General features: G+C 43.2%; 1 protein-coding gene and 2 pseudogenes across 3 annotated transcripts; 2 read left to right on the top strand and 1 right to left on the bottom strand.

Moving 5' to 3' along the window:
- Positions 1–23,021: 23,021 nt before the first annotated feature.
- Positions 23,022–38,221, bottom strand: LOC308426754 (guanylate-binding protein 6-like). The gene is given in 12 exon segments (XM_080924665.1): positions 23,022–23,865; positions 23,868–23,961; positions 24,845–25,038; positions 25,370–25,472; positions 26,604–26,810; positions 27,456–27,736; positions 28,510–28,755; positions 31,210–31,406; positions 31,613–31,722; positions 33,872–33,999; positions 35,541–35,748; positions 38,110–38,221. Coding segments are annotated over 11 exon segments (1,821 nt in total). The 5' UTR covers positions 35,725–35,748; positions 38,110–38,221; the 3' UTR covers positions 23,022–23,788.
- Positions 38,222–43,245: 5,024 nt separating this feature from the next.
- On the top strand, positions 43,246–73,843 carry LOC308427372 (guanylate-binding protein 6-like; annotated as a pseudogene). Its single transcript has 6 exons — positions 43,246–43,350; positions 45,067–45,259; positions 47,153–47,280; positions 49,397–49,506; positions 49,775–49,970; positions 73,726–73,843. The product of its transcript is annotated as a guanylate-binding protein 6-like (transcript).
- Positions 54,112–54,462, top strand: LOC308426860 (transcription elongation factor A protein-like 8; annotated as a pseudogene). The gene has a single exon. The product of its transcript is annotated as a transcription elongation factor A protein-like 8 (transcript).
- Positions 73,844–116,006: the final 42,163 nt, after the last annotated feature.

Below are 116,006 nucleotides of genomic sequence, written 5' to 3'. Positions count from 1 at the left end.
CACCAATGCACATCCAGATTGAGCTGCTCTGTAACAGGGCAGCCAAAATATACAGTTGGTTCTAGGACCAGTGTCAGTAATGTGCAGATCGCTTCAAAGCACAAAGCCGGTACCTAGTATAAGGTTCTGAACATATGGGAGAGCTCAAGTGGGCCATTTCAAGTTGGGCTGATTGTGGTCAGCAGAAATCCTGAGGATGGATTTGTAAGTTTGTGGCCTGTCTATGTGATGATGGTGGCTCAGTGGGGACACAAGAGAGGGCACTGCAGTGTTCATGGCCCTAGTATTCTGGACAAGCACACAAGCTTGGTTTCTCTGACAAGGTCTTCAAAGATCCCTGTGTGCGGAGGAATCAAGATGGAGCTGGAGAAGGAGGATCTAGATCCAGGTGGTCTTAGTTGGTGATAGGTGGATATGAATATTTAAGGGTTTCTATAGGTCTTTTTTTTTCTCATATAGAAGGGAAGTTTGTATCTTTGTCCATTGGATGTAAGCTTATTGTGCAGAGGGTTTGTGGACTGAAAAATTTAATATATAAACCTGCTTGATAAGCTACCAGGATTTGGAGTCATGTTTGTGCCAGGCGGTAGAGGAACAAAACAAACCTGAGCAGTTGTATCCACCCGGGACAGAAGCAACAGGGCGGGCAGAGTAAACTGACTGGGAAGGGAACCTCATGGAGAGGGTGGCTTGTGGACCTTGTGACTTAATCCCTGCACTGGGCTCCACACTTACTTGGCGTCAATGGAGTGAGACCTCGGGGGCTGATAAAAGGTTAAGCCCTCTATTTAATATTTATTGCAACACATGTGCCTAGGTGTTCTGGACTTAATGTGTTCATAAACACCACGGGACGGAGGTGGTAAACAGGTGTCAACCGCCAAGGGAAGGGAGTTGTGCAGACAAAGTGAGATCATGGGGCAGCTTCTACCAAGCGACAGAGGTGCCTGCGGCTCTGTACTAAAAGCAGACCCTTGGAGTGAGACCAAGGGGCTGATAAAGAGATAATCTTTTTATTTTTTTAAATATTTCCTGCAACAACTCATGGCAAGGGTTACTGATAATCACCATCCTACATAATACAAAGAAACACAGAGTTGGACACACCCTGAGTTCTACACTCTCTATTTCTCAGATTGTTAGAACTTCTGTGGGGATCCAAATCGCCCAGCAGGAGTCGGGGTGCCCTGGATACACTGGATGGCAGTCAGCCATGAAGGACAGTAGCAGAAGTGGGGGTGACGAACAAAAACCCTCGTGGCTCCTGTGGATGTGAATGACAGCTGCACCTGACAGGTCCAAGCAGGTGGTTGGCAGATCCTTGGTTTCTGAAACTGCCCAGTGTTGCAGGTTATATGCAGCAGACGGGGGCTGAGAGCTCTGACTCCTAGTTGCAAGGATTATTCATTTTTTCACAACTTCCTCCTCACTGCATGGGAGTTTGCTGCTGGATAGGACCTGAAACTCTTACTCAGGCAAAGATCTCGGGTCCCAGGACTCCTCCTCACTGCAGAACACCAAGCTCTGTTTGCCATCTCTACTTCCCCCAAAACATCTGAGAAGCTCCCACTTTGTTTAGACAAACCCCACAAACTCAAGTGTCCACACAGACCACAGGCCACAGAGTCCTCTGGGCAGAAGGAAAGAAATACACAAAGGAGGGAAGTCAGCAGCGTGAACTATGCTCTGTTATTTCAGCACCTGAGTACTGTGCACAGCACCTGAGTACTGTGCACAGCACCTGAGTACTGTGCACAGCACCAACCTGTAAGGTGGCATCAGAGAGCAAAGAGACACACAAAATATGATCTGATGTCCCCAGACCTTGCAAATTCTCTGAGAGCCACAAGAGAGAGGGACTTCTAGTTCTCTGCCTTCCAGATATTAAAAATGTTATGTGTTATTTGATGTTACATGTTTTAATGTTTTAAAATATTTTAAAAACTTGTCTTGTGTTTCCTTAATCTTGCTGTTTTTAACTTTCCAACGGGGTCTCCCTATCTGCCTCAGACTTGACACCAATTTGTGATTCTCATCCTTCAAGTTTCATGTGTCAGGATTACAGGCCTACGATTGATCTGTTTTAATTACACATTTTAAACTTTTGTAAGAGGATTGTTTTTAATCTCCTGCTCTTTTCCTCCCCTTTTCCTTTCCGCTGACCTTGCTTTCTCTGTGTCTTTTATTCAATTATTTTATCATTGCTGTTTTTACCTTTATCAGCTTCGAACTTCATATTTTATTTTAAATTAGTTTTGCCCATTACTTTCACTATACCCATCATGATTTATTATTTTTATATTATTATTATAAGTTGGCTCTGGTAATGTGACTGTGGTTTATTTTCTCCACTTTGACCAATGCTGAGAATTAAGTGTTCAGTAGAAGGATGCTTGATTTACAAATCCTTACATCACTGAGTAAAACTTATTCACTCCCACAGATGCACAACAAAGAAACACAAGAATGAGTGGAAACAAGGTAACACAACTTCCTCAGAAGATCATAGTGTCAGCAGCTGATATAAATGTCTTTAGTTAGGCAAAATGTTGAACTATTCTTTAAAGAGGTTAACTTAAAGTTGAAAGCAGCTTCCGAAAGATAGAAAACTGAACACAATAAGGAAAACAGTTTAGGATATGAGTGATAAATATGGAGTTTTTAAAAATGGAAATTTTGGAACTTTACAGATAAAGGTTTAAAATTCAAGAGAAAGCATCCCTAGCAGACTAAATGAACTCAAATATAAACTACCAGAACTTCAAAGACAAGGTGATGAGTTATTGCTCTCAGAGAAGTAAAACAGAAAAAAAGAATATGTCCAGAGACCCAGGCAGTGAGAAACTCCCAGGACTCAATAGGTATGGCCTGAGCCAAAATGCCCTGAAGAGGGAAGATGAAACCAGAAGAGACTACCTCCAGTATATACCCAGGGCCCCAAGTGGAGGGACAAAGTTCCCAACCCACCATCAAAATTTCTGACCCAGAATTATTGCTGTCTAGAAGAACTGCAGGGACAAAAGTGGAGCAGAAGTCTCTGGAAAGGAATGGCAGTCTAGTGACCAGCCCAACTTGGGATCTATCCCATGGGCAGACAAACTCTGACCTATTACTGATGCTATGTTGTGCTTGCAGACAGGAGATATAGATTTTTTATTTCACCAGTCCATGTTTCAGGATTCTATTCTAATAAAAACGTTCCTAGTTGGTCTCTCAGTCATGTCCCGTAGGTCATGCAAGATAAAGTCAACATAAATTTTTAATTATTTTGTTCATTTATATCCCAATCGTTGCCCTTTCCTGGTCCCCCCACAGAATTCTTTACCCCATGATCCCCACCCCTTCACATGGCTGTCCTTTGAAAGGCTCTATCAGCAGCTGAGTGAGACAGATGCAGATACTCACAGCCAACCATTGGACTAAGGTTGGGGTCCCCTATGAAGAGTTAGGGGAAGGATCAAATGAACGGAAGGAGAAGACAACCACATAGGAAGAACAACAGTATCAACTAACCCTGGGAGCTCCCAGATCTAACCTACCAACCAAAGAGCATAAACTGTAGCAGAGGGAGCTCACCCTGGCCTCAGTGGGAGAGGATCTGCCTAATCCTGTAGAGACTTGATTCCCCTGGGAAGAGGGAAGCCTATGAAATGAGGTCAAGCACTCTCTCAGAGGGTTTTCCTCCTGCACTTTTCCTCCGTGCAGCTGGCACATTCGCTGATTGTTCCTTGATGTTCTGCTTATTAGGCTGATGAGACATCATGGGTGTGGATTCTAATGTTACTGGAGACACTTCCTCAGAGCAAACTCCCTCATCCTCCAGCTCTTACAGTCTCCCTCTGCCACAGTGCCCCCTGAGAGGTAGGCATGAGAATGCTTTATACACGCATCCACTGGAACTGGGCTCCAAAACCACAGTGTGATTGGTTGTGGTTTTCTGTAGCGGTCTCTCAGTTACCAAAAGAAGTTTCCTTGAAGAGGGGTAAAGACCACACTGACCTATGAGTACACGGAGTGTCGTTAGGGACTGTGCTTGTTTAAGAAAGTTGGTGGTTGTAGATTCTCCCCCAGGAATTAGCACAGGTTAGTTATCTAGGTTTCCAGTACCAGGCATCATGATATGCCTAATGCCGAGCAGGTCTTAAGCCGAAAGGGGCAGTTGGTTACTGCCAAGGTGTGTGTGCCACTGCTGCACTCACGGGGCAGTTGTCCAGGTTTTTATCATTCACTGACATGTCTCATGAGTATCCTATTTTCGTAGGACTGTTGGCTGTCTTCCTCCTTTGGAAGCATGTATGGTAGCTTCTAGTACTATAAAAGCTAGTCCTCAGGGAGAGGGTGTTCAAATCCAGTCCAGGGGCCTCCGGAAATGCACAGCATTTCAGCAGTGGTACCTGGAAGATGAATGGGCCAGCCAGTAGCCAGCATGGTGGAAGCACAGGAGAGGTTGTGCCTCAACAAGTCGGAAGAACTGACTTTACAAATTATCCTATGATCTCTCTCCACACAGTATTTCCCCCCATCCCTCCCCCAACACACTGAAAAGACCCAGAAACTCTATGAACAAGCATCTCCCGGTTTAAATAAGCAGAGTAGGTGCTAGAAACATGCTTGAGCACCTCTGAATGTACCCAGAGCCACAGACTGGGAATTGTAAGTTGGTGAGGTGTCTAATGTTAATTCTAGAATAATAAAGCCAGTCCTGAAGAGAAAAATTGTGAAGCTACAGTCATCTCGACTTTCAATTTTTTGCTTCACATCCTGAAGCGACATGGGCAAAAAAAAGAAAAAAATCTCTTGGAGAAGAAATTTTAGCTTCCTATGTGTCAATGTAGCTCGTTTGTGTGTGTGTGTGTATCTCTGTGTATGCACGTGTGTGCATGTGTATATGTGTGTATGTGTGTATATATGTTTGTATATGTATATATGAGTGTGTATGTGTTTATAGGTGTATGTATGTGTGTACGTATATATGTGTGTATCTGTGTATGTATATATGTGTGTATGTGGGTATATGTGTATATGAGTGTATATGTGGGTATATGTGTGTGTGCATGTGTTTGTATGTTTGTATGTATGTATGTTTATGTGTATATATATGTGTGTATGTATGTGTGTATGTGGGTATATGTGTGTGTATGTGTGTGTGTGTGTGTGTGTGTGTATGCTTGTACACAAAGTAGGCTTTTCAAGTTCTTTAATTTTCATAATCCATTTTAATTCTAATTAATTTCCCCAAGCAGCTGATAGACTTCCTACTTCAAACAGTTTTCAACTACAACCAAACTTAAATCAAAAATAGTCAACAAACTGTCAGAGGAAAATTGTGCTGAACTGATCCTAGTTCTGATGTACTGAATGTCAATCACTTGGTGCCCCCAAAATATATGTAATGTGGCTATAAGGTAAGTATTTACCAAATACAGAACATGAGCCTCACATAGCCACATACGAAATCTCATTGTATCCTTAAGAAATACCTGCTCATCAAGGGTGTCTGTACCACACTGGGTAAGGAAAATGACAGCCACAACTGCCACAATTTACCCTGGCATGGTCACTGCTGCTAGCATTATGGGATGGTTTGAAGCATAACCTTCCTTTGAGTCTCCTCTACATCCCAAATTAACATATGCAAGAAACATTCCCTCAAAAGCAAACTGGCAAGAGTCTCTCTGAAAAGCAATGAGCTTCCTTCCCTTATTGTTCTAGAGCTGTAGGGCTGAGCCACGCCTTCTTGCTATGGTCACAGTAATGCAGCTTAAGGGGCTGGAGATCTGGCTCCTGAGTTAAAAGCACACAGTGTTCCTATTCCCAGGACCCGCAGACGAGACTTACAACATTTAGAACTCCAGTTCCAGAGGATCCAGTGCCCTCTCTGGCCTCTATGGGCTCCAGACATGCAAGCAGTGCACCTACATACGTGCAAGCAAAACACTCAGACACATAAAACAAATACGAGTCAATCACTTCAAAAATGCATCTTTGAGCTTTCAGGGTCCCTCCGTGCACCTGTGTTCCTTCTGATTTCCGCACGGCTCTCCATTCCAGCCTGCATTTTATTTTCCATTTATTGAAAGAGGATTTCTCCTCTTCTCAAACGCTTCATGGGTGCCCAGTCACAGTATATGCAGAAATAGGTTCTACACGCCTTTGTGTCTTAATGCACATTGCTTCAAGAGAACACACTAAATTGGGGAGGCATGTGTTAACACCATAAGGAGATCTCATGTGTAAATGCACAGACTGGACACACAGTCCTTAGTAAAAAGGGGCTCCTACAAATCTTTCTGTCTTCCTAGAACAAAAACGAGTGACTACATCTCTACTACTACAGAAGAAAATAAAACAAGATAGCATTAGAGCTGCACAATCCACTAAATGATTTGCAGTCTAACGACTTTTGTCTCTAATTTTTCTGTCTATTGTAACCTTTTCAGCACTATCTGAGGAAAAGCCGTAAGAAGTTGGTGAATATCTGTATATCGAACTAGAGATTGCAGAGCAAATTTTATATCATGGGATAAAGAAAACTAATAAACTGCCCAGCTCCCTTAAAATAACAATGTTAACAAAGTTCTTATGCACTCCTGGTATCTGCTACTCAGTAAAGCTTTTGCCTGCCCCACACCAACTGTTTGCCTTCATACGTTTGGAAATCAAAAGATGTACATTGCCAACCCGCCCCAAACAGGGACCCTAGACAGACCGCATGATGTGACCAAGTTACTTCGAATTTCACACTTGCAAATAAAGCTGCAGTGGGTTTCCCAGACCTTTACTACACTCTTCTGCATCCTGCTCACCCGACTCACCTACAGATAATGCAGGGGCCCAGGCTGCTGCTTGCACAGGGTGAGTTGCAGCTCTGGAGGCCTCTGTGGTCAGGGGCGGCGATCTGGGAACGCGGAAGAGAGGAGAGGAAGTGCCGCTGTGGGGCGGAAGGGGGGTCGGTCGCGCCCTGAATCTGGAGAGGGGCGCACCCTGAGGAAGGGGCGGGGAGAGGGAATCTCCCTGGGGGTTGGAGTGGCGCCTTAGGGTTAGGGAACACCATGGGGTTCAGCCAGATCCAGAGACCTAGGCAGACATTATCTCCTAAGTCAGACGAATGTCAGGGCTAGACTCTGAGAAGCCAGCATCTAGGAGGAGACGATGTAACCGTTTCTATGGTGTGTTTGGGGTTTTTTGTTTTGTTTTGTTTTTGTTTGTTTAACAAGTGGGAGAAAATAAGCAGGGGATGAATATATGCTTATCACAGAACAGACCAAACACGGGTCAGAATGACAGAGAATATTTTTTAAGCATGTGTGTTGTTAATATAGTTTGATTTCTAGCTTCTTTTTTATATCTGAAGAGACCAATTAAGAAATAATTTCGTGTTCACCATTGTAATCCCTATATAATCGAGAGGCTGAGGCAGGAGGTTGGGAATTTGGGTGCCAGGACTAAACATTGAACTCTATCTCAAAACGAGCAAGAAGATGGCGTGGTGATTAGGCGTGGACTGTGAACCTGGATCAAACTGTGCACTGTGTACAACATAGGATGCACCCTAGGCCAGTGTGGAAGCCACCAAAGTAAACATTTAAACATGGAGTGACATGCAAGGTTCCCCCCCACCCTCCCCACCCCCCCCACCCCCAACCCGCAATCCCCTCACCCCCCACTCCCCCAGCCCCCCCACACCCACCACACACACACCCGGTTCTACTGTTTTAGCTTGTAGATGCGGCCACTTGTCCTGGAATGGAGAGATGGTTGTGTCTCAAGCCTGACTAAAATTTATGAATTATTTTATTTATTTTTATAAATATAGGCATTACCTTCATGTATGTCTGTGCATAACGTCAGTGCCTGGTGCCTGTGGAGGCCAGAGAGGACTCCAGAGTCACTGGAACTAGAGTTACAGATGGCTGTGACTGCCCATGGGGGTGCTGGGAATCGAACCCAGGCCCTCAGGAGGAACAGCAAGTGCTCATCCCTCCAGCCATGACTGAGAGCTTTCAAAATCGATTACAAGCCTACATGTTCTGGTTTGGCAGGAAGACAGTGCCCTTAAGTGAATCCTCTCACTTTCTTGGAATAACTACTAAACAACGTTTGTCAAGAGACGCCCTGGGTCACGACAGGGAGGGACTGAGGGTCTGTGCTATGAGCTTAAAGATAGAAGCCATAAGATTGCTTCAGAACTGGCATTCAGCTTTTAAAATTATTCTTCTTAATTGTTATTAGTTCATGCATGTGTACACATGTGATACACATGCTCTAGCATGTTTTCTCTGGCCTTGTCTATTTGGTGTTCTGTGTGCTCCTTGTGTCTTTCCTTAGTCTGGGGAAGTTTTCTTCTGCGATCCCGTTGATGGTCAGGTCTACACCACTGACCAGGGGTTTTTCTTCCTCACCTGGGCCTGTAATTCCAAGGTTTGGTTTGTCCATGGTGTCCTTCGTTTCCTGGGTGGTCCTTTCTTGTGTTATTTTTTTTTCTCCATATTCCTTGATTACTTGCTCGAGATCTCCGCTTTAGCTTTGAGTCCTGATCCATGTGTCAGGGTTTCCTGTGGGTCCCAGTTGAGTCACTGGACTCTCCCTCTCCATCTCAGCTTGAGTCCTCATGTTTCTGTCTCCCCAGGGAAACCTGTTCTTGATCCTCAGGCCTGTCCTCCTCATTCCCTTCAGTCTGGTTTCTGTTCACTCAGGCATCACTCAGACACTTAGGCTCTTTCTCCTCCATTCACTGAGCTGTCTCTCTGCATCCTCCTTAATCCCCTTGAACTCTTTGGTGGAATTAAAGAAGTTCTTGTGGGGCTGAAGAGACGCCTCAGAGGTTAAGAGCACTGGCTGTTCTTCCAGAGGCCTTGAGTTCAAATGCCAGCAACCATGTGATGGCTCACAACCATCTGTAATGAGATCCAATTCCCTCTTCTAGCCTGCAGGTGCACAGGAAGACAGAGCACTCACATAACATAAAATATATGAATAAATAAATCTTTTTTTAAAAAACACATCTTAAAAGAAGCTCTGTAAAAAAAGTACTTCCCTGAAATAGTAACCGTCTCTAATAAGTGTGTTATATTCTATGGATTTTTCCAGAAAATGCTGGCTTTCCTTACTTATGCACAAGCAACAATATTTACTAGAAGAATATAAAAAAGAGTTTAAGTAGAGTCACTATTCTAAATTCCTGAGATTCCCAAATCGATGACTGCAGACATATGATCTCTAGATGAATCTTTGTGAGGTCATTTGACAGTTTAAGTTTAAACCCTGGGGTTCCTACCTAAAGAAAAAAACCACGGCCTCATCTGTCATATCTCCTGTCACTAACTGTAAAGTAAACAACTCTCCCCACAGTGAGACATCCTACTAGAGTGGACCAGAGGTCAGAGGTTGGGCTGCCCTGTTTTTAGGACTGATTTTGAAATCTTGTGTCTTTACAATTGATTTAGCTCATAATAGAAGATATTCATTCTGCTACAGCACTCACTGGAGTCTCTCTTACTAAAACGTCATCCCAACCAGCACTTGCTTCAGACCTTTCCCAGGAAAGATTCCTCCCTTAGTGAACCGATCTGGAAACTGTTTGACATCTCTTTATCAGTCCTGTCTTTTCAGCAGGTTCTCATTCCCTTTGTTTAAGGGTTCATACTCTCTTTTTATTCTTATTCATTTGATGTCTGCCTGTTGTGTCTGTGCAGTACCCATGGAACCCAGAAGAGGGTGTCAAATCCCCTAGAACGTAAGTTAGAGAAATCTGAGAGCCACCATGTTGGTACTGGGAATCAAGCCCAGGTCCTCAGGAAGAGCAGCCAGTGGTTTGTGGTGGTAGAAGGTTGGAGGAGCTAAGGTAGGTAAGGTATGAGGACCATGAGTCTGAGGGCAACCTGCACTACAGAGAAACTCACTGGTTCTGGGCCATGAAAATCCTGCTCAAACACACAAACAAGCAACAACAACAACAACCACAAACGTATTCAAAGCAGGAGTACAGTTTCTAAAAAGTATACAGAGCTACCATATCATCTTAAACTTGGGAAATGGCTGTGTCAACCATCACAAGCCAGGGAATGTCTGTGTTGTGGGTTTGCTTCAGTCATAAGGATGAATTTTTCACAAAGTATGAAAGCCAGAAAGTTGGTTCTTACTGCTAAAAAGTTTTTAACATGGGAGATAGTATATACAATCATGAAATTTATGACAAATCTTTTACCTTTAAGGCCACAGAGAAAGAAGCTGCCTCCACAGTACTGGGGTTAAAGGTGTGTACAACTCTTCCCAGCATACAAGAAGCAATTTAATTTTTTAAAAAAAGGAAAAAATGAGGAAGATGTCCCATAAGTCAGGTACATTTTTCGATGTCCATCATTTTCAGCTTACTGTGAGTTTACAAGAATGGATTAAGTTCATTATAACTTGACGACTGTTTGTATATAAAAACATAACCAGATTGGTCTGGAAGATGGATCAGTGTTAGACTGCACTCTGAACTGTGAAGTTTGATACTTGCTATGTTGAGCAACTGCAGTGGCTCCCAGCCAGTCATGTGATCACAAAGACAATCCAGTGACAAATTTCATTGTGTGGCAAGCTAGTGCCTTCAGGTGCCGCTTCTTGGGTGTGTTCAATGCATTTGTGAACTGTCAGTATTTGCAACTTACAGTGGATTTATAAGGGTGGGTTTAATATCCTTAAAGGTAGATCTATATAGAGAAACATAGTCAGACTACAAGCCTTTACAGGGGATGAAAACCTATGATGTGAAGACAGGACTGGCAACACTCAGCAAAGTGACAGGACTCAACATTAACTCACAAAAATCAGTAGCCTTCGCATACACAAATGACAAACTGCCTGGGAAAGAAATCCGGGAAATGGTGTACTTCTCATGACAGCCTCAGTAGATGGCAAACTTGTTTCAGAGAGGAACCTTCTCAGGGAAATGGCTAAAGCAGAGCAGGAGGCACCACTAGGAGGTAGTATGCTCCTTCCCTGCAGTAACTACTTTCACTTCTGCCAAAATTCCCCAGAACTACATAGCTTTTAAATATTTCTTCTCAAAGAGGAAATACTTGTGTTTTTCACTAATGTTGGAAACCCGATAATTTAGAGGTGTAACTCCCGGTGAGCTTGATTGAACATTTAGAATTAATTACATTTTTATTAGTTGTCAAATAATCAGAGAAAGATGACACCCAGGACTTACAAGAGGCATTATTTCTTGCACAGAGTACAGTGTTTGAAAGTTAAATTAAGCCATGTAACATGAAGTGTGTGGGCTGGCATGTTCTCCAATGTGCTTTGTGCAGTGAGAACCTCTTTGCCCAATAGCTCTACCTAAAATCTGTCAGAGAAGTGGTTCATAATCTTTTCGGAGTGAGAGCTCCTACAAGCAAAGTTTCACAGTCCCCTGTCTGCAAATTCTTGAATTCTAAAGATAATAAACGATTCATTGATAGATATAGAATAGGCTAGAAGAAATATATGTAACATCAAAAAGATGTTTGAAATTCCACAAACTATACACATCAGTATACACTGAAAAGCAGCAGAACAAATGTGCCATTTGCCCAATAGCAAGGTTCTTTGCCTGAGCAGGACCGTGAGTCCCTGATGTAAACATATAGTTTAATCATGTCGGACAGTGCAAGTTCTGGGATCTGCAAGAAAGGAATCGCTGGCCTGCCCTACAAATTGCAACACAAATTCCACTTAAGATGGAAACACCTTGCTTTTTATTTTTTTGTTCGACCTCTCCTGAAAACTCAGGAACTCTCAGAAATTGAAATTTGTTTCACTTTCTACCTATAAGAAAGGCCACTCTTCCTGTCATTCATTAATTACTAACACCTGATATGATTTGCTTGCGGCTGCCTACATGTGGTTTCCCCTAAACATATACCAAGGTTAAAGAACTTTGAAATATCACTGAGAGGTTGATTTCTCAAAAATATCACTTCCAAGTAGAGGCTCTGGTTGACCTGAGTGTCTTCCTCTTATGTCCTACTAAGTACATAGCATGCATCCTTAGTTCAGGTTCCTGACACGTTTCGACATCATAGATGAACCACCACCTGGCACTATTTAAAAGGGTCTGGCATTGTGCAGTAATGAAGAAAGCCAAGATCCCATAACTTTATTAGCTGAAACTCCACCACTCAATTTCAATACAAAAGTAACTCACCACACAATCTCAATACAGATGGACAGTTGCAGGATATTTGATCACACTGTGAACCCCAAGGTTGTGTTATTTACTGGGGGGAAAATAACCTGTTTTCAGTTGTAGTTAGCTTCAGCCCTTAGCACACAACTTTAATCCCTCTGGCTGGAACACAGATATGCCATTAGTAAAGACCTTTAATCCTAAACAATGAAGGTAAAGTTAGTTTATGGAAGGAAGCAGCCATGTTTGAAAGTGATGTGTAATAGTGGCAGAGTGACAAATCAGAGAAAGATTTGACAAAGTAGAATATGTCTGACTCTCACAAAAGAACAGAAAAGGAGGCTACTTAAGAGACTACAGAGAGGGAGAAAGAAGAAGAAGGCAGTGTCATTGAGAGAGTTTTGCAAGGACAGCTTAAGGAGAGACACAGGTGAAGACAGACTGAGTGAGTGAATGAAAGGTTAGGAACAATTGCTGATCTTATAAAAGACCTGGGCTTGGTTCCCAGCACCCACATCTGGTGGCTCTCAACTGCCTTACACCCCCACTTCCAACGGCGGTGATACCCACTCCTCACCTCTGTGGACACCTGTACCCACATGGTACACATACATACACTCAGGCACACACACACATAAATAAAATAAAATAGTTTTTCAAAGAAAACAATTGAGTTTTCACAGGAGTGGGTGGGGGACACTACAGAATAGAAAAGTACCAAGAAACAGGAGAGAAGATGCTGAGATGCTGGATTGGGGCTTCTGGAAGAAAACCAGCCTTCTACGAGATGCTTTAAGTTGTCTTCACTCCTTATTCTTACTTGTGCTTCTCTCATTTTGTCCCACTTTTAGTCTATGTTTGGAGAAGGGGTAGGGACATTTTTAAGTAGCTCAGTGAAATCTGTAAGAATGGTGTACCTGCTAAGGCTTGTGTGGACATAAGAAATCAGAGCCAGAACCCACCCTGAAAGGGGTAATAAAACAGAAAGTGCTATGGAAAGGCACACAGGGAGTGAGGGCGGGTCTCTAAGGAAATCCACCCTCCCTCAGGGCAAGCTGCAGTTCACAGCCCACCAGTCTCAGGAAGCTTCTCTTAGGGACTGACCTATTATCACCTTTTCCTTTTCCTTCTCCTTTGTTTTGAATTTATCAGTGTTAGCTCTTACTGATTCGCCCTCATTCCTCACTCTTCCTCAGGCAAATGGGACCAGCATCACCCTTAAATCCTCTAGGCCACAAATGGGAAAGGTTCCTTCGGCTTTTACAAAGAAAGGGGTAAATTGAGCAGCAATGGGGACCTCAAGCAGTTCAAATACAGCAATGGGAGAAAAAAAGAGTTGGGAGGTATTTTAACCTCTTAATTAGTCCCTACCTATGTGGGCCTCTCATCCACAAGAAGCAAATGAAGCCAGTGAATGAAACCTCCCACTGCGGATGGGCAACCCTGTTTGTCTGATAATGCAACAATGTAACTTCTGACTAAGATGAAGATGCATCCCAGGCTTGGCTGCCTTCTATCCTGGAGATAATATTTTAAAACTAAATCACAACAGTCTCTTCCCGCCTATGCCTCATCTTACTTCACCTGCAGAGTACAAAGCTGGTGAGAAAGCTGGGCTCAGGGGGTTCCAGGATGTGTGAAGGAGTGGGTCTGTTTCCTGTACCTTCTCTTGGCCTTCCCCCCCCTTCTGTTTGTTTTGTTCTATTCTGATGGGTTACTTTTTGTTATCTTCTGTAATTTTCTTATTGTTCCTTAGAAACCTATTTGTTTTCCAATGGGAGGAGAGATAGGGAAGAATATGGCGAGGGAGAACTGTAAACAGTGAGAGAAATTCATTTATTTTCAATAAAAAGGAATTCTTTTTGTCCTAGCCCTACCCAATTCTCTCAGACATACTTAGGAATGTAAGAGAAAAGAAACTCTCCACTGGCTTATGAATTTGTCTGCATAATGTGTAAAAGCCGTTTCAGCAATAATGAACTATACCAGGTGTTTTAAAAGTGAAAGCTAGCTGCTTTGGAGAGGGCTGGGCAAGAACACTAACCCTATATCCTTCCTGAGCTGTTTGTTTCTGATAAATACTGGAAGCTTTCTTCTCCTTCCAGCTCTCTGTACACAAGGAACATCAACCCTGGAAGCCAACAGGGTTTTATAAACTACAAAGGAAACAGAAACTACGAAATAAATTGAGCCTGCCCAGTTAAGGGGATTTCCACAGTGTTGCTGGGTGGAAGGCTTGGATGTCTTTGCCAAACTTCCACAAGATAGCCTATAATTGCAATTTTGGGGTTTTTTCTTTTCTTTTTCTTTTTTAAATTGTTTTAGGCATAGTTTATTTTATCTCTTTTGAAATAGGGTGATATTCCCTTTGGTTTGAAGGCAGATACTTACGTGTTTTACAAAGCCAAGGTTATGTTTTATAGAGTTTGCAAGGCTGGTACCTCGGCAGGCCCACGCTGAGGCATCCCTCCCCACCCACCAGGTACCAGTCACAGGAGGGGTCTAGTATAGAATAGAGTTTGTTTGGGGTCATGGGAAGGAGAGTTGAGAGGGGAATAGAGGCAGGGAAAGTGAGAGGACAGAGAAGGATACACACACACACACACACAGAGAGAGAGAGAGAGAGAGAGAGAGAGAGAGAAAGAGACAGAGACAGAGACAGATAGAAAGACAGACAGAGACAGAGACAGAGACAGATAGAAAGACAGACAGAGACAGAGAGAAAGAGACAGAGAGACAGAGAGACAGAACCAAAGCCAGAAGAAGTCAATGTTTGGTGTATTCTTCAATCATTCCTCTATCTTGTCAGAAATCTATGAAATATAACATTAAATGTTTACACTTACTATGACAGACTCTCTTTGTTTGCTAGATACATTCTAGAACAATAATTAAAAACAGACACAGATTGTTTAACTCAGATGTACTTTATATGTTTTATAGAGTGGGAAGGGTACCTCAGTGGGTCATGCTGAGGCATCTCCCCGACCCCACCCCCAGATATTAGCCACAATATAGTATAAAGTTTATTTGGGAAGGGAAGTTGAGAGGGGAGTAGAGGCAGGGAAAGTGAGGTGACAGAGAAGGAGACACACACACCAGGCTATTGCTAGGTTCGGCAGAGCATAGAAGGAATGCCAACAGATACCAACAGCAGCTGCATTCACGTGGAATAAAATTTATTTTCTTGTTAGTAGGGTGACCCAGGCACCCAGGGTCCCTTTTGTGGGTTCTTAAATCCCACACATAAAGGAAATCAAGAACAGGCTTAGGGACAAACATGAAGACAATACTATTGGTGTTCTAGAGCAACGGGACAGACTGTAAACCTCATCAGCTACACAGAAGACAAAGCACACTAAGAGGGAGGAGAGTGGGTCTTTGTAACACTAAACTTTTTGGAAACCTTTAGAATATTATATCTTCACACCTGCCACCTTCACACCTGTTTCCTCCACACCTGCTTCTTCCACACCTGCCTCCTCCACACCTGCTTCTTCCACACCTGCTGCCTTCACACCTTCATACCTGCATCCTCCACACTTGCTTGTTCCACACCTGCCTCCTCCACACCTGCCACCTTCACACCTTCACACCTGCCACCTTCCCACCTGCTTCTCCACACCTGCCTCTTCCACACCTGCCACTCCACATACCTCCCTTTCCTGTAGTATTTTCAGCATAGTATGATTAATCATGCTGCTTGTTCCCTCCCTGCCCTTATGTTTGAAGTTCGTATGGGGGAAACCGATACTTTTCCTCAGTTCTCCTGGTATTTCAAGTTCTAAACAGACATGTAAGAAGCAGGAAGCACTCACCCCCTCCTTAAAATTAGAGATAAAAGGTCCGAAGACGGTTATAGGAGAGTCTATTCTCTGTGTCCCCAGACCTGCTTATGTCTGAGTAGCTCCCTAACCATATATTAAGTAAGTTAAAAACATTACACAGGTTTTTATGCATTGTGTACCAGGTGGTGTGTGTACGTTTGCTGTGCAGTTCAGAGCGGAAGGACAACTACTGCAGAAGCTACTTCTCTCTTCCCATCCTAAGTCTCAAGGATGGCTCACATTATCTGGCTTGGCAGAAAGTAGACGAAATTCTTAACACAGAGCTCTTTGGCAGTTCAGACAGAATGAACAGTGTGATGTTACTAGTGTTCTCTCTGAGAACCATGGCATCTTACGGAAGGACTTACTTGGACTCACAGTTCTTTGTGGGAGAAAAGCACGGTGGAGAGGGCAGGGGAGCCTGGTCAGTGAGGATGCAGAGAGGGTTCCTCGCTTGTGCCCAGCTCACAGTTGCCTTCGATGTAGTCCTGGATCCCACCTGTAGCAGGAGAATAGGAACAAGAGGTTGAGACGTCAAGATCAGCAAACTTTCAGAGAAAGACTGAGCACAGGTGAAAAGACCTTGGAATACTCATGTTCCAAGGTTATACAAAGGTCTAGATGGCTCATGACCAGGAGCCAGAGCTCTTTCCCGGCTCACTTGTCCACTCCCTTTTCTGGGAGAGCTTCTTGCTCTTTCTTAACTGCTCTATGTGTGTTTCTAACCACATCACCAATGCACTCCATCATCTTGGGAACAAAAGCCTGGAGTAGGTTCCCTCTGAACCCAGATCCGTGGTACAGCACTAAACTGGCCCCCTTCTCTTCTCTTTCTCTCTTCTCCCTTCTCTCTCTCTTTCCTTGTGTGTGCCTCTGTCTCTCTCTGTCTCTGTGTGTGTCTCTGTCTCTCTGTCTGTCTCTCTCTGTATCTCTCTGTATCTCTCTGTGTGTGCCTCTGTTTCTGTTTATGTCTCTCTGTCTATCTCTCACTTCCTCCCTCTGTGTGTGCCTCTGTCTCTGTCTCTCTATCTTTTTCTCTGTATCTTTCTTTGTGTCTCTCTCTGTCTCTGTCTCTCTCTGTATCTCTGTATCTCTATGTGTGTCTCTTTGCCTCTGTCTCTTCCTCTGTATCTCTGTGTGTGTCTCTCTCTGTCTCTGTCTATCTCTGTATCTCTGTATATCTATGTGTGTCTCTTTGCCTCTCTGTGTCTTTTTCTCTGTATCTCTGTGTGTGTCTCTCTCTGTCTCTGTCTCTCTCGGTCTCTCTGTATCTCTCTGTGTTTTTCTCTGTATATATCTCTCTCTGTCTCTTCCTCTCTCATAGCCCCCTCAGCATTTTACTTTTGTAGGTTTTTAATTTAGTCACTTCCTTTTCTGTGGCTACATGACTGGCTTAGAACTCAGCATGAACCATCATCCTTCGCACGGAACACTAACTAACTCCTTATGACACACTACTTTACCCGTGGATCAGTGCCATGTTCCATCCACATCTGTAGGACTTCCTTTTGCTGTAGATGGAAATCAACACAGAGACCTACAACTAGTCAATGTGCAGACAGTGAGAGACTTTGCAACTCTGTCTTAAATGGGACATCTTTATCAAACCCTTCTCCTCAGGGTTCAGAGAGCTATGTGGGAAAGAAGGCAGAAAGATTGTGAGATCCAGGGGTGATGAAACACACCAGGAAACAAGTCTTTCAGACACAAGACTGACGCACAGAGACTGTAGAACACATTCGGGACCTACAGATGCAAGTCAGAGGGGATCCCAGTGCTGAGATGGGAAGTGAGCACAGGTTCCATGCCTAACCAAGGAGGTGTCTCCAACTGACAACTGCTTGCAAAGGAAAAAAATATGTTTTCTCCAAAGGTGTCAGTGGGTAATAAATTACATGTATGGGTAGGACCCATGCCCAGCATATGATGTTCAACACAAAAGGAGATCAATGGTATTTGTGTAGACATTTTGCCTCATGTTGCTTTGTTTGTTTTTGTTTTAATGTGGTTGGTGTGTGTGTGTGTGTGTGTGTGTGTGTGTGTGTGTGTGTGTGTGTGTATTTCTTTCCTTCCCTTTTCTTTTCCTTTTTCTATTCTGGTTTGTTCCTAGGACTTCTGTGAGAACATGGGGAGACTAGCAAAGCACTTATCCCCCCAATGGGCAACTTCACCTCACATACAGAGCCAGTTCCAAGCAGAGTCTAGCATCCCTGTGATAGGCTTGCCCTTCCCTTCCTAAAATGTTGTTCTCAGAGTTCCACTAACACAGTTGTTTTCCATGGACTCATTCGTCTACTGAGACCAACCAAGTTCTAACTGGACCATAAAGTCTCAAAGTACATGCCCACCAAAAGAAAAAGCAAGTCAAAGGCTCCCTCATTTTTCTGTGGTGCTTGAGTGAGCTCAAAGGCAGACTCAGAAGCTGCTGTCCCAGTCCCATCCCCGCCACCCCCCATCTGAAGCCTACTGCAGCAAAAACCTTGCTGTGCTTATGAGTATGGCCCTAGGCTTGGGAACAGTGGCTTCGCTTGGCACCGAGCTCAGTTCAACACTCTGTGGGGACCCCACTCCCAAATGAGAGACCGAAAAACTCAAAGGCAAGTGTGGGAATCTCACTGAAGGTCCGGAATGCCATTTTTTCCTAAAGACTCTGACTGTCGAAATTTAGGGAACCCACAGACTCTCGCCCCCTTATACCCAGCTACACCCTCTCCTTTACCTTATTCTCCTACTTTGGTGGACCATGAAAACATTCTCTAAAGGGACTTTGGTGCACCCTTTCATCGTTCAGGTCTCTTCTGATATTTATATTCTTATTTATGCCCCTATCCTGCTCTGAAGGTATGTTGAGAGGTTTTTATAAATCTCTTTTTACAACCCTTTCTATCAAGAATTTTCGTTGTGTCTCAAAATAATAGGCTTCTGTTTTTGCCTTTTACTATGTTTTGCCAGTACCTATTCTATGGCAAATGACAGGGTGACTGTGTGAACACAGATGGTTAAAAATTACACAGCCACGCTGACTTTGGAAGCCCCGTCGGGCCATGCACTATGGAGGTCAGGGAGACAGCAGACACAGAAGAGTCACGCTGACAGTTGTGAGATTTCAGTGACGTTTTCAGCCAAAACCACCATCCATGCCAGGGGGCCTTTCTAGACTGTGACACATAGGTATGACAGTGGGGGAAATGCGGTGTTATAAGCGCTCAGCAAAAGTGCCTGGGGTGTGGACACCTGGCTCAGTCTGCAGATCGTTGACAGTTCAAGCCTGAGGACCGGAGTTGAGATGCCCATGTGAAAGCCACGTGCAGTAGTCTGCATATGCAGTCTCAGCGCTAGGCACATGACAGAGGCAAGAACATCCTGAGAAACAAAGAGGTGCCCTGCCTCACACAGCAGGAGAGCAAGAACCTCCACCTCAGTGTGGCACACATGAACACGCACTCACTCATGCAAACATGTGTGCACACAGCATACACTCACACACACACACACAGAGAGAGAGAGAGAGAGAGAGAGAGAGAGAGAGAGAGAGAGAGACAGAGACAGAGACAGAGACAGAGAGAGACAGGGTCAGAAAGAAACAGAGAAAAGAAGAAAGAGAAACTTTTTTAAAAACAAGAAATACTGCTGGGGACCAGCCCCTGCTTGGCTGTGTTCTTTCTCGTCGGTTCTTCTTGAGGCAGTGGAGAGGGAAGAGTGTAGGTGGAGGGTAAGACTTGGTCTTAATGAGATATTTAGGGTTGCTGTGTAATAAAAAGTTTACTATCGAAGTCTAAGTCACTGTGCTGCTGTAGCTGTCCTGCCTTCTGTGACCCTCTGAGGCCAGAAACTGCAGTCTCTGGCACTTAGTACCTCTTCCTAAAACAGCAAAGGATGAAGTAAATAGCCTTTGGACTATCTCAGCAGGAACTGCTAGGTTCTGTGCCTCTTGCTTGTCAGGCTAGAGGAAAGTTTGGAGCAATAAACTTCTATTGAACCAAGAGAAGAGAATGGCGCTTGTGGAAGGAAAAACTTTTACATAGACAGCTATGCATAAACTCACATAAGTTCACATACAGATTCACGAATGCGCATTTATACATTTCCACTCAGACCAGCTGGGCCCAATTGCCTGCGTTCTCACAATTACCTCCTTCTTCTTTTTTAATGTTTGGAAATATATATTTCTTATTTATATGTAAATATCTTGCCTATTATTTGTATCCTTGGAGCTGGTAAAGCTGCCCATACATAATCTCCAAATACATTAACACAGAAGAATAAAAACTTATATGCAGATAAATGTCCTTTGCAATGTTATCTAAATAAGTAATGAAGGGAGAAAGACATATCCAAAGGCCAGCAAGATGGCTCAGCACGTAAAGTGACTGCTGCCACATTTGCTGACCTAGGTTCAGTCTCTGGGTCCTACAAGTTGCCTTTTGAAATTTGCATGTGCACTTAGGCACATGCGCATCTATGCACACATGCACACAGGAAAAGCATTTTAATAGCAGGGATCTTTTCTAAAATACATCCTTTACAGCCTTGCTGAATAAGGGCGAACCAGTCACAGATTATATAATAATCGGAGGCGGCCATCTCGGGATGATCACCTGCTAGTTATTAGCTTGTCCCGTTATGGCTCCTGACAAAATACCACAGGAGTAAGTAGTTTATAATTGCCTTTGTACTTTAATTTTGAGGTTGAATACCTCTTTAGAACCTTAGAAACAAAACAAACAAACACTTCTTTATTTTGCTAACACACACACACACAAAAAAAAAAAAACAACTGAGTTCCTAGAAATGCCTCAGTTACAGAAGAGCTCAGTTGCTTTCAGTTTCCATCAGAATTATGTTCCAGGAAGTGGCTTTCAGGGGCTGAGCTTGGTCAGAGCTGTCTCTGGCTGCGCACCAACCCTGCTAAGCTAGAAGTGCATTTCAGTTTGGAGGATGATGAATCATAGATCAAACGCCCAAACTCACGATTTCATGACAAGTATATATGGCACTTTTAAAGTCTTTCTATACTTAAAATGCATGTAGACAGGCCTGCTGCATACACAAGCACACACACACACACACACACACACATGCACACACATTACATTGCATGGACAAGTACACATACACACATGCATGTGAACATACATGTGCACAGACACACATAAGAGGTTGATCTGGGGTGCAATAATCATTGCAGGTCCCTGAGTCTGGTACTCCCCTCTGAAAAAGGGCTAAGGCACCTTGCTTTTTAAGGGCTGCAGTGTGCCCACAGCATCAGACACCTCCTCATGCTCACCTAAGAGCTTCCAGGCTCCCTGTTCCTCACCCTCACTCTCCTCCCATACTGCCTGTTCCTCACCCTCACTCTCCTCCCATACTGCCTGCTCCTCACCCTCACTCCTCCCCATGATCCCTGCTCCTCACCCTCACTCCTCCCCATGATCCCTGCTCCTCACCCTCACTCCTCCCCATGATCCCTGCTCCTCACCCTCACTCCTCCCCATGATCCCTGCTCCTCACCCTCACTCCTCCCCATGCTCCCTGCTCCTCACCCTCACTCCTCCCCATGATCCCTGCTCCTCACCCTCACTCCTCCCCATGATCCCTGCTCCTCACCCTCACTCCTCCCCATGATCCCTGTTCCTCACCCTCACTCCTCCCCATGATCCCTGCTCCTCACCCTCACTCCTCCCCATGATCCCTGCTCCTCACCCTCACTCCTCCACCCGTGCTCCCTGTTCTTCACCCTTACTCCTCTCCCATACTTCCTGTTTGTCTCCCTCACTGCTCCTCAGTGCTCCCTGCTCCTCACCCTCACTCCTCCCCTATGCTCCTGGTTTTTTACCTTCACCTCCTTCCTTGAATACCCGTCAACTGCCATGCTCAGTCTTCTCCCTCATGACTTCCAGACACTGAAACCATCAGGGCTGAATACTTTCTGTGAGAGCCCCTGAAGCTGACCCAGTTCTCCCTCGGTGTCCACAGATGTCTCTTCATTCTTGTGCACAAATCCCCGTCACTGTGGCTGTGGGCTTTAAGACCCTCATCGTAGCTGCCTGGAAGTCAGCATTCTGCTAGCAGCCTTCAGATGAAAGAGTAGAACTCTCAGTTCTGCCTGCACCATGCCTGCCTAGACACTGCAATGCTCCCATCTTGATGATAATGAACTGAACCTCTGAACCTGTAAGCCAGCCCCAAATATATGTTGTCCTTTTATAAAGTACTTGCCTCGGTCATGGTGTCTCTTCACAGCAGTAAAACCCTAACGAAGAAAGTCAGGAAGTATTTATGGTCCATGAGATACTGAAAGGTCCCTGAAGGACAATGTGAGCCAACAGCACCCACAAAAGTGATGTGGGTCATTAGTTTCATCATGAAAGGGTTTTGTAGTTTGATTGTTTGTTTGTTTGTTTTTCATCTGTTCTGCTTGCTCAGTTCACAGCTCTTTCCTCTTCCCCTTTAAGCATCTCAGCCATTTTAGATATCCGTTCTCCTTCCTCATGTTATCCTCGGTAAAGCCACTGTTCCTCCATCCTTCACTGACTTATTAAGCTTATCCCATTTTTCCCCATAACTGTTACTGTCATTTACACTGACTTCAATATCCATGTATTGACCAACCCAGAACACTGACATCTCAGCTCTTGTAGTTTCACTCCTCCAAAAACATTTTATGACCACACTGAAATCCCAAAAGTTAACAGGGCCTGATGTTTAATTTTATGCATTAAATTGTCAGGACAACATCTGACACTATGCTTGGTCAAGCTATTTTATCTTTTTCTTAATGTGCCTGTCTGCGACTCTCATTCCCCATCAAGGAATCTAGTTCTGAAAAGACATGTTTCTGGCCACTTCAACAAAGTCACTAGTGTGAGCCAATCCTGCCAGCACAGAGTTGAGCAGCCTCTGAAGGGGGAGTGAGGATGATTATAGGAAATACAGAAAGAAGACTCGGAGACAATATTAGAATTGGGAGGGCTGTGGGTCAATACCACATCAGCCACAAGTTTATTTTTCTTAGTTTTCTTATATCCCACAGTGCCATAAGCAACAAAGTAAGTAGAAGAAACAATGGCTGATGTACACACAGGATATCTGTTCCCATCCAGAGCCCTCCCTGTTTCCTCTACCAAGATGAGTACAATGTTCTGACCCTTGCCTTGAGCTTCAACTGCATTTTCTCATTTCGTTCCATGAGTCAGCAGGCCAGGAAATATGCCAACAGACCCTGACTTGCCTTGACTGTGCCTGGCAGGAGGCCTTCACAGTAGCAAACAAAATGGCTCCCAATAAAATTGCACTAAGATGTCTCCTTTACACAGTTCATTCTTCATTCTTTTGAACACAGTACCTTACAAGGCATTAAGAGATAGGAATTAAGATTCTTCAAGATTTCAGAAATCATAAGAATGTCTACACTTTATAATAATGGTCATGAGACCTGAGATAATCCTCCATAAGCTAACCTGGGCTACATGGCCCTCATGGGAGTTTGGAAAACTTTTTCACATAGATGATTACATATACAGTCTAATTGGCCAAGAGTAATTACATGTAATGACTAATTGCATAGGAATGGTTTTAAAATATATGTTCTTTACAGGCAAGCATTGTCTGTGCAAACATGTATGAGTATGTTCTATCCCATGTGTGTAGGGCACAGATGTCTGCTAACCAGGACTTTTTATGTTTAAACATCCCTGGATGAAAATGGAAAAGAGGCAGCTTCAAAATAAAAGTATACATCATAGTCTACCATTTGCTCAAAGAAAAATCAAATCTTTAAATAAAGCTTCTTATAAGCGCTTCAACCAATAAAAAAGGAGCACAAATAACTGTAGCAAATCCATTTACAATTTTTGCCAGAATGGAACCGCTGTTTCGTTTCATTTCCTCGATGTGATGTGTCAGTTGCTGGATCTGTCCGTTCATTTCCTCAGCTTTCTTGTTAAATCCTTCCTCAAGGAGAGCCTTTTGATCCTAAAACATGACAGAGAAGTAAATATGGTCAAGTCCCAACATTATACGAGTAATACTTTCAAAACTTTAGCAAGCAGTCCTTAGCATATTCCTAAATCTTGCCATGAAAAAGTTACACCAAAGTTAGACCTACACATTATGAGGAAGCAGAGTTGAAACTTGACTCATCTCGACCCACCATATTTGTTTGGGCAGCAACGCTAGCAGAGGTGAGAGGAGACGCTCACACTCATGTCCACAGGAATGCCACTGGTCTGACAGCACAGAGCTCAGACCACGGAGACAGCGTGACAACTATCCCATGCAGATGGTGGCAACTCATCAGATGATTTAAGAAGCCCCACTTGCAGATGGACAAGGAAAATGGCCCCAGTGTCATGTGCTTCTTCAAGTAAGCTGTCTGCCCTTGGGACTGCTACAGAACCTGCAGAAGCTGCCGGTTCCCTGTGCCTTTCGGAGGGGACATTTCCTTCAGTTTAATGTCAGCATAGATCATCCTGGGGAGGTTGGGTGGAGCGGGTGGAGTTGCTGGGGCAGTCAGGTGCCTACTGATCTGGACAACCCAGACCAGTTGTTGGCATTATTATTACACTGTCTGGTTAGTGAGTTTGTTTTGTGAGTCCTCATAAGATCATTTTTAAGTATCCTAAATCTATAAGCCAAACTGTTGTAGTCATTAAAATCCGAAGGAGCAACAGGAATCCTGATGTCTCCAGAGTCTTCATACAGAGCAAAATTCAAAGACTACATAAAAAATAACACATCAGGTAGGGGCGAACACCTTAGCAACAATATATCATGATGGTGTTTCTTACATGGCATGGCTGGCAACTTTCTCCCACTGCCTGGGGTACGAGAACCAACAGGGGATGAGGAGTCGTACCTTCAGTTGCTTCTCTAACATTATGTTATGGTCTTTGATGAGCTGCTCTCTCTCCTGTACCAGCTTCGTTTTCAGTTGTTCTATGTTTTCCTTGTGACTTTTCTCTTGAGCCTCCATCAACTGCTGCTGCTCCTCATGCTTCTGTCTTAGCAGCTCCTGCTCCTTCTCGGCTGCCTCCTTCTGGGTGCGCTCCTCTGTCCCCGGAAGATTCAGAGAGAGAGGAAAGTGATGGGTGAAGTAAAATGTCAACATTCCGGGACCCAGAGAGCAACTCAAATCTAAAAGGGAGCATAGGAGACCGGACTCCACCCTGGTCCACACCATAGAGAGAATATTTCTGAGGGTGATGAAGAAGAGCCTGCCCATTTGGCTGAAACACAGCCAGGGCTGCCTATGGCTTCTATAGTGGGCATGCACAGAAAGACAGGAAGCTGCTTATCTTAGTATGGGTTTACTCTGGCATCCATCCCAAAGCCATAGTAGGGACCTGACCTCTCCCGAAAGCCAACAGACATGTTCCTATACCTGCAATGGCTTTCTCCCCTGCAGTGAGGGCTGTATCTGCATGCAGGATGGAACTCTCCATGATGGCCTGTGACTGCAGAAAGCTCTGGAAAACTTCACTTGCCTGCAGGACCAAGAGGAAACAAAAAACCCTGATAAATCCTAAGAGAGTACCCAGAATCCTCTCTGTTCCTCATTGTTAAATGCTATGGTGAAGCCTGCAGGCAGGCCAAGCTCTTTAGTGGCACTGGATACTTCCTGCTGTGTGGCTTTCCCAGTAACCTCTGCTAGAGAGGACAGCCTCAGCTCACATGCAGTCTTTTCTTCTCATGTGCAGCTCTGCATGCTGAAATGGATGATGCTGCCAGACACTGGACACCAGTACACTACACTGCACAACTTCATGGGAGCTGCTTCTTTCTGCTCTTGCTGGGTGTATTGCTAGGTAAGTCACTTTAGCTGTCCGAGCCTCCTGTTACAGATCTGTGACTGTCCTCAGCAGTGGGGTCATTTCTCAAAGCATTTAAATACCCAAAGAAAGGTCTAAAGAAATGGAGTCACTGGCAATGACAGATAATATTTTTGCTGTGTCATTACATGTACTACTCTATATATAGACCATCCTGGCAGACGTATAAAGTTAACACTTATAGTGCATTATGTGACTATTTCTAAGAAATCATACTGAATAGCAGCCATTTTGGATGAAGCATGGTTCTGGTTAAAGAGCTTAAAGGTAAAGCACTTGCCTTGCATTGCACCGCCCTGGTTTTGGTCACCAACACCAGCATAAAGCTAAGGGTGCCAGGCTAGCCTCATGTTTTCTTAGTCCCCTTAAGCCATGTAGTGTGTTCATGTTTTTGTCATGTCCTTTCCTCCGGGTTCCCTGATCCTCACCTCACCCGTTCCTTTTCTCCCCACTCCTCAACTTCACCCCATTCCCGTGCTCCCTGATCCTCACCTTCACCCCATTCCCGTGCTCCCTGCTCCTCACCTTCACCCCATTCCCGTGCTCCCCGCTCCTCACCTTCACCCCATTCCCGTGCTCCCCGCTCCTCACCTTCACCTCATTTCCGTGCTCCCCGCCCCTCACCTTCACCTCATTCCCGTGCTCCCCGTCCTCACCTTCACCTCATTTCCGTGCTCCCCGCCCCTCACCTTCACCTCATTTCCGTGCTCCTCGTCCTCACCTTCACCTCATTTCCGTGCTCCCCGTCCTCACCTTCACCTCATTTCCGTGCTCCCCGCTCCTCACCTTCACCCCTTTCCTGGGAATCTGCCAGTAGTCATGCTCAATCTTCTCCCTCATGTCCATGTAGATCCTGTGTCCCCCAGGAACAGAAAATCTTGAGATATTGTCTATAAAATCCTTTGAAAGTCGATCCAGTTCTTCTTGGCAGTATTTATTCGACGCCTCTTCATTCTTCAACAGAAAAACTCTTTGCTTCTCATGTATTAATTTCTACAACGGAAGTGTACAGAGATTTAACCTAATTGAAGGAATAAAATCCAAGAAACATCATAGCGGAGACAACTTATTTCCTATGAGAAAACATGCAACAAGAACTCAAGGGAATGTGAGAGGCTGAAACCTGAATTTGAATGCTCAAAAAACTGTGGAAGACCATACTAGATGTTCTTGACATTCCTAATCCTCAAGACCTTCTGTAAACAGATGGGGCTGCATCCTATATTCACTGGTTGCTTGTGGGTGACACATCCTAGAATTCTATCTTCAAGGACACAATGATGTAGCAAGGAGCAAGAGAAGAATTGCGGGCTGTAGTGAGACTCAAATGGGAACTGTGTCTTGGAACAGAGGAATATAGCAAGTTCAAAAATGCACTATAGATATTTTGGGCATATATAATAATCCACAAACATGACCTGGATAAAGGATTCTACGTACTCACTATTCCATCTGGTAGAAACTAAAAAGCATCTGAAATTGTGGGAAGAGGGCATGCATTCTTTCATACCATTATTCATCATGATACTCTGAAGCACATATCTTTGAATAATAAATGCACCTATGGCCAATGGCGGCTCATCAACACTACAGTCTTGAGGGATAGAGTCATGAGTGTTAATGACATAAACAGATTACCACCAGCTTCTTCTGGAATTCCTGATTTTCGTCCTTGAAGGAGTGCTCCATGAAGACGGCAATGGCTTCCTTCTCACAGGCTGTGTGCACGTCCAGCAGTTCCTGGAGCATGTCTGTGGGCAGCCTCAGTCTCTGGGCCATCTGCTCACTGTAGTGATCAACTGCCTTCTGCACAGCTACTGAGTTCTCACGCTGGGCCAGAGTTGTCACCGCATCATCCAGACAAGGCACTGCTCCACTGTTGATGGCATCCACATAGGTTGTCACCAGAGTCCCCAGTCCTTTGTGATTTAGGAGTTTAAAGCAATAAATAAGCGGTTATACGTGAATTGGGTCCAAGATTTTAAGACTATATTTCTAAATATCTCATAACTACACATGTGAACTAGAAACACACACACACACACACACACACACACAACTTCTTTTTATCAAGCTATCAGTTTATTTTTCCTACAGTCAATTTATTTTTTGAATTTTTTGGTTCAGAATGTTAAAAAAATTAATATCTATTTTCACCTGATAAACTGAACCGTCTATGAAAGTATAATTTGTATTTAAACCTTTGACGGAAAACAAATGCATGAACTATCAAGAAAAGGTACATCACATTATTTCTGTGGCTAATTCTAAAATGTATAGATTTGTTTTGATACTAGTGTTTATATTGGAACTATTTAAATTTCCAAATTAAATTTCACATTCTTCATTCCAAAATGTACCTAACATGCAAGACATCCCATATGAAAATAAAAGGTATCAGCTTTAGTGATTAAAACACTAATTCTATAATTGATGAAGTAACCTTTCACTGGTGATTTTATTATCAGTTGAGAATTTTATACAGATATGTTGTAGCCATAAATACTAATGATATGGTCTGCATTTTTTAAAAAGGATTTCTAATTTACAGTTATAAAATACATACACTTTAGAGTAGGGATACATTCACACTACCATTGTCTATATAATTTAAAAAAACATACATGATAATAAGTTCATTATATACTACTCCGTACAGAAGTGTGATTAAAAACAAACCCCCAAAACTCACGATTCCCGGTGACCTTAATTCCCTCTCTGAGGGTTTTGATCTTGGCATAACTGAAGATGTAAGAAACAAAAGCCTTTGTTTCTTCCCGGAACTTAGGATTCAATTGTTCTTCTGAGATGGTCTCAAGTTTTTTTAAGAGTTCTGTCTCATGTGTTGGCCGGTCAAAGACAAAACATTTCCTGTTAGGAAAGAATTGTCTGATGCATTCCCTGGGCAAATTTGAAGCTTGAGTTTTGGGATGGTTGCCTAGTGTCAGAGGAAACACAAAACAACAGGAGTCATCTCAGCACACGGGACAGATAAAGGAGGCCCTGGTCAATGTGAAGTGTTGTGCACTTACAGGACTCTTTACCATAACCTGCATCATTTTTTTGCTTGTCAAAAGTATACCAAGTTTGTACTTGGTAGAAGTCTGATGAAATGTCTCAGAAGTTATTCAACTTCAGTGGGGAAGCATTTGGCTGAAATCCACAGACCTGAACATAGACTCAAGCACACTATAGCTTTGTATCCTGTTGACTGAAACAGAAGAAGCTAAAGGTGATTTCTGCCCTAATCACTCCTTGTAGAAAAAAAAGAGTTGTTGGACAAAAAACAAACGAACAAACAAAAACCACAAAAAAAGAGTAACAAAGTATTAGAAATAGCAACTTTGGCAAATCTAAGATCAATGCCATGGTTACTGAAGGAGAACTACTTTGAGGCTGAACAGAACTCATTCTTGTAAAAGTTCAAAATACACTCACAGATAGCAAAAGTGAGGAGGGATGGAGGGGCTACGAATGCAAGTACGATACATGAGTCTAGAGAGCTAAGAGTAACATCAACACAGAACTTTATGAAACTGTGTATGTGTGTGCTGTGTATGTGTGTGTTGTGTATGTATGCATGTGTGTTTGTGTGGGGAAGCGTGTGGAAAAAGTAGTCTTTAGTGACTTGCCACGTTATTGGAAAGGGGTCTCTAGGTGAAGTGGAACTCTCCAATACATCCAGTCTGACTACCCAGCATGCTCCAGATCTTTCCTGTGTCCTCAGCCTGTGCACTGGATTGAAGGTAGACTTTTGGTCCAACCCAGCATTGAAGTAATTCTAGAGACCCTCACCTCCAGTCTGCGGACTTGGGGGTCAGTGATTTAAGCACCGAATTGCCTCCCAGCCCAATATATGTGGGATTTTTCCTGAATCAATTTTAGCTGTTCATGAAAGTTAGCGATGTGATGTATTATCTGCTGCACTGAGTAACCTTTGCCTTAGTACCTACATGTGTTCTATAGTATCCAGTTACAAAGCTCAAGTTCAACAAGGAAGTGTTTTCTGAGAATTGTATACAGTGCTGTTAACATTTTTCATCAAAATTATAAAAGGATTTTCACCAGTTTGAGGTTACCAAGGTCTACGTAGGGTATTCCAAGCTAGCAAAGTCTACACAGCGAGATCATGTCTTCCAAAAAGGAAAGAAAGTGGGGGGAGGAAGAAAGGTAAAAAAGGAAATGAAAGAAGCAAAGAAGAAATCAAGTAGGAAAAGAAGGAAAGCAGGACAGAAAGGAAAGAAAAGTTAATAGGTTGTGTCACATGTCTTTAATCCTGATGCATAGGAGGCAGAGGCAGGAGATTTGCTGTGAGCTCCTGGCCCACCCATAGCATCTACATAGTAATTACTGACTACACAGTAACAACTTGTTTAAAGATTAAACAATACTTAAAGATCATATGTAAATTCTAAGACTGCCTACTCCAAAATTCTCAGAGATGAAAGACTGCACTGGTGTCATGGGCTGCTCTCTCCCAACTCCATGTCCAATGTTTAGAGAAAGCAGGGACAGAAAATGAGAGCAGAGAGCATTTCAAACTTTGTGTGACTCACACAAGGTTCCATCAGCTTCACACTCAGGTAGACAATGCCCATGCAAATGGTTCCCAGGCCAGTAATATGACTGATCCTGACAATGCAGCATGAATAAATATGGGTCAAATGGAGTTGGGAAAATATGATGACTGTGGAGAAGGTATAACCTGAGAAGACACATCTGTAGCAGGTCTTTGAAAACAACATTATCAAGCCAGCATTAAGGACTTATGTTCTGCCATGAGAAGAATAATGTTTAACTCTGTGAAATATTTTTTAAGATGGGCCATGTACAATAAAGTCATGAGTAAGAATCAGGTAGCCAATATTAGGTTTCATTTTATACATACTTTATACTCATTGTAAGTACTAAGATTTCAATGCATACTATCAAACCTTTAAGAAAAATCAAGTACTGACAAAAATATATTCATATAGCTTAATGCAAAAGTGCTTTTAAAAATCTGTACATTTTTCTCTGTTTTTAATAATAAAGTTATTTAAATAAATAAGAAAAAAAAATCAGGTAGCCAGTGGTTTCTTAAAGGAAGCCAGACACAAAAACAGGCAATACAAAAGTCTGTACTTCAGGAAGTTTAGATGCATTGACTCTAGATGCTAAAGTAGAAACTGAAAAAAAAAAAATGTTATCCTGAATAAATTTGCTGTGTTCTAGGCTCCAGTCTTCCCAAATGAAATTAACACTACTTCCTAGACATTATCACAAATGGCCTATCAGCACTTCTGCAGACCTCCATCCTATTGGGAATAAAATAGACTCCACATAGAATGGGAGCCATTCAGCAGATGACCAGCCTTCCCACCCCAGCCCTCCCTCCCCAGCTTCCCTGTACCTTTCTTCAGCTTCAGGGCATTCTCCAGGTATCCATCACTTGTGGTTTTTTCCCCATTAAACTCCAGCTCCAGCGAGAAATCCCGAACAGTCCAGATGAAGTCTGGAAAGAAACTTACAAACTCTGTGGAATTCTTTATTCCATCAGGATTTGGGGCAGACCTTGCTCTGATCAGCTCAGTGAGTTCTGTGACAAAGCTGGCACTTGGCTAAGGAAAGGGACTTCATGTACCAAAGCTCAAGATTCCCTTGTTAAAATAAATTATTCCAAACACTGTCTGTTCCAAACAAAATCCACACAGTGACAAAACAGGGCAGGACAGGGAAGGACAGGGCAGGGCAGAGACTCCATATTCATTCCAGAGCATCAAGGAAACATGGTGGCTCAGGTTTGGGAAGGATACTACAGCTGTTCCAGAGCATGGTTGTCGATGGTGTTTATGCTGTTGTAGACAAAGGAGCTGCTCAGAAGCACGCCCAGGGCAAAGATCCACGAGTCATTCTTGGGATCACCCTGGAAGATACATGAAGGCAGAGGCTGAGGAGAGCACTCCTCAGAAGAGATTTGGCTGGTCCTGTGGCTTTGTTACTCCAGGTTCTCTGGGGGCCAAAGCGGAAGGAGCACAAGCCCTTTGCCTGGTTAAAGAAAGAATTTAAGGACAGCCTGAGAAACTTAGTAGAATCTATATCACCTTGCACAGAACAAAAACTTCAAGTGGAACAAGGACTTCAATGTAAGATCAGGCACCATGAAATTAGTAAGAGAGGAGAGGGGAGAATAAACTCAAACTCAACTGCACAGGAAGAATTTCTTAACAGGACACATATCACACAGACTCTAAGAACAATTCACAAATAGAGCTTCATGAATAGGAAAAGTGTTTTTTTTTTAAATAATAATAGGTCTGATAGACTGTCAGTATCCAGAATATATACAGAACTAGGAAAAAAACAACAAGAAAACATCTACATACCAAGTAAAAGGCCTAATTTAATATTAGAGACAGAACTTAACATAGGAGAATCCTCAAATGATGAGACACAAGTGGCCCAGGAACACATGAAAGGTAAGGCACTCTTGTGTCCACCTGGGACATAGCCAGCAAAGGTGAGCTGCATGCTGTTCCCTGAGCTCTACTGTAAAACCAAAGGCTCTGCCTGGCTTCTTGAGGAGTCCTGTCAGTATCAGGAAATTCCAGCTGTCACTAGCAACAACCAGACAGGAAGGAAGAGAAATGTTTGCAAACCATATGTATTCCAGGGATTATTCAAAGCTTATAAAGCTAGCATGCAACCCAACAGCAAAACAAATTCAATATCCCCAAAAATGAGAAAGAACTTGAACATAAATTTCTAGAACCCACATGAAAATGAGAGGAATTATACCACACACATACACACACACACACACACACACACACACACAAACACACACACACACACTCACACACACACTTCTAACTTAACATCTCACACACAACAAAAAATATTTTTAAATTGCTCAGTTCACTTATTGAAGCTAAAGACAAAAACAAACCTACAAAAACCAAACTCATACTAATTAATTATCTCAAGTACCTTCAGAGAACCAACAAAGACATCATTCTCAAGGACTTTTAGCCTGCCCTTCCTGTCTCCCTATGGACTGTTGATAACTTTACCAATAAAAAACCATTAAATCTGAGGGTTGTCCAGATGTCTCAGTGATAAGAATACCTGCTGCTCTTCCAAAGCACTGGAGTTTGGTTTCCAGCATCCATGTCAGGCAGCATCTAACTTTGTGTAACCCCAGCTCTGTCCTCTGACACCCAAGGATACCTGTACTCACATGCATTAAATACAGAGGCACAGATACTACACATAATAAAAATAACAAAATAACAATTTTTAAAAAATATTACCATAACTTCTTAAACTCAACCCCAAGTTGTCCACTTGGTATCTCACAACACAGTTCAGAAGCCATTCTTCATCCACTGAGATGGACAGATGCTACACACCTTCTCAGCAAAGCATCCTTACACATAACTGCTCTTAATAGAAGTGGTACTGTGCTAAGTAAACTTTCAAAAGAGAAGACCATGTTTTCCTAGCAATGAGTACAGATGGGTAACAGCACTCACACACCAGCACTTTGAATGACAAAGGCTTCCAGAATAGACTTCCAGGAATAGACAGGCACCAGAGATGGAAACCTAGCACCCTGGACCCAACACAGGTTAGCTCAGAAGTTCCAGCCCCAGCTCTCCTTCTGGGGATTGACAGAAAAGAGGCTGACCCATGATCACTTTTGCTTTTCTCTGTACTGATTCTTTGCAGTTACTGGACCATCTCAGAGTACACACAGGTGGGATTCTCTATGAAACTAGGAAGGTTCTTGTAAGGAAGAACCTTCATTTTGTTCACTAAAATCTAACCATTATGCCTAAAACCCAGGAAATTTAACTGTTGAATAAACGTTTATCATACTCAATCAAGTCATTTTCCCAAATGGCAAGAAATACAAGTGTGTATTGTCAATCAGGATACACCTAACCTATTCTGAGGGTGATGTCTACATAGAGCACTGTTGATCTCACCTGCTACAGTTCAGTAAGAATTCACAGGTAGATCATACACTTAGATAACAAGGGGTCAGAAGGGCCAAGAGGACCTGATCCTACCTTTTCCACATCCCCTAGGCCTTCAGTGTCCAGGAGGACCAGGGTGTGCTTTGGCTTGGTAGGGTGTGGCACACACCACATCCAGATACCCTTGGTCTGAGACTGCACGGTGCAGCCCAGAGGGAAGCCTGAAGTGAAGAGAAGATAATTAAGGGCAGTGTCTCAGTCAGGGTTTCTATTCCTGCACAAACATCATGGCTGAGAAGCAAGCTGGGGAGGAAAGGGTTTATTCAGCTTACACTTCCACATTGCTGTTCATCACCAAAGGAAGTCAGGACTGAAACCCAAGCACATCAGGGAGCAAGAGCTGATGCAGAGGCCATGGAGGAATGTTGCTTACTGGATTGCTTCCCCCTGGCTTGCTCAGCTTGCTTTCTTATAGAACACAGAACCACTAGCCCAGGGATGGAACCGCCCACAATGAGCTGGCCCCTCCCCCCTTGATCACTAGTTGAGGAAATGCCTTACAGCTGGATCTCACAGAGGCATTTCCTTAACTGAGACTCCTTTCTCTGTGATCACTCCAGCTTGTGTCAAGTTGACACAAAACCAGCCAGTAAAGTTAGCCTTGTGTGGTAAAATATCAGTGCCCAGCTGCCAGCATTATTATGAGGGATTCTGAAGGTTTTAGGAGTTGAAGCTTCATGGAGGATGCCAGTATCTAAAGTAGGGGTTTTGAATGTAATTACTCAGTCTCCAGTCCTTTCTTCAGTTTTTGCCTTCCTCTTGCACTCAGCTGTTCCCAAGATAAATGAACCAAAAAGTCTGGAGTGAAATCCCCAAAACTGTGTTACCATAAGTGCCTCTTCAGCAAGATATTTCTGTGTTTTGGTCACAGCAGTACAAAGGTAAAAGTACAATCAAAACAAAGAAAAAAATCCAACAAATAACAAAAAAGAAGTCTAATAATATTTTTTATAAATGGTGGGGAAATGCCCTGGGCTCCAAGTCGGAGATATTGAGAAAAATAGAAAACAGGAAGCTACAATATTTTTTGCATTCATATTGATAAAAGACAAAAGTTTGTGACTACAAAAGTGAATAAAGTCCTTTTAAAAGTCTTTTAAAGACATTTATTTGTAAATAAACAATTTAAAAGATTTACTTATTTCATTTTATGGATATGAGAATTTTGCCTGCCTGTATGTAAATGTACCATGCACATGCCTGGGGCCCAGTGAAGCCAAATAAAAGAGCATCAGACGCTCTCAGGCTGTAGTTACTAAAAACTTAAGTCAAGACCTGGGTGAGGACCCATACCTTGCCTGCCTGAGGAAGCAGTGCTCATAGCCACTGGACGTTTTCTCCAGCTCTGTCTCTAAGAGATTTCTAAAGTCCTAAGTATTCAAAGACTTTCCTATGCTGATGGAAACACCTTATTGAGATGGAGAACCTGGTGTATGACACAGGAGACTGAGGCAGGATCCCACAGGTTAGGGCATCAGAAAAGGCCCCATCTGGAGCACTCTAGGGAAGATTCTCTCTAACAGAAAGGAAGGGAAGTGGGCAGGAAAGATGGATGTGGAGCTAAAACTAAGGGACACAAATTAGCATGAGTGGGCTGCTTGGCTGAAAGGAGTCTCTGTCCTTTGTTATGATTGGGAATAAGAACTAAGGAAATGTGACAGAGACAGTCAGACCTTTGGCTGGTCCTCAGAGTGCCACTCACCACTATTCTGTCCTGCCAGACGGTTCATCAGATAGGACTTCCCTGTTCGGTACAATCCAACAATAGCCACGACTACCACTGGCTCCAAAATCTTGTCCAGAATCTCTATGGCTTTCTGGTTGACCTTCAGCTGTTCGTTGTGGTTTTCCACCAGACAAATGGGAGCCATTTGTAGTTGGGTCATAGCAACCTGCCAACCTAGAGGAATCTATGATAGGAAAAAGAGTATGAAGTCATTCTCTGCCAAACAGACATCCATGGCCCAGCGGCTAGGACAGTAACCACTATAGGTTTCCTTTTGGAGCATGTGGTCTCTCCTGGACACCCGGAATCTCACGCCTACAGGTGAAGAGGGCAATCCTCTCTTTCTTCATTATTCTTCAAAGTTCTAAAGAAGGCTCAATAACACACAGGCTGCTCTCATCTATAAAGTTTTAATTCAACTTAATGAAATCCAAACCACAGTGGCCTTCATCAAGGTCCCTATATGCTAGATGCTAAGCCATGACATGAACATGTAGCATGTGGTCAGGAAAAGTCTGGTGGTACCTACAAGTTACAGATTATTACACCATGCTGCACATGAGAAAAGCAAGTGTCCTAAACTTTAAAAGCAGCAAAATGGCAGACTAGTGGGCTCTAAGCCTTTGGTATCTCCACAAATAGAGTTTAAAATGGCTGAAAATGAGGTACCTATGAATTACACAAACACTGAGGTGCAGCTGAATAACGGATGAGAATTGCATTCCTATTTGTTTGACTTTTTAATGTCTACCTCCACCCCAAACTACAGAGGTTCTATCTGTAGGAAGCAAAGCAGAGCTTAATTATAACAGGCTAATCTGGGACTAACCTTGTCTTAGTTTTGTCTGACTTGGATTTCAAGTAAGGATGTTTTTTTCCACAGAAAAACAAAATCTCCATATTGCAAGTCAATAGAAAAGAAATCTACTTAGTAAAATTAAAAATTTTGTGAACCAAAGAATTCTATAAAGTGTGTAAAAAGGCAACCCAAAAATGGGTGATGACTACGTGTAAATCACATATGTGATAAAGTGTTAATAGCTTAAACTAAGTAGCTCAACACATCACAGACAACTCAGTTTTAACATGAGAAAAGCAGTGGGTTAGATATTTCTGCAAAGATGCTTTATAAATGTTCAGAAGCGCACACGGTAATATTCAATACTGCCAATCACCTTGTAGAAAAAAACTCTTAAAATAAAAATGATCTAATTGAAAAAGACACAATCTACAAATGGGCAGTACCAGAGTGAATGGTGAAGTATATATGTTCTCAAAAATAAATGATCATTGGGCTTGATTGGGGAAACATGGAAGCAAACTGTGTGAGTTGGTTCCTTATAGCTCACTGAGGCAGAGGTTTGCTTTGGACTAACGAACATATTGATTTGAAATTGTTTGCTTAGCTTTGCTTATGTTTAAATACGTATGAGGTTATTTTAAGAACTACTTGGTTCTGTTGCTCAATAATTCTTCAGACCCAGTGTACATTAGAATGTGGCTTTGACAAACTCTGAGGAAGTGCCAATCAAACCACAAGGCATCACTGCATACCCACCAGGACAAAAACTGCAGAAAGCAAAAACAGACACATGTAACCCAGGAATTTAAACAACTCAGGTGTCCTTATTCTGCAGCTAAGAACACAGAATATTACCACATGGAAACACTTCTGCCTCTGACAAAATGAATAGTTATGTTTGATCTAACAGCTCCTCTTTGATTACATACAACATACAAACAAAGTTGCAAGTAAGTGCTTGCATGGACCTTTGAGCAGTAATGACCATGACAACTGTGTTCCCAGTACCCACAATGTGGAAACAGCCCAGTCCCCCACCATTAGTCAGGCAGAGGAAGGAATAAAATTACTACGGCACACTACCTCATAGACCTTCATAGACTTAAGGCCAGCCACAGACCCCTGCAGAGCAGATAACACATAACCTGCCTCCCCGGCCCTGCCCTCAGTCCCTGAGCATGAGGACATCATGCCAAAGAAGGAGAATGTGCAGAATCCCAAGAAGTTAGACACAGGTGATGTCACTGGATTCCAGAAACCAGGTTCTCCCCAGCTTAGTCCCATGAGTGAGATCAGAGGAGCAGCCCAAACTAAATGCCCACAGTCCTACATGATCTGCACACCTCACATTTGACTATCTACTTATGCTTAATAAAAAGCCAGTGAGGCAGGAACTCAGTTTACCTTCAAATAGATGTCTGCCAAGCTCTTGTGCTGACAAAGGACAGTCTTCTGACTACAGTTGCCTGTGAACTAGGGCAGGGAGCTGAGGCTGGACCAGGGCTCTTGTCACAGTGTCCAACAGAGAAGGGCAGCCAGGAGTGCCAGGCTGCCTTTTGGTATCTGTCTTCTATGAGAGGAAAAAACTGCCCTTCCTAGACCTAAAGCCAGCCACAGACCCCTGCAGACCAGGGATCACATTACTTGCCTCCCTTCCCCTTCCTCAGTTGCCACTTTGAATTGGAAATCAAGTTGAGATCAAGACTGAATTGCTTCTTAAAGAAAGAAAAGGTAAAATGATACCTGGTTCCCTCAACACAGGTCTGAGTGCAGTTCTCCAACTGGGGCTCACCTCTGCTCTCCTTCCTCCTGCTCTCTTTGCTCCTCTTTTATATGAGCTGACCACACACACACACACACACACACACACACACACACACACACACACACACACACTGAAAAAAAATCACATGCTGCAGCTAAAACAAAACTGAAAGTAAAGTAAACCCAAGTCTTGTTGATTTCGCCAAGGCTGTGAGATCCACCAGTGAGATTCTCTGTTGCAGCCAAGGGAAAGCAGGCCTCCACTGAGGAAAGCTTTTACATTCTCTGTCCTTGGAACCCTGTCTCCATTGTCCTGGCCCAGAAAAAACACAGGAAACCCAGGCAGCCATCCGTGGAAATTACACAATCTGGGACTATTGCAGGGGAAATTCTGGGTGGTTCCTCAGCAGAGAGCTTTAATGTTGTGTTTTCTAAACAGAAACTGTCAATGCTGGCCTTTCTTCTAGGCTCTGTCCCACAGTTCCCTGGCAATAGCCATGTGTGCCAGACTCACTATAAGAAAGAGCTGCTCCATAAAGCAATGGACTTACTTCCTGACCTCTCTCAGCATGCCTGCTCTTTTCGTATGTGCGAGCCTCCCCTGTCTGAGTGATGGTTTTGCATCCTTCTGCTTGCTTAAAGTGTTTTTCAGTCTAAGAGTTTTCTGATACAGTCTTTAGGGTTTTTAGCATATAGAATCACATTGTTTGTAAATAGTAACAATTTACCATTTTTTAAAAAACCTTCTTCCCTACCGTATTTACCACATTTCTCGTATCTTTTTACTGTTCTTAGACTCAATCACTATTTGAGAAAGAATGGAGAGAGTAGGTCTTCTTTTTATTGCCTGAGTTTGTTGGAAATAATCATGTATGTGCACATGTGTGTGTGCCTGTGTATGCATCTGTGTGTACAGGGGCTTGTTTCTCTCTGCATGTTTCTTCTAACCTTAAGTTTGAGTCTCTTTCTGAATCTAGAGCTTGCTGTTTCAGCCAAAATGTCTCGCCAAGCTACAGAGCAGGCTGTCATCCTTAGCTCTTCCATAGTTTCTAGGGATCTAACTCAGACAATCACACCTTGTGCAGCAAAGACTTTTTAATTCACATTTTAAAATTAGTTCCGCGTGAAAGGTGTGTGTGCATAAAGGGTTCAGATGAGGCCATAGTTGCTGTCGAGGTCATAGCTTTGCTTGTCAAGTCATTGTTGGCTCCTTCTGCCTCCTTTTGCTATTTCAAGTCCACCCCACCCCACAGTTCTCTCACAGTAGGTGGTTTCAGCATTTTGCAGTATCTTCTTAGAGTGTTCTCTCTTCTGTCCCAACTTTTCTCCAAATTCTGACTGTCTGCCCATTTCCACAAGATGAGGTCCTATGGTGGGAGGCATTTACAGACCTCTGGCCGGGTTGGGAGTGGGGATAGGGGCTCATTTCTCAGCTTATAGATAAGTTGTAACTGCAGGATGTTAGATAATATTCCAATTTGGCTTAAAAAGAACCAATTTTGAGTCTGGCACAGTGGCTTTATCATCCCAGCACTTGGGATGTTGAGGCCAACATGAACTCCTTAGAGTGTGCCAGAGCATTGTCTGGGCTACAGAGTGAGGCTCTGTCTCCACCCAAACACACACACAGGGAGGCCACCACGAAGGACTTCCTGAAAAACCTCAAGTCTGCCCACACTGAGACTGTCTTAGAGGCTCACCATGTTTATGGATCAACAATTCACCTACTTGGCTTTTGCAATGTTGCCTTTTTTTCCCTATCCCTCTTGTGTTAGACACTGGCTCCGTATCATTCCCTTCTCCCCCCATGCCCCAAAGTACATATATTTACGCCTCCTTCTTGAGTAAAAAATCCAATTGAAAATATATTGTGTCCATTGGAGTTTGAGACCTTCACCCCTCTCTATCATCTCAATTAACCATTAGGGAACATTTCAGCCAGCACATCTGTTAGGAAATGTTACCACTGTGTACAGGCTGGTTTGTTTTTATAAGTAGCTTTTAATAATTAGTTATAATCTCTACTTTGTTATATAATTTATATTCATAATGTGTTATAAACTGTTCAGGACAACGTATGGATTTCTATAATTTCCACCTTGATTTTAATAAATTTCCTGGTATGGGAAAAGCCAGGCATTTGTGTGCTACGAACGATGGTCATTTTGGGCAGGCACATGATAGCACTGTGTGCCACTGCTGCCGTCCTCGGGACCAGCCAGCGGCACACGTGGAAACTACTGTTCTTAGTGGACAGGCTCTACTGAAGATGCTGGTAGAATAAGCCACTCCACATCTGTGATTACAGACTTCACCTTTTCCTACCTCACCCAGGTTAGCTGAAGGCCCATCCGTACCCAGACCTGAGGCTTCCTTGCTCCTTCAAAGGGTGCTGCAGACAGGGTCAGGCGCCTTCTGTCTAAATCATTCTCTTTTGTGTTGCAGCTGACTACGGTCCAGCACCATCACTACCTTTAGTTTATCTTTGAGTTACAGACAGCTCTATATTGTTTATTGATAGACGACATGTTGTATAGACATGGAGGTCGATAGCTCAGGTACCCAGCAAGAGTTTACATGGATGAAAATCAAATAGGAGGAATAAATACTTTCTCTTTCTTTCTGAGAGTTCTGCCTTAAGGAGAACAAAAGCTTTTGTACATCATACATTAAATAGTCAGAAATAGAGCCCCAGACCTGATTTATCAGGTAACCTGTCTGATAATGACACCTCGATTAGTGACAACTCAGTGCATATTATAACATCGTGTGTGGAGAAAGCAAAGGTCGAAAGGAAGACCTGCAGGTGAGGCTGCTCCACGGCTTTCTTTAGTAAATAAAGATTTGTAGGTGGAAGTTACCGCCATTCATTCCCCTGGCACTGTAGATGTGTGTTTTCAATATAGCCTTAAAATGCTCTGTCATTTTTGTAATGAAAAGAATTTGCACAGACAAGGTGAGGACTCATGGATTAGAGGAACACGAATACTCTCAGACTTCCTGTGTGACCTCCTTGGGCTGTTTCCAACTCCATCTGCCATGTTCCTAACATGCACTTGATTAAATTACTTTATTCCACAAGCATACACACTCAACAGCTTTCTCCTCTGACTAAATTTCTTTGAACATAATAATAAAAAAAAATAGCCAACTAGTTCCATTTCAGTGGGAGGAGCTAGAGCCTGTGTAGTGAGGAAACACAGGAATTTAGACCAGAGGTTCTCAACATTACAAATGCTGAGACCCTTTAATACAGTTCTCCATGTTGTGGTGTGGTGACCCCTCCAACCATGAAATTATTTTTGTTGTTACTTCATAACTGTTATTTTGCTATGAATCATAACATAATTATCTGTGTTTTCTGATGGTCTTAGGTGACCCCTGTGAAAGGACAGTTCCACCCACAAAGGGGTTGTGACCCACAGGTTGAGAATCCCTGACTTAGACAAAAGAGCAACAGTGAGCTTTTCTCTTTATTACATTTGTGGGTATTTATGCATGCCCTCTGCCTTTGTCTCTCTTTCTCTGTCTGTCTGTGTGTCTGTGTCTCTATCTGTGTGTATCTCTGTGTGTGTTTGTCTCTCTGTGTCTGTGTGTCTGTCTCTAGTTTTACAAGACAGGGTTTCTCTGTGTAGCATGGAACTCACTCTGTAGACGAGGCTGGCCTTGAACACATATAAAGTCTACCTACTTCCTGAGTGCTGAGATTAGAGGCATGTGCCACCATGGCTAAGTTCCATCTTCTCTATTTAAAAATGTATGTATTGGTGCGTGCCCACATGCTAGGACAACCAGGTGGAGCTGAGAGGACAGTCGTGGAGTCATTTGTGTGGGTTCAGGAGATGCAGCTGGTGCTTAGGCTTGTGCACTTGAAGCCCCTAAAGTATCTCCCAACTGAGCTAGCTCACTGAACCCATGTTGGAAACAAGCAAAAGAAACTTATTCTAAGAAATTTGGTTTTACTATTAGACTCCATTTAATCATGGGGAGTAATAAAATTCAAGGTCCCAGGCCCTACAGTTAGCTGGGAAGTTTCTTTTAGGCACACATGGCTATTGTGAGGGAACTGTGGGACAGAGCCTAGAAAAAGGGCCAGCATTGAAAGTTTCTGTTTAGAAAACACAACATTAAAGCTCTCTGCTGAGAAACCACCCAGAATTTCCCCTGCAATAGTCCCAGATTGTGTAATTTCCACTGATGGCTGCCTGGGTTTCCTGTGTTTTTTCTGGGCCAGGACAATGGAGACAGGGTTCCAAGGACAGAGAATGTAAAAGCTTTCCTCAGTGGAGGCCTGCTTTCCCTTGGCTGCAACAGAGAATCTCACTGGTGTTTCTAACAACCATGGCTAAATCAACAAAACTTGGGTTTACTTTACTTTCAGTTTTGTTTTAGCTGCAGCATGTGATTTTTTTTCAGTGTGTGTGTGTGTGTGTTTGTGTGTGTGTGTGTGTGTGTGTGTGGTCAGCTCAAATAAAAGAGGAGCAAAGAGAGCAGGAGGAAGGAGAGCAGAGGTGAGCCCCAGTTGGAGAACTGCACTCAGACCTGTGTTGAGGGAACCAGGTATCATTTTACCTTTTCTTTCTTTAAGAAGCAATTCAGTCTTGATCTCAACTTGATTTCCAATTCAAAGTGGCAACTGAGGAAGGGGAAGGGAGGCAAGTAATGTGCTCCCTGGTCTGCAGGGGTCTGTGGCTGGCTTTAGGTCTAGGAAGGGCAGTTTTTTCCTCTCATAGAAGACAGATACCAAAAGGCAGCCTGGCACTCCTGGCTGCCCTTCTCTGTTGGACACTGTGACAAGAGCCCTGGTCCAGCCTCAGCTCCCTGCCCTGGTTCACAGGCAACTGTAGTCAGAAGACTGTCCTTTGTCAGCACAAGAGCTTGGCAGACATCTATTTGAAAGTAAACTGAGTTCCTGCCTCACTGGCTTTTTATTAAGCATAAGTAGATAGTCAAATGTGAGGTGTGCAGATCATGTAGGACTGTGGGCATTTAGTTTGGGCTGCTCCTCTGATCTCACTCATGGGGCTAAGCTGCGGAGAACCTGGTTTCTGGAATCCAGTGACATCACCTGTGTCTAACTTCTTGGGATTCTGCACATTCTCCTTCTTTGGCATGATGTCCTCATGCTCAGGGACTGAGGGCAGGGCCGGGGAGGCAGGTTATGTGTTATCTGCTCTGCAGGGGTCTGTGGCTGGCCTTAAGTCTATGAAGGTCTATGAGGTAGTGTGCCGTAGTAATTTTATTCCTTTCTCTGGCTGACTAATGGTGGGGGACTGGGCTGTTTCCACGTTGTGGGTACTGGGAACACAGTTGTCATGGTCATTACTGCTCAAAGGTCCATGCAAGCACTTACTTGCAACTTTGTTTGTATGTTGTATGTAATCAAAGAGGAGCTGTTAGATCAAACATAACTATTCATTTTGTCAGAGGCAGAAGTGTTTCCATGTGGTAGTATTCTGTGTTCTTAGCTGCAGAATAAGGACACCTGAATTGTTTAAATCCTGGGTTACATGTGTTTGTTTTTGCTTTCTGCAGTTTTTGTCCTGGTGGGTATGCAGTGATGCCTTGTGGTTTGTTTGGCACTTCCTCAGAGTTTGTCAAAGCCACATTCTAATGTACACTGGGTCTGAAGAATTATTGAGCAACAGAACCAAGTAGTTCTTAAAATAACCTCATACGTATTTAAACATAAGAAAAGCTAAGCAAACAATTTCAAATCAATATGTATGTTAGTCCAAAGCAAACCTCAGCCTCAGTGAGCTATAAGGAACCAACTCACACAGTTTGTGTCCATGTTTCCCCAATCAAGCCCAATGATCATTTATTTTGGGGAACATATATAGTTCACCATACACTCTGGTACTTCCCATTTGTAGATTGTGTCTTTTTCAATTAAATCATTTTTATTTTAAGAGTTTTTTTCTACAAGGTGATTTGCAGTATTGAATATTACCGTGTGTGCTTCTGGACATTTGTAAAGCATCTTTGCAGAAATATCTAACCCACTGCATTTCTCATGTTAAAACTGAGGTGTCTGCGATGATTTGTAGAGCTACTTTGTTTAAGCTATTAACCCTTTATCACATATGCGATTTACAAGTAGTCTTCACCCATTTTTTGGGTTGCCTTTTTACACATTTAATATAATCCTTGGGTGCACAAAGTTCTTAATTACAAAGCAGATTTTTTTCTATTGACTTGCAATATGGATATTTTGTTTTCCTGTGGAAAAAAAAATTCCTACTTGAAATCCAAGTCAGACAATACTGAGACAAGGTTAGCCCCAGGTTAGCCTGTTGTAATTAAGCTCTGCTTTGCTTCCTGCAGATAGAACCTCTGTGGTGTGGGGTGGAGTTAGGCAGTAAAAAGTCAAACAAATAGGAATGCAATTCTCATCCATTATTCACCCGCACCTCAGTGTTTTTGTAATTCATGGATACCTCATTTTAAGCCATTTTAAAATCTATTTGTGGAGATACCAAAGGCTTAGAGCCCACTAGTCTGCCATTTTGCTGCTTTTAAGTTTTAGGACACTTGCTTTTCTCATGTGCAGCATGGTGTAATAATCTGTAACTTGTAGGTACCGCCAGACTTTTCCTGATCACATGCTACATGTTCATGTCATGGCTTAGCATCTAGCATATAGGGACCTTGATGAAGGCCACTGTAGTTTGGATTTCATTAAGTTGAATTAAAACTTTATAGATGAGAGCAGCCTGTGTGTTACTGAGCCTTCTTTAGAACTTTGAAGAATAATGAATAAAGAGAGGATTGCCCTCTTCACCTGTAGGCGTGAGATTCCGGGTGTCCAGGAGAGACCCCATGCTCCAAAAGGAAACCTATAGTGGTTACTGTCCTAGCCGCTGGGCCATGGATGTCTGAGAGGCAGAGAATGACTTCACACTCTTTTTCCTATCATAGATTCCTCTAGGTTAGCAGGTTGCTATTACCCAACCACAAATGGTTCCTATTTGTCTGGTGGAAAACCACAACGAACAGCTGAAGGTCAACCAGAAAGCCATAGAGATTCTGGACAAGATTTTGGAGCCAGTGGTAGTCGTGGCTATTGTTGGATTGTACCGAACAGGGAAGTCCTATCTAATGAACTGTCTGGCAGGACAGAATAGCAGTTAGTGGCACGCTGTAGACCAGCCAAAGGTCTGACTGTCTCTGTCACATTTCCTTAATTCTTATTCCCAATCATAACAAAGGACAGAGACTCCTTTCAGCCAAGCAGCCCACTCATGCTAATTTGTGTCCCTTAGTTTTAGCACCACATCCATCTTTCCTGCCCACTTCCCTTCCTTTCTGTTAGAGAGAATCTTCCCTAGAGTGCTCCAGATGGGGCCTTTTCTGATGCCCTAACCTGTGGGATCCTGCCTCAGTCTCCTGTGTCATACACCAGGTTCTCCATCTCAATAAGGTGTTTCCATCAGCATAGGAAAGTCTTTGAATACTTAGGACTTTAGAAATCTCTTAGAGACAGAGCTGGAGAGAATGTCCAGTGGCTATGAGTGCTGCTTCCTCAGGCAGGCAAGGTATGGGTCCTCACCCAGGTCTTGACTTAAGTTTTTAGTAACTACAGCCTGAGAGCGTCTGATGCTCTTTTATTTGGCTTCACTGGGCCCCAGGCATGTGCATGGTACATTTACATACAGGCAGGCAAAATTCTCATATCCATAAAATGAAATAAGTAAATCTTTTAAATTGTTTATTTACAAATAAATGTCTTTAAAAGACTTTTAAAAGGACTTTATTCCCTTTTGTAGCCACAACTTTTGTCTTTAATCAATGTGAATGAAAAACTATCATAACTGCCTGTTTTCTATTTTTCTCAATATCTCCGTCTTGGAGCCCAGGGCATTTTCCCACCATTTATAAAAAGTACCTTTGAGGTTTCGTCCTTTGTTTGTTTGCTTTGTTTTTGTTTGTTTTGTTTTTTCGGATATCTTGTTGGTTGACTTGTTTCTAGATAGTGGGTCCTCCTGGCTCTCAAACTGTAATCCTCCAGTGTGTGTCTCCTCCCTACATGGATTTCAGGTGCACAACCATGGCTGCTCGGAACACTCTTCGTGCAGTGCAGAGAGCTCCCTGTTCTCTGCCATGTTGTTAACTCTTTGTTTCCATCTGGGGCTATTGTGTGGCATTGTTCTCCTATTCAATGTTCCCTACATTTGGCATGGATGCCTTAGAAAGAAGGCATTCTTGAGGGGACTTGGGGCACCATTTCATGTGCTGAGGACCCACAACACTCCTCCCAATCCATTGTTCACATTCACATGCAGAGTCCCCTCTTAGTATGTTTTATGGCTATGACCCAAACAACAGAGAAGAAACCTTGATGAAGAGGCATTTATGGCGACACAGCTTTGGAGATTTCAGTCCACACCCCTTGGTTCATTTATCTTGGGAACAGCTAAGTGCAAGAGGAAGGCAGAACTGAGGAAGGGACTGGAGACTGAGTAATTACATTCAAAACCCCTACTTTAGATATCTGTATCCTCCATGAGGCTTCAACTCCTAAAACCTTCAGAATCCTTCACAATAATCAGGCAGCTGGGCACTGATACTTTACCACACAAGGCTAACTTTACTGGCTGGTTTTGTGTCAACTTGACACAAGCTGGAGTGATCACAGAGAAAGGAGTCTCAGTTAAGGAAATGCCTCTGTGAGATCCAGCTGTAAGGCATTTCCTCAACTAGTGATCAAGAGGGGAGGGGCCAGCTCATTGTGGGTGGTGCCATCCCTGGGCTAGTGGTTCTGTGTTCTGTAAGAAAGCAAGCTGAGCAAGCCAGGGGGAAGCAATTCAGTAAGCAACATTCCTCCATGGCCTCTGCATCAGCTCTTGCTCCCTGATGTGCTTGGGTTTCAGTCCTGACTTCCTTTGGTGATGAACAGCAATGTGGAAGTGTAAGCTGAATAAACCCTTTCCTCCCCAGCTTGCTTCTCAGCCATGATGTTTGTGCAGGAATAGAAACCCTGACTGAGACACTGCCCTTAATTATCTTCTCTTCACTTCAGGCTTCCCTCTGGGCTGCACCGTGCAGTCTCAGACCAAGGGTATCTGGATGTGGTGTGTGCCACATCCCACCAAGCCAAAGCACACCCTGGTCCTCCTGGACACTGAAGGCCTAGGGGATGTGGAAAAGGTAGGATCAGGCCCTCCTGGCCCTTCTGACCCCTTGTTATCTAAGTGTATGATCTACCTGTGAATTCTTACTGAACTGTAGCAGGTGAGATCAACAGTGCTCTATGTAGACATCACCCTCAGAATAGGTTAGGTGTATGCTGATTGACAATACACACTTGTATTTCTTGCCATTTGGGAAAATGATTTGATTGAGTATGATAAACGTTTATTCAACAGTTAAATTTCCTTGGTTTTAGGCATAATGGTTAGATTTTAGTGAACAAAATAAAGGTTCTTCCTTCCAAGAACCTTCCTAGTCTCATAAAGAATCCCACTTGTGTGTACTCTGAGATGGTCCAGTAACTGCAAAGAATCAGTACAGAGAGAGGCAAGAGTGATCATGGGTCAGCCTCTTTTCTGTCAATCCCCAGAAGGAGAGCTGGGGCTGGAACTTCTGAGCTAACCTGTGTTGGGTCCAGGGTGCTAGGTTTCTATCTCTGGTGCCTGTCTATTCCTGGAAGTCTATTCTGGAAGCCTTTGTCATTCAAAGTGCTGGTGTGTGAGTGCTGTTACCCCTCTGTACTCATTGCTAGGAGAACAAGGTCTTCTCTTTTGAAAGTTTACTTAGCACAGTACCACTTCTATTAAGAGCAGTTATGTGTAAGGATGCTTTGCTGAGAAGGTGTGTAGCATCTGTCCATCTCAGTGGATGAAGAATGGCTTCTGAACTGTGTTGTGAGATACCAAGTGGACAACTTGGGGTTGAGTTTAAGAAGTTATGTTAATATTTTTTAAAAATTGTAATTTTGTTATTTTTATTATGTGTAGTATCTGTGCCTCTGTATTTAATGCATGTGAGTACAGGTATCCTTGGGGGTCAGAGGACAGAGCTGGAGTTACACAAAGTTAGATGCTGCCTGACATGGATGCTGGAAACCAAACTCCAGTGCTTTGGAAGAGCAGCAGGTATTCTTATCACTGAGACATCTGGACAATCCTCAGATTTAACGGTTTTGTTAGTGGTAAAGTTATCAACAGTCCATAGGGAGACAGGGAGGGCAGGCTGAAAGTTCTTGAGAATGATGTCTTTGTTGGTTCTCTGAAGGTACTTGAGATAATTAGTATGAGTTTGAATTTTGTAGGTTTGCTTTTGTCTTTAGCTTCAATAAGTGAACTGAGCAATTTAAAAATATTTTTTGTTGTGTGTGAGATGTTAAGTTAGGAGTGTGTGTGTGTGTGTGTGTGTGTGTGTGTGTGTGTGTGTGTGTGGTATAATTCCTCTCATTTTCATGTGGGTTCTAGAAATTTATGTTCAAGTTCTTTCTCATTTCTGGGGATATTGAATTTGTTTTGCTGTTGGGTTGCATGCTAGCTTTATAAGCTTTGAATAATCCCTGGAATACATTTGGTTTGCAAACATTTCTCTTCCTTCCTGTCTGGTTGTTGCTAGTGACAGCTGGAATTTCCTGATGCTGACAGGACTCCTCAAGAAGGCAGGCAGAGCCTTTGGTTTTACAGTAGAGCTCAGGGAACAGCATGCAGCTCACCTTTGCTGGCTATGTCCCAGGTGGACACAAGAGTGCCTTACCTTTCATGTGTTCCTGGGCCACTTGTGTCTCATCATTTGAGGATTCTCCTATGTTAAGTTCTGTCTCTAATATTAAATTAGGCCTTTTACTTGGTATGTAGATGTTTTCTTGTTGTTTTTTTCCTAGTTCTGTATATATTCTGGATACTGACAGTCTATCAGACCTATAATTATTAAAAACACTTTTCCTATTCATGAAGCTCTATTTGTGAATTGTTCTTAGAGTCTGTGTGATATGTGTCCTGTTAAGAAATTCTTCCTGTGCAGTTGAGTTTGAGTTTATTCTCCCCTCTCCTCTCCTAGTAATTTCATGGTGCCTGATCTCACATTGAAGTCCTTGTTCCACTTGAAGTTTTTGTTCTGTGCAAGGTGATATAGATTCTACTAAGTTTCTCAGGCTGTCCTTAAATTCTTTCTTTAACCAGGCAAAGGGCTTGTGCTCCTCCCGCTTTGGCCCCCAGAGAACCTGGAGTAACAAGGCCACAGGACCACCCAAATCTCTTCTGAGGAGTGCTCTCCTCAGCCTCTGCCTTCATGTATCTTCCAGGGTGATCCCAAGAATGACTCGTGGATCTTTGCCCTGGGTGTGCTTCTGAGCAGCTCCTTTGTCTACAACAGCATAAACACCATTGACAACCATGCTCTGGAACAGCTGTAGTATCCTTCCCAAACCTGAGCCACCATGTTTCCTTGATGCTCTGGAATGAATATGGAGTCTCTGTCCTGTCCTGTCCTGCCCTGCCCTGCCCTGCCCTGTCCTGTCCTTCCCTGCTTTGCCCTGCCCTGCCCTGTCCTGCCCTGCCCTGCCTTTCCCTGTCACTCTATGGATTTTGTTTGGGACAGACAGAGTGTTTGGAATAGTTTATTTTAACAAGAAAATCATGAGAGTTGTTACATGAAGTCCCTTTCCTTAGCCAAGTGCCAGCTTTGTCACAGAACTCACTGAGCTGATCAGAGCACGATCTGCCCCAAATCCTGATGGAATAAAGAATTCCACAGAGTTTGTACTTTTCTTTCCAGACTTCATCTGGACTGTTCAGGATTTCTCACTGGAACTGAAGTTAAATGGGGAAAAACCACAAGTGATGGGTACCTGGAAAATGCCCTGAAGCTGATCCCAGGTACAGGAAGGCTGGGGTGAAAAGGCTGTGAAGGGAGGGCTGGGGTGGGAAGGCTGGGAAGTGATATCATCTGTTGAGTGGCTCCCATTCTATGTGGAGTCTATCTTATTCCCAATCTGATGGATGTCTGCAGAAGTGCTGATAGGTCATTTGCTGATAATATCTAGGAAGTAGTGTTAATTTCATTTGGGAAGAGTAGAGTCTAGAAGACAGAAAATTTATTCACAATGGTATTCTTTTCAGTTTCTACTTAAGCTTCTAGAGTCAATGAATCTAAACTTTCTAAAGGACAGAATTTTTATTGCCTATTTTTGTGTCTGGCTTCCTTTAAGAAACAATTGGCTGCCTGATTTTTATTCATAAATTTATTGTACATAGCTGATCTTAAAAAAATATTTCACAGAGTTATACATCATTTTCTTTATGGCAGAACATAAGTCTTTAATGCTGGCTTGATTATGTTGTCTGCAAAACCATCTGTGACAGATGTGTCTTCTCAGGTTATACCTTATTCACAGTCATCATATTTTCCCAACTCCATTTGACCCATATTTATTCATGCTGCAGTGTCAGAATCAGTCATATTACTGATCTGGAAACCATTTGCGTGGACATTGTCAGCCTGAGTGTGAAGCTGATGGAACCTTGTGTGAGTCACACAAAGTTTGAAATGCTCTCTGCTCTCATTTTCTGTCCCTGCTTTCTCTAAACATTGGACATGGAATTGGGGAGAGTAGCCCATGACACCATTACAGTTTTTCATCTCCGAGATTTCTGGAGTAGGCAGTCTTACAATTTACACATGCTCTTCAACTATTGTTTAATTTCTAAACAAATTGTCACTATGTAGCCCTAGCTCGTCATTAATTACTATGTAGATGAGATGGGCGGGCCAGGAGCTCAAGGAAAATCTCCTGCCTCTGCCTTCTGTGCATCAGGATTGAAGACTTGTGACACAGCCTATAAGCTTTTCTTTCCTTTCTGTCCTGCTTTCCTTCTTTTCTTCCTTGATTCCTTCCTTCCTTCCATCCTTTCTTTCTTTGGAAGACAAGATCTCACAGTGTAGACTTTGCTACCTTGAAATACCCTATGTAGACCATGGTAACCTCAAACTCATAGAGATCCTCTTATAATTTTTGATGAAAAAGGTTTACTACACTGTATACAATTTTCAGAAAACACTTTCTTGTTGGACTTTTACTTTCTTACTGGATACTATAGAACTGTATAAAACTATAGAACATGTAGGTATTAAGGCAAAGGTTACTCAGTGCAGCAGATGATATATCACATTGCTATGTTTTGTGAACAGCTAAAATTGATTCAGGGAAAATCTTACATATATTGGGTTGGTGCTTAAATCACTGTGACCCAAGTTTGAAAACTGGAGGTGAGATCTCTAAAATTACTTCAACGCTGGGTGGGTATGATAATCTATCTTCAATCTAGTGCAGAGGCTGAGGACACAGAAAAGTTCAGGAGCATGCTGGGTAGCCAGACAGGCTGAATTGGAGAGTTCCACTTCACCTGAGAGACCCTTTGTCAAAATTGTGGCAAGTGACTGAAGACTACTCTTTCCCCATGCTCCCCCACAGAAGCAGACATATACAACACACACATACACAGCACACACGTACACAGTTTTATGAAGTTCTGTCCTGATGTTACTCTTAACTCTCTAGACTCATGTATCATACATGTGTCTGTAGCCCCTATTTCTCTCCTCACTTTTGGTTTCTGTGAATGTATTTTGGACTTTTACGAAAATGAGTTCTGTTCAGCCTCAAAGTAGTTCTCCTTCAGTAACCACATTGATCTTAGATTTGCCAATGTTGCTATTTCTAATACTTCGTTACTTTTTTGTTGTGGTTCTGTTTTTGTTTTGGTTTTTGTTTTTGTTTTGTTTTGTTTTGTTTTGTTTTTTGTCCAACAACTCTTTTTTGAGGAAATGGTAGACTATGATATATACTTTTCTTCATTTTTACCCAGGGATGTTTAAACATAACAAGTCCTGGTTAGAGAACATCTGTGCCCTGCCCACATGAGATAGAACATACTCATACATGTCTGCACAGACAATACTTGCCTTTAGAGGACACATTTTTTAAACCATTCCTATGCAATTAGTCATTTCATACAATTATTGTTGGCCAATTAGACTGTATATGTAATCATCTATGAAACAAGGTTTTCCAAACTCTTATGAGGACCATGTACCCAGATTAATTTATCGGGGATTATCTAAGATCTCATGATCATTATTATAAATTATAGACATTCTTATTATTTCTGAAATCTTGAAGAATCTTATTTCCTATCTCTTAATGCCTTGTAAGGTATTGTGTTCAAAAGAATGAACTGTGTAAAGGAGACATCTTAGTGCAGTTTTATTGGGAGCCATTTTGTTTGCTTCTGTGAAGGCCTCCTGCCAGGCACAGTCAAGGCAATCAGGGTCTGTTGGCAGATTTCCTGGCCTGCTGACTCATGGAACGAAATGAGAAAATGCAGTTGAAGCTCAAGGCAAGGGTCAGAACATTGTACTCATCTTGGTAGAGGAAACAGGGAGGGCTCTGGATGGGAACAGATATCCTGTGTGCATCAGCCATTGTTTCTTCTACTTACTTTGTTGCTTATGGCACTGTGGGATATAAGAAAACTAAGAAAAATAAATTCGAGGCTGATGTGGTATTGACCCACAGCCCTCCCAATTCTAATATTGTCTCTGAGTCTTCTTTCTATATTTCCTATAATCATCCTCACTCCCCCTTCAGAGGCTGCTCAATTCTGTGCTGGCAGGATTGGCTCATACTAGTGACTTTGTTGAAGTGGCCAGAAACATGTCTTTTCAGAACTAGATTTCTTGATGGGGAATGAGAGTTGCAGACAGGAACATTCAGAAAAAGATAAAATAGCTTGACCAAGCATAGTGTCAGATGTTGTCCTGACAATTTAATGCATAAAATTAAACATCAGGCCCTGTTAACTTTTGGGATTTCAGTGTGGTCATAAAAATGTTTTTGGAGGAGTGAAACTACAAGAGCTGAGATGTCAGTGTTCTGGGTTGGTCAATACATGGATATTGAAGTCAGTGTAAATGACAGTAACAGTTATGGGGAAAAATGGGATAAGCTTAATATCAATCACCAGTGAAGGATGGAGGAACAGTGGCTTTACAGAGGATAACATGAGGAAGGAGAATGGATATCTAGAATGACTGAGATGCTTAAAGGAGAAAAGGAAAGAGCTGTGAACTGAGCAAGCAGAACAGGGGCCTCCTACCAGGTGTTTAGATGGAAGGAAGGTGGGATTTTCAGCGTCTGCTTTAAATAATTTTCAGAAAGCGAAACTATCAAAGGACCAAGAAATTTGTATTGTGCCCAAGTCCACAAGAAAGCAGTATTCTGGTGATTAGTATTTTCCCAAGGACACAGAGAAGATAATTGTGAGAGATCTATCCTGACTTCAAACATGTAAGTCTTTAAAAATTCAGAAGGCAAACACATTATGAACCCCAGCATATCCACTGAGAGGTCACTAGTTCTAAAAAACACACTCCATGTCTCAGTCACATACACACAGACACAGACACACACACACACACACACACACACAGTATTAAGACTGACACTGAAAATGAAACAATTATCAAAGTAAAGAGAAAACCTAACTACAGAATAGCAAAAAATAAATAAATAAATAAAATAAAACCTATTCATTACATATGTAAATATCGTGAATTAACATCCAGAATACATAAAGAGCTCAAAATATTAAACATCTAAAATAATGGGCAAAGGGTCAAATTAGTTGAACATGATAGTGCTCAAAACCTACAATCTGGTAATAAACAGATTACACATGTTCTCAGCCATGGTGGGAATGTAAATTAAAGGAGCACCTTGATTAGGATCAGAATCACAGTCATTAAAAGAAAAACCAGATGTGACCAGCAGTTGACGTGTGCACAAGTCCTTATAGTCCAGACCTGCTTCCTCTGTAGCAGCTCAGTCCTGCTATAGAAGAGTGACCCTGCTACTTCCAGGACTCTTGATTGGGGGGGGGTCGACAAAATAGAGGTACAAGAAGAGAGGAAAATCTCCAGATACTTACAGGATTACTTCATTAAGAAAAAAAAATAAACATGCAAAAGTCTTGTGACGAGAACGAAGGGACACCCCAGAACACACCAAAAGCAGATGAAGGCCATCCTTCGGAAGATCTGCCACAGCAGGCAGGAGAAAATCCTCCGGCTTCTGGACAGAATGTGAGGTAGGAAACTGATGGAAACCTTAGAGGAGAGCCTGCTGAGCCCAGCCCAGAGCCTAAAGGGGACACTCCCACAAGGCATCTGAACCCTGAAGTGATCAGAGGAGCTGATGAGTTGGAAAGGCTTAGGGAAGAGATAAGAAGAGTAAGAAACAAATTTGTGCGGATGCATTGGAAGCAAAGACATTCCCGAAGCCGTCCTTACCCTGTGTGCTTCAGGCCTTGAAATCATTTTTCTTTCCTCTCATTGAAATGTGGCTGTTGCTTTCTTTCTCTTAGCATTTTCTGATGTATCTTTGGACTTCATTTTACCTTTAATAATAATTACCTGGCGGTATTTTTTTTTTAAGTAGTTTAGTTGTTACCAGCATCTCATTGGATTTTGGATTTTTGACCCATTTTCTACATTTATCTTTCAGTTGGAAAGTTTCACACTTATGCATGGAAATATACATTTAAACAGCAGATTGAAAGCAGCATATTTAGGATCAGCTCACATATATAGGGAAATTCCTAACTATGTGTGTATGTGTATAATTATATGTATCAAAAACATAACAGTGCTTATTTTTGGTGTGGTGTATTTTAATTTTGCCTTTTGCTTACGTTGATTTTTAATGAATATGTGTCTCACAAAGAACTGCAGATTTTTTAATAAATGGGAGTTAGTTAAAATTAATTTGTAACCAGCTTGTAGAGGCAATAAAGGCACTAAACTCTTGATGAGCTATTAAAAAGAAATGTAAACCTGAAATTACCTCTGGATTGCTTAGCCAGAGGAATAAAACTGGCAATCATTATAGACAAAAATAAGGAAAGAAAAAGAAAAACCAACTAATGCTAACCAATGGGCATTAATGAAAAAGAGGAGGAAGGAAGATTTGTAAACTGATGATTTGTAAATGATAATCATCATGGGAACCAGAATGGGAAGTTCCTGAAAAATAAAACAGCACTATCATGTGATCAGGTTATAACTAGTGTTTGGGTCAGGTCTAAGTGAAAGGAAAAGACCAATCCTGAATGTAAATGGCACCGTTTTGTGAGCTGGGGCCCTGGACAGGCTAGACCTTGGAGGAGGTCGAAGGTCTAGGTGGGTAAAAAGGTTGAAGGGCACTTATCTTTTACTTACATATGCATACATATACATATATAAATTATCTTTCACATATTAACATATAATATATACAATATATAATGAGATAAATAGACAAACAGATAGATAGATACACAGATAGATATGTAGAGAGATACATAGATAGACAGACAGACAGATAGGCTGGTTCCACAAACCAGCTTGTAATAAGGTGTCTGTGTGGTGTTGTGAATTAGAAAGCTTTGGGGTTTGTACCAAAGAGTAGCACAGCTGGCCATCCAAAGTCTTGTTTTCATTTCTCAGAAACCTCTGTGCTGATTCCTATAGTTAGTTGACTGTGTTAGTTTACTCGGTGGACAAGCACTCCCTGCCACCACCCCTTAGCCGCATTTGCTGCTCCTTGTTTTCATAACCAAAAATTTATCCCATCACTACCGTGTCATCACTGCCATCACTGCTGTCATCATCTAGGTTGACACAATATTCTGAAAACATCTGTCACAGACAGAGGTAATAACACACATTGACGTCACTTAATACCTCGGTCCTACTGTGTTCTCAAACTGCTTAGCCTGCCCACCTTAGTTACGGGTTCTATCACTGTAGTGAAACAATATGATCAAAGCAACTTGGGGAGGAAACGGTTCATTTGGCTTATGCTTCCACATCACTGTTCATTACTGAAGAAAGTCAGAACAGGAATTTTAACAGGGTAGGAACCTGAAAGCAGGAACTAATGCAGAGATCATAGAGGAGTGCTGCTTACCGACTTTCTCCCCATGGCTTTCTTGGCCTGCTTTCTTATGGAACCCAGGACCACCAGCTCAGGGATGGCCCCAACCACAATGAACTGGGATTTCCCCCATTAATCACTAAGAAAATACCCTACAGGCTTGCCACAGTCCAATCCTCTGGAGACAGTTTTTAACTTAAGCTCCCTCCTTTGGATCTTGTGTCAAGTTGATATAAAACTAGCCAGTACAGAGCCTTTAAGACAACAATGTAACAATCATCCTTATTTGTCTTTGCTAGCCCATGGAATCAACACATACAACCCAAGCTAATGCACAGCTGTAGTCTAACTCAATCTTCAATGCCTTTGACCCAGAGTAATGCATGTTGAAAGCAGCCAATACAGAAGTAGAAATCAATGTCCTAAAATCTACCATAAAGGTTGAAAGCACTCCTTACAAACACAGGTTGATTAACAGTGATGTTTGCTAACTGGGTCAGTTGGAGCCAGTGACCTAATCCCTTGTAAAACTGTTAATGATTTTTTTACCCCTTTCATTCTTGCATGCAATACTTTCTATGCTGTTAAAAAAAAAAAAGACAGAGCAGTCCTTAGTCTAGAAACAATCACGTAGACACACAGACACACACACACACACACACACACACACACACCTCATGCAAAAGAAAAGCAGACAGACAGAAACAGTCACACACAGGGACAGACACAGGGACAAACAGATCATGAGGCAGCCTCTAGGCAGGTACAAATTCAGATTCCCACAACAGACATCCAAAATACAGGTGGGATAACCAGGAAACACCTTGAAGCATTTATAATTCATTCTGTATGCAATTAGATTTACAAGCAACAGAGTAATCCAATCCAAATAATTTTTCTACACAAAAATTTTATTTTCTGTTGTTGTTAGGATAAAATCCTTAATCTGTCTGCAAGATCCTATGAAGGCTGGCTCCTGCAAGCCTGTCTTCTCCCTTTATCTCAGCTTCAACATTTGATTTCTCTCAATATACAGCAAAAATATCAAACTCACCTCTAAACAAAAGTGCCACATAAGGGCTGGTGGGATTGTTCAGTGGGTAAAGTCACCTGCCACCAAACCTGACAAACTGAGTTCTATGTCTGGCACCCACATAGTGGAAGGGAAGAGCCAGTTTCCAAATGTTTCCTCAGTTCTCCATATGTAGGGAGGACACAAATAACCATCAACATCAGTGCTACATACTGTGGGGAGTGAAGGAAGGCCTGAGTGTGTGAAGTCCTGAGTGAAAACATTGTTGGTGTGAACTAGCCATGTCACCCATGAGAAAAGCTTTCCTCTAGTCTGGCTGCTGTTGATCAGTGTGCAGAAAATGCCCACCAAGACTTTGTCCCTTGCCCTCCCCTGGATGCTTACCACCTGGAGACTCCTCCCCTGCAGAGAGTATTACTACCTGGATGACCTAACCCTCCCTCTATGTTCAACCATTTATAATAACCCCAAATCTGTATTCAGCTGAATATAATAAACCCAACTCCCTGCTTATCTGTATGTAGTAACCCTGCCTCCTTGTTTATCTGTATATAGTAATAACTCTGCCTGTGTTTGGCCATATATAATGAAGTCTCTGGGGACCATGCTTCTCAGAGAGCATCCACTGCTATGCAAAATAGTAGGCTATCTTCAGAAAACTCACTTGCTTGCCATAGCCTTCCCTATATCGTTCTTGCTAGTGACTTAGCTGTCCTGGTCCCTAAGACCCTCTGTTGAAGAATGGCTGCTTCCTTCAGTCTCATGATTCTTTGCAGCCTTAACAGCCCACAGTTCTATCATAATGATGAAAGATAAAAGCAACACTAGGAGATACTGGCAATGAAGCTCTGGCAAAAGTCACGTTGTTTCCTAAGAATGAGGAGATTTGTATAGAAAATGTAGCTGGGTCAGAGATGAGCAGTGGGTGTTCTGGCTAGGATTGCAATTCATAGACAAACTGACAGAATCTACCTAAAGTCTATAATGTTTTTTTTTTTTTAGCCACTGGAGAGATTTCTAGATTGAAACAAAAAGTACCTGAAGTTTGAGAAGGGTTTTTATGTATTTTTGTAACTATATTCACCATGAAAATATGGAATGATTATCTTTGAATGATAAATGCACATTCAGTCAATGAGGGCTCATCAACACTACAGTCATGACAGTCAATCATACAAACAGACTACCACCAGCTTTTTTGTGGAATTGCTAATTTTTGTATTTGTAGAATTGCTTTATACAGACACCAATATTGGGTTTTTTCTTTCTTTCTTTCTTTCTTTCTTTTTTTTTTTTTTTTTTTTTTTTACAGAACATCAAACACCTTTATCACATGAACAAACCTGGCATGGGAAAGAGGGATAGAGGAAACCACCTTAGGAAACACAAACGGATGCTCTTTAAAACACTGAGCCAATTTATTATCAAGATAATGATTATCAAGTTCACTGATAGTACTGCATAAAAAAATAGCCCAATGTGTGTGTGTGTGTGTGTGTGTGTGTGTGTGTGTGTGTGTGTGTGTGTATGATTCAATATAGAGTCTCAATCTGTTATCCCATTAGTATTGAAAGACCCCAGTAGTGGAAAAATACAAACTGCCCCCTCAGTGTCCTCAGGATGAGCAGGACTGGGGCTGCAGCTGCACTCCTGATAACACTCCCCAGAGCCCAAGGTCCCAGGAGAAGGTCAACTGCAAGGTCTCAGACAGCGCCGGACAATAGATAAAGAAAAAATTCAGCAGAAACAGATCATCTGGCATTGGTACTATGCTCTCCCAAAACCCCCACCCTGTTTGTAATTTTTCCTGAAGAAACCCTAAATATTTATTCTAATAATATCTATGTTGCTCAAATTTTGTCACCTTTAGAAACTGGTGCTTATATTGTCCCTGTGTCAGCAGTTCTTGATCAGTTATTGAAATTACAGACTTTGATTTGGCAAAGAAAGTTTTCTATATTTGTAGGGCACATTAGAGCTCATACTGCCTTTCCAGGACCTCTTTTGAGGGAAAATCAGCTTGCAGATGTGTACACTTGCCCTCTTGCATTGGTTATAGAAAAATCTAATGTGGATACAGCTATTCAAGTGCATACTAAATTACATTTGAATGCAGGATTCTTAAGATTTCATTGTAAAATTATGAAGGAGCAAGCTCTACAGATAGTCACTCAATGTCCTATGTGTGCAGAATTCATTTCTGCTCCTAATTTAAGGGTTTATCTAAGACAGGTAAGACAAGTGCTAACATCCGTGGGTGCCTAAGACAGATCCCTAATTTTAAAAAATAATTTTGGGGGAAATATTGAAAGTTATGCCCACTACCACCCCTCATCTGCTAAGGATTAGCTGAACTGCCCACTTGCATGCCTTGAGTTTGGGAAAACACACATTCATTTGGAATACTAATGCCCAGTCACAAGCCTACTCCACAACTGTTTCTGTTCCTGCTTTATGCTACCTCAGGGGGTGACTCCTCCACCCATCAGCTAGGGAATTTGCACACCTCCTTTGCAATTACCTTTAAGTGTATATATCTGGAGTTGGAGCCAGGGCAGTTGGAGTGAGAGTTGAAGATGGAGCTGCTAACCATTGTTGGGGAATTGGACCACAGGCTGTAAATCACCAACAAATTTCCTTACTATATAGAGTCTGCACATAAGTTCTGTGACTCTAGAGAACCCTGACTAATACAGACAGACATTAAACACTAGTGATCATGGCAGTTGTAGTCACAATACCAAAAATGTGGAAACAACCCAATCTCCCACCAACAGATGCATATGTCTATCTTAATGTGATAGTTCACACAACTATTATTCAGCCAGAGAAATGGATGAAACTCTACTGCATGCCACAATATGGATGACCTATCTGTGGACCTTGGGACATGGCAAGAGAATGTTCCAATCCCTGAGAACTCAAATATAGGCAATGTCACTCTTGAGAATGGTCAAGATCTCTGCAGCTCACTCCCATATAAGATACACAGCATGAAAAAGGCATACACCACTGTATATATGTATAACAAATATAATGTGTGCAACTTATAGATGCATGATCCTTTAATGCAGCTCCTCATTTGTGGTAACCTCAATTATAAAATTATTTTTATTTCTACTTCATAACTGTAATTTCACTACTGCTACAAATTGTAATGTAAATGTCTGATATGCAGGATATATTTGACCCTGTAAAAGGGTCATTTGGCCTCCAAAGGGGACCCAACCCATAGGTTGAGAACCACTTGCGACAACTATAACTATGCACTTTGCTTAGTGGTATATGACCTTAACTTATTTCCAAATAGATATTTTTAGAAGCCTACCTTGAGCAGGGTGTAATTTAAAGACAGGAAAAAAAACCTTTTATCTTTAGATTACAATTGCCCATCAGCTCCTTGGCAGGATGGTGTTCTTCTATAGTCCAAAGCTACCGAAAGGCCTGGCTAGGCAGGCAGGCGGCTCCCACCCAAGGCTTTCCCTACTGCACTGCTGTTGCCCTGAGTTGAAGATGGCAGAGCATTATACTCAGAGACCTCAGTGTGCCTGGCTGCCACTTTGCAGCTGTCACTGGCCGAAGGGGACCAACAGCTTCCCCGGAATTACAGCCAGTCACAGACTCCTGCAGACCAGACAACAAGCAACATGCCTGCTGTGATCAAGAAGATAGATGCATACAGTTAGTATAGTAAAAGCTATATTTTATTATACTGAGGGATATTACACAATGTTCCTAACCACAGTCCTCAGCCTGTGGCCATGGTGCCTACTGAACAGTGCACAAACAGGGACCAAAAGCAGTGCTTTGCTTGGCACATTTCAAAAGATGCCACCTTGATTTGCCCTGCAGCAAGGAGAGGGGTTTTGTTGTTGTTGTTGTTTGCTTAGTTGTTGGTTTGTTTTGGTTTTGGCCTTTTGTTTTTTTTAAAGTTTAACCCTTAAAGACTTAAAGGCTACTCACCTGTACAACTTATTTTACCTGAAGCTCAGGTACAGTGTTTAACAGAAGTCTTTGATTTGAGGGTTAGATCCTGGGGGAGACTCTTCAGCTGCAGGGCAGATCAAGCTGGGGTCTCTCCAGATGTGAAAAGAAGATGTGTCATGGGTTCTAGATAGGATTGTGTCTGGAACATTTCTGTGTGATGTCACAGGTCTGGCTATCAGGTGCAGCCTTGGGTGTAGTAGGGATGCTGACTAAGCTATTTTTACATGTCTAAAAGGTAGGTTTTTCTACCCTCCTTGCAAGAAGATAGACACATGTATTAGTATAGCCGAAGTTATAGTTTACTGTGCCAAGAATTATTACACTTTAAAATGTTAACTATGGTGCTAAGCCTATGTCTTCAAGGATGCTCGTCTCTCTATGCAATACATCTTAGCTAAAGATTAAATCCAGTTTTTAACAAAAGTCTTTAAGGGTTAAAACCCCAAAACCAAAAAGGGGGGTAAAAAAAGAAAAACAAAACTTTTAGTATAGAGTTATAGAATAAATCAAGGTGGCATCTTTTCATTTGTACAAAGCAAAACATTGCTTTTAATCTGGTATCTTCAGTGAGTAATTTCTGGGATGGGGTAGGGGTAGAGGGGGCCAGCCCAGGTAATGGCCAGGTCCTGCAGAGGAGATAAGAAGTTGGCAAAGACTCTACTCAATGAAAACTTAGTCAAGGAAGAATGAAAGAAAGAAATTAAAGACTTTTTAGAATTTAACGAAAATGAAGGCACAACATACCCAAACTTATGGGATACAAGGAAAGCAGTACTGAGAGGAAAACTCATAGCGCTGAGCACCTCCAAAAAGAAACTGGAGAGAGCATACACTAGCAGTTTGACAGCATAGCTGAAAGCTCTGGATCAAAAAGAAGCAAATGCTCCCAAGAGGAGTAGATGGCAGAAAATAATCAAACTCAGGACTGAAATCAACCAAATGGAAACAAAAAGAACTATACAAAGAATCAGCAAATCCAAGATCTGGTTCTTTGTAAAAATTAACAAGATAGATAAACCCCTAGCCAGACTAACGAGAGGGCACAGAGAAAGTATTCAAATTAATAAAATTAGAAATGAAAAGGGAGACATAACAACAGATGTAGATTTATGTCAAGGCAATACATGATTAGACAGGGAGAGGAGGTGGGAAAAGGAGAGGAAATGGAAGAGGAGGAGTCAGGGAGTAAAACAGAACAGGAGGAGTTAGAGGAGAGGGAGGAGAGGACGGTTCGGGAACAAGAGGACTGTTTATGGCAAGTGAGAGAGATTTCTTAGGAGGGGAATAAAGAGTGTAGTGGTAAATCTTCCCAAAATATACTGTAGCTTGTTTTCCTAATTACTGAGTTGTGTTTTCATTGAATGGGTTTATTTGGGTTGAAGAGGAAAATGCAACAAATTGGCGATTGGGTTGAAAAGAATATTGCAACAAACAGAAACTGAGGAAATTTTTAAAAAGTCAGATCCTACAACAAAACTGGATAATCTGGAGGAAATGGACCATTTTATTCACAGATACCAGGTACCAAAGTTAAATCAAGATCAGATAGATCATCTAAACCCCTAAAGAAATAGAAGTGGTTGTTAAAAGTCTTCCAACCAAAAAAAAAAAAAAAAAAAAAAAAAAAAAAAAAAAAAAAAAAAAAAAAAAAAGAGCCAAGGAACAGATGGGTTCAGTACAGAATTCTATAAGACCTTCAAAGAAGACCCAATATCAAAACTATTCCACAAAATAGAAATAGAAGGAACACTACCCAATTCGTTCTATGAAACCACATTAACTTTATACCTAAACCACACAAAAACCCTACAAAGAAAGAGAACTTCAGACCAAATTCCCTTATGAATATAGATGCAAAAATACTCAATAAAATTATTGCAAACTAAATATAAGAACACATCAAAATGATTATTCACCATGATCAAGTAGGCTTCATCCCTGGGATGCAGGGATGGTTTAATATAAAGAAATTCCTCAATGTAATCCACTATATAAACAAACCCAAAGGAAAAAAGCCACATGATCATTAGATATTGAGAAAGCATTTAACAAAATTCAACACCCCTTCATGATAAAAGTCTTGGAAAGATCAGGAATTCAAGGCCCATAGCTAAACATTGGAAAAGCAATATACAGCAAACCAGTAGCCAACATTAAACTACATAGTGAGAAACTTGAAGCAATCCCACTAAAATCAGGGACTGGACAAGGCTGACCACTCTCCCACTACCTATTCAATATAGTAATAGGAGTCCTAGACAGAGCAATTAGAAAACAAAAGCAAGCCAAAGGAATACAGACTGGAAAGGAAGAAGTCAAAATATCACTAATTGCAAATGATATGATAGCATACTTAAGTGACCTCAAAAAATCTACCAGAGAACTCCTAACCTGGTAATCAACTTCAGCAAAGTGGCTGGATATAAAATTAACTCAAACCAAATTAGTAGCCTTCCTCTACTCAAAGGATAAATGGGCTGAAAAAGAAATTAGAGAGACAACACCCTTCACAATGGTCACAAATAATATAAAATACCTTGGTGCAACCCTAACCAAGCAAGTGAAAGATCTATATGACCAGAAGTTTGTTCAAGTCTCTGAAGAAAGAAATTGAAGAAGATCTCAGAAGATAAAAAGATCTCCCATGCTCATGGACTGGCTGGATTAATATAGTAAAAATGGCCATCTTGCCAAAAGCAATCTACAGATTCAATGCAATCCCCATCAAAATTTCAACTCAATTCTTCATTGAATTAGAAAAAAACAATTTTCAAATTCATTTGGAATAACAAAAAACCTAGGATAGCAAAAAAATATTCTCAACAATAAAACAACTTCTGGGGGAATAACCCTCCCTGAGCTTAAGCTGTATTACAGATCAATTGTGATTAAAAACTACATAATATTGGTACTGAGATAGGCAGACAGATCAATGGAAAAGAACTGAAGACCCAGAAATAAACCCACACACTTTTGGTCGCTTGATCTTTGATAAAGGAGCTAAAACCATCCAATTGGGTGGGGGAACAGCATTTTCAACAAATGGTGCTGGTTCAACAGGCAGTCAGCATGCAGAAAAATGCAAATTAACCCATTCTTATCTCCTTGTGCAAAGCTCAAGTCCAAGTAGATCAAGGACCTCCACATAAAACTAGATACACTGAAACTAATAGAACAGAAAGTGGGGAAGAGGTTAGAACACATAGGCACAGGGAAATTTTTCCTAAACAAAACACCATTGGCTTATGCTCTAAGAACAAGAATCGACAAATGGGACCTCATAAAATTACAAAGCTTCTGTAAGGCAAAGGACACTGTCAGTAGTACAAAACAGCAACCAACAGATTGGGGAAAAAAACTTTGCCAATTCTACATCAGATAGAGGACTAATATCCAATATATACAAATAACTCATGAAGTTAGACTCAAAAATCAAATAATCCTATTAAAAAATGGGGACAGAGCTAAGCAAAGAATTCTCAACTGGGGAATCTTGAATGGCTGAGAAACACCTAAAGAAATATTCAAAATCCTTAGTCATCAAGGAAATGCAAATCAAAACAATCCAGAGATTCTACCTCACACCAGTCAGAATGGCTAGGATCAAAAACTCAGGTGGCAGCAGATGCTGGCAAGGATATGGAGAAAGAGGAATATTCCTCCATTGTCAGTAGGATTGCAAGATGGTACAACCACTCTGGTAGTTCCTTAGAAAATTAGACATAGTGCTACCTGTCTAAGGATCCAGCTATACCACTCCTGGGCATATACCCAAAAGATGTTCCAACATATAGCAAGGATACATGTTCCACTATGTTCATAGTAGCCTTATTCATAATAGCCAGAAGCTGGAAAAAAACCCAGATTTCCTTCAACAGAGGAATGGATACAGAAAATGTGGTACATTTACATGATGGAGTACTACTCAGCTATTAAAAACAATGACTTCATGAAATTCTTAGGTAAATGGATGGAACTAGAAATTATCATCCTGAGTGAGGTAACCCAGTCACAAAAGAACACACATGGTATGCACTCACTAATAAGGGGATATTAGTCCAAAAGGTTGGAATACCCAAGAAACAATTCACAGACCATATGTAGCTCAAAAAGAAGGAAATCCAAAATGTGGATGCTTTAGTCCTTCTTTAAAGCAAGAACAAAATACTCACAGGAGGAAATACAGGGGCAAAGAGTGGAACAAGGACTGAAGAAAAGGTTGTCCGGAGACTGCCTCACCTGGATATCCATCGCATATGCAGCCACCAAACCCAGTCACTATTGCTGATGCCAAGAAGTGCTTGCTGACTGGAGCCTGATATGGATGCCTCCTGAGAGGCTCTACCAGAGCCATACTGATACAGATGAGGAGGATGATTACAGCTAACCATTGGACTGAGCACAGGGACCCCAATGAAGGAGCTAGAGAAAGGACTGAAGGAGCTGAAAGGGTTTGCAACACCATAGGAAGAACAACAATATCAACCAACCAGATCCCCTAGAGCTCACAGGAACTAAAACGCCAGCTAATGAGTACCCATGGCTCCAGGCACATATGTAGCAGAGGAGGGAATTGTCTGACATCAATGGAAAAAGCTTTTGGTCCTGTGAAAGCTTGTTTCCCCAGGGTAAGGGAATGCCAGGGCGATGAGGTGGGAGTGGGTGTGTGGGAGTAGAAGCATCTTCATGGAAGCAAGGGGAAAGGAAGGTGGAAAGGAATAACATTTGAAATGTAAATAGATAAAATATTCAATTAAAAAAAGAGTTTTTTTTAAAGAAAAAGTTGGCAAAGGAGGAGTGAGTCAGACATGGTGGTTAGAGGAATCCTACAGCCTGACTGATTGGCAGTCAGCATGCTTCTTTAGTTATACAGAACTCAGTAGACATGGATAGAGTCATGTTGTTCGTAAACATAGATCATATCATTTTTGTCCCAGGACACGTGTTTTAACTTCCTTTTGGTCATAAGTTTAGTCAGCATTGGTAAACTGTGACAGAACAGAGTAATCTTTCACAATCATTTCCCCTCACTGACCCCATAACCCAACATTTCAGAATCTTGCTTTTTCAAGGGTACTAGACAGAAAGAAATTCTCCATTCAGCCTTGGCAGATTGTCAGTTATTGCAGTGTATTATTAACTCTTAATGGTCAGAATGTTCATTGTCATTAGACCCCCCACAAAAAGCTTTAAGCCAGAGCTGCTGTAGCTATCATTCAATTGCTACTGTAATAAAATGTTTATATCTTTGTAGGATTAATTTATATGTCTAATCTTGCTATTCTTTTATTCCTTGATCATACATCATGACAGTGGGTCTTCACAAGCTCACTCTTCTAAGAAGGGAAGAGGTCTTAATATTTCATTATTTTTTTAATCATTTATCCACACCATTCTTTGTCCATCAATATAAGCCCCTGAGTAAGGCAGAGATAACTCCTTCCAATCTAACATTTTTGCTGTACACTTTCCTTGAAGACCATACTATAAGAGCCACCAATCTACATGCCATGTAATTACCCAAGCATATGGTAAGAAGAGACTTTTAATTTGATCTGCTCCCAACTCCTCTAGCCCACTGAATCTTGTTTACCTTTGTAAGTTTACTTTGTTCTGGTTATCTTGTTCCTGAGTAAGTACAGAAGCAGATGTCCCAGTGTTATCTTTGAATCAGAGCCTTATAAGGAGTTCTCTGGCGTCTTTGAGTCACAACCTCCAAGGCATATAAGGAAGACCTTCCACAGAAGGATATTTCCCTAACAGTGGGAGTGGTAATATACTCAGGACTTTTCTGGGGAAGTTTGGAAGCTGTACTCCTGGGAGAAGGCATAAATGAGTTATCATAAATGTCCCATCAGCCCAATATCCTCATGTTGTATGAATATTGTCCCCCAAACACGCAACACATGTAGATCAAGACCAGCATTCCTTGTCTCAGCTCTATTGGATCCTTCTTAAGCATCTGTTGACCAAGCCAGCTCAGTCAGTCAACAGCTTCTCCAGGGCAAGAGTGAGGACTGAAAAGAAAAAAGACAATTAGACGAAACTGTAGCATGACCCCAGCCAGTTCTGAGGCTGAGGCGGGTTTATTATTTTCCAATCTGCCTTTATACCACTTTAAATACATGCCAAATAATAAGATCAGTTGTGGGTCAAGGAACAAGCAAAGCAGTAAACAAAATCTTGTTTATTACATGTCTAAAAGCCATTTTTTTTAACCAGGCTCATCACCCTGGGCTTGTGGCTCTTCCCTCTGTCACCACAGGAAGTGCGATCAGATCAAGTCAACAGTAAATTTCTTGTAAAACTAACTCACTGGTCCTCACAGGTCCAATGCAGTTCATTTTCCTGGTTCTCACCTCAGTTCTTGTGCATTCTCTTCCCTCTGTTCCTTGCCTGCCCCCTTATATAAACTGACTGGGCCCCTAAGTCATGTACTGCAGCAAAATTGAAAGTAAAGTCATCTAGGTGCTGTTAACAATGAAGTGTGATGATTCCACACCTGGGGCAGTTACACGATGAGATCCCACCAGACCTCTCCTCCAGCCTCACAGCTGCAGATGTGGTCCCAGTAACAACCATCCTGCCCATCAGTTTTTGAAGATTCTTCCACACACATCCCCACATCAGGCTAGAGGTTCCTAGACATAAAAGACAAACAGAAATCCATGTACAGACCCAGGCAGAATGATGTGGCTCCACAGCGCTGTAAGAATATTTTCCCTGAGTGGAAATACCTAAATGTTTTCCTTGTGAAGAGTTTTGAGTATTTTGAATGTGTGTTTTCTAAAACATGGGGGGATTCATCAAAAAGATATTTTAAATAAATTAATTAGAACTGAGATTAGATGCATACACCTTTAGTCCAAGCACTATGGAAGCAGAGACGGGAAGACAAACAAAGGCATATAATAGTCTAAATAAATAAACCAACAACAGAGTACTTACCCAATATTGTATAGTTCCCCAGCCTGAGAACTGCCTCAGGGGGTCTGTAAATGTCTCTTGCCTTCAGGCTGGGCATGTGAAGATGGGCATGCTATTCTAGCTTGAGAAAAGCCTGACCAAGAAGGGGGAGTACTCTATGCAGACATGGCTAGTCTTGGAATCCACCATCAATTTGACAGCTCTGCACAGTGGTTAGAGAACAGTGACATCTCTGTATGGTGGTTAGAGAACAGAGGAGAGAGGTGGGGTGAGGGACAGAGTGTGAGCAAGAAGCTAGGCTCTGGGAAGTGGACCCAAAGATTCTGTTCTGATAGGGACAGGTGCACAGACATTCTGAGTGATTGGTATGTCTCACAGGTTCACTTGAAGGTAGCCCTGCTGTCTACAGGATTTATTAAATACAGTGAGATACCCCATTGTACACCGAGTATGGTCACTGATTCTGAGGTTGTCCTGGTTGAAGTATGAGGCATCTTAACATCCTTTTACAATAGTTCCTCAGAGAAAGAATACAGAAAGTGTCAGATCTGGAAGATATTCACTGGGAGCAGTTGACTAAGTGTGGTGCCTATTAGCATACCAAAGTGTCCCCTGGCTTCCAGGCCAACTCAGCACCTTGGCTCTTCTCACCTCAAACCCCCAAACTTCTCCAGCTCATGGGCTTCCTTCTGGCTTCTCATTCCTATATAACCTGCCATTTCAGCCCTGTGCTCTCCCTTTGTCTTCCCCTCCTCTCTTCCTCTCTAGTTCTCTCCCTCTCTCTCCTCTCATGGCCCAGTTCAGTCTTGTGGCCATATTCAGTGCACTGCCTTCTCTCTCTGCTCTGGACCCTTCCAGATGCTTCTGATTAAGATCTCCCTCATATCTACAATAAAAACCTCCTCAACCACATGTGGTCATGTCCTCACTTCATACAGAAACTAAACATTCAACACACAGATATAGATATAAATATAGATTTTGATATAGATATATTAGATAGGTAGATATAATTATGTACACACACACATACACACACACATATGTATACCATATTCTATTTAATTTACATTTCTGTATGTTAAAGGAAGTCGTATTTAAGATGTAGAGAGGAGAAAAGAACTCTTCAAGTATGCAAAGACCTTTTATGTAATGCTGTTAAAAACAGGAAATGGCCAGATCTGGTTGTACTTGCTTTCAATTTCAGCACTAGAGATGCAAAAGCCAATGTTATGAGTTTGAGGTCAGCCTGTGTATGTAGTGAGATCTAGGCATGGCTACATAGTCAAACTGTCTCAAAAAGGAAAAAATAAAAGAAAGAAAAATTAAAAGAAAGAAAGAAAGAAAATATGGAGTTGGCTGCTGGTGTAGGAGATCCAGCTCTTCAGTGCTTTCATGGAAGGCCGCCCATGCCGAGTGGTTGGATCCCACGTCTGTGCACATAAGGGCAGCATTCAGTGTACTGAAAGGTTTATGAAGAAAGAAAAGGCTAGAGAGATCATTCAGTGGTTGAGAGTGAGCACACACATGGTGGTGCCCAATCATCCATAACTGCAGTTCCAGGAAATACAGTATTCTCTCCGGATGTCTGTAGGACCAGACATGCACATAGTGCACAGACATGCATGCAGAAAGAACACCCACACACATACAGTAAAAATAAATATATAGCCAGGCAGTGGTGGCACATGCCTTTAATCCCACCACTCAAGAGACAGAGACACAGATTTCTGTGAGTTTAAGGCCAACCTGGTTTACAGAAAGAGTTCCAAGAGAAACACAGTAAAATCCTGTCTAGAAAAACAAAAATAAACAAAGAAATAACTCTTAAATGTATGTGTGTGTATGTATATATTCATGTATACATACATATGCACACATACAAACAACCAGTTGTGTTGGGATGCCAATTATATTTAGATTCTTTAGTTCATGTATATATATATATATATATATATATATATATACACATATACACACACAAAACAAATAGAGTTGTGGGGGCAGATAGGCCGTGCTTGGAACCCTGATTCCCTATTGAGATTGGTCAATAACACTGAAAGTGAAAACAAGATGGAAGGAAATTTCCAGGCTCTCAAGAATTCAGAACCCTCACACTGCCATAAACAGTACACAATCTTCACACTGCCACCACAAGGCATTGGCCATTCCCCAAGTCCCTCCCCTGCACATAGACATGACTACACATAAGCCCTAGGCTTTTGCAGGACCACCCAAAAATATGTAGACAAGGTCTCTCCAAGCCCTAAGGCCACACCAATAGGAAGCTGGTTATTAGATCCCGAAACATTTCAAAAATGGTACTTATACAAAGGCTGAGCGGGAAAGTAAAAAGATGCATGTAGAACTCATTCCTCCACCTGAGTTCCTTTGTTCTAAAAGAGCTGTTACCACTTCTTATTGGGAAGAGAAATTCTCTTCCCCAGTTTCTCACGCCCTGCACCAGGGTTTATCGCCAGCTAGGTTCAAAGTCAGAGTGCAGTTCCTGAGAGCTCAGGCCAGGAGTTCACACACCCCAACTAAGTGTTAATCTCAGCACCATGCTGAGCTTTATTCTCATGCTTCCAAGCCTGAATTTGTGTGTGCTGGCCAGATCTAGTGGGGAAGGCAGCAGAGGCTGTGTTTCCCCAGACAAAGACCTGTGTGGGAATACTGGAGTAAGGTCCCACATAGAGTTTAATATATAAGCATTTGAACATAAGCTAAAGTCATGAATGGATCCAGTAGACAACTAGGCAACTGTCTGTATCAAATTCTATTCCAAACCTTTGACGGTAGGGTGGCAAAGATGAGAAACCACCAATGTTTTGGGCTCTGGACATCTTTTTTGAAGACTAGCCAAAAGCAAACAATAAATAAATAAATAAATAAATAAATAAATAAATAAATAAATAAATAAATATTAATTTGAAAGAGTCACTTGAGGCATGAAAGACAAGACAAACAGCAGTGTTCTTAGGATTGAGGGGTTGTAGATGCTAATCCCAAGATGACTTTGTGTGAGACACATGACTGACAACAGGAGTTGCTGGTGGAAGGGCCCTCAACTCTTCCTGTCCTCAGAGGGGCTCCAGAAGGCAAAGGTCCTAAAGGAGCCACACAGGATACTGTAAGTTTAACATCGTAGACAGAGAAAGCTTCTGCTTGTGCTGGTGTATGAAGGATGGTACCCAACTCCTTCTCTTCTGTAAGAGGAAGCTCTTCTGGGGATGTAGATCCAGATGGAATGATGTCATGGAAGCCATTAACCATGTGACTTCATGCAGAGGTACCCACATGGCTTCCTTTGTTCTTTGCCACTTGCTTCTCCTGCAGTATCTATAAAGAAGCTTTAAATAAAATTTTAAGTGTATGCTGACCCTGAGTGGACTGGCAGAAGCAGCCAGCAGCAACTGCCACTAAAGGATTCTAGAGGCTCTCACCAGCCTTCCACCCACTGCCTCAGGTCAAGGCTAGACCAAGTTCCATTCTTCACCCACAGCTCACAGGAGGAGCAGGAACATTCTTGAAATTCAAAGTAAGCCAAAGGCGGTTAGAAACCAACCTTAGCTTATCCTGCTCATATACAACAGGTAACAAGAGACAGTGGCTATTCCCAGAAAGAATTTACATGGAATCCTGCAGAAAAACAAGATTAAAAAATTATAAGGATGCAACTATTATTGGAAAAATACTCCCTAAAGGTTTTAAGAAAAGTCAAACTGTCAAATGTTTTAATTATGGTGAGCAAGGTCATTGCAAGGCGTTCCAAGAAGCAATATTTATTTAAGAGAAAATTTTAAAAAAAAAGTCTCATGCAGATGGACTAGCAAATGCAGATCTATATGGACAAGCAAGGTAACTCCTTGTCAGGAAATGACCCAAGAGGCCCCAATTCAAGTTGGCCATCTCAGGTCAAACTCATCCTCAGAAGAATTAAACAGCACTGCTCTGGATATAAATATTAATAACCCAGTTATCAAAACCAGAGAGCTTCAATAGATAAAACAGAAAATTCAAGAAAGACCAAAGGCTTAATGGCTACAGGAGCAGTTGTAAGAAAGGGATGCTTAATTAATAAAAAGGAATAAGAAATCTCCCAAAGACAAATTTTTAAAAATGTTCCATTGGGGGAGAGAATGTTTTTGTTTCCACACAAAAAGAAAAACTGAATTGCATACAAATTAAGGAAGACCCCCCCCCCCGAAGATCATAACTGCAGAAACAAAGAAAGAAGGAAAGAAAGAAAGAAAGAAACAAGGAAATCAAGAAGAGGAAGAACCAAAAGGTAAAGTACACACTGATCACCTATATGAGAACAGCTTTGAGACTGACTGAGACATGAAAGTGTCTTCAGTACAGAACTTAAGATATGCGTAGCCAACAAATTTTGTTGGCTACAGAATCCTCAAGAACTATCATGCCATCCTTTCAATTGGCATAGATAGAAATTTATATTAAAGTTTAGTTATAAAATCCAAACTAACTTATAAAGACTTACCTGTTCAGAAAATCACTTTTAGCTAAATTGTGCACACTGTACATTTTATACATATGTTAATGCAGAAATGGGTACTACCGCTGAAAGCTTATATGTTCACATGAGAGAAACAGACAGACAGACAGACAGACCAGACAACCAACTCTGACAAGATTCACTCTTAGGGATGCTGAGATGCTGAGATATTTCAGCATTCTGCCTAATTCTACTCAGACTGCCTTAATAGCAGTTTCGTCAGAACTTGCTTCCAGGAAAGCTTCAAAGAAAGCTGCTGACCCTCGATAGACAGCCTTCATTTGTCCAGTTTTACAGACTGACCCAGTCAGGACTTCATTTAAGCCTGAACTTTCTTAGATTGCAGAGACTGAACAATAACTGTTAGAGCTAGCTTTCTTAAGACTTGACTATTTCCAAATCTCGGGGGGCCCCCAACAAAGGAAAATGATGCCACAAATTTGCAGGAAACAATTTTAAGAGTACTACACCCCATTCCCCAGAGGTGAGGAGGATGGTTTTTAGGTTGTTCTATAAATGTTGAATGTTTGTCATCACTTCAGGGGATGGTAACAAATTTTAACAGTCTTGAATCATGAAGGAAACAAAGTAAAGGAGGTTAGACTCGGATTTCTTTCTTTTTCTTTCCTCTGTCCTTTTCTCTCTCGCCTATCTAAAATTAGGGAGAAAGCAGAGAGATGGAAAGCAAAGGGGAGACTATAGGGGCAATCTAGAAATAATAGAAAAAAGAGTAGATACTAAATCTACTCTTAGACCAAAGAGCATTAACAAGCCAAAAGTCTTTCACTGGTATAGATCTTAGTACATTGAAACAAATTTAAGGTTATATTTGGCTACAACACACTAAGTCCCAGAACCAGAACTGTTTATGGTATTGTACCTATGTAATTCCTAAAGCTGCAATGTTAAGTTCTAGTCCACTTAAAATCTGCTACCACCAATTGTTTAGGATAAACAAGAAATGCAAGTTAGTAATCAATCAAACTCATGGTCATGTTAGATACTACTCTAGTTTTTTTTTTTTTTTTTTACTAGACATAGTAATATGTTTTGTAATACAAAATATGTAATATGAAACCAGAGATAGACGGATTATCTTTAAAAGCCTCAGAGATGTATAGAATATGCCATTTAGAGATGCTTTATTATTAAAAGCCTTTTTTTTTTTTTTTTTTTTTTTTTTTGGCCATGAGACAGAACTGTTCCTGCAGTACCTTCATTTCACGTCAAAGAAGATGATAAGCATCTGAGGCTCTTGTTACTGAGGTAGTGGTTTGGTTGTGGGTTTGTTGTTGCTTCTTTGTTTGGATGTCCCATTTTTTTTGTTTGGTTTTGAAGCAGAGTCTTATTGTATAGACCTGACTGACCTGAAATTCACTCTATAGACTGTGATAACTCTGAACTCACAGAGATCCACCTGCCTCTGCCTAAGTGGGATTAAAGATGTGTGCTGCCTTAACTTTTTTTTTTAATTTGACAAGGAATAAGCTCAAATTTTAACGGTATAACATGTACTGTATCTCAGAGAAGCAACTGTAATTTAACAGTTTCTTACGTGGTCATAGCAGATGTACTGCTAAGTATTGACAAAGAGCATATGCCTACGAATTAAGAAACATGGGAGTTCTCAGGGGCTAGAAAGATGGTTCAGTGGTTAAGAGTATGTTTTGCTCTTGCAGAGAACCCAGGTTCAATTCTCAGCACCAGTATTAGGCAACCCACAATTGCCTGTAACGGCAGCTCTAGAGCATCAGACCGGAAATCACAAGTCTGGCCACCTAGGCAGCTAGGACATTTACACAGCAAGAATATTGCCAGCATTTTTAAAAAACACATCAGCATTGCTCTTTTCCAAATAGTTGTTACTCAGGGTCATCTTATCTCGTGTGGCAGAATTGTGTTTTTCCCCGATAGGAGCACAGGAAACTTAAAGCCTGACTAGGATTTTATGAATGTTTGTGACCCTGTGCTGCCCCCTGCCAGTTAGAAGTAGGACTCAGGAATGGGAATCTTAAGTCAGTGCCATCTCCTTTGCCATGGGAATGCTGTCTAATGGCAGGTCATTATGCAGGCAGAACTCCTTGTGTGACTTTGTCTCCCAAGCAATCTATTATTAAATGCTTTATAATATCAATTTTATTCTTTTTCTTCTACATCAATAGGATCAGGCAAGACACACAAGTAAGAAAATAAGGGGTCAAGAAGATGGCTCAGTGAGTAGAGGGGCCTGCTGCCAAGCCAGGGACCAGAATTCAATCCCGAGGACCCACACATGTAGGGAAGGAGCAAACTCCTGCACATTGTCTTCTCACCTCCATGTGCCATAGCAGATGTGCATACACCTGCACACATGCACACACGTATGTACATACAAAATAAATAAACTATAATACAGAAGAAAAGGAAACCCAGCAGAGGTATCAGGTACATACTTTAAATATTTTTTTAAAATAATATTGTTGAAGAACTGTTTAAAGATCAAGAAGGTAATCAAGAAAGTAAGACTCTTCTTTTAAAACAAAAAACAAAATAAAATACAATAAGATAAAAACCATCACACTGAAATTGGAGAAGGCAAACCAGAAGAAGAAAAAGAGCCCAAGAGAAGGGACAAGAATCAGACCCACTTGTACCCACACTTAGGCATTCCATAAGAATACTAAATTAAAAGTCATAATATATCTGCTGGGGATCTGTGCAGATTCATGCTGTCCCTGTGCTTGGTACTTTAGTCTCAGTGAGCTCTTATGCACCTCGCTCAGTTGATTTAGAGAGCCTTGTTCTCCTGGTGTCTATTCCCTCTGGCTCTTCCAGTCTTTCCACTCCATCTTCTGAGGGGTTTGCTCAGCACTGACTGGAGGAACTTGACGAAGACCTCCCATTTAAAGCTGGGTGCTCCAAGGTCTCTCTCTGCATAATGCCTGGCTGTGGGTCTCTGTATGTGTTCCCAGCTGCTGCAGGAGGAAGCATCTGTGAGTGTGAACTAAGACTCTTTATAAAAATCATCTCTCCGAGGGAAATTCCAGCACATGAGCCTTGACAGTCACCAAGCCTCGGCTTTGTGCTGCAAAGTTATGCTAAGTTAATAAACCACAAATATAAAGTGACAAATATGAGTGATATCATTTATATGCAGCATCTGGAGCAGGAACAGGAGTTGTGGTCTAAGGGGTGTGATGTTTCTGTATGGTAGATACAAATCCCTGCGTGTACACAAACATGTGAACGGATTGGGCTTCTCGGAATTAGTCACTTTAATTTGTAACACGGTAAACCCTATGCTGTAGACTTAGAGATTTTTCAAAACCCATTTTAATAAGGGCTTTTTTAAACCCTTCAACCCTCCTTCTAGCCCATCACCCACCAGAGGTAGTGCAAAAGAAAGGTTAGTAGAAAACAGAGTTGTGCAGCTGTTTATAAGTAGTTCTTGGGGGGGGGGGACACTAATTGTCATTAGTCCTCAGAAATCAGCAATGACAGTTCGACCTAAAATAAACTTTGCTAATCGGCCAGAGTCCACAGAAGTGGCAAGAGGTTGCCAGAATATTGTGAGAAGTTCTTTGGAGAGTTACTCTCTATGAAGTCACAAGTGAAAATCAGCAACGTAATACCAGGCAAACTAATGCCAGAGTGTCCTCAGGGAAGACTAGCATGGGGGAGCAAGGCGAACCAATACCAGACCCTCCTCCCACTGTCTGTGAGGTCGTATTTACATTCTTTCTAAACATCACACATTTGTTCTCTCATGTGTCTGCTTCAGAAAAACATCCCTCCACCTGTCTGCCCCAGCAGAACGTCAGATGGATTTCCAAAGAAATCAGAAATTTTCACTTCACTCTGCCATATTTTTTTCTTCTACAATAAAAATTACTAAAACAGAAAAACAATCACACCAAAGTTCCGTGATTGCAGAACAAAACCACTGGGTTTAGACCTCAATGGTGAGAAAAAAAAAAAAAAAACTGATTCAAATCCATTGCAGAAGATTGGCCATATTCCAGGCACAAGAAAGGGACGTGAGCTATCTATAGAGTGGGCTTGTTCTAAGAATTTCAATGGGCAGTCTCTAGCTGGCACCACTAGCAACATCTGCACTCTGAACAGCTTTTTGCCTGGGATCACAGGGGGTAAATTGGAAAGTTTTCCAATTAGTGACATTTTTTTTCCTGTTGGCTGACTCTACTCAATACATAGATCAGTTTTCTGTGTTCAGAATACTAATAAAATATTCTTTTGATTAATGTTGAATACTTGATTCTAATCAGTCAATATGGATATACTAGGGAAAGATAAAACAAACTTTCTTCTATCCCCAGCTATATAGATGAACGCTAGTTTCTATAAGAATAATGTATGACAAGACACCTTTTTCCAAAACTATTACAACCTTCTGTGATCATTTACTTCTATCCACACTTATTAGATAATGCCACGTTGTAGAGAGCCTTTTGGGGCCACTTGCTTCTAGACACTAGGCGGGGGATTTGACAACAGGCCAGGTCAAAAAAAAGTAACCTCAGGGAGGGAATCTGACTTTGGGCCTCAACTCAGGAAATAGGCCTGGATTAAGAACATTTATGTTTGAGTTAATGCAAAACTCAGGGCTGGCTCAGCAGAAGCATGTTTGCAGTCCTTTTGTCTTGGTCATCCTGCTTAGCCCCTAGAAAGGTGTCTATAGGATTTTGTTTACTGCCTTGCTTGTTCCTTGACCCACAGCTGATCTTATTATTCTACATGTAATTAAAATGGTTTAAAAGCAGATTGAAAAATAATAAACCCACCTCAGCCTCAGAACTGGCTGGGGACATACTACAGTATTATCTAATTACCTTTTTTCTTTTTAATTCTCACTCCCACCCTGGAGAAACTATTGACTAACTGAGCTGGCTTGGTCAACCACATTATGATGAATCCGTCATGCACAGAATAATTAAATCAATTATTAAATATTAATTTAACTTAATTAAAATTAAATATTTTTAAAATTAAATTAAATCTTTAGACTTTTTAAGTAAGAATTATGCCCAGCAGGTGTCTCAGTCAGGGTTTCTGTCACTGGGATGAAACCATGACCAAAGCAGTGGGGAGGAGAGGGGTTATTTGGTTCATGCTTTCCTGGCACTTTCCATCATGGAAGGAAGTCAGGACAGGAACTCAGACGCGGCAGGAACCTAGAGGCAGGAGCTGATGCAGAGGCCATGGAGGGGTGCTGCTCACTGGCTTGCTCCTAGTGGCTTGCTCAGCCTGCTTTCTTATAGAACCCTCGATCACCAGCCCTGAGATGGCCCCACCCACAGGGAGCTGGTCCATTCAATCACTAATTAAGGAAGTGCTCTACAGGCTTGCCTATTGTCCAATGTCACAGAGGCGTTTTTTTTCAAATGGGGTTCCCTCCTCTCCCCTATGACTCCAGCCCATGTCAAGTTGACATAAAATTAGCCAGTACACCAAAGTTCTAAAATAATTATGTATACTATATATAGGTAACTATTTAACTATATATCATTATATACCTTCTCTTTAGAATTCATACATTTCCTCTAGAGTTAGTTTTGAACTTTAGAGATAGTTTGAAACACCTTGGACTGCTCACAATTAACAGAAGCCAGCAAAGAAGAAGTATTTGTAATAACATGGTACATTATGAAAACCTTGTGACCACATATTATTGACCACAAATCTGATATAGCCATAAGGTGAACCATCCATGGAGACATCTGTCTTCCTGTTAACATGTAGGCAAGCTCACTTCTGTTGACCATTTGTACTATACCTACAAGATGCAATATTTCCTCTTCTCTCTCTGCTCACCCGAGTCACATGGTAAATGTAGTTAATGCTACCTAAGCCTTCCCTTGTGGGAGGGCAGGGCTACTTTACCTATATGCATAGCATATAGGTCTATAACTTGTCTGCAATAATGCTTACATTCCTTCGAGTTGCAGAGCTGGAGAGCAAATTGTCTTCCATGGGGGGCATGTTACCTGTAGTTGGTCTAGAAGAATGCCCACAAATTTTTTGCCTTTCCTTCCCTCGGGAATAAAAAGCTTAGTTCCTCACCTAGTGAGTATAAGTCTTTAATAATCTATTTAAATGATTTGGTGCAAAAACATTTACCTCTGAGGCGAAAGATTACATCAGTCTTCTGCCCTGAGAACGTGTTGACTTTGTCCTGGATCCCTGCTCTGGAGAATGCCACCTGTGGAGGTCCCCTAAAGGGAGCAGAACCTCCTGTCTGCAACCTTAGCCACCCAGTAGCAGCTGTGAAGAAAGACTCCTGCCCTCGGCAGACACCTCTCAACTGAAACCACAAAAGCAAGCTTGAGCCGTAGCCACGTGGCTAACCATCTCCTGGATTCTTAGCCAACGGACAGGGTGAAACAGTGAGAGCTTGTACGTCGTAAGATGTTTACACACAGCCTCGGGTGAGTGTTAGCATGATGTAGGCTCACCCACAGCTCTCATGAGTGGTATGCTGATGGCGCTCACACAGAGCTTTGGATGAGCAGTACACTGATGGGTGCTCACACGCCAGCCACAGATAAAGTGATACACAGACTGGTACTCATGCCTGCCTCAGGTGAGTGGTACATTAATGTGCACAGAATTATATGTTTATAGGTGCGTGAAGGAACAATAGATCAGGCCACTCTCTTCATCGGATGGAAGAGAAAGCTGTTACCAAAACAGACCAGAATACAGGCGTTTTCCAACACTGTGGCCAGCTAACAAAACAAAAGGTGTAATTCAGAAGTTCTCTTAGTGGAGGCTAGAGACAGGTTCAGCAGTGTAGAGCACTGGCTCTCTTCCAAAAGACCCTGGTCCAATTCCCAGAACCTACACAATGGTTCACAACCATTTGTAACTCCAGTTCCAGGGGATCCAAAACCCTCCTCTGGCTTCTATGAGCATCAGGCATACCTGTGGTATACATGTACCCCAAACACTCATACACACACACACACACACACACACACACATACACACACACACACACACACACAATGCAGAGATCCTTCGAGACCAACTAAGACTTTGGATGAGAGAGCAAGAAGATTCCCACAGAGTCCAGAAATCCAGACACCAAGGGGGAGGGGCAGCAGTCAAGAGTGAGTAGTGAGCACACATTACAGGAGAAGAGGTAAAAAGGACTAGCCAGGGAGCCTCCATTGTCTGGGATAGCCAGACACCCCTCAGTCTGGAACATTAGCCAGGCCCAGCAAGAACATGGCGTGCCGGTCACTTATGCACCTTGGAGAGAGGTGAGTCGTTAGGTGTGAGAAGTAGCCCACAGTCCTTCCCTGCCTGGCAGACTAAGGGCAGCTAGGAAAGGAAAGAAGAGGAGAGGAAGAGAAAGTCCTATCATTAGAAAAAATTAAAAATTTAAATGAGACATTAATACCTGTATCAACTCTGCTTTGCCGCCTAAAACAACCATGGGTTATTGTACAGTGAAGTTCCCTTGGGGTTTAATCCCACAGAGCAAAGTCCATCCTTCTAATTGCAATTTATACTGATAGCAAGATGCAAAAGTTAAACTGTCTTTTTTCCCTACCCAACCATGGGTATTTAATGCACCATGTGCATTTACATTAGTGAAAGCATTATTCAGGCTCCCCATGTGAATAAAAACCAGATTGTAAATAAAACATTCCATTTCTATCACACAAAAAAAGATGACTATGAATTATAGCCACAAAGCCTTTCCTATAAAAATCACCCCCAGATCAATTTTTTATTATCTGTGCCACACTGACAGCATTAGCAGAATGTAGTGTACCTTAGGCAGGCCCCCAAGGGATCTGATCACACACAGCCAAATTCTCATTGATTATAAATCTAATACAGACAAAAGATTCAACTTCCAACGGGCTTTGCAGCTTAGCTTGGTTCTCCACAGCTTCCTGCTATTACTGCAGCTGCCCCACCGCCCAGCCCCACCGCCCAGCCCCACCGCCCAGCCCCACCGCCCAGTCCCACCGCCCAGAGCTCACTTTCTTTGCTCTGGTCTAATCCTAAAAGTGACTTCCGGCCCTTCACCATGTGACCTAATTGTGGCATCTGCTTCCATGGTTTCTCCTCATCTCTCAGTTCTTGGTGCCATTCCTTCCCAGGACAGTTTGATGGTACTTCTGAAGGGGTGGGAGGAGGGTGGCCCAGACATCAACCTAGAAAAATGAGCCTTCTTATGCCTCGACAAACCTCCATTTCCTCAGTCTCTTCTATTTTAACAGATGCCAGAACTCAGCGACATTGTGTTTTAAATGCTCCCGGGTTGGACCACACGGTGTCCGATATACGCTCACCTGCAGCCTGAGCCTGTATCCTTCATCCTCCCTCCAGCTCTCCCCTGGGGATCATGGCATCTCCTGCCACCTCTTACAAACACATTACTGACACACCATCAACCCAGGAGGAATAAGACAACCGTTATTATGTATGAAACTATCTATGTGTCAGTCCCTGTGGGAAGGATTCTATTATTTTATTCGGTTCTTCCAGCACCCCTTAAGCAATATAGATAGATAGATAGAAAGAAAGATAGATAGATAGATAGATAGATAGATAGATAGATAGATAGATAGAAAGATAGATAGATAGATAGACAGACAGACAGACAGACAGACAGACAGACAGACAGACAGAACTTTCCCAGTATTAACTGTCTGTAAATAATAGAGAAAGCAAGCTTGACAAAGCTGCTTTGGGTACAACTTCTGATTCAATGTGTGCACATTCAAGAGGGAAAAAACATCAAGGTTACCAAGAAGACACTGAGAAACTTAAACCGTCCAGTGGAGAAGGGAAAACAGATTCTGCATCTAAGGCTCCCCATCTGCAGACACACCAGCCAGGAAAGCAACGGTGAGAACGAGAGACTGTAAAGGGAATGTGCTGACTTAGCAAGAGACAGACGCAAAGGCCTCTGGCTGCCAAAACACTGTGGAGAGGAAGAGGCTGGACTTGTGTCCTACATGGGCAAGAGGTAAAACTGCTCCAGGGAGCCCAGATCTGCCCAGTGAGCAGCTTAACCCTCTGCAGGAAAGTTCTCCATTACCTGGTGAGAAACCAGAGTGTGTAGCATGCTGAGTCCAACCAAACAAAGGTCCACAGAAGTCTGGCTCTGCATTTACTTTGAGAAATTCAACCATTGTTATCAGAGGAACCAGGCTAAGTGACACCAAGGCAAGGCCTTTTTGAAACTTAAAATCTTTTTTTTTTCTGTTTTAAAGATTTATTTATTACATATAGGTCAACTGCCACTGTCTTCAGACACACCAGAAGAGGGCATTGGATCCCATTACAGATGGGTGTGAGCCACCATGTGGTTGCTGAGATTTGAACTCAGGACCTCTAGAAGAGCAGTCAGTGCTCTTAACCACTGAGCCATCTCTCCAGCCCGAAATGTAAAATCTTATTAAACAGTATTAGATTTGTAAACAGTGAGAGTTAGATCTCTGAATGGGTGTTCACAACATAGCCAGATAACCATCAGTATCTCAGTGCCTAACCCTGTGTGAAGGCTTGGCAAATGTTTCGCAGTGGTACCACCCAAGGAAAACGAATGTGTGCTCTCTACAGGTCATTTCAATGTAACTGTCCTGTGCCTAGCTCCTGGCAGACCCTTACATATGGCAGACAGTCAACAGACATCTGTTAGATAAATAAAGGAAAGGAAGAAATGGGACTCAAAAAATGGCTGCTCCTAAAGAGGACCTACCAAGGCCCAGATCCCAGCATCCACATCCACAACCACCTGTAACTCCAGGTGCAGAGGCTCTGCCGCCCTCTTCTGGCATCTTCTGGCACTGCACACACATGGTGCACATAACGGATGAAAGCAAAACACTCACAGGCATAAATCTAAGAAAAAAAAATTAAGGAAAGCAAGAAACAAATGAATCCTAGTGATGCCGTCTCAGGGCCCAGTATAAAGTCATTTGTGACCACCCACTAGAGACCAAGTATTCCAACATATAAGCCTCGGCTATTCTCACTCAAACCACAAGAGGGCGCTTTATAAAACAACTGAAACTCGCGGAGAAACAAAGAGTTCAGACCTTAGATCAAGAGAAAGTTAGTGTAGAATGACATCATTTCAGGGGGGGAAAAAGTTTCCAAAAATCCCCTCACCCCATCCTAAGAGAATGGCTACATTCATTTATTCATTCCATATCATAAAATGATATAAACACTTCGTTATCAAGGACCTCTTGATTGTGAGCTCTTCGATCCGTTCGTAAGTAAGAAACAAAGGAGTATTTACGCTGATGACATTTGGGGAGCATTTGAGAGCAGTCAACCATGCGAGCTCACATTGCAGTTCATAAAACGCCCAAGGGCGTGATGGGAAAGCTTTCAGGGACCAGCCCTGTGTGCGTGTTTAGAGCAGACTTGAATGTTGCTGAGCACGAGGGAGGATCAGGTAGATGCCCACATCCATCACAAGCTCGTTGGTTCCGATCCAACTCAAACATCAAACCAGGCTTTCTACTGGCTGGAACAGAGCGACAGATAGCCCATCTGTATGGCCGGGGGTGGTACCAATGAGAGCAGACATCGATTTCCATAAAGATAGACGTCAGCGGATGAAATAGCTGGACATTTGGCAGGGTTTACTCATAAAACGAGCATTTCATATGCCAGGAGGCTATAATTGACACAATACATCATTTTGTTTGTGCCCAGTGAACCTTTCATTTTTCCAAAAGACTAATTTAAAAGGGTCTGAATTGTTTTTGCCTTAAAGCCAGCTATCTGGAGAAATAACTTCATCGCAACAGCTGCAGTATAACAAGCCAGCCTTTCTTCTCAAAAGCGATACCCATTGTTTTCTTCTAGAACTGTGTGCTTTTCTTGTTTTTTAAAGTTGCCAAAATCGGTTTTTTTATTCGAAGAAGCAGAAGCATGAAGATGGTCGGAGATGGCTCAGTGGGAAGAGTGTTTGCTCTGCAGGATCTCTCCCAGGGAGATGAGAGGTGGGGACAGGAGACTGGCCTGGAATACCAGAGGCCTGCCAGCCTAGAATATTTTACAAAGTAAAAAACAACTTAAAAAATACAAAATTTAAAAAAAGAAAAGACTACACTGGTTAGTTTTTGTCAAGCTGACACAAATAAAAGTCACCTGGGACAAGGGTATCTCGCTGGGAAATTGCACCAGCCTGGCTCCCCTCTGAGCAAGCCTATGAGGAGTTCTCTTGACTGCAGATAGGAGAGAGACCACTGAGAATGCTTCCCCCAGGGGCGTGGTCCGGGGTTCTATGGGAAAGCAGGCTGAGCAGGTCAGTACCAGTCCTCCTCTGTGGTTTCTGCCTCAGTTCCTGCCTCCAGGTTCCTGCCCCGACTTCCAAGATAGTAAATCTGTGACTGAAAATAAGCTTTCTTCCTGGTTTGCATTTGGTCTTCCTGTTGATGACAATGACAGAGGAGGAAACTGGAACACAGGCCTTCTGCTGTGCCCCCAAAGATCCAGGAGAGTGCCAGCCACTCAATGCAGGTCAGATTAAGAGTTCTTTGTTTGAAGGAGTGGGCTCAAGACAGACAGGACCCCCAGAGGCAGGGTAGGGTTTATAAACACAGAGGCCATAATCACGTCACCTCGGTGTGGGCCGGCGGTTGGCAGCAGAAGTTTTAAAAGTTTCATTTTATCTCCTTACAAGAAATTGGTTTTGTGTTGTAAAGCCATGGCCCTCTGGAAGCTGCAGGTGTGACCTTCTGTCATCAGGATGTGGTTAGTGGGGGAGGGAGGACACTAAGAACCTTCTGGTGAAGCAGGAGACGGAGTAAGCTGAAACTAGAACAAAATGGAGTCCCTTTGAGCAGCTCACATCAACAAATAGAAAAAGAGAAACAACTGAAAGTCCTCTGACCTCCACACAGGCTCCAAGGAATGTGTGCAACTGTACACACACACACACCCATACCACATACACACCACATACACACATACATCACACACATATACACACACAGAAAGACACATGGACACATGCATACGTACAAAGACACATGCATATATACCACACACATATATACACAAAGACACATGCACACATACCACACACATACACACACACAAAAACATATGCACACACACATCACATATATATATACACACATACCACATATACATACACCCCACATACACACACATCATACACATACACAACACATACACACACATCACACACATACATAACACATACACACACATCATACACATACACAACACATACACACATCACACACACCCCACATATATACACACACATACCACATATACATGCATCACACACACCCCACATATATATATATACACAGACACCACAACATATACATACATACCACATACACACACACCCCACATACACACATATCACATACATTTACACCACACACACACACCACACATCACATACATACACACACATTACACATACACACCACATACACACACATCACACACACACCACATAATACATATCACACACACATCACACATACACACCACATACACACATCGCACACACACAAAGACATATACATACACACAAAAACACATGCACAAATACATACACAAAGACACAAGAACACACACATATACACACACACAAAGCACATACACACACATCACATATACACACATGAAGACACATACACACATATGCAAAGACACATGCACACACACACACACACACACACACACACGCACACACGAACACCAAACACAAACACACATGCACACACACCACATGAATACATATACATATACACCACACACACACACACACACACACACGAAAACTGCCTCTACAGTCAGGAAGGAGAGAACAGATAGGAAATAGGCCTCTGCTATCTATGAAAGAGCAATGGCCAACCTGCCTCAGAGCCACCTCCCCTTAACCGTCTAAACCAGAGCCACCGCAACAGGGTCAAGTGTTCAGACACATAAGCCCACACTTCTCACCCAAACAATAACAATACCAAAAAATAAAAAACACTGACCCATAATGGATGGCCCCTGAAGCAGCCAAGTTAGATGACTCTTGGTAGATGTGATGGTTGGTTACTGGCACAGCTCTAAAGTTAATGCACAAATTCAATGTTTAACTCTACTTATTAGGCCAGTCCGATGGCTCCGTGGGTGAAGGTCAGCCTGATGACCTGAATTTGGCCCCTGTGACCCACATGAAGGAGTGGAGGATCCCAACTCCCTGCAGGTTACCCACTGGCACCCATGTGAATTCACTGGCACCTGAACACACACAGTATTTATTTATACTTAAATAGTTCATAGTGTGAAAGCATTCTATGAATTGCCCTTACTTGAATAAATAATCAGTACTAACTATAGTCTATGACTCTCGGTTTCTAGCTCTCATATAAATGATTCCCCTAAAGGGGGAAAGTGGGATATCTTTGCTTCTTTGTAAGCCAATATTATGTGTCTATTTATCAATGCCAATGGGCTTTGAAAAGAAGTGTTTCGTATCATTTATCATATTTTATATGAAAGACTACTAACAAAAATAAAATTAATTTCACTTATTCAGAGCCATAAGGCTTTTTTTTTGCTTTCCAGGGACAGTCTTCCTAGAACATAGAATGATGTGTGTGTGTGTGTGTGTGTGTGTGTGTTTTCAGGCGGAGGTCAGAGTACAGCTTTCAGTAGTCTGTTTTCTCCTGGTTTTCTCCCAGGGACTGGACTCACATTGTCAGACTCAACAGCAAGCACCTTATTGGACTGAAACATCTCCCTGCCCCAACCATTTTGCATTCTAGACACAACTTCTCAGTAGCGGATCTTCCATGTTTCCTACTGTCTTATTTTTAGCCCCGTCTTTTCAGCTTCGCCACTCACATCTAAGTACTGCCCCCCTGAATTTATTTATAAAGAATCATGAAGAAATCCACTGTACAAAATTTTAGAAGCAAACATTTTGGATGAAGAACAGTAGCATAAAATAAGGCAATGACCTCTGGCATATAAGCCACTTTCTGTCATGACAAAAAAACCACATCCACACTGCTCCTAAAATACTGAACACGGGTCAGTATCTAGAGTCTAAAAAGCAAACCCAAGGACTCCTGTGGTATAACTCTTTCCACCAGAGGGCGCTCAAACCCTACACATATTTTGTGTTGGTGCACTTCAAAGCTAGAAAAAGGTTAAGAAGTCCATTGAGGCCCGCTACCAAACAACTAGTAAAGTGGCATTTTTGCTACTTTCTTTAACAGTTTACTGGCCATCCACTGCTCCCAAATACGGCATTAGAGGACAAGGAAACACTTAAGGAATTTATACTCTAACAAAGGTCCTTACTTTTTCTCCTGGTTGCTCTCCTCTTCCCTTACAGAAGAAAGCACATCTGTCTCGTCTCCAGCCTCACACATATGAAGAAAGGGCCCTTCTTGTTTGATAGCTGTGGAATCGGAGAGGGGGGTGCTTTGGAGATACCGAATTGTATAAGGCCATACTTAGTCAAGAACTCAGTCACCGTTGACTTTAACCCAGGATTTATAGTACAAACCCAGAATTTCCCTAACAACAAACATCCTTTGTTTAATCCTCCCCAAAATGTATTCTTTAAGAGGTAAACTTAGACACGGGACAGTAAGAAACTTGACAAGAACCAAAGAGCTCATTAGGCTAAGCAACTTTGCTCCGGAGTCCGACTGACTTTTTGAATTGTGCCTAAGTCTCCAGATTGGAATTCTAAATCCAGTCCCCAAGTCAATAAAGAAAGCTGAAAATGATATGACGCTTCAAAGTCACGTGACAGCCAGGTTGGCAAGAGATATGACCATGGAGTCATTCCATGCATCTTAAGTACAATTTTTAGCTCACTTCCAGTAAATGCCGCTTCATCAGTAATCCCCTCCCCCCCCCCCCCTGTCACTCTTTTTCCCTTTAGAACTTTAGTCCCTGTTTTGGAGATCTACTTTTTTATTCATGTGTCTGTGTCAGGTCCTGGGGGACTAAAGTTGTATGTGGGTGGCTGCTGGGAGCTGAACCTGAGTCCTCTGGGCGACACCCTCTAACCACTGAACCACCCCTCCAGTCTGCAGACCCTAATCTCTTATGTGTGTTCGTTCTTGATTAACTCTCACAGGTTAAACTATGACAACTCATGTGGGTAGAACTGGAGGCTACAGTACTGGAAAGGCCCCAGAAGATACAAGACAGCAGTGTGGGTCCCTGGTCTCAAATCTCATTTCATTCATTTACCCACTCATTCATTCATTCATTCATTTGTTCAAAACAAAATACCAATTTTGAGACACACGTGCCCATGTGACTGCTGTGGCTTTCAGCCTCCTAAAACCCACCCGCACATCCTTCCTCCAGGGGACATCAGTGATCCGCAGTTAGGAAGCACTCATCTGCCCACCTCACAGGCCTCTGAGTGATCCCTGGGCTGCAGGAGGTTGAAGTGTCTCAGCTGGAGAATGTTAATAGACCCTATCACTTTTAGATACACAAACCAGAGAGGTGGCAACTGTCCTGTATTTGAGTGGCTTGCGTGAGCTATAAGGTGTTTTAGAACACACATTGCTTGCTTGTGGTTGTATTTTGTTGGGGTGGGTTTGTTTGGTTGGTTGGTTGGTTTTTGTCCTCCCATAACCTGAAGAGCAAACTGTCGTGTCTGCTTATTACATTGATAAGTAAACTAGACCCGAGACTTTTTCACCTCATCATCGACTTCACCCAACAATAAATATGAACCTGAAATTTCTGGCTCCCACATATCTGTTTTCATCTCTCCCTATGGTCGCCCCTCATTTTGCTTTGTAATCAAGCTGATTTTAACTACTCCACCTACAATGAGACCTCTGACAGCTCTTAAGAACCTGGCTAAAAACAAAACCAAAAGACCAAACAGGTTTCAGCAGGCTTCAGCCAGAGTTCTAAATTCTTTAATGCACCATCAGATTTTGATTTCTGAAAATGGCTCCCCCCTCCCCTCAGCTTATTTCAGGCTTATAATAACTCTCAGAGCACTACTACCATCTGCCCATCTGAAGTCCCAGACTGCTAAGGGAACTGCTCTCTTGTTCAGCCACTCTGACTGGTTCTCAGAAGGCTGATGCCAAGGTGTAGTCATGGATTAAACAAGAAGGTGTTACAGCATTAAAGGTCTCAAGCTTCATCCCTGGGCTGGGAACAGCCCAGCTTTCCTAACACCACCCTTAGTCAAGGCCTTCAAATGCTTGAGCATGCTCAAGATGGGAGCACTCCATGCTCAAGATGGGAGCACTCCATGCTCAAGATGGGAGCACTCCATGCTCAAGATGGGAGCACTCCATGCTCAAGATGGGAGCACTCCTAGGAGGATGTAAGTGTTGGGTGGGGTAAGAATTGCTTGGTGGGAGGCCAGGGCAGGGACATTAGGAAGGTCCCACAGGTACATCAGCTTACATTTTCAATTTTTTTTCTAACTACATGTTTATCTCGCTGTTTCTGATCCCTCTGTCACCCACTGGTGTGGGGTTCTGTTCCTATCCACAATGTACCTGTCTACTGTCCAGCAGCCTGGCTTTTACCCCACCCACAGACACTCTCAGCACCCATTTTCATAGTCACTGCATCTAGGAAGCACTGTGCAGGAAAACCTGGTCTCATGGCTTGTGTGGGTCCTTAAAGTTTGAGGGGCTATAACAGAATATGCCCCATCAGCTCCAGAAGCAAGGCCCTAAAGCCCTAAGGCCTTCCATTGCAGGCATGGTCAGGGGATTAAGGTTGCCAGGACAGGAGTCTAGAAACGCCCACCCCCAAAGACAGCCCGATGTCTCAGAATTCCTAACATACAACCCGAACCATTCCCTACCCCACTAGTTGCTTTCTCTGGACAAAGTTCCCAATGTCCTACTATACCTTCTTAATTGTCTCAAAGTCTGAATCAGAGGGTCTAGGCCACCATCCATGGTGGCCCCATCATTTGTAGCTGTCACCTCAGTTTATCCCACACTGTCCTTGTCCTCTGTATCAGTTTCTCTGGCTATCCTCCGTGTACCTGTGATGTTAATATTACTTATTTCATTTCTTGGTTGATTGATTGATTGATTGATTGATTGATTTACTGGCTGGTGTGAGAGGCCATCTTCCTCAGAACAGCCCCAGTAGCCTTCTGGAAGTGGTAGAACATAGTCTCAGCTGCCTGTCCTGGGGCATACTCCCAGCTTCCACAACTGAATCATTCAGTGGTCATCGGCTTCATCGTCCACATGTCCTAGGTGCAAGCAGATCGAGCCTCCAGCGCTCCATGGACACAAGCCCTGGGGAGCTCTTTCATGTCTCCTACCTCCCCTGCTATCATCCTTCCTCTCTTTAAAACCCCTTTTTACACAGACCAGGCTAGACCCCAGCTTCAAGGAATCCTCCTGTTTCTATCTCCCGAGTGCCAGAAATTGGCATGGCCACCAAACCCAGCCATTTTCCTCTTTCCAACCATTCTCTCCCCTAATGATATAGGTCCAACCACCCCTCAATTTTATAATGAGGTAAAGGACATCTGTATTATTCCACCTTTGTCAAAATGTACCGAGGTCGCCCTGAGTGCTCCTGAGATGTGTTTTTGTTGAATGCAGTGAGAGGTCTCTAATTCCATCCATTCTCACACTTTCCTCTGCTTTCAAGTTCTGAAAACTTCAAGCTTTTTTTTTTTTTTAAATTGATGTTTTATTTGCTTCTTACATGGTCTCACTATATAGATCAGGCTGGCCCCAAACTCACAGAGGTCTGCCTGCCTCTGCCTCTGGAGTGCTGAGATTATGGGTGTGCACTACAATGCCCGGCAACTTCAAGTTTCTTTAGATCCAAGGCCCTACTCTCAAGCTCTCCAGACGTAAAAACTCAGTGGGCATAGTGAGTAGACATTAAAAGCATACAGAAATAAATTAATGGAAAGATAATCAGGCAATTAAATATGCAGGATTAAGAAGCCAAGGCCCAAGAGAACGGTGCTGTGGACATGTCTAGAAGTTTAGTTAGTCGAAATGTGTATCCGTTGTGGTGGTTTGAATATGCTTGGCCCATGGGAAGTGTGACTATTAGGAAGTGTGGCCTTGGAATAGGTGTGCCCTTGTTGAAGGAAGTGTGTCACTGTGGGAGTTGGCTAGTACTCAAGCTCCACCCTCTTCAGGAAAGAATCCCCTCCTAGCTGCCTGTGGATCAAGATGTAGAACTCTCAGGTTCTTCTAGAGCACCATGTCTGCCTGGATGCTGCCATCCTTCCTGCCATGATAATGAATTGAACCTCTAAAACTGTAAGTCAACCCCCAATTAAATGTCTGTTATCATGGATGTTCCTTTGGGCATGGTGTCTCTTCACAACAATAAAACCGTAACTAAGTCACTGGTTTGTCAGTTTTACCTAATACCATCTGGAACAATGCTAGGAAACTGAGCTTCTGTGGGGCAAAGGCCATTCCCACCACTTGGACTAGAACACTCAAAACTATCTGTGATTTTCACAGGCACTAGGCTCAGAATAGCTGTCTGTTGTTGGTAAATTAGTGATACAATGTCTGTCTGATACAATGATACGTGTGACACAATGATGCAATGTCTGTCTGATACAATAGTACAATGTGTGACACAATGATACAATATCTGATACAATGATACAATGTGTGACACAATGATGCAATGTCTGTCTGATACAATGATACAATGTGTGACACAATGATGCAATGTCTGTCTGATACAATGATACAATGTGTGACACAATGATACAATGTCTGTCTGATACAATGTGTGACATGATGATACAATGTCTTCTGATACAATGATACAATGTGTGACACAATGATGCAATGTCTGTCTGATACACTGATACAATGTCTGACTTAATGATACAATGTCTAAAATACGGAGTAAGCCTAGAACAGATAAAACACAATGGAAAGAGAAAGGCCCACTTACCAAGTCACCAGGATTGCTTGTCTGCAGTCTGGCAACCCAAAAAGCCACCAGGGGAGGATAATGATAATGTTTCTAGAAGAACACACCTCTCCTCCAGCTCCAACATGTTCTCACTAGGGCTCCTCCACAACTTTTCTGAAACTTTCCCTCAAGCCCTTAATAAACAATAGGACATATTGGTCCTGCTTTTGAAGACTTGCCACAGTTGAGAATTAAGGCAAGTATTTGGCAAGTAGTAAAATTAGCAAATACTCTAGGTGGTAGAGACACAAGCTTTTAATTCCAGCACTCAGGGGACAAAGGAGGGTAGATCTCTGAGTCTGAGGCCAGCCTGGTCTGCAAAGTGAGTTCCGGGACAACTGGGGCTAGAGAGAAACCCTGTCTCTAAAAACAAAACAAAATAAACACACATACACCAAACCCAAAAAATTAGCAGATTTTTTTTAATTAGGCCATAAAAAGAAAACACAGCTACTGCGTAGGGAAAGTAGGGTCTACAAAGCCCAGCTGAGGTAGAAGGGTTCAGTGTGAGGTCACTTTCTCAGCAGCAGGAAACCTTTAGCCTAGATTTCAACAGTGCTGGGGGAGGAAGGATGAATCCTCACAGGGCTCCCAACAGGAACCACTGTCTCCCACCTACTGAGGATCCATCAGAGTGGTTGGCAGCACATGTCATGACATCGGGAGAGGAAGGGAGGTGCTACTTCTTTACTCCTGGTCTTCCACCTGGTTCCACTCACCTGTGCTTCCTTAGGGATCACCTCCCTTTTATGGACAAGAATCAACAGCCTGGCTGCTTGGATGGACTCAATGTGACCCAGATGACAGCCTCTTTTCTTTAAATGGGATGCATGGGAAACTTTCAAAGAAATATTTGGACCAATTCCCAGAAGACAGATCAGCTGAGGATGTTCCGATTCTTCCCGCAGAAACTGTCTTCTCCTGGGGAGGATTCCGAGGACAGCCACCTTCACATCACTGTTCTGATGAAGATGGTATTTGGATAAGGCAGATGGAGGTGCCTAGCACAGCGGGTGGTAAGAACTGTGGCCCTGACTATTTTAGGCTGGAACTACACTAGGCAATGGACTCACACAGCCGCTCACAGCAGGCTTCACACAATGGCAGTCTGGCTTTCTAGGTCAAGCTACCTTATTCCAAGCACATGTATCCCCTGCCCGGCTGCAAGTCCTCCCCACGGAGCCCACTATCAAGGCCTTTCTCAGAATGTGTTCCAGACTCCTGGAAAGCTTATCTCTGAGCCACAGTCACCCAGAGTCCGTGGAGGTCAGAGCAACCCTTCGGCAGTGGTAATATGCTCAGTCCCATGCAGTTAACCTGGCGGATGCGGCAGATGTCTGGCAGACAATGACAGAGCTACCAACTATGAGACAGAAGATGCTGTCCTGCAGAGAGAATTATGAGTCTGTGTCTCCAGGCCTGGCCCCATTCTCCCATTTGGAGCTGCTGCATGCTGAGAGTTTAGCAGTATGGGGAAGGACTCGGTGGATTCCTCCTCCAGGGGCAGCAGCTGTGACCTAAACACAGACCTATGGCCTTGAGCCAAGAAATGAAAGTAGGGTACAGCCTCAGAGAACCATTTTACATTAGAACCCACAAGGTGCATGGACCATTTCAGGGTTGTGTTCAGTACACTCCTTGCTATGACATTCTTTTCATAGTCAGCTTGATTAGATTAAGGAACACAGAGGACATTTGGATGAGACTCACTTTTGGGGGAAGGAGAACAGTCCTGAAAGTAGGCTGTAACAGCCCATTCCCTGGGGTGGCAGAGTAAAGTGGGGGAGGGAAAACGCCAGTAGATAACTGCGTATTTCCCTTTCTCTTCCTCTGCCTGGGTGACTGCTCACTGCTTCCACCACAGCCCGGTAAGCTGCCTCTGAGAACAAATGCAAACATTTCCTCTCCTACAGGACTTCTTGTCTGCTATCAGTTACATCAGTGAGAACAGTAAATAACACCCCGAGACTCACGGTGCCAGGTGTGGCTACCACACAAGATACTGTGATGGACAGGTGGCTCCACTCACGTGATCACAGAAAGCCTTGCACACTTCCAGCCAAATGTGTGTGCACTGCAGCTCACATCCATTTTAGGAGGCAATGCACTAGCTGGACATGGTTATGTACGCTTTTGGTCCCAGCACTCTGGGGGCACAGGTGGGTCAAGGCCGTCCTAGTGTATATGGGGCTGCATGGTGAGAGCCCATCTGGAAGAGGAGGAGGAAGAGGAGGGAAGAAAAAAATGATGTGCCCTCTGAACACACCTTCTCTACAAGGAGAGGGTCTATATGTTTAAGAAAATTCATTACTATAGTTGTTTTGGTATTTTGTCTTCACCTCTATCAGATCTATATTTAATAAAAAATAAGGATTTCTCATCACAAAAAAATTGAAAAATTACTGAAATTTAAAACTATTTTAAGATTCACTTTTAACTTATTTATATGCATGCATGTGTGTGTGTGCTCACCCCCACATTTGTTGAGTGTGCACATAAGTGTTTGAGGAGGCCAGAGGCATCAGATTGCCTGAAGCTGGTGCTACAGGTGTTGAGTCATGTGCTCTTAACCACTGAGTCATCCCTCCAACCTCTGGAGAAAGAACTATTAATGCTGGATGCTATTCTGTCTCATAGATCACAAAAAGTTCTTCCAAGAGCAGAGAAAGCTCATCTCGTCAAGGCTGCCACATGTCAGGGAGCTTAATATATTGCTCAAAGACCTTTCTGTTTCATTCCAGGAAACTAGCCCCAGAGAGAGCTGCCGATCCCACATTAGGAAATTCCTTCCTGGGGTCACTGAGTTTACCTATAAGATGACAAACCTGTAGCAATTCCTTATTGTCTAACATTTGTGACTTTAAGTGAATGCTATACAGAGGAACCACACACACACACACACACACACACACACACACACACACACCTCTGGTCTTATTCCCTTTGTCACATGAATGGAAAGACCCTACCACCAGCAGAAGTGAACTGTGGCAGAAAATTAGGTCATTTTATTTTGGCTTCTCTAACTACAGCTCGTCAGAAGATGAACCGCCATCTTAAGACCACATTCAGGGCAGATAAACCAGAGGAAGACACCAAATATGTTCTTTTTAAGGACCCAGATGACATTGATGTAGAGGGTGTCTCAGATCTCTCTGAGAACAGTAGTTGAGGCCATTCATTTTTCTCTTCCCATGATGCACATGGGTCACAAAACAAAGAGGGAAAACACTTGAGGAGTTTCCTGAGCAGTATGACGTCATCGATCTGGCTCCTCCTACTGTCAGAATAAGAACTGCCATCACAGGAGGTGACTTTGCTGATGAAAATTAGGAATGTATTAACAGTAATCACATTTAACATCTATATCTGTGGGGTTCGCCAGACTTCATACAATGTGAACTTGATCACTGTTGCTTCCTGCTGATAGGTTGAGCTACCAAACAAAGAAGCCAATTTTAATATGTGTGCCCATTGGGCTGGAATTGAGACTGACCACCAGGTTTATAATCTCTGGCTGTAGAGACAAGAGTGTGAAGGGTTAAGTAACTTCTCCAACTCACACAAGCAGCCATGTTGCTGGGACAGAAAACATTATGTGTTCATTGTCCTGGAAGAGGAAACAGCACTTCTCCAACATTCAGCCAGGGTTGTGAAATCAGAAATGTCCAGCTTGTAATGTTCTGATCTAATACTCTGATTCTTTTACAGCACTTACTTTCCCCCCCCTCAAAATTACACTTAGAAAACCTCTTTGTCCAGGTGGTAAGCAGTTTGAGGGCCATATTTAAGTCTAGAATGTGTACACACAGGTCTTACATACAATATAATGGCAATATGTTGTGTGTTCAAATGAATTTTTTAAAACAATGTGTGTACCACATGCGTGGGGGGTACATGTGTGTGGCAGCACACACATGTAGGTGCACATGTGTGTGGATGCCTTTGAAAGCCAAAAGAGGGTTTCGGAACACTTGGAGCTGGAGTTGTAGGCAGTTGTGAACCACAACAGAGCTCTGGTCCCCTGCAAGAACAGTCTGTGCTCTGAACCGTGGAGCTAAGAGTCCTCACAATGTTTTCATCGCTGACTTCCAGACTCAGTGCAACTGCCACTCAGCAACGACTGGACAAGGATAGGACATAGTGGTGACTTCCAGGGCGGTTTGGGCTGGAGTTCTGATCTGACTGGTTCCTACTGGACCCAGCACAGCCTTACACACCTAAGTGTGTGGAGGTATTGGGTGTCCAACTGATCACTGATCAGGTGTTCCAAGAGCTGTCTTCATTTATTCCTCCGGGAGTGTTTTGTTACCTAGGGATGTGAACACCATAGCAACTAAGATACAAATCTTGCTGAACTGAATCCTTGTGCTAGAAATAACTTGGGCAAAGACTGAGTTAAAGGAGGAATAGGGAAAGCGTGGGGGAGTTAAGAATTCGAGGAGGATGATAGAACTATTAAATCACCCAGAGTTCTGGATTTGGATTAAAAATTTGCTTATCTTGTAAGGCACACTGCTACTCTTCAAATACAAGGCCATTAACAGAAGAAAGCGGATGGGCTAGGTGGCCATCCACAGTGAAGGTGTAGTCCCTCTATCTTGTCACCTCACGCTAAAGATAAAGACACTGGAAAGAAAAGGATGGTATTGGAGGCCCCAAAACTGCTTAGTTTGGTACAGTAAACCTCTCTCCCTGGAATCCTGCAACCTTTCCAGTCACGCGACTTAAAGAATGTTAAAAGGACTTCATTAAGGAAGGCCCCGCGCGGCGCGGAGCACACCACCCTTCCTGGTGGAGTAAGTTGTGTCAATAACAAGTTTCTCAGGGGTGCACACGTGAGAAAGGCCGGGGACTTCTGCTGCGGTAGCGCGCATCTGGGGAACAGCCATAAGCCCCGGTTCCTGGGTTTCTGGAATGCAGCCCCAGCTCCCGGCGAGGCGTGTGGCTGCCATGCACCGCGGATGCCAGGCTAGGCGAGGGAATCGGGGCTGCCGCATGGCGCTGGCTCCGGGAGGTGGCAGCTGCGCTTTGTGTGCAGCAGGAGGGTGAGTCACCGGGCCCCGCGGTCCGTCCCAAGGCCGGGTGGACTCCCGAGCCGGGTGGCGGAGCGATCCGGGTAAGGGCGGCTCGGAGGCGGCGCTGCGCGTTCCCGGCTCCCGCCTGCGCAGCCTGCGCAGCCCGCGCGCTCCGCTCCTCCTCCGCGCGCGAACTTAGTCAGCGGTTCGCGCCGCCGCGCGCCCATTGGCCGGCCGCGCGCGCCGCGTCACAATGGAGCGGCTCTAGGGCGGCGAGCCGGGCAGCGCCGGGGCTTCCCGCTGAGCCGCAGCCGCCCGCGGAGTGCGGGCGCCGGCTGCTCGGCTCCCCCCCGGCCGGCCCGGTAGCGCGGGCCCTGGAGGCTCCGGCGCGAAGGTAGGCGAAGACGACGGGGTCAGTGGGTGAAGGGGGCGCGCAGCAGCAGGTGGGGGCGGCAGGGCAGGTGCGGTTACCTGGCGGCGCCTCACCTGGGTCTCCCGCGGCGGCCAGGTGGCACCGTCAACGTGCTATAAGCCGCGGCCGCGCGGCTCCCACGCCCCCGGGGGAGGGAGGGCGAGGTCCCCTGCCCGCACTTTCTCCTGGATGCTGGGGTCATCCGAGGCGAGAGGAGGGGACGACCGCACCCGGGCGGTGCCTTCGCTGTCCCCGCGGTTGAGCGCGCACCTGTGCCCCCCCACCCCTACACACACACACACACACACACACACACACACACACACACACACACACACACACACTGCGGGGAAAGGCCCCTCCCTCTCCACCCGGGTCTCCCCGCAGGTGAGGGCAGTTTGCTCAAAGGGGGTCTACATCAGGTAGCCGCCGTTTGCCCCTTGTCCTGGCTCCTCCTGTCGACAGACATTTTATGCTCTTGGGTATTTACCGGCCTACAGCTGTGATTTTAGGGTTTACTCTGGAAGGGGTCAACTGGTTTCCATTTAAAGACTTGGTGGTTCCTCCTCCTAGGCTGCAGGTGCTGACAGGTCAGAAGGGAAGAGTCTCAGTAATCCGTGTCCTCGACTGACTTCCCAAAGTCCGTAGGTTGCTTGAAGTCATGTGACGTTTGTGGAAGACTTTGATGTGTGGTTAGAAACACTACCACCGGGACCCCTTTGCTCCCCCAACCCCAGAGAACAAACCTAAATTTAAAAGTTAATACCAACGTGTGGACTTCTTGAGTCTATTCTGCCTTGTCTGAAAACTTAACAGAAAAAAAAAAAACCCTACTATATTTAAAATATTGTAAATGTGAAACCAATTTAGATAATTTGTTCAGTGTCTATTAAGAAATTAGAGCCTAAGAAAGAGTAGCTCCGAGGGGCTTAGCATAGGTAAGGCTGGCGGTTCAGTGCCCCTTCCCCCTAAAGCATTACTCCTGTTGCCTGTGACAGTGATAATGGTAACAATAACTGGGTGGTTTTCCAGGACAGCTGGTTTTTGGGGTTTTTTTTTTGTTTTTGTTTTTGTTTTTGTTTTTTTTTTTTTTTTTTTGCTTAAATGTAGGGCTGAAGTATGGTATGGGAAAGTGTATGCTAGATCGTCATTACATTCAACATCCACAAATCCTGTTCTGAGCTGTGGATGCCAAAGTCACTTTCTGTTGCCTGGAGCCTTCCTAGTGATCAGGTCTGCTCTTGACAAGAATAAGAAACTACAGTTAATCCCCCAGGTAATGGGGCCTGTGCGATTTAAAACCTTAAGCCCTAACATGTCTGGTGCTGCTCTGAGCTAAAAGTGGGGCTTGGAGAAGCGGAGTTCTCAATGAGCACACCTGGAGTCATGCTGACTTCCTTATGGCTAGTTGCCCAGGTGGGGAAAATGTGATCTAGTTCGAATTCGGCTGACTTCTCTGAAACTCCTGTGCTCTCCAATCAGAAGGTTGTCACAACATGCACCTCAAATGCATGGGTTCTCCTTGTGAGTGACTATTTAACATGTTGAGATTTGTCTTTAGGCCACTGACCTGTCCCCACCACTGTCCCCACCACTGTCCCCACTGCTGTTGTAATTTTCAGAATCCTCAGGATGAAAACATCCTACTGAATTAAGACATAGCTGTAAACACTAACATTTGGAAAGGACACCAGGTGACCAGAAGTGTTTTTAGATGACCATATGGGCATTTCCCCTCAGTGACCTATAATTTGTCTCTTTGGTCTCTGTTCTGAGTTTGAAAGGGGGAAAGATTTTAAAACTTAAGATTCATTCATCAAACATTTTCACCTTGTAAATTTTTTTTTTTTAATTTTTACGTTCACGTGTGTATTGCCCTGGGGTGTGATCCGGGATAGATGCGTTCTGATTCCGATGGGTTTCTCGACATTGGTGGATGGTTGGCTGGCTTGTCCTGTAACAAGCTCTGCTCTACCTGTGAGTCTGGGAGCACTAGTATACCAGCAGACAGCTTGGTTCTGTGACTACCTCGAGGAACCACAGAAGCCCAGTGCTGTGTAGATCTCCCTAACGCAGTTGTGAACTACCCTGGGTCTCCCGTATTTCCTCATATTTGCTGCCTCTTTGCTGTTGTCTACTTTCCATCTGCTTCAACTGTATTTCCTTTTAAAAACTGTATTATTACTGTTCATGTGGGGCACGTGCAGGTTCTGGCATGATGCAGCAGACATACAGAGGCCCGAAGGGAACTCTGTGACGTCTCTTCTACCTGTGCGTTAGAGCCAGGGCTGGGACTCAGCTATGCTATCCAAGCTCCCATCACACCTTCGTTGATTGAGTTCTCGTGAAACAGTTCCTTTAGCAGACAAAGTAGCCTGTTCTCCTTCCGGATCATTAGGACTGCTCTTCAATGCAACCTGCCTCACTTCACTGCCCCCTGCACGCTCCTGTCCTCGCCGTTCATTTAGAAGTTGAGCAACAAGATACAGTAACCTCCCTCTCCTGTGATTTCACTTTTCTTAGACTTCTACCCAGTTGCAACACCATTTAAATGTCCTCCTTCGGTGCTGTTGTGAAAGAGAAAAGGGACTAAAATGGGCGCCTGGCTTCAACCTTGGCCTTTTCTCTTTGCTTGCTGACCTTCACACTGCCTTTGATAAGGGTCACGTGATTCTCCGTCGTCCCTTTCCAGGCTGTATTTGAACTGCATCTATTGCTCCTTTGGATCCTGACCACTCCGTGCTCTCTCTTTGTGTGCTCGGCCTTTCCACTGTGCCTGTTCTTAGGCATGGGAGCTGCCCGAGCACCGCAGTCTCCTTGTCTCCAGTGCTACTCTGGCAGCTGATATTGTGCTTTCGTCTCTCTCTGGTGGAGACTGGATTCTTTGTGTTAGGAGTCGTTGTCTTTTATTCTGGGTGTGCAGAATTGAAAGTACCTCTGATTTCTCTCTTCAAATCTTTTTGCGGTGCCTCGAAACATTCCCCCGTCACACACAAGACCTCTTACACATCACCCGTCAGAGTTCTTCAGCCTTTGCCCATGAGCATGGACCTTGCATGCTGACAGACTTGCACCTGAACTTTGCTGTCACTTTGGATAAGTTGTTCACTTAGTTAAGATTAGCTCCTAATCAGAGATCACAAAACAATGACCTAAGTAAAGTGGCGGTTGTTTCTCTTTCACATTAAAGTAAAAGAGTTTGTGGTGGTTGGAAAGAACACACACACACACACACACACACACACACACACACACTATGGGAGTTGCACTATCAGGAGTCAGGAGGTGTTGCCTTGTTAGAGTGGGTGGGGCTTTGTTGGAGAAAGTATGTCACTAGGAGATGGACTTGAGGTCTCAAATGCTCAAGCCAGGTCTAGTGTTACATTCACTTCCTGCTGCCTGCCTAACCTGATATAGAACTCTGTTTACCTCCCCAGCTCCAGGTCAGCTTGTATGCTGCCGTGCTTCCTGACATGACAGTAATGAACTAAACCTCTGAAACTCTAAGCCAGCCCCAATCAAATGTTTAATACAGAGTTAATAGGCAGCTAGGCATGATGGGGATGCTTGTAATCCCTGGATTTGCATCATTAGCACAAGAGGATTGCTGCAAATTTGAGACAGCCTTGGCTACATAGTAATACCATGTCTGATCCCTGCCCCCACCACCAAAGTTCTATGGATGGTAGAGCCGGAAGTATTGTGTATGGTTCTGAGAAGACTGGTTCCATTTATTGGCTATACCATACATAATGTGAGGCTCCAACCTTATGGTCCAAGGTGAAGCTTTAATCACCTCAGCTAGCTCCAGGTGGCACAGAGAAAGGTGGGAAGAGAGGAGAAAAAGGCATCCGTTTGCATGAGAAATTTTGCTGGGAGCTCTCAAATACTTGCATCTCATTGCCTAGAGCAGTGTCCATCTTCATTGCTTCCAGCCACGGTCAGTGCAGTCCCAGTGCAGGGCGGAGCCACGCTTAGGGAATAATGGGCAGCAAGGATTTGAGCACGGACACCATAATCATTGCACACCTTATCTCCCTCTCTCTCTCTCTGTGTGTGTGTGTGTGTGTGTGTGATGACAGCTTCCAAACAGCAGTTTTCTCCTTTCATATTGTATAGAGGCAGTCTTTTGCTATTTCTGCTGCTGCCCAGGCCTCTGCTTGTTTTCACCTCCCATCTTGCGGCTGGAGAGCTGGGGCAGGAAATGCAGAGGCAAGGTGACTGTGTCAGGGAATCTAACTCAGGTCACCAGGGTTGTGCCGCAAAGGCTTAACCTGTCTTCCTAATTCTTAATAAGAGATTCTTAGGGATGTTAGAAAACCATTTAATTCTCACTGTGTAACCCTGATTGTTTGAAACTTACTATATAAAAACCAGGCTGATCTTGAAGCCACAGAGACAGGCCTGCCTCTGCCTCCCAAGAGCTGGGATAAAAGGCATGTACTACTGTGCCATCACCTGGTCTGACATGTTTTAATATATACCTTAAATCTCATAAGATCTATAAACCATTGGGTCTGCTGGGTGTGGTACCATGTGCCTTTAATCCCAGCAGACTGCACTAGATGGATCTGAGTTCCAGGCCTGTCAGGAATCAATACACAGTCTCAAAGCAAACAAACACCCTATGTTTTTGATCATTGCTTTTCCATCCCTCCACGCTTTCTTTCCTATGAACTAGTTTCAAGATGCTGCATTATTGGTTTCAGACCCTATTTTAAATACTTGAGCATTTGCCCCAATTAGCCTTGTCACAATAGCAGTTATCATACGGTTGGATTATACCTTGTCATGGGGAGATGAGCATTTGAGCTCCAGAAATAATGTTTGCTGAAGCAATGTTTGTCTGTTTATTGAGGCAGGGTGTCTCTGTGTAGCCCTGGCTATCCCAGAACTCTCTGTAGACCAAGCTAGCCTTTTCCGTGAGCCCTTCCTACAATGACCTCCTAATTGATTTCAAAAGTACTTTATACTTGTCGTTATTGTAGGTATCCAAGTGGATGCCCTTAACTTCTAAATTGAACTTAACAAAATTGTCTCCAAAGTCAGTTTATAACCCAAAAAACAACGAAAATCATTCTGTATCTTTTGATCAAAAAAGCAGCCAAGCTTTTCTGTTCCTTACCCTTGAAGTGAATAAGTCTTGGGGGATCCCACTAATGAACCAGAGATGTTGCTAAACCTTTTCCCCCTCGATAAAGCAACTATTAATCACTTGCTGCTTGCCAGTACCATGCCAGGTTCTAGGGAAGCAATGGTAAGCAAAACCCCATCTGGTCTCGGTGTTCACAGAGGTTGTGGGTTATTGAAGAAGTCAGAGAAGTAGCTGCTGAGAGCAAGTCAGATTCCCATGGTGATCATTGCCGGGAAGGAGGCAGAAAAGGGGCCACGAAGGCACAGGCAGATATGCAGCAGTCAGACCGAATGGCAAGAGTGTCGCTGGTGGCCAGCACTGACCCAGAAGCTGCAGTGAGTAAAGGGGACACAGAGTGGTTTGAAATTAGCTCAGCTGTGAGCAGCTGGACCTGCAGGTGCCCAGCACCACGCAGCTGGACCTGCAGGTGCCCAGCACCACCCACTGAAGACTTCGAATACTGTTCTGATAGCTGAAGGATGACAGGGGACTTGAGTCTCACATACATATTCCTGTTCCCCCTCCTTCACACTCAGAATGTAAAACAAGTGTGTGTATAACACACAGCTTCACTGTGTGCTTCTGGAAAGGGGGCCACAAGGCCCCAGAATAGTTCAAATCTTTTACTGTTCACCTGTGTTGCACTAGCAAACTCTAAATAATTGTAGGGGGGTTTGTTTTTGTTTTGATCAAGCAGATGCGTCTGAAAATTCACCTTAAACTGCCCACTCCTACAAAGCCTGTAGTCAAGTGGCTGACAGGTCCCTGCAGGACTCCTACCACAGTGGGAGACACGTGGAAAGAGAACGTCTTCCAAGCCAGTTGCAAAAACTGAAGAATATTTTTTCACATGCTTGTTCCTTTTTTGACTCTGCTGAAAGAGGCAAGGGCAGTAAAGTGAGCTCTTTACAGAGTTGGGAGCTGGTCTGCATCATCGTTGACACATAGAATTTAAAGGACACGGACCGCTCTGAGACCGTTTGTAGAGAGTCAGCTCCTGCAGCTGCACTGAACAGGACCAGAGAGTGGGAAGTGTGCGGTATTCCAGAGGGCTTGGCTGCACTCCTGACTCCGATGGCCTCTCTCAGGGCCAGGGGGCTGTCCCAATGTCCAGTCCCTCTGTGTAGGCAGGAAGCAAGATTGGCAGGGAGTGGCATTGGCAGGGAATGTCACTCGTCCTTGTCCTGTCTGGCAGAGCCAAGAAAGGAATGAGCGAGGAAATGTTTCTCTGGAGCGTCAGCTGGAAACCCTCTTCTGTGTGTCTTCCGTGTGTCTCCCACCACAGCCGGAGGGTGACTGAGCCCTGAGGGAGCCTGCCAGACAGACCCTGGACTGCAGCTTACTGTTTTGTTTTTCTTTTTTTAGAAGTGGATGCATTTAAGGTGAATTCTATTAGTCTGAATTTCTGAAGTTCGTCTCTCTAGGCAGAATTGGATGAGTTTGTTGCTGGCCCAGGTTCAGTGCTGAGACTTTGTCCTCAGGCGAGCCGTGACTTGTCTCCTAGCTGCGTTTATGAATCATGCATGATGCAGTTTCTCAAGGCTCAAGATTTCAGTGAGTGTGAGGGAGTGTGAGTGTGTGTGTGTGCACGTGTGAGAGGAGTGTGCATATGAGCTGTGTGAGTATGTGTGTGAGTGTATATGACTGTGTGTATATGTGAGAACATGTGTGTGTGTATGTGTATGAGAGTTTCAAGAGTGTAGATGTGAGAGTGTTATGAGTGTGCATATGAGTGTGTGAGTGTGTGTGTATATGTGAGAGTGTCAGTGTATATGTGTATGTGACTGTGTATGTCTGTGTGAGTGTGTATATGTGAGAGTGTCAGACTATTTTGTGTGTATGAGTGTACATGTGTGTTGCTCAGGTTCCCAGGATACCCCTTGGGCAATTTATGCTGTTCCTGTGTTGTCCCCAAGTGCCAGCACCAGTCTCTGTCACCTTCCCCCATATACCCTTGTGACCTGGTTTTTCCTGGTACCAGGAATTCTGCCAGAGGCACTCAGAGCTCATCGCTGAGGAAAACACTTCCTTGATGAATGTATCTGATGTCTCCTCAGTTGTGATCTCAGCCCTTCCCTTCTCACCTTGCTCTTCCATTCCCCATTTATCTGTCACACCTTGGCTTATGGTTGGTTTGCCTGTATCCTGTTCCTCTTACCGACACCAGGACATGAGCTCTGTGGAAGCAGACTGTGTCTCCCATCTTGATTGGCTCTTACGTGTGCCCGGTAGTGAGCTTCCCCGTGCTGGCGTATGTAATATCGGACAAATAACTTGACCCCAGGTTATCCAGTTGGCCTGTGATGGTTGCCTCATGGAAAAAACAGGGCCTGGGGTTAGTGTGCTAACGATTCTTTTCCCTCACAGAATGTGTTTACTTTTAGGTCCCCTCACCTTTCCCTTTTTAAAATGGTCAAGCATTCGCTCAGTTCATCTAGCTAGTGACCCCTAGGACTGGAATTCATTCTCGATCTATGCTCCTGCTGACATTGTTAGCAGCTGGTACAGCTGATGCGGAGGCCATGTCCTTCCCCGCCTCCCTCTCTCTGCACGCTTCCTCTGTGCAGCTACTTAGCTTTTCCAGTCTGTGCTGGGAGCATCAGTGGTTACCCTCTCCCTGATCCCACTGAGTGTATAATTGTGTCCATCTCCCCCTTGAGGAGCCCAATTGAGTGTGCACACTGCAGGGATCTTCCTGAGAGACAAATCTCACCATCTCATGGTGGCACGGGTGCAAATGCCCAGGTGTGCAGAAGCACAAAGCCTCCATTTGTCTGGTCCTAGCTGCTGTTCAGTACCATCTGCTGCTGTTCAGCAGCTTCTGTACCCCCCGGTGGCTTCACCAGGGACACGGTGTGCACGCTGACACCCATCTTAAGCTATCTGTAATGCTGGGAGGTGGTGGGAACAAGAGGGCTTCCCTCTATGGCCGTGTTTCTTCCTGCTACCTGGGTGAGCCTGAAAAACTGATGCTCAGTTTTCAAGCCTAGTTCCTCTGAAGCCCTTGGCCATCATCTTTCTTCTGTCCCAGTGCCCCACCCCCTCCTCCACAGCACCTCTGGTCCTTTTACAGGACCAATGCCAGAGAACAGCTTCTCCTCCTCTCTGGTGTTCCTCGGAGGTAATGGGTATGTTTTACTCATCTTCTGAGCTTCTTGGACCAGGCCTCAAACCTGACATGCATGGACAGTCAGTAAATATACACAGGAAAGAACCAGGGGAGAGGAGGTCAGTTCGCACACCCTGATCGCAGGGATGGATTGCACTGACTGGTGTTTTGGAAGAAGTCTTTTTAAAGATTAGAAGTATAAGACACACTATGAATGCTGTTACTATCCTAGTTAGACTTTTGTTGCTGTGATAAAACACTGATCAAAAGCAGCTTAGGGGAGAAAAGGGTTCGTCTGGGTTACAGCTACAGTTGCTCATTTGACAGAAACTGAGGCAGGAAATCCAGGCAGAAACCTGGAGGCCAGACTGATGCGGAGGCCATGGAGGGGTGCTGCTTCTTGCTTGTTCCCTGTGGCTTGCTCGGCCTGCTGTCTTAAATAACCCAAGGTGTAGCTCCTCCCACAGTGGACTGGACCCCCTCACATCAATTTTTAACGAAGAAAATGTCCCACAGATGTGCCCACAGTCCAGTGTGATGGTGGTAATTATTCAGGTGATTGTCCTCTCTTTGTGACAATTTGGTAAAAAAAAAAAAAAAAAAAAAAAAAAAAAAAAAAGAAAGAAAGAAAAGAAAAAAAAAACAAGCCACCCGATTATCGGTTGGAGAGTCAGAGCTCACGATGACTGAATAGTAACCTGATTCAGAGTTCTAGACTTGGAGGCTTACCAGGGATCTTGGAGACAGCTTTTGTACTTGTCTGTCATATCCTGCGTTTTCTTTCTATCAGCAGCCATTGTTTTCAGTGGCCTGCACAGACCAGTGCCTCTGGTGCTTAGAGCCAAGCCTTTGTCACCTGTTAAAGGACAAAAGCTAACACTTTTCATGGTTGTTTTATAAGTATAAAAGATGGCATTTGTGATGATATAAATACTGAGTAGTTGTTGGTTTGTTTCTTTTTTAAGAATAATTGAAATGTGCCCAATAGAAGCTAAATTAAATACCAAAAATGGCTTGCAGTCCCATTGATATTTATTTTAAAAATCTTTTAAAGGTTTGCTACAAAAGTCAGGAAATTTACATAGTTTTGATAATGAATCTTATTTTCTCTGAAGCTCGATCTGAGTATAATATGCATATATTTATAAGTCTTACCTAGGCTAGCACATAATTCTTTTGACACATATATACAAACATGGTATATCTCTATCTCCGTTCTCATCACAACCATCCTTTAAAGAACTTGTAAATGGTGAGTTAATTTACTCATATACAATTGGCCACATTAAATCTATTGAAACTTTGATGATCGAGCTGTCAGTGTGCCTCAGTGGATGATGTGAAAGTACCTGACACCAAGCCTGAAGGCCTGAATTATCCCTAGAACCCACACAGTGGAAGGGACAGACTTCTGAAGTTATCCTCTGACCTCCACATAGGTGCCCTGGTGTGTGCACGCACACACACATACGCACACACTGTCTTACACACACTTATACACTCACACACATATGCACACACCAGATACGTGGAGTTAAAAGCTTATTTGCAACGTAGGTAATATTACCTATTGATAAAATAATATTTGTAATCAAGTGCTTAAGAAATCTTGCCACATACCTGAGAGAAGGGACCAGAGCAAAGTAATCCACTCTGTCTTTCGAACTGCTGAGTGCTTGTCTCAGTTAAGTGATTGATGAGGAGGGGAGGGTTTCCAGCCCTGTCTTCCCAAGCTAATAGAGTAGGCCCTATGCCACACCTGCCCCAAGCCAAGAAATGGCAACTCTCCCCCAAAGCCAGAAGGGCTTCTTGGTCGGAGAGTCTCTCCACTCGCAACACCTGTAACCTTAGGGGATTTCAGATGACACTTTGCTCAGTGGCCTGGAAATTGCAGCCAAAGTCAAGACAGCACTGGCGAATTGCTGTCAGCAGAGGCTTGCTCTTTTTTTTGTAATATGGGAAAATGATGGGTCTGAAAAGAGAAAGAAAGAAAACAGCTGTGGAGTGGACCCCAGAGAGAGAGATAATCCATGGGAAGGGAGGGCACGCCAAGTTATGGGGAGTGGCAGATAGTTTCAGACAGTTTGACTATCTGGAGATAGATCCTATCAGAAACCTACCCCCACAGACATGATGTCCCAAGCTTGAACCCTGCTTTGAAGGAAGAACAGTGGTCTGTATGCTTAAAAACACACAACAACCCTTAATCAAATTAGCTGTCAATTCTCAGGGACCTGGTGGTGGTGGCATACGCCTTTAATCCCAGCACTCAGAGGCAGAGGCAGACAGATCTCTGTGATTTGGAGGCTAACCCGGTCTACAGAGCAAGTTTCAAGACAACCAGGGATACATGAAAAAAGCCAAAAATAAATACTTATGTAAATAAATAAATATGGACTTTTTAAAAATTGATCGTTTCTGTAGGAACGAGTATAGTTGAGATTGTTTTTCTTTGGAATATCCCCAGTAAAGCTAAAAATTGGGTATGAAAGTATTACGATATCCATTTAAGAATGAAGGAGATGTTCCTGCATCCTGTGATGTCCTACCTATCACAGAACTCTGGTTAAAAAACCACCAGACACTTAGCTGGCAAGCAGCTAGGTTGGTGTTTGATTGGTTTCTGTAATAATTTGTTCTGGAACTCACTCTGTAGACCAGACTGGCCTCAACTCAAAGATCTACCTATCTCTGCCTCCCAAATACTGGGTCTAAAGGCATGCATCACCTCTACCTGGCTCTAAGAATACATCTGAATCCTATTGAAAAGGATCAAGAATGTTAAACTTGTTCACAGAAGGAGACTATTAATTACAAGGCTTGAAAGTGTTTGGGCCCCACAGAGGCCCAGGGCATTTTCCTGTGGAGTAACGCAAGCTTCCAGGCCTGTCTGGGCTCCTGGATGCCCCAGCCCTCTGTAAGAGGACACTGGACAACTGACCCCACACTTCTCTCTACAACGTAGAGCAAGTGGGTCCTGAACTTGGGGAGTCTCAGTGACCATACTCCTGCTGCTCACCGGCCTCCTGACAGTATACTGAGTCATTTGAGTTTCACCCTGCTTAGGTCTGAAATAGGCAAGATCTTCATGAACACACCCCCTGGGTGTGTCTGAGGGTGTGTTTCTAGATAGGAATTATTGAGGGGAGAGAGGGAGACCCAGCAGGGTGTGGCTGGTACCTCTGCCTTTTATATGAGTCCCAGACTGAAAGAAGAACTTGAGAGCTTCCTGATCTCCTGCAGCTTTGCCTTTCCCCCTTGGAAGCACTTCCTACCCTGAACTGTGAGTCAGATCCTTCCGCCCCTAGCTTCTCCTCTGGGATGTGGTCACAGCTGCTGTGGAAACAGATCCGTGGGGAATATGGGGCTGAGTTAAGGAAGTCCTCAAACCCTGATAGATTTTCTTCAGTGTATTGGCTGGTTCTTTGTCAGTGATGAGTTATCCTTATAAAAGGCCTTAGGGGTTGGGAACTGTGAGATTGATAACTCTTAGGCATTTGATTTCTAGTTCGTAGGCTTGATGTTTGCTTATAGGTCCTTAAAACATTAATTCCTTAACCGACTTTTTTTTCTTTTTTGAGCATTTAATATGAGTCAGGCATCACACTAGGTACTGGGAATAAATCCAACAATGAAGGAAACAGAGGGGAAATGCTTTGTGTGTGCATCCTGAAGCAGTAAAGGTGTCCATTGAGCAACTTCAAGGTTGGGCATTATATAAGAGGCAATGATGAAGCAGATCAGCGAGGAGCTAGAGCGCTCAGGGCAGGGTGACAGAGGGCATAGTTCAGAGAGAGGCTGGCCTCAGACTTCCCATGTAGTGTAGAATGATTGTGAGTCTGGAGCTCCTGTCTCCTCTGCCTCCGAGTGCTGGGAGTTGTGTTGCACTGAGGGATGAAACCTGGGCTCTGCATACAGCACGCACGCACTTGACTCTGGTGGACACTTTTTCGAAGCCCAGGCTTCGAGCCATTGAGTTTATCTGACAAGCCAGTTCAGGGTGGAGGCACTCACTGCGCAACTGTGTGCAAGAGGCACCATACTTCTTCTCTCTTTAACTTTTGAGAATTATGTTCTTAAGAATCTTTCCCGGGTTGTATATATACAGCTGTGGTAAAATGGTATTTGCCCCTGATCCTTACAGAGAACTGAATGCCCACAATCACGTTTGTATTTTATTCTTCCCTAATAAGATGTCAAGGTTGAGAAAAGCAGAGCAAAACGTTCCTTCAAGAGAGTGCAACAGTCCCTCCTTTAATCCCAGGACTGGGGAGGCAGAGGCAGGGCACCTTGGTCTTCCAGGACTCACTCACTGGTCTGCAGAGTCTCACTGTGTAGCCCTGGCTGTCCCAAAACTCACTGTGGAGAACATTCTGGCCTAGAATTGGGTTAAAGGTGTACACTACCACACCCAGCTTCATCTCCCAGGTTTTCCATGCTATAGTCTGAATGTCTTTGACTCCCAGCCTTTACAGGTGGGAACCCAACAGTGAAGGGTAGGCCTCTGGGAGGAGACTGGCTCATGAGGACTCCTCATGGATGCAGTGAAATGAACATCCACACAGACTGAGACCCAGTCGAGTTTGTCTGCCCTTCCAGTATGTAAGGTCTCAGTGAAACACCAGCCTCAGACATTCAGTGTGCCAGGGCTTTCTCAGAGAAATATAAAAATCACAAGTATGCATACATCCCAGAAAAGGATGAGCAAGAACTCAGAAATCAGGGGAAGGATACATGATGGATGGATGGATGGATGGATTGATGGATGGATGGATGGACAGACAAATATATACATGATAGATAACTATAGATAGGAAAATAGATAGTAGATTTTATATATATATATATATATATATATATATATATACACACATATATAGATGATAGATACATGATAGATGGTAGATAGATAGGTAGATAGAGTAGAAAAAGAGAGATAGATAAAGTAGAAAGAGAGGGATAGAGAGAGAGAAAGATCTCAGAGAGATGGGAATCTTGAGTGTTTCTTCAGTGGCTTTAAAAGGTCAGCTGTAGGGCTTAGAAGACCTGAAGGTGTAGATAGGAGAGAAGCTTTCAGTGGGAAAAGCCCTGTCCTTCTTTCAGCCAACACAGTGACTTCCTTCCTCTCTGAGACACAAGTCACCCCTACAAGGAATTTCCTCTGGGCACATTTTATAGAGGAGCTTGGAAGATAAGCTTGTCACTGTCTAGAGTCTCCTCACAGGCTTATCTCCTCGGCCACACTTCCTAAGCAGATGGCCCAGTTCCTTCAGTGCTACAAAGTAACCAAGAGTTGAAAGTTGCCATTATCCACACAGTTGGATCAGTCTATGGTTTCCAAAAGTAGGTAGCAGTTAAAGATTTTAATTTGCATATTTGAATGTTTTATTAAAATTTAGCTTTGTGATTTTAGATGCTTATCAGTACTTCCTCCTATAAGCACTGACATTTACTGAATCTCCCTCCTCCCCCCACCCTGTCTCTCTCTCTTTCCTTTCCTCCCTCCCTCTCACTTACCATGGCTGTTCTGGAACTTGCTGTGTAGACCAGGATGGCCCCAGAGATACCTGTCTCCAGAGTGCCACCTCACTGGCCTGCATTAGAGTTTTCTATTGTTGATTTAATGGAGACAAAGCCTCCTTTTACAAACTTGCCCTTTAATGCATAGAACACGTTGATAGAAGAAACTCTAGCCTTTCTCTCTCAATTAGCCAAAAGCCTCTCTTTCACCCTCACCTCCACCCCCAGAGTTTGGAATTTCTACCCTACATTTTGTCTGTGAGCCTTGTTGCTATAGTGATGGGTGGCAGAGCTGGAGCAGTGTAGTGGAAGAGATGCTGGGGTTATGGGCTGGTATCTCCTGCTTTTCCTACCCGGCAGTTAACAGGGTGAAGAATGACAGGGTTGGGGGAGGGGTGCGTCTGTGAAGTTTACAGTACATTTGTTAACTCTGCAGGGGAGCATACTGGGGCAGTTAATGCCCACCAGTCACAAGCCATATGGCTTAATTTTCCATCCTTCAACCTAATCTTTGCATGGAGATGTGTCTGCTCAGGATTTCCCCGCTTCAAGGTACTTGGCTTTTATTAAATGTTCTTCTGACTTCATAAGGAGCAACCCTGACGACTCCTGAAGTTTTTAAATGTGGCCAATGAATACATACTTACTTTATGTTTGTCTTAAAAATGATGATTAAGTAAGACTCCAGCTTTTGGAAATTTGCTCTTTCGGTGAGGCCCCGTAGCTTTCCACACCTCCTTTTTAACCTACATGCATATTTATTCTTTATGTATGCACCTCTAAGGGTCATGTTTCCAGGGTGCTACCCAGACATAAACTACCCAGGCATCAAACACCGTGACCCAATTGCTCAATGCTGAACAACTGTTTTTAAACCTATCTTCACGTTGTTTTAAATTTTGTCTTGCTTATTCTTTTTGTTTAGGCAGCAGATACAGAATGGCATAACTTGGCGCTGTGTTTTAGATTATAAAGTTACAGTTCATTCATCGCAGACAAAAGAAAGCACACATTTTATTAGCCTGGTTCCAAATGAAAACGAAAGCCCACTGATAAATGATTCTATGTAACCAAAGTTAATTACCGGAGACACTGTGAGAAGCAAGAGTGTTAGGAATGCTAAACCTAGAATGATGTACGAACCTGTGCCATACTTACACGGAGACCAACGCAGAAACAGCTCAGAATGAATCAAGGGTTTGGAGCTACGTAAACACAGTGATCTGTAGGCCTGCTGCCCTGTAGTGAGAGAACTTGGATTTTCTCCCACTCTCACTCCTTCGCCCGTAGGACTTCTCCCTTTTCACCCCTTGACCTTGCATTCGACAATTTGTGTTTGGAGTTTTGGTGACACACTACAGTTTTTAATACGCTGCACACGGTGTGTCCATTTGCTGGAGCCAGCTTTTCCCCTCCATAGCTAAAAGGGAAGGTGGGCACAGTGATGGACTTGGAACACACACACTGACCCTGGCTCGAAGGGAAGGGGGTCTGGGAATGAGCTTGGAGTGAGCATGCTGACTCTGGCTCAGGCTCTGCCGGAACTGGGCCTCCGTTTCAACTCTGTGCCCAGCACACAGCTTTCCAGAGAATGGTTCAAAAATAAAAAGAAGCAGAAGATACGGGCTTTGTTTAGACAAGCCGTACCTGCAGGCATGTGGCTGTACTGGAGGTAAAGGGAAATCACCTTGAGAGACATGGATATCGTGGTGTAGAGACAGGAACCTAACTGCAAAAACATCTGAGGAGGAAAATACTTGTAAGATTGAATATTCTCTTTTTATCAGAAGGCTTCTGTGGTGGTTTGAATGGGTTTGGCCCCACAGACTCTTGTGTTTAAGTGCTTAGCCAAAGGGAGCAGCACTATTAAGAGGAGTGGCCCTATTGAAGTGGGTGTGGCCTTGTTGAAGTGGGTGTGGCCTTGTTGAAGTGGGTGTGGCCTTGTTGAAGTGGGTGTGGCCTTGTTGAATGAACTGTGTTACCCTGGCACAGGCTTTGAAGGTCCCCTATGCTCAAGCTATGCCCAGTGTGAGACATAGTGTCCTTCAGCCTAGGGATCAAAATGTAGACCTCTCAGCTCCTCCAGCACCATGCCTACCTAGACGTTGCCATGCTTCCTGCCATGATGATAAAGGTCTGAACCTCTAAGCCTGTAAGCCAGCCCCAATGAAATGTTGTCCTTTATAAGAGTTGCCTTGGCCATGGTGTCTCTCCACAGCAATAAAATCCTAAGACAGATCCTATTATAATTACCGGTCAACTATGCTCACAGACATTTATAATGGTTAGTATAACTCACATCTTGTCACCTCACAGAGGTGGGGTGGATTAAATTCTCCACCAGATCCTCAAGTTTTATGTAATTCTCCATATGAGTGTCTTCTAACAGTCAGTGAGGAAGAGGTCTGAAGGACATGGAGTCGGTTGGTTGCACGGGGAGAATAAACTCCTTCTGTATGGGTAAATGTGTTTGTGAGAAAGGCCTGCAGTCAGAATGGAGCTACTCGGAATGTGGGCGAGAACAGAGGCTAAGTTTGTAAGCAGTTTCCTCTCATGGGCCACAGTTCCCTGATACCTTGTGGGTGGAGGTAGATTTTGGGCGCTTTGATGTTTCATTGGTGTGGAAGTAGAAACTAGGCCAACAGAAATTATTCCTGTTTGGACAAATGTTGAGACTGGGTGGCATCCTGAGAAACTGCATCTCTTGGATAACGTTAAGGTCGATGATGGTAGAGATGGATGAAAGTTCCTTTTCCTTGTGTGTATCTCCTGTACTTTGGTACTATATCTTCCTGTAGTTTGGATACTGATTTGAACAAAGGTTGAACTTGGTTTGGTAGTGAATGCCTTGAATCCAACCCTTGGGAGGTAGGAGCTGAAAGATTATGAGTTTAAGGTTTCATCCTCTGCCATGTACAGAGTTCCAGGCCTGTCTGGGCTAGAACTTTTGTTTGAGGCCCCATCTCAAACAAAGATGAGTTGGGAATACAGCTCAGTTTAACTGAGCCCTGGATATCTCTCACACAGTAAGCTGGGTGTAGCATGTGCCCAGTGCTCTTGGAAGTAAGGATCGGAAGAGCAGAGATTTGGAAGGCCTGGGATAGGCCCCAGGTGACAGAGAGATGATGACCAGTAATTTCGGTACCTACTTTCTAGATACTTGTAATCATCTAAATTTGTGGAATAGTCATTGATAATCTTGAGAAGAGGGTCAGCATTCTAGGAGCATTTAAAGCTTAGGTATAAACACCAGCCACTGTCCGGTACTAGACGAGATTAACAAAGACGTAAATCTTGAACATATCTTGCTTTCATGGCTTCCAGGTTGACTCGTATTTCTTGAACCCATGTCTATCTTTAGGCCAGGTTCTAGAGAGGAGAGTCCTTTGTTCGGGCAAGCTTGTGAACTTTGGGGCTTGGTCCTCACAATGGCCTTGCCTCCTTAGTAGCTGTTCCTATGACTCGAAGGGTTGAAGAACAGTCCCTCTGCCAGGCCCCCTCCATGTGAAACATGTACGTGCGTGACCAGAATACAATAACCGAGTAACCATTTGCCCTCCCTCTGCCCGGTCAACAGACCTGGTTCCAGGAGGTAGGAGTGGCTCGTCCGTGTTGATGCCTCCGGTGTTAGCATTGTCAATTTTCCAGAGACACCCACTAGGCAGCAGCCAACTCCCAATACAGTGAGCAAATGCATGTGTGCATGTTGGTCTGCTGTTCACCCCATGCAGCTTTGCAGCTCCCTCTTCCTGGAAGAAGGTAGCCACAGGAATGAGAGTCAGATTGGCACGTGTAAATAAGTCACAGACTTATCTCATTGGCCTGGTCTGTAAGAAAGCCCACAGGGCTGTTGTCAGCATTACATCATTGACACTGGAGTACCCACATTTTATCATCTTAGGCCTGATGCTTTGACTCCACCACGTTTATCCAAGTTTTCAGCTTCACCTCAGCTGCTTCCTAGGGACTGAGAGTCCTCACTTGGGGCTTATCTTATCTACCAGGGAGGAGTAGTCGGGAAATCTCTATCTAACTTGTCTTTGATGAACTGGTGTCAGTTCACTAAGGAGGGCTTTCACTGACGTTTTTCCTTGGTGTGAAAGTAGACCCAAATCGGTGCTGTGAAGTTAGGCTTGCATTTAAAAGGAAGGGCTTTTAAATTGACTTAAAAGGAAAACTACAGATAAACTGGACTTACAGGTTTTTTTTTTCTAAAAAGGTTTTGCGATTCATTGATTTTGTTTGATGCTCGTGTTTTGCCTGCATGTGAATGCATGATTATGTGCCTGATGCCTGCGTAGGTCAGAATCGGGTGTTGGATGCCGTGGGAATAGAGTTATGGATTGATGTAAGCCACCACATGGGTTCTGGGAATCATAAAGCAACAAATGCTGAGCCATCTCTCCAATCTCACAAAACAAAATTAGAAAATTATCATATCGGTCCCAGGACCAGAGCAGAATAGCCTGTAAATCTCACCATTGTCCCACGGACGGGAAAACACAACCAGTGATTCCTCACATTGTCAGCGCATGCGCTGAGACACGGGGTTATGACCTAGGGAAGCATTGGGTCCTAATTGGCCTTCATCGCTGTCAGTACTCGGGATGCTCAAATAAACATACATCTAGAAGGTAATGCAATAAAATAAAAATTCTTTATTTATATATTAAGTGTCTTAACCTTAGGAATTGAGAGATCACAAAGTTAGTGACCTTGCCAGTCTCATTACTTATCAGTCTCTGCAAAGAGAGTTGATTCTATTATGACCTCATTTTTGAAAAAGCAAGCAAGTTGCAATATTTGAGATCTCTGTGTAGGCTTGTGGAAAATAAGATATAAGTCCATATAGTGACCGTGTGCGGTCGAGTTTGACTGGAAACAGCGGACGGAAGGAAGTTGAGTTCTTGGTCCATCTTGTGTGTCTTCGCTCTCCAGTAAACTCTCAGGGTTGTGGCATATGATGGTCAAGTCTTTAAAGAATTTGTTTTAAACAAAATGTTTCCCCCTCTCATGAGGTTTTTATCTCGGTGTTTATGTTCCCCGTGCTGGGATCTGAAGTGTTCTCCGTGTATTTCTGTGACTTTGACCTGATAATCTCATTTGGATTTACCAGGCACAGCAGCTGCTGTTTTCTGGGACGATCGCAAAGTCGTATTAAGGTCTCAGATTGATAAAAACCCTTTTCAGGGTTAGCCTAGATTATTCAGAGATTTTTACAAAACACAAACCCTTCCCCCAACCCTTGTAATTGTCAGTTCCTTATAAGAAAATTTACAATAGTGTTAATCACATCCCAGAATATGTGTCACACAGGCTAAGCCTCTTCTCTGCTCT

Source organism: Micromys minutus, assembly GCF_963924665.1.
Source record: "Micromys minutus genome assembly, chromosome: 11".
In the NCBI taxonomy this organism is placed as follows: Eukaryota; Metazoa; Chordata; class Mammalia; order Rodentia; family Muridae; genus Micromys; species Micromys minutus.
Note: the sequence above shows the minus strand (reverse complement) of the source record. Positions and strands in the feature narration are given on the sequence as shown.